The sequence below is a fragment of the Nuphar pumila genome, chromosome 9 (assembly GCF_984573655.1).
Source record: "Nuphar pumila chromosome 9, dmNupPumi1.hap1.1, whole genome shotgun sequence".
Classification (NCBI taxonomy): Eukaryota; Viridiplantae; Streptophyta; class Magnoliopsida; order Nymphaeales; family Nymphaeaceae; genus Nuphar; species Nuphar pumila.
In genome coordinates, this window is record NC_143257.1 from 11,507,801 (window position 1) to 11,651,979 (window position 144,179).

The following is a 144,179-nucleotide window of genomic DNA, read 5'->3' on the forward strand; positions in this document are numbered from 1 at the left end:
TTGGTTTGGTTAGGGCCTGAGGAAAAGGAACTCTAGGGATATGCAAAGGAGAGGGCACAGGCCGTGGACCCTACCCACTTTCCTCAGGCCTGGTGGAAGAGATCGACTGGTCAATAGGTGTGGCAGTGGGCTCGCCAGTCGACTCCTGAATAGGGGGAATGTCTTCCCACTCTGAAGGGTCGTAACAGAGCTGGCCTGCTCTTAGTGGGACTCTGTGAGGTGCAGACCGTGATATATGGGTTTTTTGCTCTTCGAGTTGACAACAGATTGATTGGGGAGGCTTCCCTTGCTTCGCCTGCTCAAGGCCTCAGCCAACTATCTCATTTGAGTCTCTAGCTTCGCTATTGACTGTGTGTGGGAACTGAGGTTAGCCTTGATATCAAAAAAGGCCTCGATGAGCTTTTCCCAAAAAGATGAGCTCGATGTGGGCTTCTGAGGAGAAGGCAAGCTAAGCTGAGGGTGGGTCTGTGGAAATGTGGGATGCGGGTAACCTTGTGGGAGGTTACCCTATCTGTGTTGTGTCTAGGGAGGCATGTGGGGTGACTCTTGTGGATTTTTTCATGCAAAGTTGAGATGATTTAGCCATCCCAGGTTATAGGTAGGTGCATAAGGGTCGTGCACCGGTCTGGCAAAACCTTGGGCAACATTCACTTGCTCGTGAACGAATTCAGGATAGAGTGGTGTTATCAAACACTAAAAAATAAAGTGTACAGGGCTAGCGCATAGCTCACACACTTTTCCTACATGATTTAATGAAGCTGGGTTGGCCAGTAATTGATCAACTTTTCTGGTCAACTGGTCCACTTTGATTTGCAAATCATTTTTGAACCCAACTTCATAAATCCCTCCCTTCTTAGGACAACTATGAATAAGTGTGGTCCTATCAGTATGCAAGGATAGGGCATGATGTATGGCATTTTTGCTCAATGTCTCAAATAATGTTCATGCCTCATCCTCGCTCTTGAGCATGAACGTGTCCCCATATGAAGAATCAACTGTTTGCATGTCCTTCTCGATCAAGCCATTATAAAAGTATTGTACCAGTTGCCAACGGGGCACCTGGTGGTGGGGGCACTTCCGGAGAAGATCTTTCATTCTCTCTCAGGTCTCATGGAATTATTCTCCCTCAATCTGAGAGAAACTGGTAATGGCTTTACAAAACTAGTTCATCTTACCAATTGGAAAATACTTCTTGAGGAACTCACACTGCATGCATTTTCAAGTGGTAATCTGAACCATATCGAGGGCCTTCAGCCAATGCTTGGCTTTATCCTTGAGGGAAAATGGGAACAACATTAACCTCAACACGTTATCTCTAAAATTGTTGATTTGCACTGTAGTGCAGATCTCGAGAAACTCATCGAGATGATGGTAGGGGTCTTCGTTGCTCAGGCAATAAAAGAATGAAAGCATCTGGATTATGCTGACCTTAATCTCAAACTGTGGTGCTCCTACATCAGGTCTAGTGATGTAGGAGGCCGGAGTGTAAGCATTAAGAGTGAAGTACTCCCTAAGAGGATGGGTCAACTGTTGATCTTGGGCCATGGGGCCGGATTGACGGGCTCTCCTAATAAGGGACTCAGGGTCCTCAACTAACTCAACAAGCAAAGCGGCCAAACAATAGCAAACCACAAAGTAGGTAAAAGAAAAATAACTAGAAAGCAGGAAATAAACAAACACCACACACTTGCACCCAACAGATATGTTGCAAAAATTCAAATTATGGGCATGGTACCAATCATGCGCAATCACCTCTAAGGATATCTTAATAGGTGGGTCGTACAAGAAAGGCAAGCTGGTATCTAGGGTTTGCAAGCAACATGGTTCTAAACCTAAATGTAGAAAAGAAACTAAACAATCCTAGTTAATGAACAGGAAAAAATAAACTAAACAACCCTAAGTAAAAAACAAAAAGTAAACTAATACCCTAACAAAATATGAACAAACAATAGCAATAAAGCGAATACTCATATTAATCATCGTTCCCTGACAACGACGCCAAAAATTTGGTGTAAGTTTTATGAAAATAATTTTTTAAATAATATTTTTAATGAAAACAAGTGTGAAAGTCAGGCACCAAATAATAAAAACTGGCTCGCATGAGTGGTGGAGTTTGGGTCGAACTCAAGGAATGGGAAATACTTTGTATTCAACATATAATTTAAACTATGCTTTATTGCCAAAAAGAAAATCAATTAATTGAATTAATAAGGGAGAGAGTTCAGCTCTTTGTGGAGGACTTTAAATTAATTAACAGCCTTATTATAAACCCAAATAATTAAAATAAAAATAAAAACCTAATTCTAAAAGAAGGAAAAAATGTCTTCAGTGCTTGAGGCTTCTTGTCCCCTTTGTGTTCCCTTTAATAGAACAGGTGATACATGTTTTCTTTTGCCCTCTGAGGGCTCACTGAGGGCACTTTTGAGGGCTTGAGGGGACCTCAGAGGATACTTCGAGGGCACAAAAAGGACTCTACCACACGTTCCAATGCTTTCTTGCAAGAAACAAAAACAAGAAACAAAGCAGTACGAGGAAAACTAAACAAGAATTTACTACTAATGACTAAAAAGTTCAATAAAAACAAGATTTGAATTAACTAAACTAACTAAAAAAATAAAACTAACTATGAACAAACTAATAACAACCTAACACTAAAAGACAAAATAGTAAAACAACCTAATTAACTAATCAACACTAAATGCTAACAAACTAATGACTAACTAATTCAAGAAACTAAAGTAAACTAAAGATCAATAAAACACTTAGTTGATCTAATTGATTAATTAAAATTAGCAAGTGATAAAGAAAAACAATCAGCAAGAACTAAAGAGAAATCAGCTAAATGAAACTATGCTAATCGGTTAATCTGAATTACAACTAAGGCTAATGCTAACTATATGCATGATGGATAATGAATTAAAGACTAAATTAGCTTAACATGAATCACACAACATGTTGGGCCTAATACCTACTAAAAGACAGAATTATGCAATTAAATAATCTAACTTATGCATGAGAAATTAAAGTTATCAAAATCACAAGGCAATCGATTATTGATGTTTTAACAAATCTAACTATGCAAAAAAATAAAAATCTGAACTACTATTAAATCTAAAACTCAGCCAACATGAATTAACGTGATTTGAACTAACTAATGCAATGAATTAATCTAAGAAATTTATCTACAGCAACACGCAATCACACACAAAAAGTTTTTTATCTAAAACCGATGATCGATAGAGAGGGAAATTGGTAGCTAAACATTAATAACTAATTACCAAAAAAACATAAATCTAATCTATTCTATATTAACTTTAACTATAAAAATACTCCTAATTTAATTACTGAAAAAATAAATTTTAAAGGATTGAAACAGAAAAAGTGCAACTACTAAAATCAGCTAAATGAAAACGCTCTAAATAAAAAAAATGATGATTGCATAAAATGACTATTTTTAATTTAATCTATGAAAAGAAAATTTTTGAAATTACAAGGAACTAATTATTTAACTGATAAAATAAAATAAACTACTTTAATCTATGCTACTCTAAAAAAACTAATTAAATGAAAGAAAACATCTTGGCTAGATGATAAAAACACTATTTGATGAATCTACCAAAATGAAATAAAAGAAAACATGCAATCAGTTATTCTAACCAAGATCTATCCTAAAACTAATCTCAATCTAATCAAGAAACATGAAAACAGCATATAAAGCCTATGTTAAACACATGATCTACTTAAATCAAGATTTTGATATTCATGAATCAAGAAACAGCTACTCTATCAAAAACGAAATATATTTTCTTTTCTTTTTATTTTTTTTTTTAGATGCAAAACATAATCTAACCTAGATGAATATGCAAATGCTATGATGATCTACTAAAATTATATGCTATGCAATGCTTAAATCTACAGTGAAACGGGGGAGAAAGATGGGTCGCCTTTGATAGATGGGTTGAGAAGAGAAGATGGTTATTACAGTTGCAAGCATGCCACCTCAACGAAAAGGAAGAGGTTGTCGATGATGAAAGGGGTTCGAAGCAAGAAGAAGAAGAAGAAGAGGAGGAGGAGAAGAGGTAGAGAGAAATCAGCAAAAGGGAAAGAGAGAGAGCAAGGGAGAGAGAGAAGAGGAAAGGGGGGGGGTGTTTTCCAATGCTGGAAAAAATGTCCCTTGCTTCTTAACATATACTATTTATAATAAAATATTAGGTTAAAACAAGTTTTTCAAAACAAGTCTAAATAATTTTCAATAATTTCCAAAAAGAGGTCTTTTGAAAAATATGTTTTATAAAACAAAACTTCCTAAGCTAATTAAAACTTCTACTTAAACTCTTCTAAACTAATTAAAACACTACTTCAAAATTCATAAACTAAATAAAGCACTAAAAATGCAGGGCAAGCTTTAAAATATGTGATTTTTTGATAATTTCTAGTTTAATGCAGTTTCTCAAAACTAATGATAAAAATGGGTTTTAAAAGTGATTTTATCATGGATCATGCATAAAATAAGACAAATAAAATGCAAATATTATGCATGATCAGTGTTGTCCACTGTGTCTCGCCTCGTCTCAGCCGAGATGGCCCCCATGCTCAATCATCCCACCTTGGGATGACCCCTATGTTTAGTTGTCCCACCTTGGGATGACCCCCCATGTTCAATTGTCCCACCTTGGGATGGTCGTAGTGCTTGGTTGTCGCCCCTGGTCCATTGTGTCCTACCTTGTCCCAACCAGAACTGCCCCATGCTCGATCATCCCACCTTCGGACGACCCTTGGTTTGATTGTCCTGCCTGTCTCAGCCTATCCTAACATGTCCCCCTTTGTCCTTGGGATGGCCCCCATGTTTGGTCATCCCACTTTAGGACGACCCCCTTGTCCGGTCATCCCACTTTGAGATAACCCTTAGGTTGCTCATCCTACTTGAGATGGCCAAATACTTTAGTTATCCCATGAGTCGAATGTTTGGCTTATCCCCATCTATATCCCTATTCTCCTGTGCATTTTTATGGAATAAAGGATTCTTCTAGATGAGTCTTATCCTCTCTAAAGGATAAACTCATATCCATTTATGTTAGATCCAAATTCAGAAAATCTTGTGAAACGTATTTTGTTCAAAATTCTATAAATAGGGGTCCACCCTTACAATCTGATCATCTAAAAAATTCTTTGTCTAAGTGCCAACCTTAAAGAGAACGAGCCCTAGCCATGCTATACCCTTCTCTCTCAAGTTGTCTCCCATGTGGAGGTGTTGAAGCCATTAAAGAACCCTCATGCCTATATAGAGAAAAAAAGCTAAAAAGAATAAAATGAACCCTCGAGTATGAAAAAAGGTACTTTTTAGATCCTTGGTTCATTTATTTCAATTTTATTTAATCTTTTGATTGGTGCTTATACAAGTTTTGATCTTTATTCACATATCTGAATCTGTGGTGGTGTGATTCTAACTGTGAAAATTAAGAAACTTGAATGGGTTTTATCTTTCCTTTGGGTAAAGGACGATCAAGACTTGCAAATGACATCCTCACATCTTCCAAAAAAGGCTTTTACGTACTCTGGGTAAGTCATTCTAATGCGATATCAAGATATAGACTCGGTACGCACCGATCCATGATCCAAGATCCAATCGTATCTTGATACGTGCGGAAGCTTATTCGATAATGAGTCTGAATAGGACTCTGAGAAAATAGAATTTCAGGACCTGAACACTCTGCTTTGACAGATGCGATCTAAATAAAAGTTGTGCATGACTCACACAATTTTTCAACTAATTTAAAATCACAAGATTCGGATCAGCGGTGTCCATTCTACGGACTCAAAACTGGGACTGACAAACAAAGTTATGACAGACTTCTGGATTCTGCAAGTAGTCTGTTCGATAGGGTTTTTTACCCTGCAAACAGTAAAGATTGTGAAAACTTCCAACTGAGAAACCTAAGGTCAGATCCAGACCTTTCTAGTGAACTAATATTCGGAATTTTTTGAGTTTTCTACAATGCTCTACGAATTTTTGAATTCTTGAAAATGGTGTGAGTTATTGAACAAAGAACTAAATTTTCTACTATTCGACAACAGCAAAGATTGATATTTTTAAGGGACTTAAACGAAGAATCAATTAAAACTCAAAACATAAAAATTTTATATTTAGGTTTTAGCTTTTTACATAATCAAACAAAATGAATTTTCATGCAAGGAATCTCCATATAACGAAAAAATACCGAACAGCACTAGGAGTGTTCTGAACCAAACTGGTGACAGTGGTTACCTGTTAGACTGAGACTTTGAAAGCACTTTTTAGGGACCCAAATTGTTGATTCACGAAATAACCTCAACTACAAAGTTGTAGGAAAATGTCTTAGATTTCCGGGAAGCTAAAGAATGTCAGAAACCGACCAGTATCGGGGCCGATACAATCATTTCTTTGGAGACATTTTTGATAACTCGAGATTCGGGAATCCAAGTTTTGATAGAAAATCTGAGTTATATAATAACCAATAAAACTATATATTTTATGAATAATAGAATCACTTCTTAATGAAAATACTTCAAACATTTATTCCAATCAAACATCAAATGATTTACTTGCAACTTTCAAACAATTTATAATGAAGGAGATGAAACACACAAGATAACATAACACAAATGAAACACATAAACCAGTGAATAATATCTGAATGAAGATGGAAATGGGTGTCGTTGGAAAGCAGCTGACACCAATGAAGATTCACAAACATCAGATCAAGCAAACAGCAACTACGAACTCAAGCTTTCACAACACGGCAATGTCGATCTTCACCAAAGGGATTCTAAAAATAACTCATAAACTCAAGCTTTCCACCAGCCAAAGGGGTTGATGCTGTCAGCAAGAAACTTGTCAGGGATTTTAGTAGCTTAACTGTGCCAACTCACACAAAATGATAAACAGAAAACTTGTAGGGCACAATCTTAGATTTCTAACAAGCTAAAGATCATACAATTTGGACCGATATCTAGGGAGATACAATAAAAATACTGAGCCTATCTTTACCCTTCAAAACACTTCTTCTCCACCAAAAAAATTTTAAAATTTTCAAAAACAAAAAGGCCCACTTCCCTTGGTTGACCTCCCTTGATTAATAAGCTTGGGGAAGAACCACATTAAAGAGGAGAATAGTCTTTCCAAGCATAGCATAACCCACGATTTTGACTAGGCTATTTTTGGTGATGGGCATTAAGAGGTCCAACAACCATATTGACTTGGAATAGTCAAGGTTGGATTTTGAATGAAGGCCAAGATGGCCCACTCCAAATGGCGCCAACTAGCGCTCCATTGAAATGGATCAAGATCTAGATCCAAATCATGCAGCGAACTGGATCCTGCACAAAACGCATTAGAAAAATACAAATGCAAAAAAATAAAAACTACTCACGTTCCCCATACACCCTCTAGTACCACAAAAGAATCCTACAGGGCACTAGAATTATCCGGATCCATAGAATCTGACTCCTAAAAAAATACAAATAAAACATATTTAACGTGATTCCTCACATGCCGAAATGGAAACGAATAATAAAAATGCAATCTCTGAGAAAGATGCAAAATATCTCAGATATTGCGGCCCGATATTAAAAATGGATCTGGGTATGCAGAGATCCAATTGGACCCAGATGGTCCTGCTTAATTAGATTTGCCATGGATCGCATCCTGGATCAAATTTTGGGAATTGGATTTGGATTCAATTCGTCTTTCAAGCTCATATCTTCAGGATGCTCTGCATCACTTTCCTTCCTAATTTTAAAATTTTTATCAACAATGTATGGTGATCACAATGGGGCATCATATTTTTTTTATTTTCCATAGTTAGAATTGCATTTTTTAGAAAATTTGGGTCCTAACGAAACCAAAATTCCCAATTTTGGGGTTTTTTTAGTTTGAACAGCAAAAACCATGTTTGTCATCCATACTTTGTCGTTTGAACCCTTAGTCATCTAGTACAGGGTTTGGTAGTCTAGTCCCTCTGCCATCTAGTATAGAGTATGCAGAGTTTGGTCGTTCGGTCCCTCTGCATCGTGCACTTTGGTCGTCTGCAAACCTTGGTGTATAGGGTTTGGTCGTCTGACCCCATTTTGGTTGTTTGGTCCCTCAACCGCCTGGTACAAGGTGTGTAGGGTTTGGAGGTATGGTTCCTTTGTGCCCTGCACTTTGCCATTATGGATCCCCTTTATTTTTGAAAAACAAAAACAAGAGTTTTTTCACTTCAAAAAATTATTTTAAACGTGGGTCTGAAAAGCTGGATACAAATTTGAGAAGATATAAAGTACGTTCTTTAAGGTAAAGAGCCTTTCCTCCTCTGATGATGAGGGATCAACCTAACCAGGAACCCTTGATCATTATATCTGGAGCGACGACATTGTGGTGATTTGTACCATTTGTGAATCCTATAAAAAACTGAGTTTGGTGGTAGTAACCACCAAAACTCGAAAAGAACACGAGGCTAATAATATAAACAAATGTTAGATTATCCAAAACATAAATACATGCATTAAATAACTTAAATAAACATTAAGACAAAAAACAAATCTTTCCTCAAGCTTAGGTAGCGCTTTCTACAGTTGATGAGCATGAGAGAGTGGACAATACTTCGGCTAGGTGCGGGCTCTAAAAGATGGGTGACATAGGGATTTGGGTCCTAGACTTGGTTAAGCTAGACTAAGGTAGCCTAAGCTAGGTCAACTGAGCTTAGTCAGCTAGGCACGGGCCTCAAAAGATGGGTGAAATAGGAATATGGGTCCGAGACTAGGCTAGGCTAGACTAAGGTGGCCTAAGCTAGGTTGACTGGGCTCGGTCGGCTAGGCTGAGTTTTGTAGAGATTTCGGCAGAGTAACACTGTTTAGGAGGAATAGATGCCAGATATTGAAATAGGGAGATGTGGCTCTCTATTTATAGGTTTTGACATGGATTCGAATGTATTTTCTGTGTATCTGAGATCCATTTGGATGGATGATTGGTAGGGGATAGAATTTGAATGGAGGGACAAGATTGAATTTGGGTTTTACTACCTCAGATGGAGAATCTTGCAAAGAAAGGACAAGGAAGCAAGGATGGACTTTCATTCTGTTTTAGGCAAGTTGAGAAGACAAATCCCGCTTAAGGGTCACATTGAAAAAGGATGGTGGAGCGTTAATGACAATTAGAGTTAAGGACAACCAATGTTAACGATAATTGAGGGCTGGCGATAACTTAGTTTGTCATTAGTAGTAGGTGATAATGACAATGCTAGGATGGGTAGACAATGGTGACAACTGAATAGGTGTTGATGATAACTCAAGTTGTTGTCAGGAGGTGGATGATGCCACCTTCCAGAAAGGAGAGTCTCCTCTGACGATAACTCAAGGTTGGTGGTGACAACTGAAAAGTGTTGATGACAATTCTTGAGATTTAACAACAATGCTTGAAGAGCTGATGATAACTCAGGTTGTCGTTAGGGAGAGTGAATGACATTTGGAAAGTGTTAATGATAACTCAAGACAAAGAAGGAACCTTGTTCCACACGAGGGTCTTCCCAGTGTAATGAGTAGCTTTGCAAAGTGGGAGGTCTTGCTGACGACCAATTATTAGTCTCAAGATGAAACAAACAAGACGGAATGCAACCACACAAATACATGTCTTTAAAAGATTGACTCAAAATGGCACTTCTTGCAAAAGCTATGGCAATAATTTGTGCATTGAGAAAACCCCAATTTGGATAAAATTGATAAAGATTGCAAAAAAAAAATTGTCAAAACTATCTCATCATAGGACCAACTTGTAGACCTTTGTGGGTCAAATGAGATGACATGAATGAATGATTGCAATATAAATGCTATGGATGAGAATTGTAGAGTTGGTTGAGAATCATAGAGTTGATTGCAATATAAATGATATGAATGATTGCAATATAAATGCTATGGATGAGATCATAGAATTGATTAATCGTTGGCAGAGCATTTATGTTGTACTAAAATTTCTCAATAAACAAGTTCATGAGGGGATGAAACTGCTTGATCTGATGGATGTCCAGAGTTGAAAACCAGGACAAAGCTTCACCTTCACGAATTCTTGAGAACCTTCGGATCAAGGCCCGATCATTATTGAGGCAACCATAGCAAGTATCCAGGAATAGAGCAACATGAGTTTCTAGATTTTTTGTCTGATTGAACTTTATGAACTTTCAGGGAGTAATCCTCAGAGGCTCATTATTTTGGCTTAGGACAAAGTTCTAAATTTTGTAGGGCATTCTTTCTCCTTTGGCATTCCTCATTTGTTGGGTCATGTTCTCAGTTCTTCCTCTAGATTTTGGACTCGCTTTTCATACTCATTGTGTTGAGGATTCAGGATCTTTACGACCACTTTTGGAAGTCTAATAGATATAGCCTTCTTGGGCTGAACATTCTGGATTGGACCACTCTGGACTTTCTGCTTGTGACTCTACTCGAATCGCCTTAATTGGGCATTATTCTTTTGGAACTTCTGTTGTATATGTTGCATCAAGGTTCTCAAGGTAGCATTTGAATTCTCTATCTCTTCCAAAGCAGATCCTATTTTTCCTCTTCTTCCTGGTATTCAGATTTTGTTTATTGATTGATTAGTTGATTCAATTCCTCATATGTGAGATGATCGAAGGATCCAGACAGAAAGGGCCCCTTAGTTCTTAAATCTTCCTCAATCAAGGATAAAAAATCTTGAGATCCTCTGGGTAACTTCCCTTGATTTCCAGATGAATTTTGGGTCACATACTTAGATTGGTTAGGGTTCTAGGTACCCTGACTCATCTCAGTGTTTAGGTTCATGTTCGGATTCATAGAATACTTTTGGGAAACCAAGGCTTAGGATATACATACAAGCAAGAGTCCAATCAAACAAACAATACATGATCAAGATTTTAGAAAACAGGTTTCCTAGATTTCTTCAAAAGCTCCACGAATCTATGAGGTCACTCTAAATATAATCTAATAGGATAGGCTTTCTTTAGACTAGACATTTTGTGATATACCTGAATTAAGGTTCTTGGTACTGTGAGCGGGTTTATAGTCTCCTTGGTCCACCACCGATACACCCGAGTTGATGGCTCTTGTTACTAGTGGGGGTATCCGTATATCCAAAATATGGGACAAATATAGGGTTTTGAAAATCAAATACAAAATAGTGGCTCTATAATCAAAATTCTAAGAGATAGGATAGAAAATATAAAAAAACACATGCAGACAATGTATCAATCAAGTTGACTTTCCTAACTTGTTGGGGGTTGAAAATATTTCTAAAAAAAGAAACTAGATGGCATGTGATTCCCTCACAAAGATTTCTATGTCAATCATGCTAAGAATCTAAGACAGAAAAGGAAACACCAAATCTACCTAGGGTTTCTCCCTAAAATTGAAAATGAAAGTCAATCACACAAGAAAATGCTATGGTTTTGAATCCAAAACGATTTTTTTGCATGAAGAAAAAGGTGGATTGGATCTTGGATCCGGATATAGATCTCACCTAAAAGATATATCTGAAATTCAAGGACACAAAAGTACACAATAACAGGATGCAAGCCTGAATTTATGGAATCAAAGCTCCAAAATTCAAGAAAATATGATCTAATCTAAGAAAGGGGAATTTTTTTAAAAATTTCATAAGTCAGGAAAACAGGAGCAAACAAAGCTGGCTATTTTTGACAAAAAAGATGACAAATTTTGGAAAAAGTCCCAATAGAGAAAAGACAGAAAACTAAATTATCTTTAAAAGGGTGTATGGTGTGTCAGAAAATAATAAGAGGGTTCTAATATATGGCCTCAAAAACAACCTAAAACATGCACTAAATATGCATGGGATGCATCTGTTCTAATTAAAACTATCTGTTTTTTGGGCACTTGTGCTGAAAAATAGAAAGACAAAAAAAATATCAGATGACAGAGAGTTCATTATCTTTCCAATACCATAAGAATCACAGAGATTTGTTGAATAGTTGGGAAATAAGCCTCTGAGAAGAAGGACTGGCAGATTGTTTCTTTGTATAAGAAAATAACATGTACCCTGTTTTGAGTCAGAAAAATGAAGCCTCTAGGGAAGGATTCGAATTTGACTCAAAATTAAACACAGTTGGATATGTTTTCTAGCTTTTCAACGAGTCTAGAAACATAAATTTTTGTTGCTGGATTTCTGAGAAATATGAAAAACAACAAACCTCTCTAACAAACAATAGTTACAAAAATGATTTTTTCACTATTCATGCCTATTTACGAAGGCTATAACGACAAAATCTAAAAATAGTCCAAACATGATAAATGAATTTGTGCTCGTCAGCTTTCAAACAAGCCTAAGAATGCCAAAAACAGACTTAAAACAAAATAGATACGCACTTGTCACTGTAACAAGGTTTTGACAAGATAGAAACAAAAAGACAAGATTTGGATCTGAGGTAGATCTAGATCTAAAAAATATACAAGAACAAAAATAAGGGCACCGACCTCGTAACGCCAATTTTTTAGAACTCCAAATCTACAAGTTGGTCGAAAGTCTCATCATAATCATCATTCTATGGATCCCCTTTATTTTTGGAAAACAAAACTAATAGTTTTTTCACTTCAAAAAATCATTTTAAACGTGTGTCTAGAAAACTGGATCCGAATTTGAGAAGATGTGGAGTGTGTTCTTCAAGGTAAATAGCCTTTTCTCCTTTAATAACGAGTGATATGCTTAACCAAGAACTCTCAATCATTGTATCTAGAGCAGTGCATTGCGATGATTCGTACCTTTTGCAAATCCTATAAAAAAGTGAGTTTTGTGGTGAGAACCACCAAAACTCAAAAATACTATGAGGCAAATAATATATAAAAGTTAGATTATCAAAAACATAAATGCATGCATTAGATAACTAAAATAAACATTAAGACAAGAATCAAATCTCACATCGGGCTTAGGTAGCCTTTTCCATAGTTGATGAGCACGGGAGAGTGCAGACAACACTTCGGCTAGGCATGGGCTCCAAAAGATAGGTGAGATAGGGATCAGGGTCCTAGACTAGGTTAGATTAGACTAAAGTGGGCTAGGCTAGGTTGATTGGGTTTAGTTGGCTAGGTTGGGTTTTGCAGAGCTTTCGGCAGAGTAACACTGCTTAGGGACAATAGACACCATATACTAAAATAGAGAGGTGTGACTCCTTATTTATAGGTTTTAATATAGATCTGGATATGTTTCTTGCATATTCGAGATCCATTTGGATAGACAGTTGATTGAAAGTTAGAATTTGAATGGAGGGATGAGATCAAATCAGAGTTTTACTGCCTCTGATAGGAAATCTCATAAAAGAAGGATGATGGGGGAGGATGGTCTTTCATTCTGGTTTAGGCAAGTTGAGAAGGCAAATCTCACTCAAGTGGTGCACTAAAAAAGGATAGTAGAGCATTAACGATAACTAGAGTTAACGACAACCAACGTTAATGACAACTCAATGTTGATGACAACTTGGGTTGTCGTTAGCGGTAGGTTCTAATGACAACTCCAGAATGGGCAGACAATGGTAACAACTGAATGGGTAAAGACGATAACTCAGGTTGTCATCAGAGGGCAGATGACATCACCTTCCAAAAAGGGAAGTCTCCTCTGATGACAAATCAAGGTCGATGGTGACAACTAGAAAGTGTTGATAACAATTCTTAAGGGTTGACGACAATGCTTGAAGGGTTGACGATAACTCAGGTTCTTGTTAAGGTGAGTGAATGGAATTTTGGTCATAAATTTTCACTTCAATGTCATTTTGAAGTGATTTTTATTGTGTTGCAAAGATAAAATGTCCTCTACAACTTTCATGTTGGCCAAAAATCTTTAAAAGGTCATTTTGGAGGACCAAAGTCATATTGAAGAGATAAGACATGGATTTTTATGAAAAAAACATCTCGGTCAAAATTTGGGTATCTACTACAAACCTTGGTATGCAGGGTTTGGCCATCTAACCCAATTTTGGCCATTTGATCCCTCAATAGCCTGGTACAAGGTTTGTAGAGCTTGGTCGTCTAATCCTTCTTTGCCATGCACTTTGGTCGTCTTCAGACCTTGATCTATAGGGTTTGGTCATCTGACCCCATTATGGTCATTTGAACCCTCTACCTCTCGGTATAGGTTGTGCAGGGTTTGGCCATCCAGCCCCCTACTGGTCATCTGAACCCTTTGCGACCCAGCAGTTTGGTCATCCAAACCCTCTGCAGACCTGCAGTTTGGCCCTCTATAAACCTTGGTTTGCAGGGATTTATTGTTTGCAAACCCCTAACTTAGGGTGTGTTGTCCCAAGTTTTGTTGTCCATTGGATTTTGTTGTCCAAGACTCTATCGTCCTAAGCAGGATTGTCCAGAGCTCTATCATCCAGTAGTGTTGCCATCGTTACTTTTGTACGACTGTTTAGCTTGTTTTTTATAGATTTTATTTTTTTTAGGGTTTTCCTTTTTCTTTAAATATAGGTCTTTTTGCATTAATTACATGCATAAACATTAAGTTTAAGCTTATCACATTTTAGAAACCCTTATTGGAGATTTACATGTCGCATCGAAAATAGAAAAAATACAACCTCCAGCAAGTTAAGGTTTTTTTTGGAACTTTGCTTGATCTCTTTTGTGCACCCTTAATTTTTTTTTCTTTTAGAAAAAAAAAAAAATTTATTGAGAAATTTTGAAAAATCATGTCCCATAATTTGGATCTTTTGATCCCCCCACTAGTACTCTCAAGCAGTGAGCTTGGGTATGTGGGTGACGGTACCATTGGAGACCAATAATCCATATCAGTACCCTTAAGTTGTTAGCTTGGGTATATCGATGTAGACCCAAAAGGGAACCTCAACCCATAAAACTCAAATAAGATCTGTGAATACATCTTTCGAGGAGAATTAGGGTACCCATCAATTTTGAAAATCTTTCGTTATTTATTTGGGCCTATGTGAACCAATTGCTTGGGTATAATGAATACTCAATCTGAAACCCAAAAACTCAAAATTCAATCCATCCCAGAAAAAACACTTTTGGAGAGTTCCTCATATGGAATGCCACTCCATATTATGTCAAACATCATATTCGATGAGGATATAAAAGAAATGACTCATACATTCCTAATAAGTCTATGGGTGACTGAAAAGAGAAAATTTCTGATCTTCCCCGAGTCTATTCTCATATCGGTACTCTCATTGGTCTCGTAGAGGTCCTTATGTGGGTTACAAGATGGTTAGTTCTAACACGGATGAGTACCAAAAGATGAATCTCAAGGACCTTGTATTTCAAAGTCTGGTACGAAAAAAAAAGCACCATCACCAGTGTCGTAAAGGTCCCAATGTTGGTTATGAGACAGATAGTTCAAGAACAGGTGAGTCTACTAAAAGAAAACCCATAGGACATCACATTTCAAAGCCCAATCCAAAGAGAGAGAAGTGCTAGAACATTGATATCGTAAAGGCCTTCATGCGGATTACGAGACAGATAGCTCTAGCACAGGCAAGTTCACTAGGAGATGAACTCTTAGGACCTCACATTTCAAAACTCGATCTAGGAAAGGGTATGTACTAGCACAAGCCAGACTGAACATAGAAAGGATAGAGGAGAAAATGAGAGAAATTCATGAAAAACTAGAAAAAGGGCATGCACAAGCCAACAAAAAGGCTAAAAGAGCCTAAGAGTCTGAATATGAAAAGATGTAGACTAATATAAGAGTCAGGAGATCCCAAGAGTCAGATTTTGAGAGGGCTACAACCAATGGCGTGAATCCCAAGTGTCTGACTGGGAGATAGGAGCTCACAGACCTCGCTTAACTCGTATGGTCTAAACCATATCATCTGAGTTGGACTGCAAGATAAAATCCCTAGATGACATGGTCTGAAACCTCAGTGATAGAATAAGGTATATGGATATGGATCAAAGGGAATACTCCCTAGAGGATTTCCTGCCTGAGGGATGTGATAATGAAGATGATACTCCTAAGTTTTTAAAGTTCAGTGTGAAGGGGGACCCAAGAACACACATGGCCTTGTTCATGGAGAGCGTAGCCAAATATCGAAACAACGATAGGAAGCTAATCAATTGATTCACTAGGAGTCTGGAGGGAGAGGCTCTGGAATGGTTTAACACCTTGAATCTTCAATAAGTTAAGAAATTTAAGGAGGTTATAAATCTATTCATGGATCAGTTTTATTTCAATCTAGAGGCCCTCCCCACCATAAGTCAGCTATATAACCTGAAGCGAAAGAAAGAAGAAGGCGCCCACAAGTTTATCAACAGTCCATGGCCAGCCGAATGAAAGAGCCAATATCAGACTCCCATGCCTCTGGTCATAACCATGGACAACTTCTCTCAACCTCTAAGGAATCAAATCAATATGGCTCAAGTTGGAACCTATGTCGAACTCATTCAGAAAGCTACCGCCTTTGAGGTAGGCATCAGAAGAGGAGTGTGTGACGGGTTTCTAAAAAATAATAAAGACAACAATGTATACAAGAAGTCAAACTCATCTAAAGTCCAGGTCAATACAGTGTGGGCTGCAGGACGAAAGGTCAAGAAGAATGGCAGTTAGGGACAGAAGATAGATAACCATAAGGCCTCCCCAAAAAAGCTGGATAAGAATGGATATAGAGGCAATCCCAAGTGGACTAGAGACTAAATGTTCACCAAGTTTGAAAGCCTCAGTCACAAGTCTTAGATCTTCTATTATTGGACGACCTAGTGAAGTTGCTTCATAGATGAAGGGCACAGACCCAGCCAAATACTGCATATACCATAGAGTTGTGGGTCATGACACTAATGATTGTTTTATCCTGAAGCACATTATCTAAGACTACATAGACAATGAAGAACTACTGGTGGATGAAAAACAACCACAACAAAGCAACAATGACCACACTACAGAAGAAGCAATTGAGACTTGTGAAATGAGAGAAAACCGGTTTCAAGGAAAATGTATGGGAAAAGTCATCCATCAATATGGTGATTTGTGCAATTGTTCTTGCCTAATACCCCAAGTTCCCCAAATCTATTACAAAAGAGAAAGGAGGGTACAAGGGACATAGATTTTATGAGACAGCCAAGAAATGTCATGGGAAGTTCCTTAGATGAGTGTGATTCGTCTAGACTTTCTAGACAATAATTACACCAAGGTTCCACCCTCAATGTTCCAACATAAAAGGTTTATCACAAAAAAAGATGACCTCCCTCTACAACCCGTGTTGTCTTAACCTAAGGGGAAAATTGACGTCAATTGTTTGGTCGAAGGAAGAAACAACCCCATCATCAAGCTCAATCGTGAATGGAGCATCATCCAGTTTGGGACAAGTGTCAGTCAGAGACTTCTCTAAAAGGCCCAAGGTATTCAGGCTTAAATATAAATCAATATTAAGAATCAGAAAAATATCTTAAATCGATATGTAAATTCCTATCGATAGCTTAAAATAGATATTAAGAATCAACATAGAAATTGACATTAAGAATCAAAATAATATCTTAAATCGATATTAGGAATCAACATATAAATTGATATTAAGAATCAAAACAATATCTTAAATCGATATTAAGAATGAGAACAATATCTTAAATTGATATTTAAATTTCTATTGATAGCTTAAAATCGATATTAAGAATCAACATAGAAAACAATATTAAGAATCAAAACAATATCTTAAATTGATATTAGGAATCAACATATAAATCGATATTAAGAATCAGAATAATATCTTAAATCGATATGTAAATTCCTATTGATAGCTTAAAATAGATATTAAGAATCAACATAGAAATTGATATTAAGAATAAAACTAATATCTTAAATCGATTTAACATCTTGCAAATCGATATGGTCACAAACCTTTTCACTTGACAAAAAGTCGGCCATTTGGTCATCGTCACCCTAGTATTGTAGTCCATCTAGAAATCCAACTGTGTATAGCATTCGATGGACGATAATCTGTTGATCAAAACAGTAATAATAGTAAGTTTAAAACACGCAGGTGCATTAGTAAATAAAAAAAGAAAATAAACATATAAGATAACTGAAATACCATAAAATAAGGGGTGACGACACAAACTGGCATGGATAACCCCTTGCTTTGAATATGCATGATGAAATCGTGTATAGTCTGTTTACAACAAATATGCACTTATTAATATACATGACCATGGCATACATAAATGTATAACTGATAGTGGTTTCATATGTACAAAATTATTGATAGTGTGTTCTTTTATAAATTCATCTCGCATCTGATTGATATTCTCTTTGAACACTTTGCTAAGTTTTTTGGCACCTTGTTTTTTATATGTTGCACTGAAATTAGTTAAATATTCAGTAAAGGAATTGTTGCATTATATTCAGTAAGCGGACTGCAAATGACATAAAAAAGTTGAAGCATGTTAAAGGAATCGAAGGTAGCCTTTTTTGTAGACGGTCGATTGAATCACAGCATCCTTCTTTGACATCGATACAGTTTTTTCAACGATGGTGGTTAACTGAAACGTCGATTTTTCTGTTCATTGCTCACGGAGTAGGAAAATGAAACGTTGCATGTTCGTTGCTCTTAAAGGAAACGTCTTGTGTTCCTTGCGGAACACACTACCGAAGTTAAGTGACGTTTCATTTCACATCGTTTCACATCCCACCAATTTTAAAAAATCATGCCCAAAGATTATAAAAAATAAATAAATTACATTTTGCATTAATTAAAAGACATTGTTTCATTTGCTAGTATCATCGAAACAATGTTAGTACGTGTAAATGAATGACACGTCGCATAACATCAGTAGTGTGTCAAATTACGTTTACCTAAACTCTAGACCCTAAATCCTAAACTAATCTCATGTGATGTTCCTTGCACTTAAAGGAAATGATACAAATAATAAACCCTAAACTAGAAATCGCTTAACGATTAAGCAAACCTACGTACAAATCGTGATAACTTCATAATCGCTATACCTAGTAATTACATGAATCACTATACATAATAGACTCAAAACTAGTAATCGCTATACGATTTAGCAAACATAAGTACAATTCGTGGTAACTTCATAATCGCTATACTTATTAATTGCTATACTAAGTAATCGCTATCACAGAAAATGCTATAAATAATAAACCGTAAACCAGTAATCGCTATACGATTTAGCAAACGTAAGTATAAATCATGGTAATTGCATAATCGTTATACTGAGTAATCGCTATCACAAGAAACACTATAAATAATAAACCCTAAACCAGTAATTGTTATACGATTTAGCAAACATAAGTACAAATCATACTAACTTTATAATCGCTATACTGAGTAATCGCTATTACAAGCATCACTATAAATAATAAACCCTAAACCAATAATCACTATATGATTTAGCCAACGTAAGTAGAAATCATGCTAACTTTATAATTGCTATACTGAGTAATCGCTATTACAAGAATCGTTATAAATAATAAACTCAAAACTAGTAATCGTTATACGATTTAGCAAACGTAAGTACAAATCATGGTAACTTCATAATCGCTATACATAGTAATTGCTATACAGAGTAATCGCTATCAGAGTAATCGTGATACATAATAAACCCTAAGCCAGTGATTGCTATATGATTTAGCAAACGTAAATACAAATCATGAAAGAATTATATAATTACAAATCTAAGTTTATGTATTCTTGTCAATTTTTTAGTGGCACTTCTGTGTTACACTTATTAAGAAAAGAATTATATAATTACAACAAAGAATGATAGAATTATCGAGATACACAAATCACATATGTTTATTCAGTGGCATTTGACGACTTAGATGAACATACAAATAGTCTCTTTATTTGCCTTGGTGGAGTCTTTTTATTCAGTGGCCTCTTCGTTCCCTTGATCTTATTAAACTCAATGGTAATCATCTCAACCAATGACCCAATTTGTCTTCCCAAATTCTGCACGTCCTTCTATAACTCTTTATTCTCCCTCTCCAGCATCGCTAACCTTTTGTCGGATGATACATTCTCTTTTAGGAGCAGTGTTTGCTTTTTATCGTGTACTACAACAGAGGGAATCACAGGAAGTGCCAAAGGGACATGAGGGACGTTACGTCTATGCTGGAAGATTACGTGATCGGGGATAAGAGTGTCCTTACTTTCAGATTGCTTCTCCTCAATCTGTCGATTTAGACGCATGGGGTGCTAATATTGTTTAAAATAGTTGGGGTCATATTGTCATTCTTTATAATCATACGGTATGGCATGAACACCTCCTTTGTTACAGTTATCCAATTGTTTCTTGAAGCATTCGTGCCAATTCACGTTCTTGGCCCCACTACTATTCATCTTCCTTCTCAATAGCACAGACACTTTTGGTACCGACTGTCCTTAGCCAGTTTGTAGGAGTACTCGACTACCATGCTACAACTCGGCTTCACATTTGCTAAAGAGCCAAATATCGCAGACATACAGTCTCGCAGCCACAACAAAAACCTCTTTGTCCTCCTCCTCCTCATCTCTATACGGTCTCCAAACAACTTATACAATCAAGATTTTGGTTTAGATATAGACATAATTATTCAGGCAAAATGTTGAATGTGATAACAATTTATACTAAGAAAGACAAAATCCTAAAACGATGATTACTTAAGAATGCTAAACATTATAATGATTTACGCTAATAAAAGTTAGATGCTAAGGAGATAACGATTTGTACTAAGGAAGACAAAATCATAAAACGATGATTACTTAAGAATGCTAAACATTATAACGATTTACGCAAATGAATGTTAGATGCTAAGAAGGTAACGATTTGTACTAAGAAAGACAACATCCTAAAGCGATGATTACTTAAGAATGCTAAACATTATAACAATTTATGCTAATGAAAGTTAGATGTTAAGGATATAACGATTTGTACTAAAGAAGACAAAATCCTAAAGCGCTGACTACTTAAGAATACTAAACATTACAACGATTTACGCTAATGAAAGTTAGATACTAAGGAGATAACGATTTGTACTAAGGAAAACAAAATCCTAAAGCGATGATTACTTAAGAATGCTAAACATTACAATGATTTTAAACCATTTACCTCATTTAATTGTAGTCTTTCTAAAATGAACTGAGCATTTTCTTCCTTAACATTTATTGAAGCCCACTGGCCAATCTTGAGAAAACCACAAACCGTAGGGCCACACTGAGGATGCAAGGTGACAATATGCTCCCACGTCCAGGCCTACAAAAATAATATATTAGTAAGACTACAACCTTTAACGAGCTTAGTCTATAAGTACTAAATATTTAATAAACAAATACATGAACAAATGGCCAAAACCCCCTGATGGTTTTCGTACTATTACTCGCACGGTAAAGTTGACTGCACAAGCATATCAGCACCTCATGCCCAGTTGTCTACTTCATCTAAGTCTTTCAAGAACTGCAGCTACAAGTAACTTATTCTCGAACAAGAACAATCGAAAAATAAAGTCCAAAAAATAATAAAGGAAGCCACACAACTCTTGGTCAACTGCTTCATATGTACATGCAGTGGACCAGCCTTCCCATTTATTATGAAAAAAATGAACTTTCATCGCTGAGGAATTGCCTCCATCAGAAATACACTCACACCATTCCTCCATCGACATTCCTAGAAAGGTCATGCAATTGTTCCTTGGGTTATAGTTTGAATCCCTTGTTAGGACAACACTTCCATGGCACTTGAGACTCGTAATCCGTGCAACATCTTCTAGGGTCATGGTCATCTCAAAAACCCCAAACTGGAACATATTTGTCTTATGGTTTCACTTATTGACCAGGTGGGTCATGGTGTTCCAGTAATTTTCAAAATAATGTTGGTCTAGAAGGCCGCCGAAGTGCATCTTTTGTAATCGGTTCTTCTGATATTCACGCAGTTTTCTGTACCACGACAGAACTACAGGCCACTGGCACTGTACTTTCAGTTTTTTACTTGTTGCTCTGCTTCTCTTCTGCCCTGCCTGTAACATAAAATATCAAATCACAATTAATCGCTATACATAGTAATCACTATAACTGTAATCGGTATACAGAGTAATCACTATTCATAGTAATCACTATTCATAGTAATCACTATTCATAGTAATCACTATACAGAGTAATCACTATACAGAGTAATCGCTATACATAATAATACCTATAACAGTACATCGCAACATCCAGTAGCGATTAACATACCTTTGTGACACTTTTCTCCTCTTCATCCCCTCCCTTCCTCTGCTTTTGTACTTCTTCCTTCCTTCGCTCTTTCACATCCATTCTTTGCTTTTTTTCTTTCCCTTTTCTTCTCTTCCTCCTCCTGCTTCTTCCTTTCTCTTTCCTTCTCTTCCTCGTCCTCCTCCTTCCTTTGTCTTTCTTTCTCTTAGTCGTCCTTCTTCTTCTTCTTTTTTCTCTCCTTCTCTTCCTCGTCCTCCTTCTCCTTCCTTTGTCTTTCCTTCTATTCCTCATCATTCTTATTCTTCCTTTGTCTTTCCTTCTCTTCATCGTCCTCCTTCTTCTTTATTTGCATTTTCTTCTCTTCCTCATCCTGAATCTGCTTCATTTGTCTTTCATCTTTCTTCTTCTTCAATTGTCTTTGCTTTTCTTCCTCCTCCTACTTCTTTTTCAACTGTCTTTGCTTCTCTTCCTCCTCCTTCCTCCTATTCAATTGCCTTTGCTTCTTCTCTTCCTTATTCTCCCTATTCTTTCTTTGCTTTTCCTTCTCCTCTTCCTCCTTCTTTTGCCTTCGCTTCTCTTCCTTCTCTTTATTCTTCCTTTGCTTTTCCCTCTCCTCCTCCTCCTCCTTCTTCTGCCTTCGCTTCTATTCCTCCTCTTTATTCTTCCTTTGTCTTTCCCTCTCCTCCTCCTCCTCCTTTTGCCTTTGCTTCTCTTCCTCCTTATTCTTCCTTTGCTTTTCCCTATCGTCCACCTCCTCCTTTTTTTGCTTTGATTTCCTTTGCTTTTTTTCATTATCCTCCTCCTTCCTTTTCCTTTGATTCTCTTTGTCATCATTCTTCTTCTTTTTCATCTGTACTTCTTCCTCATCATTCTTCGTTAGATCATCATCTTCAATATCTGACGGATTAGGCTTCACTCTATACTTTACCAGCAATTGTTCTTTTTTTTTTATAATTCTTAATCATCATTATTTTGTAGTACGCTTCTAATTGTTTATACAAAGCATACTGTTCTACGATTTTGTCATGAGATTTTCTCTCTAACGATGAAGTGTTTCTTCTCTTACAAATGTAAGCCATTGGTAAACTACATAACACAAAAACTCATCGAGACGGCAAAGAGTGCTTCGATGAAAGAAGATGAAGCGTTAGATTTTTTGTGGAATGTTTATGGGGGTAATATTGCAAGGATCTCCTTTTATAGTATAAGAGTTTAATGCTTATAGGACCCACCAAAGATTTTATAATAAAATAACACATACCTTTAAGCGGTTCATGTTTTAGGCGGTTTACGCAATGACGTCTTTGTCGACCACAAATTGATATGGAAATTCCTGTTGATAGCTTATAAATCGCTATACAAAATCAGGATATAAATCAATATTAAGAATCAAAATAATATCTTAAATCAATATCAAGAATCAACATAGAAATCAATATTAAGATTCAGAACAATATCTTAAATCAATTTGAAAATTCGTATTGATAGTTTAAAAATTGATATTTAGAATTAAAATAGTATCTTAAATCGATATAAAGAATCAAAATAATATCGTAAATCAATATTAAGAATCAACATAGAAATCGATACTAAGATTCAGAACAATATCTTAAATCGATTTGGAAATTCGTATTGATATCTTAAACATCGATATTTAGAATCAAAACAATATCTTAAATCGATATTAAGTATCAAAACATTATCTTAAATCGATATGACAATTCCTATTGATATCTTAAAAATCGTTGTAATGTTTAGTCGATTTGCCTTTGTTAAAAAATATTGTCATAGTATCACGCAAATCAATGATCAAATATCATACAAATTGATATAGAAATTCCTGTTGACAACTTATAAATCGATATACATAATCAACATATAAATTGAGGGTTTGGGTTTAGGGTTTAGGTTTTAAGGTTTAGGGTTTAGTAATATATTAAGGGTTTAAGGTTTAACATTACGGTTTAGTAAGATATTAAGGGTTTAGGGTTTAGGGTTTAGGGTTAAAGAGTTTAGGTTTTAGGGTTAGGGTTTAGGTTTAGGGTTTAGGGTTAGGGTATATGATTTAGGGTTAGGGTTTAGGCATTAGGGTTTACGGTTTAGGGTTTAGTAATATATTATGGGTTTAAGATTAGGGTTTAGTAAGATATTAAGGGTTTAGGGTATAGGGTTAGGTATAGTAATATATTATGGAATATATGTACCAATTTGTAAAATATTAAGTGCTTTCTAGTGTCGATTTGTTACATATTGTAGTATATAATTGAAAACTGTGCATAAGGAATTAACATTGTAGCGACATGAGGTGGCCATTTGCGTGTTCCTATCGTTGCTCTTTTAGCAATTTCTATGGAAATTACTTCAAAGCTTCATACCTGTAATTAAATAGTTGTTACGTGAATCACTATCGTCAACAAGTATAAATTGCTATTTTATCAAACGTATAAATCGCAACTGCTTTAAACGTACAAATCACTGCTTCAAACGTACAAATCACTGCTTCAAATCGATATAGAAATCACATCCTTCATAAGTACATATCGTTGTAACGTTTGAGCTTCAACAATAAACGTCGTTTCACATCCCGCTCGTTGTCAAAAATCGATATGCCTTATGAGACCTGGATTCTGGTTGACGATTTATGCAATTTATGCAATGACGTATATGTCGGCCACAAAAATTTACCTTTGTATGGAAAATATTGGAATAGTATAACACAAATCGTGGTTGTAGTAACATACTATCGATTTGAGAGATATTGTTTTGTTTGTTAATATCGATTTGTAAGCTATTATGCTGATTTTTCGTATTGATTTGTAATATATTATGTGAAATGTATATCGATTTGTAACATATTATGTGTTTGCTAGTGTCGATTTGTAAGATATTTGTATTATGATATTGAAATGTGTGCATGTGACATTTACATTGTTGCGTGATTGCGGTGGCGATTTGCGTATTCAAATCGCTATTCATTTAGCGATTAAAATTGAAATCGCTTCACAACATCATAGTTGTCATCAAATCGCTGCCACGTGAATCACTATCGTAAATAACGATAAGTCATTTCTTTTATTACAAAGAAAATAACAACTCAATGCATAGTATAGTGCGATGCAACTGATGATTATGACAGATAACATGAAGAATGATCTGCATGCAGATTTAATTTTGCATGGTCGGTAGGAGGAAATCCTTTTGCCTCATAAGTGCGCGTAGTTTTAATTCTCCTCCTCCTTCTTCCTTTTGCTTTTCCTTTTCTTCATCATCCTTCTTCTTCTTCATCTTTAATATCTGATGGATCAGGCTCCGCATAATAAATATCCAACAATTTATTCCTATCTTTTTCATGCTCAATGTTTATTATATTTTGGTACTTTACATAACCCTTATATATATCGAATTGGTAGATGATTTCTCCAAGAGTCATCCCCTCCAACAGTGAATGCTTTCTTGTCTTGCGAATTGTAATCATTGCTAACCTACACAACACATAAATTTAACCGCAAATCATTGTAGAAATCAAACCCTTTATAAGTACATATCGTTGTAAATCATAAATCGCTACTGCATTAAATGTATAAACCGTGGCTGCTTTAAATGTATAAATCATGAATCATAAATCATAAATTGGCTAAATCGCTACTGCTTGAAATATATAAATCGTTGCTGCATATCGAACAAATTGCTACTGCATTAAATGTATAAATCACTGTTAAATTCAAACTTACAAATCTTTGTAGACATTTAGTCCTAAGAAGTACATATTGTTGTAATGTTTGGCTTTCATAAGAACAAATAATGCCAACTATTTTTTGACTCCCAAAAGGTGGATATGTACAAATCAATTTGTTTCAGTATAAAAATATGTGTTATTTAGCATGATATATAACCACTTGTAAGATTTAGCATTAAGATTTACATAACAAAAATCAATTTGTTTAAATAACGAAACCTTACACAAAACTCACCCAAAGGACACAAGTTTTGCTAATTCGACAATGAAGGAGAAACACGTAGAAGGTAGATGCAGTTGATGGTGGTAACAATGCTTTGATGACAGTAGATGACGAAAAAGGGTACTTCGACGGCAGCAAACGATGTCAAAAGCTGCATCGTCAAAGGAAGCTCCTCTTACAGCAGATGGTGCATTGTCAAAAGGTGAGCCAGAATGTTTAGGACGATATATTACGAGGGGCGATGAATTTAACTCTTTCTCTTTTTTGGTGAGGTGACATTTTTATCCTTTACTCAAAATGTCGTTTCAAGAGTTTAACCGTGATAAAGAGTAATTAAGTATTTGCAAACAAGCTGGACTCCGATGCTAAGTGATGCAGATAAACACGGGAAAATGCACCTGCTTACATACGTTCAAACAGGAGAACACGCACCCGGCGAAACATATAACCTGCTTGGCGATATGTTTTCTTGCACCATGCGAAGAATAGTGGCCAATACGAAGAAGATACACAAATATCAAAGTAGGTCCACCCAACCAAAACAAGGTCGAACGGAAATTAGGGCAGGTATATATACCAACTTGAGAGAGAGAGAGAGAGAGAGAGAGATTTTCTTTGCCTCGTGGAGGGGGTCTGCATATATAAAATAATTTACCGCCATCCTGTTGGTCTCCTCCCCTCATCTCCTTCGTGCGCTCCTTCTTCCGGCACAACCACCAGAATTCTCTTCTTCGATACCATCCCCTTCCAATTCAATCCGCTCCCGGTGCATTAGTTGGTTCCTGCAGCTTCCGCAGGTTTCACCCCCTTCCTTAGTTTCTCCATGACACCATTTGTCGGTCTTTCCTGCATTTCTTCTCATTCTTCTTCTTCTTGGTGATGTTCAGCAGCAAAGGAAGAGAGACAGAGAAAGAAATAGAGAGGAATGGATGGCCCTTCGAGAACTGTTGAAGACGTCTTCAAAGATTACAGGAGCCGAAGGGCCGGGCTTATTAAGGCTCTCACTACAGGTTCTTGTGACTTTTGTCTTCTCTTCTTTCTCCCTATTCCTCGTGTTTTTGCTTTTGTTTTGTTTGTAACTTAATTGTGAGGCTATCTTCTTTATGGTCGTTTATGTTGTTTGGGACTTGGGTGTTTTTTTTTTCGGGACTTGACCGAGAGTCCTTTTCATGAATCTATGAGAATCGCCCAGTTTTTCATTTGTCCTGAATTCGTCGATATTTAATCGCAAATATTGAGATTATATTACTTTATTTCTTTGTAGATGTTCGCGAATTCTATCGGCAGTGCGATCCGGGTAAATGCTCTTCGTTCCTTCGTATTTTCCCCTGTTTCGAATGCTTTTCCTTGAATCTCTTCGCGTGTCCTTTTTCTTTCCTAACTGTTTGGTGTTCTGTTTCTGCTTTCGTTTTTGGATTATGAAATGTGTGGTTATATTATTCGTATATGGGTTACCCATGTGGTCAGCAGGGTCCTGTGTCAAGCTGAAGGCCCAGGATCGAATCCCTCTGGCACATGGAGGCTGCCGTTGCTTTATCACAGTTGGGGCACGTAAGGCTGGGTGGTCGTGTCCTCAACCCGAAGTTTTACCTCGTAGGGAGGCGGGCCCATTAAGTGTCCCGGTTCTCGGTGAGGGTTCCTTCGTCATAAAAAAAAGGTTCAGTGGGCTGAAAATTAAACTAGGGTTTTCAGGAATATTTCTATTTGTGATCCCTTAATTTTAATTTTGAATGAAGATTTTTCTGTGGTTGCATCTCTTACCTGTATTTGCATTTATTTAATGCCTAGAAAGTTGAGTGCTTTTAATGTTATGGTCTTTGAAAGTTTTGCTTTTGTGAGGAAATTTTTTCTTTAAAATTTGTTTCTGACTCAGTTTTCTGCCTGTATTCTATCTGGGCGACCCTTCTCTCTCATAATGTTGGGGACCAGCTGGAGGTCCTTTGAGGCGTTTGATAATTTCATATCATCTTTCTTCTAGCATTTGAAACTCCGTTGACCTTTACTGCCCTAGCAGCTCTTGTAGTTTGATTGGCTCATCTTAACCAAGTTCCTGATATTCTTGCATTATCCAAAATAGAGATTTTTCTTCATTGGAGTGCCACACTTGAACTGCATGTATTAGATGGATTTTCTTTTGCATGGAGCCATGTTACAATGTGATTGGAGCATGTTTATTTAACAATCTCTATTGGGCTGGAGCATTCTCCAGTCCTCCCTCTCATGTTTTTTGGTTTTATGCCTGCCGCACCCCTTATGTTGACATAGCTCGTCACAACTGTTACACCACTTCCTCCATATCAAAAGGGGGATATGGTAGTACAAGAAGATAAGGATTTTTTTTTCCAGTAGAGGTCATCCTCTTGATATTGATTATACTGCAGAACAGAATATGGGTTGTTATGTTCTGTCTTGCACTTTGAACAATGAAGAAATTATGATATAATGCAATAGCATGACAGAACAATGTTAACATCATTTACACGCATGTCTCTATGTATTAGCATATGTTTTCAAATTTGAAGATTAGGCTGTGTTTGGGAGCCAGTGTTGGAGATGAGATGAGATGAGAGGGGTGATGGGAGTGGAGATAAAAATAGGAGATGAGGTTGGAGTTGTCAACAACATCCTTGTGAGGATGTAGTTGAAAATGGCCCATCTCCACTCCCAACATCAGCCTCATCTCCCAAAACGGGGTTCCTAAACACCTGCGGGGGTAGGTGGTATTAATTACACCTCATTAAATGCCATCTCCATTCCATCTCTGGCTCCCAAACAGAGCCTTAAACAAGAATACAAAAATATTATACTAAATTTTAACATTAACAGCATAAACATGTATTTGCATGTCTGTGCTGTAAGTCTGCTACTTTTGAGGTTTAAACAAGAATAAAAACAATATTTGTATTACATCTTTTGGCACTGAATATATAACTGCATACAATAAAATTTAATAAATACACAGGCACATATATGTATAAAAAACCAGTCTTGATATAGCTTTTAAAAGATATGAGGTAGATTGAAATATCTTAACAAGTATTTTTGTCACGGGCCTATTTCCTTCAATGGGCCAGCGCGGCGCGACGGTCCTTCCTTACCGCCGCAAGCCTACTCGTCAGCTCGCTTGCCGGTCGCGGAAGCTTATGATCAGAGTGCAAGAGAGCAAGAGAGAATAGAGGGAGAGAAGTTGCAATCACAAGAAGCAATCACAACGAGGGTGAACAAAAGAAAGCTCAACGCATTTAATTCATTCACAATTTTGCCCGCAGGCTATTACAGTTCAAGTATACGGGCTGCCCCTTCGGGGTATTGATTCACCTGAACCGGGCAGCTTACATCAGACTCAACAAAAGCAAAACAGACTCTAGCGCAACTGTACACTGTAAGTCGCAAGGGAACATGCTCCCCCCTTCAAATCATGCGCCGTCCTCGGCGCCATCTGTTTTGTGGTAAGCCCTGACTTCAGCCGGGTAGCGGCTGTTCATTCGAAATGCAGGCTCCCACGTTGGTTCCGTTGTTTCCTCCCACTGCACCAAGTATTTCTTCGCTTGCCCCAAGTAGTTGACCTTGTGGCGAAGGATCTGACTGAGGTGCTTCTCGGCCCGTTGTGCTGCCGGGGCCCTCTGCATGATGGGAGCGCGTTGCGGCACATTGCGTTCCGGGTCTCCATCATCTGGATGGAACTGCTTGAGGTTGCATACGTGGAACACCGGGTGCACCTTGAAGTCTGGGGGCAACTCCAGCTTATATGCCAGCTTGCCCACCTTCTTTGTGATGGTGAAGGGTCCCTCATACTTTCTGAGTAGTCCGCGGTGCCGCCCGCGGAAGATGCCTGTGCAACCAGGATATAACTTCACCAACACTTGGTCCCCAACCTGGAACCCTGCGGGCCGACGGTGTTTGTCCGCCCACTTCTTCATTCTCTTCGCCGCTTTATGTAAGAATGCCTTCGCCAACTCATTCTGCTCGTGCCAGTCGCGAACAAACTGATAGGCGAAGGATGGCCTTCCCTTTTCTTGTGCGGCAAGAGTGTGCGGGGTCAGTGGCTGCTGCCCCGTGGCTATCTCAAACGGGCTGTGGCCTGAAGATTCGCTCTTCTGCAGATTATAACAAAACTGTGCCACATCAAGGAGCTTCACCCAATTTTTCTGATTGGCACTAACAAAGTGCCTAAGGTACTGCTCCAGTATCCCGTTGATGCGCTCTGTCTGCCCATCTGTCTGCGGATGGAAGCTTGTTGAAAACAGCAAATCAGAGCCAAGTAACCGAAATACTTCACGCCAGAACTTGCCCGTGAAGCGAGCATCGCGATCGCTCACAATGCTCTTTGGTATGCCCCAGTGCTTCACCACATGCTTTACGAACAACTCTGCAGTCTTCTCTGCAGGGCACTCCTTGGAAGCTGAGATGAAGGTGACATACTTTGAGAAACGATCCACCACGACTAAAATAGAACTGAGGCCCTCTACCTTTGGCAGACTAACAATGAAGTCCATAGAGATGCTTTCCCAAGGACGTTCTGGAATTGGTAGAGGCTCAAGGAGATCGGCAGCCTTCTGGTTTGTCCCCTTATCTTGCTGGCAGATGAGGCATGTCCGCACATACCCCTCAACATCGTCTCTCATCTGCGGCCAATAGTAGCCGCGCTCAAGGAGTGCTAAGGTCCGCTCCTGACCAGGATGGCCGGCCCATAGTGTATCATGGCACTCCTTGAGTAGCTCTCGGCGAAGGCTTCCCCACCGTGGTACAAAGATGCATCCCCCTTTTGTTACAAGGAGGACATCCTGTAGCCAAAATCGTCGAGTCTTCTCTGCCTGCGCCAGAGAAACAAGGTGTTGTGCGGTCGGATCCTGCTGTGTACCCTCGCGGATGCGGCTCAGCAATGCACCCTCCAAATGCACTTCAGAAGGCTCTGCGCGCGCAGCAGCTAATTCAGCCCTACGACTCAAAGCATCCGCCACAACATTGGTTTTTCCAACCTTGTACTCTAAGGCAAAGTCGAACTCAGCCAAAAACATCTGCCATCGAGCTTGCTTGGGCGTCAGCTTCTTTTGCGTCTGAAAATAGCTCGTGGCCACATTGTCCGTCTTGACGACGAACTCGGCACCCAAAAGGTAGTGCCGCCAGGTCCTGAGGCAATACACAATGGCGGTCATCTCACGTTCGTGCACTGTGTACCGCCTCTCTGCATCCTTCAGCTTACGACTCTCATATGCGATCGGATGCCCGTCTTGCATAATAACTCCGCCAATGGCAAAGTCTGAGGCATCAGTGTGGACTTCGAAGGGTCTCGAATGATCAGGCAGTCGCAGCACTGGCTCTCTCACTAAGGCTTTCTTCAAGCCCTCGAAGGCATCTTGGCACGCTCCTGTCTAGAGCCATACCCGATTCTTCTTCAACAAATCTGTGAGGGGCGCAGCAATGAGGGAATAACCTTCGATGAAACGCCGATAATAATTTGCCAAGCCGAGGAATGACCGCAATTCTGGCACTTTGCTTGGCGGAACCCATTCCTGGATGACCCTTATCTTCTGCCCATCCATACGCAGCACACCACGCCCCACAACGTGGCCAAGGAAGCTGATCTCCTCCTGCCCGAAGAGACACTTCTCTCGTTTAACACAGAGGTCATTCTCCTTCAGCACCTGAAACACTGTTCGCAAGTGCCCGACATGTTCCTCCATGTTACTGCTGTAGATCACGATATCATCCAGATAGACTACCACAAACTTGTCTAGGTAAGGGTAGAAAATCTGGTTCATTAAAGTCGTGAACGTGGCTGGAGCATTTGTCAACCCGAATGGCATTACTAGAAATTCGTAAGCACCATAGCGGGTGACACAAGTTGTTTTCGGCTCATCACCCTCGGCAATCCTCACCTGCCAGTAACCCGATCGCAGATCTAGCTTGGAAAAGATACGGGCACTGCCTAGCTGATCGAACAAGTCTGCTATCAATGGCAATGGGTACTTGTTCTTCACCGTGACCTTGTTCAAGGCCCGATAATCCACACATAACCGTTTAGAGCCATCATGTTTCATCTGAAAAAGGACCGGGGCACCAAATGGGGCTTTTGATGGACGAACAATGCCTGCGTCCAACATCTCGTCTAGCTGCCTGCGCAGCTCCTTCAACTCTGCTGGCCCCATACGGTATGGAACCATTGCGGGAGGCTTTGCTCCCGGGGTCAACTCAATCTTGTGGTCGACCTCGCGTCTTGGCGGAAGACGCTTTGGCAATTCCGGAGGCATCACCCCCCGAAACTCCTCCAATAGAGGGGCTAGGGTTGGCGGCACTGCTGCTTCTACCTTCCCTTCATCTGCACGCACTGCAACTAAGAATGTCTGCTCCCCATGCTTGACACCCTTCTTCAGTTGCATTGCTGATAACACTGAAGACTTGCCTTTCTGCGTAAGGCACTGCACTGTGTGGGACAGGTCTGATCCCATGATCGTCAACGTGTTAAATTTTGGCAGCATCATCACATTTTGGCTTCGCAGAAACTCCATACCCAGAATCACCTTGAAATCGTCCAGGGGCACCACAGAGAAGTTGGCTTTGCCGACCCAACTCCCCACTTGAGTAGCCACATCTCTTGCTTCACCAAGAATGGGCTTGGCCTCAGAGTTTACTGTTTTGATAGTCCTCTGCTTTGGCCCAGTTTTCAAGCCCAACCGCTCTGCCTCTTCCCGCGAGACAAAGTTGTGTGTGGCTCCGGAGTCTACCATTGCCGAAGTAGACTTTCCATTCATAATGACTTCTACGTACATAAGTTCCTTACTGACCTGCATGTTCTTAGCTGCGCAACTTCTAGCTGCGTTAATCGATTGCATGGCACCCATCCTCGGTTGCATGGTCTCAGTGTCACTGCCTTCAGTATCGCTGCATTCTTCCTGTGCAGCATTGGCTTGCCCGTCGTCCTTTACAAGGCGCTTTGGGCATTGCCGGGCGATATGTCTATCACCACAGAACCAACATGTCACAACCGCACCCTTGTTGCTGTTGTTATGCTTTGTGTAGTTCTGTTTCTTTTCGGATTAATGGCGTGTCGACGCCTCACCTTTATCGTTGCGCTGCTCATCCTTCTTGCCTCCGTGGTCAGGCTTCTTTCCAACTTTGGTTGATGGGGTGAAAGGTTTGCGCTGAGTATCAACTAAGCGCTCCGCCGCCACATATGCATCTTCCAAAATACGGGGGTTGCTCCTTTCCACTTCGGACTGTGCCCATGGTTGAAGTCCCACAATGAACCAGTTGAGCATGTCGTCTTCTGGCATGTTAGGTATCTCCAGCATAAGCTTCTGGAACGTTCGGACATAGTCTTGCAACGAACCAGTATGTTTGAGTTCACGAACCATCCGGTAAGCCTGTCTCTGCGCATTTCTTGGCATAAAGTAGTTGCGCAACTCTACTTTGAAGTCGTCAAAGGTGTCTATCACACATTGACCCCTCTCCATGTCATTGCGCTTCCGCCTCCACCAAGCGATAACATCACCATCAAGTAAGGCCGCTGTAGCCTTGATCCTCAGATCTTCAAGGGTCACATTTTGGATATCCAAGTAGTCTTCTACTTGGAACAAGAAGTTCTCAATGGCCTTGCTGTCGCGAGAACCGTTGAATTTTGCGGGTCTAGGTACATCAATCCTTGATGGTCTCTCACCATTTCCGCCATTCAGGGTCACCGTCCGCTGCAATGTACGGTTCCTCAACTCAAGATCGGTCACTGTAGTCGTCAACGAAGTGACCTGCCCCATTAGTAAGTTCACCTGCTCTTGCAGGCTCCCCACCACATCATTCAATCCATTGAATGATTCACATTCGCGTGAAATCGCTTCATCATACGAAGTCACATCTTCCACCAACTTGTTAACAGTTGCAGCCAACTCTTCTTGGCCCCGAGGTGAACCCATCTCCTCAGCTTCGGCAACTGCCTTGCCTCTGGTGTTGCGCAAGTGTTGATAAGGCGCCACGATGTCTTGCTCACAAATCGCAGCCTGTCGGCGTGTCTGTCGACACCGACTCCGGAGTCCCTTCCCCAGCACGAGAACGGGCTCTGATACCACTTGTCACGGGCCTATTTCCTTCAATGGGCCAGCGCGGCGCGACGGTCCTTCCTTACCGCCGCAAGCCTACTCGTCAGCTCGTTTGCCGGTCGCGGAAGCTTATGATCAGAGTGCAAGAGAGCAAGAGAGAATAGAGGGAGAGAAGTTGCAATCACAAGAAGCAATCACAACGAGGGTGAACAAAAGAAAGCTCAACGCATTTAATTCATTCACAATTTTGCCCGCAGGCTATTACAGTTCAAGTATACGGGCTGCCCCTTCGGGGTATTGATTCACCTGAACCGGGCAGCTTACATCAGACTCAACAAAAGCAAAACAGACTCTAGCGCAACTGTACACTGTAAGTCGCAAGGGAACAATTTTAGTCTTTCTTGTAATGAAATGGTGGTCTTCAACAAATGCACAAATAACTCACAAACAAGTGTCTATTGGAGACACTACAAGCATGACCCTTGAAAGGGTATAAAGGGAAGAACACTTGAAAAATAAATAATACTTTATTCATGAACAAAATGCTTAAGAAGCATGGTTATTTACATTGAAGGGGTTCACCCCTATATATACAAAACAATGGGAGAGAGAGGAGAGCTCATTTTGAGCTCTCCAAAAAGAGACGTTGGATTCCAACGTCTCTTAATATAGCTGTTGGACTACAGTCCAACAACATTTATTATTATAGCTGTTGGACTATAGTCCAACAACATTTATTATAGCTGTTGGACTATAGTCCAACAGCATTTATTATAGCTGTTGGACTACAGTCCAACAGCTACTTGCACAGTCAAGTTCCAACAGGAACTTGACTGGATCAAAATATCTAGTTTCTATTGAACTAGATGCTAAAAAAGAAAATAAAAAAAATAGAAAAAGAAAATAATAAAAGAAAATATAATAATATTAAATAATATATATATATATATATATATATATATATATATATATTGCAGTTTACATTTTAACACTCCCCTTCAAACTTACGGTACAATGAGCGAAAGTTTGTCTAAGAGGAAGTGAAATCTGGGAGCAGCGAGAGGCTTGGTGAAGAAGTCTGCTAATTGATATTTTGATGTAACATATGGCAGATCAATGGTTCCATGTAAGTATTCCTCTCTGACATAGTGACAGTCCATCTCAATGTGTTTAGTGCGCTCATGGAATGTCCGGTTGCTTGCAATGTAGATCGCACTTTTGTTGTCACAGCACATCTTTGAAGCTTGCGTTGCTTTAGCTCCCATATCTGCTAGCAATCGTCTGAGCCAAACAACCTCCATAGTGGTGGTTGCCATGGCTCTGTATTCAGCTTCGGTGGAGGAAAGAGAGACTTTCTGCTGCTTCTTGCACCTCCACGAAATTAAGGTTTCACCTAGGAACACACAAAAACCAGTAGTTGAGTGTCTATTATTGGGATCACCTCCCCAGTCAGCATCAGTATATGCAATTAAATTTAATGAAGATGAAGCAGACAAGAAGAGTCCTCGTGAAAGAGAGGATTTTAAGTATCTAATAATACGCAAAATCGCTCCCATGTGCACGGAGGTGGGAGCATGCTGAAACTGACTACTTGTATGAACTGCATGAGTTATATCTGGCCTAGTAATGGAAAGATAAGAAAGAGCTCCAACAAGTTGTCTATAAGAAGTAGGATCATCAAGAAGTTCTCCATCATCAATTTTCATTTTAACATTGACAACTTCTGGAGTGTCTACTTTCTTATCATCTGTAATTCCAGACCTGGAAACGATATCAAGAGCAAATTTAGATTGAGATATCAAATACCCCTGAGGGGAATAAGCAACTTCAATGCCTAAAAAATATCTTAATAAACCTAAGTCAGTCATTTCAAAGTGAGTTTTAAGAAGAGATTTGATATTTGCAACTCCCTGTTTGTCGCCTCCGGTGATGATCATATCGTCCACATAGAGAAGAAGAATAATGATGCCTGCATCAGATTTCTTAACAAACAAAGCAGTGTCAGTTAAACAAGGTTGAAAACCAATATCAAGCATAACATGACTAAATCGGTCATACCAGGCTTTTGGAGCCTGTTTAAGACAATAAAGAGCTTTTTCTAGACGAAGAGCTTTACCCTTAGGGATACTAATACCAGGTGGGGCTTCCATGTATACTTCTTCAACGAGATTCCCATTCAAGAAAGCATTTTTGACATCTAATTGAAAGATAGGCCATGTTCTAATGGAGGCCAAGGCTATTAAAGTTCTAACAGTGGTCATACGGGCCACAGGAGCAAATGTTTCTTCATAATCGATGCCATACTCTTGGGCATATCCTTTTGCTACTAAACGGGCCTTATATCTTTCCAGGGTCCCATCACTTTTGGTTTTGACTTTGTATACCCACCTACAACCTATAGGTTTCTTACCCGGAGGAATATCTTGTATCGTCCAGGTATTGGCCTTTTCTAGTGCATCCAATTCTATTTTCATGGCTTCTATCCATTCTATATGATTTTTTGCTTGAGAATAGGATGATGGTTCAACATATAATTGTATTAATGTAATGGCGGCCCTATACGTGGGTGAAAAAGATTCATAAGACACAAATTTTTCTGGAGGTTTAGAGATTCTAGACGTTCTTCTAGGTGGGACTTCAGAGTATTTTTGTAATGCACATGGAAGATTTTGCTCTCTACGTCTTGAATATTGTAGACTAACATCCCTATGGATTTGCTCTTCATTATCATCATTTTCAACAACAATAGGACTTTGATCATTGTCAAGGTCATATCCAACATCACATTCATTGGATTTTGAAGTTGGATCAATTAAAAACGAGTATTCAGTGACATCCTTGGATTTTTCAAATTCAAAGAAGCTTTCTTTTTCCAAAAAAGATACATTTCTTGACACATATAATTTGTCATTTTGAAAATCGAAACACCTGTAGCCTTTTTGATTATCAGCATATCCTAAAAAGGCACATGGGATTGCACGAGGAGAGAGTTTATCATTTCTGTTGGTGAAAACAAAACATTTGCATCCAAAGACTCTTAATCTAGAATAATCTGGAGTTAAATTAACAAGCTTTTCTATTGGAGTTGTATTATTTAATGAGGAAGATGGCATCCTATTAATGAGGTAGGTGGCAGTTAGGACCGCTTCAGCCCAAAAACTTTTTGGAACTTGATTTGCAATTAGCAATGTCCTAGTAGTTTCCATAATGTGCCGATGTTTGCGTTCGGCTAGGCCATTCTGTTGTGGAGTGTGTGGACATGATCTTTGATGTGTAATACCATGTAAATTGAGATAGTCTTTGAATTCGTTGGACATAAATTCTCCCCCTGAATCAGTGCGAAAAACAGAAATATCATTTTGAAACTTATTTTTAACCATTTTATGAAATATTTGGAAGTTAGCAAAGACATCAGATTTATGTTTAAGAAAATAAATCCAAGTATGTCTAGAAAAGTCATCAACAAAAATGACATAATATGTATAACCACCTTTGGAAATAACTGGTGCGGGGCCCCAAACATCCGAATGTATTAACTCAAGTGGTCGTGAGGAAACAAAAGTTCTACTAAGAAATGGTAACCTTTTCATTTTGCCAAGAATGCAGTCTTTACAAGAAAAATTTTCAGAATTACAAAATTTTTCCAAACTTGGAAAATATTGAATTTTAGACATATGAGGATGGCCAAGCCTTTTGTGCCATAAATCCAATTCTAATTTCTGAATATTATAACAAAATGCATTCTTGGGTAATTCCAAAAAGTCCATGTAATAAAGTCCTCATTCTCTATGGCCTTCCCCAATCAGCTTCCCTGACTGACGATCCTGTACCCAGCAACCATGAGAAGAGAAGGAGATATTACATCCATAATCAGATATTTGCGAGACAGATAAGAGATTCAAATTAAGTTTAGGGATATATCTAACTTCTGGGATAAAAAATCTTTTGGATTTTTGAAGATTTTCAAAACATCCTATTCCTTTTACTTCGAGAGATGTGCCATCGACTGTAAAAACCTTTGACACACTTGAGTCATTTTTAAGACATTCGGATAGACTATTAACATTTGGGGTCATATGAAAAGAAGCACCAGAATCTAAAAGCCAAGGAAAGTTACCTGGACCGGAGAAAGATGCAATTGCCGCTCCAGTTGAGGCTTCGGTTGAGGAGGATACCCCTTTGAGAAGAGGTTGAAGGATTTCCATCAGTTGAGCCATAGACACAGGTGCATCTTGATCTTTTGACTCAGATTCAACAGATGCAACTCTTTTTTCTTCTCTTCTTTTTAACTTTGGACATTGAGGCCTATAATGCCCCGGTTCATGACAATGATGACAAATAACTTTTCTTTTATCAAAGTCGCCGTTTTGCCTTCCAAAATGAGGCGGCTTGTAAGTACGAGTATGATTCCCCGGTCTAGATACAGCTAAAACGGAGTCATCATCAACTTTTAGAGTACTTTTTCTAAGTCTATTTTCCTCCATAGTGAGCTCTTCTATAGTATCAACAATAGAAGGAATTTTTCCACGATGTAAAAGGGCCGATTTGGTGGATTCAAACTCCGGCCTTAGACCATTCACAAATTGATAGAAATGTTCCATATCGAGTTGCTTTTGGCGAAGCTCGATGTCTTCGGCACAATGCCATTTGGGCTCAAGAAGAGCCAACTCTTCCCAAAGTTCGGACAACTCATTATAATATTCTCGAATAGTTTTATCTTTTTGAGTCATTGTCCGAACTTTATCTTGTAAATTGCATACATGTGCAATATCTTTAAGGGAATACATGTTTTTGAGGTATTCCCAAGCCTTATCGGCATGCTCAAACTTAGCTAGACTAGAGCATTTTTTAATGTCTATGCTATTGATGAGCCATGACATAATTTTTGCATGTCCTATCCTCCATTCTTTCCATTTCTTTTCATAAGTGGCTAACGCCTTACTCTTCTCTTCTTCCGTTAGAGGAACCTCTTTATCACCCTCTTTCTTGGTAAGAGATAGTTTAGGTTCCAAATCGGAACCATCCACTATACCCCATAAACCTTTTCCCCAAATGTGGTGCTTCATAATCGAAGCCCACATTACATAGTTAGTATCATTTAGCTTCATAGGAATGATGGTGATCTTATCATTGTCATCCATCTTTTACAAGGGTAAGAGAGGAATAAATAGGAGGAGAGAGAGAGAAAAATAAAAAGAAAAGAAAAAAAGTAGACAAAGGAATAAGAGAGGATACAAAACCAATTTTTTTTTGTAGCACAAGTTCGCCTTTCTTCAAACAAATCTTCTTGAGCCAAGAACAAGGTGATGAAACACCTTTTGTAAATGTGGCACGGAAATCGAGGCGGAAGCACTTCAAGATCTAAGGATTTCGTAGCTTTGATACCATGTAATGAAATGGTGGTCTTCAACAAATGCACAAATAACTCACAAACAAGTGTCTATTGGAGACACTACAAGCATGACCCTTGAAAGGGTATAAAGGGAAGAACACTTGAAAAATAAATAATACTTTATTCATGAACAAAATGCTTAAGAAGCATGGTTATTTACATTGAAGGGGTTCACCCCTATATATACAAAACAATGGGAGAGAGAGGAGAGCTCATTTTGAGCTCTCCAAAAAGAGACGTTGGATTCCAACGTCTCTTAATATAGCTGTTGGACTACAGTCCAACAGCATTTATTATTATAGCTGCAACAGCATTTATTATAGCTGTTGGACTAGTCCAACAACATTTATTATAGCTGTTGGACTACAGTCTATTGAACTAGATGCTAAAAAAGAAAATAAAAAAAATAAAAAAAGAAAATAATAAAAGAAAATATAATAATATTAAATAATATATATATATATATATATATTGCAGTTTACATTTTAACATTTCTAACTTAAGAAAGAATGTCCTATTTTCTTCATTTCCTTATTATCTTTTTCACAATGGGGGCAACACCTCTTCTTTCATGGAGAATGAAATGGATACTAGATAGGCTCTACATGGCATTGCAAAATGGTCGGATTATCCTAGTTAGGCCATCACACCCAATAAGGACACAAAGGCTCCAACTGAGAAAAGATTAAGATGTCTATGGTCCTTCCAGGAAACTGCATGGGTCATTCTTAGATAAACAAGGACATTCCTGTTCCTTTTAGGAGCATAAGGGGCGATCTGTTAGAACAAGTTATTTTCTTGTCTATTGTTCTCCTCTCTTGAAAAATATAGGTATGACATAATGCCATATGTTGCTTGTATCGTTCATAGTATTGCCATAAAGTGAGGGGAGTTTTCATCAAATAAAAGATAACAAAAAATAGCATAAACATAGGCACCTTTTGATTCTCACTATAGGGGCATTTAAATAATTAAGAAGGTTAATTTGGGTACTTGAATAGTTGTTTTTGTTACACTCCAGATCAGAAAGACAATAACAATAAAGGAAAAAAAAACAAAGAAATATCTAAATGTGCACAACTATCATTTGCATGACTCCTCTTAATGGCTCTTTTATGAATATATCTGCAGTCAAAGTACCGGTCTAACAACCTTAAAACAATCATGCATGGTACAGTATTAAATCTGTATGCTTGCATTCTGCAATAGTCTTTGACCATTTCATGAATATCATGGTGATCATTTCAATTGTTCTGTCATGTAAAACCTTTTCCCTTTTTATTTTTTTCAATGAAGTTTGGATGTATTTATTCTCTATCCATTTCTGTTATTTTAGACAGGATAATTATCATTTCTATGAATTGTTTATTTTTCTTGAGAAACATTCTCAAAAAGTGAATCAAAATGCCCCAAGTCTTATAAATAGTGGGAAGGTGTTTATCTTCTTATTCCTGTGGTCTTTCCCGGCTTATATTATTATAAAAACTTTAACTCAGTTTGGTACAATAAGAGGTCAAAACATACAGACCAGCAAAGGTTAAAACAATTTAGGTTCAAATTCCAACCACCTGTGATCCATGGATTGAACTGGATCCTGATCATGGGTCTAAACTCTAAAGATGGAGCAATGGTTATACATCGATCCACTTAGCTTGCACCAAACTTTGACGTATGTATTTGAATGGGATCTTATAAAGACCCAGATAGCTTTGAACTGGACTTATTTGAGCCCAAACCAAAGCAAACACAAAATTGACATGCTCTCAGCTTTAGATCCTCATGGTTCAGACCTATACTAGATCGTGATGCTAAAGTTAGATGCCAAAGTTATATCTTATAAACTCTTTTGACCAAATTGGGTCAAACATTCTAACCTAGCTGCAATTTATATACATTCAAGGATATTTATACATAAAAAGACTGTTTTCAACTGTTTTTCATCCAAATAATAATGATAATAAGCTGATTCTGTTTATTGTTTACAAATATTTGTAGATGCTATTCTTCTTTATAATTTTATATGAACTAAAGACATCTAAAGAGGCCAAAGAAGGCTTAACAATCATAGCTAATATTCATGCCAAATTTTAACTTAAAAGTTTGTTATACCAGTTTGAGTTGGTTCTTTCCGTTTTTACATGATATTCTCTTGTTTATGTGTATAATACTTTGTTTGCCTTTTGCACTTTCTGCATTCATTAAGCTTAGGTCTCTACTAGTTGCTTTTGATGTTCAAGCAGAAATTTCAGTTTTTCTTCTGTGGCCTTTGCTTTTGTTTTCTCTGGATATTGACTATTAGATCAATTACGTCATGGTGGTTTTGGCAGAGAAGGAAAATTTATGCTTATATGGCTATCCTAATGAATCTTGGGAAGTCAATCTTCCTTCAGAAGAAGTACCTCCTGAGCTTCCTGAGCCAGTGCTGGGAATCAACTTCTCTAGGGATGGCATGTTGGAGGAGGATTGGCTTAAACTTGTGGCAGTTCACAGCGATTCATGGCTGATAGCTCTTGCCTTTTATTTTGGGCTACGATTTGGATTTGATAAAAATGACAGGTATGCCTTGTTCAGGTTCCACTTTTGGTTTTGTGTTTTCTAAGAGAAGGAGGATAAAAGAGTTTCCTTTCAAAATTGTCATCCAATCATTGTTATCTATGTCTAGGGTTATTGCTGGTTATTGTTTCCTCATTGGGCAACTAGCTTCCTAGTCACTTGTGTTTTGAACAATAGTAGGCAAAATTATTGTGGTACATACTGCAGAATTTTGTTTTTTAACCATTTATTTGTTTTCTTTGAACTTTTTGAGGTATTATTACAGGTCTGAACTTTTCACAAGCGTAAGTGTGCATATATGAAATTATATTTCTAAGAGTGTGATTCTTGTGAGATTTGTGATGTGATTGTCTCCATAGTGAGATTGTATTTGACCCATAGTGGTCTTTTGTGTATTTGCAATTCCTGATAGCCCTTAGTGGCTTTCTCTTGTGTTTGATATTAATTTCATTTCATGGTATCAGAGCATAGGGCTCTTGTATTTTGAAAGTCATCTTGATTGTGCTTTCCTCATGGTGGTGGTCATCTTCAAGTCATCTTCTTCACCGTGATTGTCACCATGATCGGAAGAGAATCCTTTATCATCTCCTACAAGCTTAATGAAAGCAACTACTTGATGTGGGCTAATGCTATGGAAAACTACATCTAAGGAAAAAAGTTGTGGGGTTTTATTAGTGAAATCACTACCGAACCCCAATTGAAGCTAACAAGAAAAGAAGGAGATCAAGTCAAAGCTCTTACCGAAGAAGAAAAGGAGAAGGCTCTACAAGAATACCAAGAAAAGATTGAAGATTGGGAGGCTAATAATGCTCAAATACTCTCATGGTTTATGAATACCATGAAGTTCAAGATTGCCATAAATATTATCAAATTCAAGAAAGCATGTGATGCATGGATGTTTCTAAAGAGTACGGCCATTCAAAAGGACATGTCTCGGTTATATTATCTCTAAGATAAGGTACGTACTACCAAACAACAAGATAAAAGTGTAAGAGATTATTATGGGATCTTATCTCCCATATGGGATGAATTGGCTATGCTAGAACCCAAATGGGAATGTCCGGCAATAGAAATGAGACAAAGACAATTAGAAAGATAATCTTTTCTCCTTATATGGTCTTAGACCAAAATTCGAATAAGTACAATCATCTCTTCTTGTGAGGCTCTTGCTGAAGTATGTCAAGTGAAAACTAGACTTCGGATGCACAAGACTAGTGATGATGTTTTTGCCGTATCAATGCTCAAGACCAATGTAAAAACCTATAGACTTCACTTTGAGAAAAATACAATAACGGAGGAAGAAAGCTCATTTGTCATTTTTATAATGAACCGAGACACATAAGACTGGAATGTCCAAAACTCAAGGGAAATGTAGCCGCGGTGAGTGACGAACCTCCAAAACGTGAAGAAACAAGAAAAGGAGGTGATTTCAATGACTTGACGATCACTCAAATTGAGAAAGTCATTTTACATATCCTAAAGCCACACCTTTGACATCCGGTGCCGCCTTATCTTCCTCTTCTCTTTCGGATAAATCCTCTTGGATTTTAGATTCAGAAGCTTATTTTCATGACATATAATGAATCCTTACTTTTTTATTGCACCAATTCATAATTTTCACATGTCAACCACCACCAAAACTTCTTTAAATCTTAAAAGTATAGGAAATTTCGAAAATTTTTCCAATGATTCAAAGATTTTTTTGTTCCAAATGTTAGAGTTATTCCAAAACTTAAATCTTTTCTTATTTTTTCAAATTTCCTATTATGGGTGTAGTCCTCTTCTCATCTAAGGCTTATTGGGTGTAGGATCTCCAGTGAGGGAAGTTGATTGGGCAAGGCCATAAAAGAAAATACCTTTATTATATGAATTTTTTATGCCTTTCTAAAGAATCTTTTTGTAACTATGTAAAAAAAGTGACTTGGATCTTTGGCATAAACGATTAGGACACCCAAGTATATCCAAACTATCCTTTTTTTTGTTTATTGAAAAAATCTTGTAAGGAAAAAGACTATGTATGTAAAATTTGTATACTTGGAAAGATGAAAATATTGCTTTTTGGATATAAAACTTCTTTGTCTAATGAAAATTTTGAATTGGTGCATTCAGATGTATTAGGTCCCGCTCTCGTTATGTCAAAAGATGGATTCTCATATTATGTTACATTCATACATGATTTTAGTAGATGTACTCGGATCTACTTCCTTAGATTCAAATCCAAAGTGTTTTCATGCTTTAAAGATTTTTATAATCTTGTTAAAACTCAATTTAAGACAAATATTAAGATTTTCTCTTATTCAGGGGAAAAATTTCTTTCAAATGAATTTCAATCTTATCTAAAAACCCATGGTATTTTGCACCTAAAAACATGTCCTATGACTATTTAACAAAATAGAATATGAGAGAAAACATTCTCATATTATTGAAACAACTAGGACTTTACTTATTTTAAAGGATGTTCCAAAGAAGCTTTGGGCTGAAGCCGCTCTCACCGCATTTTATTTAATATATAGAATGCCTTCTCAAATCTTAGAAAACAAATCCCCAATTGAAAAACTTTTTAAAACTACTCTCGATTTGAAAAGATTAAGGATTTTTGGATGTAAATGCTTTGTGCTCCTTGAAAACATAATAAACTTTCTCCCAAAACTATTAAATTTGTTTTTGTTGGATATGCTGATAACAAAAAAGGATATCAGTGCTATGACTTAAAAAATGATAAAATTTATGTATCTAGAAATGTTACTTTTCTTGAAAAAAAAGGATTTGATCTTGGAAACCTAAGAATCCAAATATGCTTTTTTTTTGACTTATTACCTAAGTCTAATAATGAGATTGATGATTATGACAATAATGATAGTGAAGTTAGTGATAATGTTAAACCGAGTAATGAACCAAGCATTGGAAGAGAATCTACTCATAATCTTATACATTATTCTAGACATGATAATGAGGAGCCTCCATGTGCACTTGAAAAATATAGTCAACCACTTGAAATAGAGGAACCTAGTGTCAGAAGATTTGAAAAAATATATAGAACCCCAAGTAAATTTGTTTCATATGAATCATTTTCTCCCAATTATAGATTATATCTCCTAGTCATTCATTCATATCATGAGCCATCCAACTATAGAGAAGCTAAAAACATAAAAGAATGGGTTGAGACTATGAATATAGAATTAGATGCATTATATAAGGCCAAAACTTGAGAAATCCAACATCTTTTCAAAGGTAAGAAGACAATAGGATGTAGATGGATGTTTAAGATCAAAACAAAGAATGATGGATTTTTAAAAAGATACAAAGCTAGGTTGGTTGCCAATGGGTATTCCCATAAATACAATATAGATTATGAGGAAACCTTTGCCTCAGTAGCCCGTATGACCACAATTAGTACTCTAGTTGTAGTAGCATCCATTAGAAATTGACCTATATAAGTTAGATGTAAAAAATGTTTTTCTAAATGGAAATATAAATGAAGAAGTCTACATGGATCCTTCTCCTAGTGTAACTATTGAAAATTATAGGGTTCTTCGTCTTTGTAAGGCTTTATATGGGCTTAAACAAGCCCCCAAAGCATGGTATGATTAGTTTAATAGGACTATGTTAGATCTTGGATTTAAATCATGTTATAGTGACACTGATCTTTTTATAAGATATATAGGTACTACGTTTGTTATCTTACTCCTATATGTTGATGATATGATCATCACTGGGAATGATAAGAAGGGAGTTGAAAAAATTAAAATTATGCTTAAGAAATCTTTTGATATAACTGACCTTGTTTTCTTGAGATATTTCTTAGGTATTGAAGTACTATTTGCTAAGATGACACATTTTGTTCTAAATAAAAATTTGCAGTCGATATTGTTGCACATTCGGGAATCACAGACGCAAAATATGCCGACATTCCTAAAGTGTGAGAGTTGAAGATGAAGTCTTATTAGAGGATCCAACTCCTTATAGGCAACTTATTGGATCAATAATGTATTTGTCTATTACTAGACCGGATGTTGTGCATATACTGCAAGTCAATTTCAGTATGCATATACTTTGATTCATATGAGTGTTGTGTTGAGAGTAGTTCGATACATTAAAAATACTATATTTAAAGGGCTATTCTTGTCTTTTTTTTTTATTATTAAATCTTATTGCATATACTGATTCTGATTGGGGAAAAAATCCCAATAACCGACACTCAACTATGAATTTTTGTATGTTCTTAGGTGATTCCCTTATATTCTTGAGGTGTAAAAAGCAACATAAAGTATTGTTGTCCTCTACGGAAGCTAAATATAGGGTGATGACTACAACAACAACCGTGGTTGTGTGGATGATATCCTTACTTGCAGATATGGGAGTTGATGTCTCGGAACCTTCAAAGTTATGCTGTGATAACAAGAGTGCTATATATATATATAGCTAGCAATCACACATTTCATGAATGAACGAAGCACATCAAGATGAATTGTTACTACGTTCAGGAATAATACTTGAAGGGGACGATTAATTTACCATATGTTCCGTCCGACTTTCAGATTCCGGACTTCTTCACCAAAGCTCTTCTTCTACCACGATTGCTTTTTCTTCTTAACAAACTTTCGGTGATCTCAACGTAACTTTGAGGGGAGAGTGTTAAAATATGATGTATATATATATGGTGCAGACACGACCCGTATGTGGTGCAGACATGACCCAACTATAGGAGGTCAGTCTCGCGGATACATGTACACGCCAAGTGTACGATGCAGAAGTATTAAAACCTAAATAGAGAAAATAAATTTTGAAGCAAAATAATTTTGTTGTTTTTCTTTCGGAAATAAAAGACTAACTATGTTAGACTCACTAAGACTATATATATATATATATATATATATATATATATATATATATATATATATATATATATATAGGGATACGTAAACTGAAAGAACTAGGGGCAGTTTGTGGAATATATATATGTATATATATAAATAAATAAATAAATAAATAAGTAAATAAATAAATCTATATATGTTTGGAATGCCAGAATTCAACTGTTCCTATATATATATATATATATATATATATATATATATAGGTTCGGACTGTAGAATTGGTTCTCAATGATGAACAATGTCGCTACCCACACCAATGCTGATGCAACCACAATGAACGCAGTTGACGACAAACAGCCACTAACGGAACTAATACTAGATGTTTCACAAACAGAAAATACAGTTAATTTCTAACACCCTTTTCAGTTCTGGTAATTAATTTTTCAGGAAGTCTGTGTCCGTTCCTAATTACATTTAGGTTCACGCACAGTTCAGTTCGATTTAAGATGTTCAAACTGGAATGTTATACGGCAGTTGAATAGTGATTTCCAATCAGACATATGACATAACATTGAGTCAAGTCGACACACGCACTTGCATTTTTCGAACTCAGCTGAACAGGGAATCAAGATCGATCATTCCAGATCTAACACAAACCAATCTTGACATCAACAGCGAACCACACAAGTCCCGATTGATGCTGCACAGTTCATTGAAATAAATCAGACTTTACTTCAACAACAGATGGACGGGTCTCCGTCAGCACTCTCAATCGAGAGCGACCAAAGCAAGGGGCAGCGCTAACACAGTCACCGGCTGTACTACAGAACAGCCAATGAATCTAAATCGTGATTCTGAAAATCGAACCAGACATCCAAAATTTGTCACAACATATTAAATATTTTAATGTTTATGCAACTACGTCCCACATATTTTTTGATCTAAACTTCAAACCGCAATTTCTAATATTGAACCTCTGAACAGAATCGCAAATATCAGATTGTATTGTGCCACCGAATTTAGTTGGAGCAGATTTTCTGAGCACACATGAAATACTAAAATTTAATCAACATAAACCTTTTGTTTCTTATGATTAGAACTCACACAAGTGACAATGCACAAAAAAATTGTCAAGGAACCCAGGAAAATGACTGATATATGACTTGGATTCGGTTCCTATTGAAAAAGTTTATTTGTCTATGTATTCTTTACGTGTATTTGTTAACTTGTATTCCGGGTCTGGATAATATATCAGACCCGACCCATACTATAAACGAAGGATATATATACATGTTTTAGGTCACGATTTCAGTATTGGGAAATCGTGACAGCCGCAACTCCTCCTTTCTCTTTCATCTCTCTTTTCACGTGTAATAGATCCTAGTGAAATCTGACATGGTATCAGAGCAGAGATCCATCTAGGACTTTGAAGCTGCTTCCAGAAGGTCTGATCTGAGAGATCGACCTGCATCCAATCAAGAGGTTTTCTTCTTCCACACTTTTCTTCCATCTTTTTTTTTTCATTTACTCTACTATTCTTTGTGCCTGAATATGCAGATTTGACGTGAATCTGCGTTAGACCTGAAAGGCTCCTATTCTTCTTTCTATTCTCGTCTCACGGTTTGTATTGAATATTCAGATCTGATCGTGTACATGCGTCTTATCTGAAATATTCAATCCTTGCGTCAGATCCCAAATTTTCTTGATCGTGCATATTCTCCGTCTCACACTTCCTCATTCTGTCAGATCTGAAATACTCAGATCTGATCGTGAATATTCTTGGTCTTGCAATTCCTATTTCTTCCAAACCTTGTCTGAAATAATCAGATCTGATCATTATCCGTATCAGATATGGAATATCATATTTCTTGATTGCTGAATCACGCAAATCGTTGTGTGTACAAATCGTTGTGCCTACAAATCGTTGTGCCTACAAATCATTATGCCTATAAATCGCTGTGTCCACAAATCGCTGTGCCTACAAATCGCTGTGCCTGTAAATCATTGTACCTGGAAATCGTTGTGCATGAAATACACCTGTTGTCAAATTTCATATTCACGAAACCCTTTGTTCTTAAACCAACATAGTTCCCATCTGCGATTTATTAAAGTCTGTTTAGCGTGAGCTGTTCTGCTCCCTTTTCTGTATTTATCACAGCAAAAAAAAGGACAAAGGCAAGAAGGGATGACCAACAAGTTTCCTAAGCAGTGGACTCTGCATCTCGTGAATACCTTGTTAACTTTTAAGCTATGGAATCTTCCCATTCTTTCCAACCAGGTCTCTCTTCGAGTTTTCTCAATCATCTTGTTTCTAAAAAATTAACCACCTCAAACTTCTTGATTTGGAAAAGACAGATCATTCCTTTTATAAGAAGTCAAGGTCTCTTAGGTCATCTGGATGGAACCGCTTCAGCTCCACTGGAATTTGTTGCGCGAGAAGAGAAGGATGATAAATGGGCAATCTCAATTGTGTATGTCAAAAATGCAGAATATCTCAACTGGGAAAAGAAAAATTAGTCAGTGGTCGCGTACATTACCTCTACACTCTCTCAAGAGGTACTTATTGCAATTCCTGACAATTGCACAACCATGCAACTTTGGGAGCGACTGTTCAGACATATTCACAAGTTTCTCAGGCAAGAATGGTTTTTCTCAATAGAGAATTTCAGCTACTGAGAAAAGACTCCATGTCTATCATGGAGTATCTAAACAAGATGCAGACTATCACAAATCAACTTGCTGTTATAGGATGTGCAGTGAGCGACAACGATATGGTGCAGCAAGCATTGAGTGGATTGGGATCAGATTGTTACTTCATTATTGTGTTTGCCTGCTCTTCCCACCTTTGATGAGTTCAGGCTAAATTAATTCAGTATGAAATGACTCTAAAAGGCTTTTTTGAGGATAATCACACACATACGAATACCCAAGAGGTCTTTGCCACACGAATGACTTATGATCGAGGACAAGGGCGAGGAGGACAAGGGCAAAATGGACACGGGGGACATGGATTACTTCCCACTCCCACCATTACTCAGGGATCAAGACCCATTCCCACATGCTTCTTTTGCAACAAAAGGGGGCATATCAAGGCGAATTGTTGGCATAATCCTGAAAATAAAGGAAAGTCCCATCATGCAACATCCAAAAGGAAGTCCAACAACACCAAAGACAATGGAGAGATTAAAGAGTTGTTAATGTTAAAATATGTAATCTCATATGCATATCTCATATGAATGTAATCTTTTCTTTTCTTTTTTCCTTAGTTAGCTTTAGTTAGTCTTAGTTAGAACTTAACTAGAAATTAGGTTTAGTTTTTACTTTTTGGACTGTCAAAAAGGTGCTTTTTGACTTAAGTCAAAAAGCAAATTACAAGAGAGTCGTTGGACTCCCAACGACTCTAAATAGAGTCATTGGGAGTCCAACGACTCCCATGATGGCTCCTCTCCCTTCTCCATAAATATGGGGTACTATTTGTTAAAATATGTGTATTATCGTCATTTGTAATCTCGTATATATTTATATTCATATATATATATATAGATACATATATACATATATATATGTATATGTATATCTATATCTATATATATATATATATATATATATGAATATAAATATATATTCTTTATTCACCCAAAAGGGTATTTCTGTAAATTCCTGTTTTGCGCATATTCCACTTTGGAATATTGCTTGTAATTTTCCATTTTTATTTTTTATTTTTCTTTTATTTTTTTTTTAATTTTCGGCTTTTGTGCCACATAGGGAGGCTCCCCAAAGAGTCGTTGGGGAGCCTCCAACGGTCACATATGTGACCGTTGGGGGCTCCCAACGACTCTCTTGGGAGCCCCCTTTGTGGCTCCTTTTATTGCTTATAAATAGGGGCTCTCCCCTTTGTATTTTCTTAATTCTAGAGGGAGCTTATGCTCCATTGTAATGGGGTTTTTACCCCTTGTCCATTGTTTCTTCAATGATATGCAACTTATGACTTTATGTCATATTTTTCCCTTTTTATGAGTTTTATGGGTTAGCACATTATGTGCTTGTGTTGTTTCCCTTTAATGGGTATATTTGCACTTCACGTGCATAAGTATGGGTTCATTATTGAACCCAATGTATTCCAACTCACTTTCTAACATGGTATCAAAGCGAGGTCACGATGGGGTTGTCCTTTGGTGCAACGGAAAGCGTGTCACTCAAGAAATGGTGACGTATTCATTGCTCTTCCTTTTTTTTTTGAAGTTATTCGGTATGTATCCCTTTTCTTAAAGTATTATGCATTTGAAAATATGTTTCTTGCATATAGTTTGTTCGTTTAATGATAGTTGAATTATGTCTCTTCACATTTCGTGTGCTCGTATATTTTAAAAATATCTCCCTTTTAAATTTGGTGAACTCGTTTGTTGTCCAAATATATAATTTGTGTTCGAACTACTCATCACATATAATAGCAATTTATGTTTTTTAAAATTACCTTCAATTATGTGAGACTTATAATTCTTACATAAGTATCTCATGATTGACCTATAAGTTAACGTTTAAAATTATATATATGATTTCTTGCTAAAGTAATGATCTTTTCTTAAAATTTCTTAACTCTCATATAAACCCTAATTTGATTTGAGTTCCTCTTTTGATTATGGTTTTTAGTGCATTTTTTGAAAAATTTGATATAATCCTTATATGAAAATCTCTCACATCTAAAATCTTTGTTGAATCCTAAAGTAGTTCTTGTTAATGATAACTTATAAGAACTCCTAAAAGTTTTTCAATGGTTCTTTTTTGAAAAATTGTTTATGATAAACCATTAGGAAAGATTTTTTAAAAAAGGAATTTCTCACACTACATAGAGTGCATAGTTCATCTATTGCATCCTTTTGGTATAAATGATTTCATTTTTTCATCTTTATAAACTTGGTTTGTATTTTTCATAAGGTTTCGAAACCTCTTAATAATATCTTTAAAAAATGCCTACATTAGCCATAATATGGTTTTCTTTGTCCTCAATTGCACTTGCTAAAGTTTGAGAATTTCAAGCATTGCTCTTTTTATAAAGTGCATACTTGCTCACCTTTGTGTATTTTTGTATTTTGTGCACATTTGTTTCTCAAATATTTACGCTTGTAGGCATTCCCTCTTTTTTATGAAATACATGCCTTAGTGCATGTTTACACCTTGGTGTGTATTTGTTCAAGTATTGTATGAGTGCCTTCGTGCACATCTTTTATAAAGCCTTTTGTGCTTACATGTGTATTGTCTCTTCGTAGACATTTTTGCATTATGGAGCCTTTATGCACATTTCTTTTTGTGAAAAATATAATGAATTTAGATATTGAGTCCTTTTAAATCATTGTAAGTGCTTATAACACTTCGTATGTTTCTGCGTATCTCATCACAATCAAAGAATATTTGAAAATTGTTGTATGGGATTTAATCCCAAATCTATAAATTTTCAAGTGTTTCTTAAATATTCTTTCCTTGGATATTGTGTTAAAGCCTTCTTTGTGAACCATTACGGTTCTTATGATTTCTTTGATTAAAAGCTTGATTGTCTTGATGAATTCTTTATGTTGTTGTGTTTATTGCTTAAATAAGTTTTTTTTTGGTATAAATGACTTGTTTGAAGATTAAGCATAATTTGTGTTTATGCAAAATTGTTGTTACAAAGCATATTATTGGTTATTGGACCTTTCGATTCAATTTTTTAATCGGTCCTCTCTTCTTTGAAAAATGATTCCTAATGTGTTTATTGCCTTTTTGTGGCATTTATATTTGTCCATCACATGTTATTTAATGCATCATTTATTTGGCCTTATTATTGTTATATTAGAGATGTTTGTTGAGGTGAGTTATGGGCACTTCGTGTTATATCATTTTAGATTGTTCACCTTCCATATTATAGATGGTTGTTGAGGTGAGTTATGAGCACCTTGGGACTCTAAAATGATTTATTGTATGATCTCTAATTATGAGTGTGTCACTCATTTTCTCTCTTGTGGCCATTGATATTATTGATGCTTCTATGTAAATGTGATGGACATATGGTGTTTTGAAACCTTAAATGTTTTAAGGTATATTTAAAATCAAGGGTTTTGGGATTATTGCCCAACCTTTTCTTGCTTATGGATCTTATGAGTGCATTTGCACATTTATGATTTTGTGTTCTTGTGTTTTTGCACAAGTGTTCTAAGTGTTCTTAGTGTGTGTATGTTCACACATTTGTTCTCAAGAATTTTTATCGATTATAGTATCTTGTTGAAGATATTTTTTACATGCATTTATTTCAAAATGTTATTGTTATGAGAATTCTTTTTAAAAGGAATATTATGTTTTTATTGTTGTCATTACAAGTTTATTGCCTCAAAAGTCTTTTCCTTTTATGCCCATTATCTAAGTGTCATCATATGTAGACAAGAGTTTTATTACACCTTCGTGTGTTTTTAGCCCTTTGTTGGCTTTTGTTCTCTTGGTCTAGTAGCTGAACACACTTGTCTTGAGTGATCTTATATGTAGACAAGACACATTGATTCACACCATCGTGTGTGATTTTAGTCCATGTTGGCGTTTGTGTTCTTGTTCTAGTCGCTTGATGTATGCCCATGGTTAGCTTATTTCACTCATTTCAAGTGCCATCTTACGTAGACAAGAGATGTATTATGTTTTAGCCCATGGTTGGCTTATTACTCTTGTTCTAGTAGCTGAACATACTTGGTTTTAAGTGTATTTTTACGTAGACAAGAGATACTTTTTAGTCCATGTTGGCATGTATTCTCTTGCTCTTGTTGTAGATGCACTTATTTCAAGTATTAGTATATGTAGACAAGAGGTTCGTTTACACACCTTTGTGTGTGTCTTTGGCCTTTAATGGCTTTATATTCTTGATCTAGTAGCTTATACATTTGATTTATGGGTTTTGGAGGACTAATGAGGAAGTTGTTTGTAATGAATAAACTATTATTGAAATTTGCAAAATTCCATTCATGACTTGTATTTTTCAAGTAAATCATCTTTTTGATATGCATATCAAGTTGATTTCTTAGCATTTAATTTATATATTAAGTGCTTATGGTTTTTTGCCACCCTTATATGCAAAATGTGGATTTTGTCAATTAAGTATGACTTTCATAAATGATTTTAAAACCTTGTGAACTCTTGGGTTTATTTTGCCTAAAGTATGCTTGGAGACTTCGTTTCTCTTGTTTGGGACTTCATTACATGTTTAAAGCATGATCATTAATGAATTCTTTGAGTATTAATTCATTTAATGATAAGTATATGCATATGCTCTTTATGGCCTTTTTTGGGCTCTCATTCAATAAAGCACATGTATTTTATGCCTCTTCGTAGGCTTCTTGTGGTATCCCTTCGTGGATCATTTTGTTATTCCCCATTGTGGGGTTATATTTGTCCAATGTTGGACCTTATGAATGCATTATGCATTCTTGCAATTTATTTTTGCATAATTTGCTTCCGCTCTGTTTGTTTTAACATGATGTATGATTTTTAAACTTTAAATGTCATTTCTGCATAATTTGCATAATTTCTAACATAGGTCATCCATAATTATGCTAGTTAGAAATGGTCCATTTGAGTAAAAGTGCAAAAATATGTTTTACTTGTTTCTTTGTTGATTCTCTACAGGATCGCTAAAGATGTGGAACATTAGATGCATCATGTATTCGATCGATGGGCATTGGACTTGAAGACCTAGCTCAAACTGTCATGAATATGGAGTTTTTTCTTAAAGACTTTTGAAGAATTGGACTTCGTCTCTAGACTTCCCTTTGATTTTCCAAACTTTCGGGTTTTTCCCCGCAAAGTTTGAGGGGGGATGTTAAAATATGTGTATTATCGTCATTTGTAATCTCGTTTATATTTATATTCATATATATATAGATACATATATGTATATGTATATCTCTATATATATGAATATAAATATATATTCTTTATTCACCCAAAAGGGTATTTCTGTAAATTCCTGTTTTGCGCATATTCCACTTTGGAATATTGCTTGTAATTTTCCATTTTTATTTTTTATTTTTATTTTTTTTCTTTTTTAATTTTCGGCTTTTGTGCCACATAGGGAGGCTCCCTAAAGAGTCGTTGGGGAGCCTCCAACGGTCACATATGTGACCGTTGGGGGCTCCCAACGACTCTCTTGGGAGCCCCCTTTGTGGCTCCTTTTCTTGCTTATAAATAGGGGCTCTCCCCTTTGTATTTTCTTAATTCCTGAGGGAGCTTATGCTCCATTGTAATGGGGTTTTTACCCCTTGTCCATTGTTTCTTCAATGATATGCAACTTATGACTTTATGTCATATTTTTCCCTTTTTATGGGTTTTATGGGTTAGCACATTATGTGCTTGTGTTGTTTCCCTTTAATGGGTATATTTGCACTTCACGTGCATAAGTATGGGTTCATTATTGAACCCAATGTATTCCAACTCACTTTCTAACACTATTCCCCTTATATAGTATTCGGTTGTATGGGATTTTCTCCCAAGTTAATGAGATTCATTTTTGTTATTCCTTTTGTATACCCTTTTTCGGGTATTGTGTATGTTCTTATGCTTGAGCTCTTTTTGTGAGTATTTGTTGAGAGTTACTTTGGTTGTGGGTTTCATTTTCTTACAGTTAATATCTGCCTTGTCGGGATTGAATCTAAAGCAGAATGAACAAGGAACTTGGTTCATTGATTCTGGGGCAGCAACTCACGTGACCGGTGATGCAGGTAAACTTTTCAAACCTATTCCCTATTTTGGAAAAAGTAAGATTGTCACTGGAGATGGATCTTACCACTCTGTTACTCACATTGGAAAGTCTATCATCCCCATGTCACATTCTACTCTTGAACTCTCCAATATCCTTCGTGTTCTCAATATCAAGAAAAACATTGTTTCTGTTTCTAAACTTGTTGATGATAATCATGCTTCAGTCAAATTTACTCCCTTCTCTATGCAGGTCAAGGTCCTTCGCACGAGGGAAACATTCGCTGAAGGAAAAAGACAAGGCAATATGTATGTCTTTCAAGAAGATCCATGTCATTCGGCCTGTCCTGCGCACCCGGATTTGAAGTCTCCATTAGAGTTGTGTCTTTCTGAAAATGTTCTTAGTATTTCTGAATGTAATAAGCCTTCTCTATGGCATAGTCGTTTAGGATATTGTGAGAATCATTTTATTGAGAAACTTGTTTATAATAATCTCATTCCAAAAGAAAGTCTCAATGTGGAAGAGAGAAGTCAAAAGTGTTTCAGTTGTCTTTTATGCAAGAGTCTAGTACCTTTTCGTTTCATTAATAAGAGAGCTTCAAAGCCTTTTGAGATAATATGTTTTGATGTATGGGGGCCTGCTCTAGTCATCTCTGGATTTAGAAGCAAGTACTATTTAATTTTTGTTGACAGTTAGTCTCGATACACCTGGATATACTTCATGAAAAATAAGTCTGAAGCTTTCCTTTTGTTTCAGAACTTCCTATCCTTAGTAAAAAATCAATTCTCCGAGTCCATTCAATTTTTCCAGTGTGATGGAGGAGGGGAGTTCACATCCAGTGACTTCATTTCTTTGCTTCAAAATAATGGGATATGAAGAAGAGTGTCCTGCCCACACACGCTACAACAGAATGGGATTGCTGAGCGCAAACATAGGCATATTGTTGAAAGTGCGATGAGTATGCTTCATGACAGTCATCTTCCCATTAATTTGTGGACAGAAGCCTTTCATTCTGCTGTATATGTGATAAATAGACTGCCTATAGTTGTTTTAGAAAACAAGTCTCCTTATCATTGCCTTTTTGGAATTCATCATGATTATCATGACTTACGTGTTTTTTGATGTGTTTGTTATGTGCATATTGATCAGTCTTTGAGAAACAAGTTTCAAGATAAGGCTTAGAAGTGTAGATTTGTGAGATATATGCGGATGATTACAAATGATACAGATGTTATGATCCCATTAGCAGACAGATCAAAATCTCGAGAAATGTTATTTTTGTCGAGCTAAACTTCGATCATAAAATTGGCACAGGTGACATGTCCTCTACCTCAGTTGAAGTTTATTACCCTTGGTTGAATTCAAAGCTCTTTGATAGTTCGAATGAAGAATGTCATTCTGACGGTGTGCAACACGAAGAAGAGAGTGCCAAGATCGTTGGTACATCGGAATCACAGAACTATGAAGCAGCACCATCATTGGAATCAGGAAGGTATAAGGGCATTTCCTACACCAGACAGAGAACGGCTGCTTCAGGACTCCTAAATCGGGCTCAAGAGGCTGCACCTACCTCCTCACACACTCTTAACGTCAGGAGATCCAGTCGCATGCGGCATTCTATTGATAGGTAGGTTAGCTACAACAATTTCTCCATGGATTTTCAACTCTTTTTGACTGCTCTCAACAAGAAAGATGAACCTCTTATGTACTACCTGACAATCACTTCTAAGAAATGGGTAGAAGCCATGAATGATGAGATGCAAGCCTTGCATGAATGTGGAACCTGGGAAATTGTTCCCAGACCGTCTGACAGAAATGTGGTAGGATGCAAATGGGTCTAGAAAATAAAACATAAACCAGATGGGACCATTGAACGATACCAGGCAAGACTCGTGGCAAAGAGTTTCACACAAGAAGCAGGACAAGACTATGATGAGACTTTTAGTCCAACGGTGAGAATGAGAACAATTCAAATCATTCTTTCCTTAGCTGTTGAACATGGATGGACACCGAGTCAGCTTGATGTTAAGAATGCATTTTTGCATGGAGATTTGAAGGATGAAGTTTACATGGAACAACCACCTCGATACTATGAGGAAGATTATAAGACAAATGTATGCAGACTAAAAAGGGCTATCTATGGCCTAAAGCAAGCATCTCTCTCTTGGTTTGATAGCTTTTCTCTTGAGATTCAAAAGCATGACTTTGCTCACTCCCTACTAGATCACTCATTGTTCATCTTTAGAGGGCAAAATGTGATCTTCTTATTGCTAATTTATGTTGATGATATTGTCATCACAGGAAACTCTGAGGATCATATCAAAGAAGTAAAGAAACTACTTAGTCAGAGATTCAAAATGAAAGACCTTGGTGCCCTGCGCTATTTTTTTGGAATTGAAGTTGATAGCTGAGCTGATGGGTTGACTTTCACCCAACACAAGTATACGATGGACGTTCTAACCAAAACAGGTATGAAGGATTGTAAACCTCTAGGGACTCCAAGTATTCTTTAACAAAAACTGAGTGCTCATGATGGAGACTTGTGTGAGGATCCCACCAGGTACCACAACCTAATAGGAATGTTACAGTATCTCACATTCACTCGACCTGATATTGTTTATTCAGTCAATCAGGTGTCCCAGTTCATGCATGAACCACGTACTGGGCATATGGAGGTTGTTAAAAGGATACTTAGATATCTGAAAGGAACAATTGAGGATGAATTGATATATTCTCCAAAACCATCTGGCAAGGACATGTGCGAGATTACTGTATATTGTGATGCAGACTGGGCAGGGGATCCAGATGAACAAAGGTCTACATCAGGATATTGCATCTTCATTGGAAGAAACTTAGTATCCTGGAGCAGTAGAAAACAAAAGGTCATTGCTAGATCAAGTACTGAGGCTGAGTACAGATTCATGGTTGCCGCTACTGCTGAAGTCACATGGGTCAGGCATTTGCTAACTGAAGTGGGAGAAGTGATATCTCGGTCTGTCTTGCTATGCGACAATCAAAGTGCTCTCAACATGTCATTCAATCCGGTTCATCATAGTCGTGCCAAGTACATTGAGATAGATCAACATTTTGTGAGACAAAAGGTTGAAGAAAAGGAGATCGAGCTCGAATTTGTTAACACTGAAAGACAAGTTGAAGACATATTCACAAAAGGCTTGACTAAGGATCGTTTTTGGACACTTAAAGGCAAGTTGTTCATGGTTCAAAACTATGATCAACTTGAGGGAAGCTGAAAAAGTCTATTTGTCTATGTATTATTTACTTGTATTTGTTATTTTGTACCACGAGAGGTTGAATTCAACATCGAGTTGCTACCAGGTACTGCGCCAATTTCTAAAGCTCCATACCGTATGGCGCCAGCCGAGCTTGAGGAACTCAAGAAGCAGCTACAGGAGTTGATGGATTTAGGATTCATTCACCCTAGTGTCTCGCCTTGGGGAGCTCCTGTTTTATTCGTTAAAAAAAAGATGGATCATTGCGGTTGTGCATCGACTATCGAATGCTCAACCAGACCACGATAAAGAATAAGTATCTGTTACCGCGTATCGAAGATCTGTTTGATCAACTGCGGAATGTCAAGATTTTCTCAAAGATCGACCTTAGGTCAGGATACCATCAACTCAGAATTAAGGGAGATGATATCTCCAAGACGGCTTTTCGAACCAGGTATGGACATTTCGAGTTTACTGTCATGCCTTTCGGACTCACCAACGCTCCTGCAGCCTTCATGGACCTCATGAACCGTGTGTTTAAACCCTTTTTAGACACCTTCGTCATCGTGTTCATCGATGACATCCTGGTGTACTCGGAGACCTGGCATCAACATCGCGAACACCTGATCATCATTTTGGAAACCTTGCGGAAGGAGCGTTTGTTTGCTAAATTCTCTAAAAGCGAGTTTTGGATCAAGGGGGTTATGTTTTCGGGTCATGTTATATCCGAGAGAAGAGTGTTTGTGGATCTTGCAAAAGTGGAGGCCGTACTAAGCTGGCAGTAGCCGAAGAATGTTCGTGACATCAGCAGTTTCCTTGGATTAGCTGGATATTATTGAAGATTTATCCAGGACTTTTCTAAAATCTCTCTACCTATGACAAAACTGCTAAAAAATGAGGCTAAGTTCGTGTGAGACGATTCGTGCGAAAACAGTTTTCAGTTGCTGAAGGAACGACTTACTACTGCTCCTATCTTGGCCTTGCCTTCAGGACAAGGCGGCTTCGTGATCTATACTGACGCTTCTGGGACATGCTTGGGCTGCGTTCTAATGCAGAATGGTAAGGTAATCGCCTACGCCTCGCGTCAACTTAAGATTCATGAGAAGAATTATCCGACTCATGACTTGGAATTAGCGGCTATGGTGTTCGCATTGAAGATATGGCGACACTACTTGTACGGGGAACAATTCGTGGCTTTTACAGATCATACGAGCCTCAAGTACTTGTTTTCACAGAAAGAGCTTAATATGAGGCAACGACGGTGGCTAGAATTTCTCAAGGATTACGATTTCACCCTTTCCTACCATCCAGGAAAGACGAACGTGGTGGCTGATGCTCTCAGCCGTAATGCTTCTAGCAATTCCGTCAACCTATTATACGTTGGTTGGAAGTTGATTGAGGATTTGGTCTCATGGAAGCCGTTTGCAGTCTCGTCAAATTCTATCAGTCTTTCTAATCTAATAGCTCAACCTGAGCTATTAGCCAAGATCCTTGCTGGGCAAAAGACTGATGCGCAGTACGAGAAGCTGAAGGCTCGTACACAACAGACCGATACTCCTTTCCGACTTAAGGACAATGGAAGCATTTGGCTCCAAAATCGTCTTTGGGTCCCAGATGATCCTGTTTTGAGAGACGAGATTCTCGAAGAGGCCCATAAATCAAAATATATGATTCACCCGGGAGGCACGAAGATGTTCAAAGACTTGCAACGCAGATATTGGTGGAGCGGAATGAAGCGAGACGTGGCCGAATACATCTCTAAGTGTTTGACTTGCCAGCAGATTAAGATCGAGCATCAACGACCTGGCGGAGTGATGCAGCAGATGGAGATCCCACAATGGAAGTGGGAAGACATCACTATGGACTTTATCGTCGGTTTGCCTAGGACACGAAGAAAGAACGATGCGATTTGGGTGATCGTTGACCGACTCACAAAATCGGCTCATTTTCTTCCTATCCGTATTAGTCAGTCCTTAGACAGTTTGGCGGATCTCTACATTCGTGAGATTGTGAGATTGCACGGTGTTCCGGTATCTATCATCTCTGATCGTGATCCGAGGTTTACCTCGAGGTTTTGGGGACAACTTCAAATCGCTTTGGGTACGAATTTAAAGTTCAGCACCGCTTTTCACCCTCAGACAGACGGACAATCTGAACGCACAATTCAGACTTTGGAGGACATGCTGCGTGCGTGCATGATGAACTGAAAGGGAGAATGAGATTCTCATACCAGTCTGGCCGAATTCGCGTACAACAACAGTTATCACACTAGCATCGGGATGGCCCCTTACGAGGCCTTGTATGGAAAGCCCTGTCGTTTGCCTCTCTACTGGGACGAGGTTGGCGAGCGACGGATGAAATCTCCTGTAGTGCTACAACACTACACTCAGTAGGTGCAGATGATACAAGAGCGACTCCGTACTGCACAGAGTCGGCAGAAAAGTTACGCGGATCGTCGTCGTCGAGAGCTCACCTTCTCGATAGGAGATATGGTTTTTGTTAAGGTATCTCCCACAAAGAGCGTATTTCATTTTGGGAAAACGGGAAAGCTAAGCCCTAGATTTGTCGGACCGTTCGAGATCCTGGAGCGGATTAGTGAAGCAGCTTATCGTGTGACTTTACCTCCTCAGTACGCTCAGATCCATAATGTTTTTCACGTATCCATGCTTCGAAAATACGTTCACGACCCATCACACATCATCCATTATGATAATGTAGACATTCAGAAGGATTTGTCTTTCGAGGAATGACCAGTCAAGATCGTTGATCGTCGAGATCAAGTGCTTAGATCAAAGACGATATCTCTTGTAAAGGTGTGTTGGAAGCACCATGGGATAGAGGAATGTACTTGGGAGCATGACTCTGATATTAGGGAGAAATACCCTGACTTGTACTTTGATCGATAAGTTCAATTTAATTTCGAGGACGAAATTATTTTAAGGAGGGTTGGATGTAAAACCCAGTTTTAACAAAAAAAAAAATCTCGGACATTCAACCCGTGCCCAGCCCCTCGAAAACCCTTTTCAGAGGGACTGGTAGCCCACAGTAGGGGGATCTCCGACGACACAGGGGGCGGGCCCTGTGTGCGCCCCCTCCTTATTAAAAGGCGAGAGGGGATAGGGGAAGGCTTACGAGCCTCCCCCGACCCCCCGACTCTCTCTCTCATCTCTCGTCTCTCCCCTCTGTCTCTGTTCTCTTTCCCCCGACTCTATCTCTTTGCATCTCTGGTGAGCCCCCCTTCACGGCGGTCACCTCTCCGGTGAGCCCCCCCTTCCCGACGACCTCCCACTCCCTCCGGCAGCCCAGGTAACCCCTCCTCCCTCTCTGTGTGTCCCTCTCGATAGCGGCAGGCAGGGGCCAAAGGCCCCTGCGACTCTCCCTCCCTCTGTTTACCTTTTGGCAGGGGGCCATCGGCCCCTACCCCCCCCACTTTTCTTCCTCCTCCCCTTTTTTTTTCGTCAGGCAAGGGGCTCCGCCCCTTGCCTTCCTTTTCTCCGTCAGGCAAGGGGCTCCGCCCCCTTGCCCTCATCTTCTTAGCAGGCGCCCCCTGCCCTTCCCTTTTCATGTAGGGGTCGATGGCCCCTACCCTTCTCCTTAAGAAAGGAGGCAGGAGCTTCATCTCTCGGAAGCCAAGCAGGGGCCAATGGCCCCTGCCCCTCTTTTAACCGACAGGGGCCTCTGGCCCCTGTCTCTTTTTCTGTCGAGCAAAGGCTCGACAGGGGCCTTTGGCCCCTGCGCTCCCCCTCCCTTTGAAGACTCAGCAGGGGCCAAAGGCCCCTGCCCCTCTTACTGTTATCACTGCAGGGGATGATGGCCCCTGCCCGGGCCGATGGCCCCTGCACCTATCTCCTTTAACGGCATGGGTCATTGGACCCTACCCCGTTCTTTTCATAACTGTAGGGGCCGATGACCCCTGCATTGAGTTGCGGAGAAACCGAGTTTTCTCCCTATCTTTATTCGTTTTATGCATGCTAAACAACGTACTTTTGCATTGTTACGCAACGGAGCCCGTTCGCGCCCCGCGAACTAAACCGACGATCACCTACGTTCGTAGACGACTTCATTCTCGCAACACCCCAAGGTAGGAGAAGTTGCACAAGGACTTAAATAATTAAATCAAGCTTAAATAATTAAATATTGAAAGGACTTAATGATATATTTATATACATATACGTATATAAGTACACTTTTAAATCAAGGATGCGGTTTCGCGATCCTTGTCCTTTGCTTTCGCATTTCCCGTTTCTGTTTGCCGTCGCGCTTTGCGCCTAGGCTTTTGTTTTAACAATTACTACTTACTGTCTTTTAATTCAAGGACGCGGTTTCGCGATCCTTGTCCTTTGCTCTCGCATTTCCTATTTCAGTTTGCCGTCGCGCTTTGCGCCCAGGCTTTTGCTTTCGTATTTACTACTTACTGTCTTTTAATTCAAGGACGCAGTTTCGCGATCCTTGTCCTTTGCTTTTGCATTTCCTGTTTTCGGTTGCCGTCGCGCTTCGCACCCAGGTTCTTGCTTTTCGCATTATTGTCTTTCGTTCTTGCCTTGCCATCGACACAGCGTATTCGGAAGGAATACCTATTCCTCTATTTTTACCCGATATGTTTTGGGAAAACCCTTGATCTGGGGCAAAATCAAGTTGTTGGGTGATGGGTTCATTTGTGAAGCCAATTTACCAAAACCAGTGTCGTAACTTACATAACACCCAGATACTGCGTCATCGGATGTCAGATTCGAGAAAATCACATGCCATATGTTGGCAAGTTGTGTGTCATTTCGAAAGATTTGAAATGTTAAAATAGTTTTTTAAAAACATTATATCCCTGCGAAACACACTCCCGAGGCTCCTATTAAGGACCTATATCCCTTTCCTCGTAAGTGTACTCTTGAACATGCGAGACATGTTAGTACTACGACGATTGGATGAGAGGGTCTTATGACCTCGATTAGTGCCTTGTGCACGTTGTTGAAAACACATAAAAAAATAATGGGATTGCCTTCATAGGCAAGATGCTCGTTTTGGTCTAATGGACCAGAGCATGAAGAATGAGGCAACGGCTAAGAAACTCGTCGTGCTCAATTCAACCTGACTTCGTCAAGAGAAAGGACGAAGGGTACCAACTCCGATGGACAAATCATTTATGGCTTTTTACGGGCAAAAGACCCGTCTTCCTCAGTCATCGGAGGTTAGAGGGGGATTGGGGCTACAATAGTTAGCCTAACACTTCTGCAGAAGTTGGATGCATCCCTATCAGGCCTTGGGGACTTACTCTCTCGACCATCGGTCGTCTCCATAGGAATAAGATTCAGTCAGACAACCGAGGTATTTTAAAATACTTAACATAATGAACACTCGACATGGACTCAACTGTTTCGACTCACGTGCCATGTATGTACCCGCATGGCCGGTTAACAAGTAATAACTAAATTGAGCATGCTCACTTTTCAGTTTGTTGTACTTAGCTTGTTCCTCCGGTCTATCTGTTTAGTTTGCTCGTTACTACTTGCTGCATAAATTATCTATGCCTAATTTAGTTCTTTCTGTCTTTGTGCTCTCTTACTAGTTTTTCGCAAAACTAACTCATTTCATAGGTACAAGTGACAAATAGGTGCTTTCAGGCGATGGCGCGACTGCGAGATGATTTAAGGATCCACTGTTTCTGCTCGTAGTTCTTCTCCTGGACATTTTGGTTTTTGATACGGGTTTTTCTAGAGGAAATCCAAATTTTGTACAAACTTGATACTCTCTTTAAATAGAAGAAATGGTTTCCTAAGTATTATTGCTGATCGTCCATGGTAAATCTTTGTTCTCTCGCTAACGTGCCCAAGGTTGTCAAACCTGTCCTTTTTCTTTTAAAGAAATCGTTTTCGCTGATTTTAAAAATAAACTCTGTAAAGAAAAAGACTTTTTCAACTATTTCAAGGAAATTATAAGGTTCGAAATTTTGGGGCGTTACATATATTGCAAGCAATCACACCTTCCATGAGCGTACTAAGCATATTGAGATGGATTGCCATTACGTACGTGATGAATACCTAAGAGGAACCATAGCACTACCTTACGTCACATCTGAGTACCAGTTGACGAACTTCTTCACTAAGGCCCTTGCTGCTCCTCGTTTTTTGTTTCTCCTTAACAAGCTTTCGGTTATATCCCCGTAAAGCTTGAGGGAGGGTGTTAAAATACATGTAATTCATATATATATATGTTTATATATATATATGTATGTATTGTCTAAAATACCCACCCAATAGGGGTATTTTAGTCATTTCACAAGTACCCGATAGGGGTACTTGTTATTTTTCATTTATTTTTGTAATTCTTTTCTTTTTCTTTTTTGTTTTTTTGCTCACATAAAAGGGGCCCCACCATGGAGTCGATGGGGCCCCCAACGGTCACATTTGTGACCGTTGGGGGCTCCCAACGACTCCATGGGAAGCCCCTAGGTGGCTCTTCTTTTAAGGCCATAAGGCCATCTCCCCTCTCCTTCTTTTGTGTATATATAGGGGTGAACCCCTCTTGTATTTTTCACTCTTGAGAGCTCTCTCTCTCTCTTTTTCAATAAGAGACATTTATATTTTTATGTTGTGTTGTCTCTTGTGGGTTTGAGTGTTACCTCTTTTGTTTGTTCATTAGTGGGTATTGTAAGTGCTTATCACACTCTTTGTTTTTCCGCATATTTCGTTACAGTTCTCTTGTCCCTTGTATAAGCCTCTTAGAATATTATCTTGCATAAAGATTTGCGGTTATGTTCAAGCATTCTCATGAGTATTCTATAAGGCTGAAAACTATGTCACACAGACTCTTCTAACAGGGCACTGCATCTGCGTCGCACCCGCACCCAGGCGGGTGCGACACTTGGACACAACTTTCTTTATGTTAGGTGAAGTCAAGCACACTGAGGTCCATTTCTATCCAAAAAGTAGATTCAGTTAACCCTAATCAAGTCAATTTTTATCTCTCTCTCTATATATATATACATAAATGCACACAAATACACAGTGTTAACTTAAAACTGTTAAAAATTATATATATATCCTTCCCGCACCCATGTTTTTTTAAAGTGCCGCATCCGCATCCGCATCCGCATCCGCATCCTCATCCGCATCCGCATCCGCATCCGCATCCGCATCCGCATCCGCACCCGCACCCGCACCCGCACCCGCACCCGCATCCGCATCCGCACCCGCACCCGTACCCGCACCCGCACCCGCACCTGCACCTGCACCTATGTGACATAGGCTGGAAACTATGTAAAGATTTGCAGAAAACATTTGTTAGATCCAAATAGTGCATCTGAAATTTGAAAGTAACATCATCAGCTGATTTGTTGGCTTATGAGTTATTTCTTTGTATTCTTCTTTTAAATTGGTTTGTTGGAAGTTGTATAATAGATTAAAACTGTTATAATATTTTCTGTTTGATATGTTGTGTAAATTGTGCTTCATGGTAAAGTTATATGTTTGAACAATAAGGATTTCTTTATGTTTATTGGGTAAACATTATATGAGATGTTGTTTAACAGAGTGATTGAGTAGTTATCACCTACATTGCTTGCACATTCTATACAATTAAACCTATTGTTGTGTATTAGGCTATGGACAACAAGAATACACAAGAACCAGTGCTTGTGAAAAAGGCACATTGGGATGACCGAACACACAAAGCTTTCATTGAGATTTGTGTAGAAGAGGTTCAGAATGACAATAGACCAGGAACACACTTGACTAAGGAGGCTTAGATGACCATGGAAAAAAAAATTGCTCAATTAACTCGCTTTGCTTACATGTCAAAGCAGTTAAAGAACCAGTGAGATAATGCGAAAAATGATTGGAAAGCATAGATGTATCTTTCTAAACAAACTGGTTTGGGTTGGGACCATATCCATCACCTAAATTTTGGGCTGAGTTTGCAAAGGTATATTTGAAAAATATATTTTCTTAGGCCAAAGAGTCTTGAATTTTGGACTGATTTGTTATATATACACTTTATGTTTTGTAGAAGTTTAAAGATTGCGAGAAATTTAGGTTGAGAGGACTTTATTTTCTTAATGAGTGTGATATTCTCTTTGGGGGGACCACTGGGTGAAGATATCTTGACCCTATCTAAAGTTCCTTCTCCAACCCCATCAAGAGTGGAGGTTTCTACTACTCATAGCAACACCCGTGCAGACATAGGATTAGATGAGCTCGAAGAGGAAGATCACGTTGTTGACACTGCTATTCCTACCACTAGTGCTCTACCTACATGACGTCGTAGGGAATCCCTTAAGTCTAGAGTGGAGTTGTTGGAAGAAAAATAGACAATCTATTATGTGGAGAGGGCGGAGATGACGAGTGAAAAAATACCAAAGTTGAAGAAATGCCGTAGGATCTTTATTTGTCTCACACTTCTCGTCATAGTTTTTATCTGGTTATATTATATATATATATATATATATATATATTTGTAGCAACTGTATTTGATATGGATCAATGTCAGAACCTTCATTGTCTATGTCATGATCGATAATCCTTTTTTCTTTGATGGGTATGTTTGGTTTTGATGCATTGGAACAAGAAGAGTCAAGATTTGTAGGCGAAATTGTTACATAATTTGATAGATTCAAATGCTGATCTAACAAGTAAAACTTCTATAATGCAGATTTCAGAATTAAAACTTGTAGACTGAACCATTTGTGGTGCAATAATCGTTTTCATTTTCAGGTTGGGCTGGGTGGGTTTAACCTATACCCGACCCACACCCGACCAATTTTAGGTCAGGTTCAGGGTGGGATCCAGTTGGCCCGATCCATGACCAGACCAGACCCACCTCGAGTTGGGTTTGGATTGGGCTGGGTGGGTTTAACCTATACCCGACCCACCTCGAGTTGGGTTCAGGTTGGCCTGACCCATGACCCGACCCGACCCGACCCACCTCAAGTTGGCTTCAGGTTGGACTGGGTGGGTTTAACCTATACCTGACCCACCTCGAGTTGGGTTTAGGTTGGCCCGACCCACCTCGAGTTTGTTAAATTATATATCAAATATTGTAATCTCATATATATTTTATATATATAAAAGGTGATACATATACATATATGATATATATGTATCTACCTAATTATATACATAAAATATATATTTCTTTATTATAAGCCATAAGGGTAGTTTAGTCATTTCTTTATTCTTGCGCATATTCAATTTACGAATGTGCTTGTAATTTTGTTTTTTTATTTTCTTTTTATTTTTTATTTTTCGTTTCTTTTTTACTAAAGTCAATGCACATTGGGGCCCCCACTCTCATAGAACAATTGTGACTGTTGGAGGGGCTCCAACGTCTATGAGTTGGCCCCTCCAAGGCTCTCCTCATTGCATAAATAGGGGCATTCCCCCTCCTTGTATTTCTATGGCTTTGGGTCAAAGCCCAAGTATTCAATAAAGTTTTTTATTCATTTTTAGTGCATTTGTGAGATTGATTGATTTGTGCTTTTGTGCACAAGTGTTCTTTGTGTTCTTATTGTGTATGTGTGCACTTGTTATTCATCAAGAACATTGGGTCTTGATTCTAAATATCTTGTTGAAGATACTTTTACATGGTATCAGAGCTTGGTTTGAGGAAGAAAGATCGTGTATTCTCCACATTCTTGGGTGCCTAAAAAAAACGTGCCTTCAAGCCATTGGAGATAGGAGTGGATCATTTCCTTCGGCCAATATTTTAGAAGTCTTCTTTGTCAAGAAAGACTTAAAAACCTATTAAGGTACATGTTTCTTTTTATTTCTATCCTCTAATGGGCGAAAAAGACTCCCACTTCTCTCTTGGGTTTAAACTCAATGGTTCAAACTATCATGTTTGGGCCGGTAATATGGAAGCCCATATTAAAGGGAAGGGGCTTTGGGGGTATGTTCAAGGTTTGATACCGGAACCCGAACCAAAAATTACTATTATGGAAAAAGGAGATATAAAGATTCTTGAAGGAGAAGAAAGACAAAGAGCTCTTGAAGATTATTCAAAGAAACATGACGAATGAGAAATGAAAAACCTCAAGATCTTATCGTGGTTTTTCTCATCCGTTGAAACTAAGATCAATGCCAACATCATCAAATTCAAGAAGGCTTCCGAAGCTTCGCTATATCTTGAAAAAATGTATACATCAAGAGATTTATCGCACAAATACTACCTTCAAAAGAGGGCATTAACCCTACAACAAAATAAGATGACTATTCAGGAATACTTTGCCGAATTGTCTTCCATTTGGGACGAGCTTGCTATGCTTGAACCCAAATGGAGTGGTGAAGCTATCGAGCTTAGACACAAGCAACTTGAAGAAGATCGCTTTTTTAACTTCCTAAATGGGCTTAGTCCCTAATTTGAACAAATTTGATCCTCTCTTCTTTCTTCTTTCACGTCTCCCTCCATTGAAGATGTTATTACTAAATTGAGTGGAGAAAAAATCCGTATGGGTATTAGTAAGAACAAACCTAGCATCCTTGCTACCTCTTCTATTCAAGAAGAAAGTGAAGGAGTGAATGCCGTTTCAAGACCGGGTAACAATGTGAGGACTTACAAATCTCCTCACTTCAAAAATCAAAATCAAGGAAGAAATGGACAAAATGGAAAAAGAGACTATAGCAAACTAACTTGTCATTTTTGTAAAGAACCGGGGCATATCAAACCTATTTGCCCAAAATAAAAGAAATTGCTTGCAATGACTACCACATCTCAACCGGAAGAACGACCATCCTCTTCCAATGGGTCTCTCTCTTTACAACAAATTGTGAAAGCTCTTCAACCTCTTCTCAAGGGAGGAACTTTCAGAGCCGCTATGACAACCTATTCACCCCCTGGTAAGATATTTTGGCTTTTAGATTCCGGTGCATCATTTCATATGACCCCAAGTGCTTGTTCTCTTTCCGAATATTCTAAAAACTCCTTTCCATCTTTTGTCTCAACGGCGGATGGAACATCTCTTGAAATTAAAAGAATAGGCAATTTCGAAAAACAAGATTTTTTTATTCCAAAAATTAGATTCATACCAAAACTAAATTTGAATTTGCTTTCGGTTTCTCAACCCTTGGACCATAGTTGCGATATAAAATTCTCTTTTGATAAATGTTAGATACAGGATCGCCAGTCCGGGAGGTTGATTGGGGAAGGCTCTAGGAGAGGAGATCTCTACTATGTTGACTCTCTCCAAGTTCCCAATAATCAATTTTGTAATGTTGTCCAAAATAAGGATATTCATGTATGGCATAAGAGACTTGGACATCCAAACATTGTTAAAATTTCATATTTACCTTTTGTTAAACACCTTTGTAAAGGAGATTTTGTATGTGATGAATGTATTCTTGGGAAAATTAAAAGTTTACCCTTTTATCAAAGATCTATGTTTACAACAAAACCTTTTGAAATCGTTCATTCCGACGTATGCGGTCCGACTCCTTTGATATCTAAAGAAGGATTCTCATATTATGTGATTTTTGTTGATGATTACACTAGTTATTGTTGGATATATTTTCTCAAACATAAACATGAAGTTTTTTCGACTTTTAAAACTTTTCATATGATGATTTTTGATAGAAATCGTGGTTCTCTGTTTCATACACAAGAGCAGCCGAATGGGAGAGAGAGAGAAGAGAAAGCTGCAGGATTTTCCCCAAAATGAATCACCCGACTGTGGTATTGGGCTTCACTATAAAATCATGTTGTTACAATTACTAGGGTACGAAAATACCCATCATACAAGAAATGTAAATTACAAAATGCCATTAGTGACTTTAATGAACATGTGCTAATTAGAGTGCTAGTTGGATGAACTCAGATTGGGTTTGGATCTCCAAACCCAGTCGTGTGTACACACTCCTTTTCATCCGCCCTCAAGTTGTACATGGTTTTGAACCATGAACAACTTGCCTTTCAACATCCAGAATCGGTCCTTGATAAGTCCTTTGGTAAACAAGTCAGCAACTTGATCAGTAGTCCGAACAAATTCTGGTTCAATTTCCTTCTCTTCGACTTTCTGTCTTACAAAATGTTGATCAATTTCAATATGCTTGGCATGACTATGGTAGATAGGATTGAATGACATGTTGATGGCACTTTGATTGTCACATAGGAGAATACATTTAGATATTGATTCTCCTACTTCTGTCAATAAATGTCTAATCCATGTTACTTCAGCTGTAGCAGCTGCCATTGATCTGTATTCAGCTTCTGTGCTTGATCTGGCAATAGCCCTTTGTTTTCTACTGCTCCAAGATACAAGATTTAGCCCAACGAAAATACAGTATCCTGACACTGACCTACGCTCATCTGGATCTCCTGCCCAGTCTGCATATGTGTAAACAAGAAGTTCATGCATATTATGTTCATTCATACTCTTTCTGTACAAAAGACCATCTCCAATAGTTCCCTTCAAATATCGAAGAATGCGTTTAACAACTTCCATATGTCCAATATGCGGTTCATGCATAAACTGAGACACCTGATTGACTGAATAGACAATATCAGGGCGAGTAAAAGTGAGATATTGAAGCATCCCCACTATCCTGCGATATCCTGTAGGATCCTCATACAAATCGCCATCTTTAGAACTGAGTTTCTGATGAAGTACATTGGGTGTGCTTAGAGGCTTGCAATCTTTCATACCTGCTTTGCTGAGAACATCAATGGTATACTTATGTTGGGTAAGTGTCATGCCTTCAATAGTTCTGTCAACTTCTACTCCAAGAAAATATCGCAGTTTACCAAGGTCTTTCATCTTGAACCTGTTGTTCAGGAGTTCTTTGACCTGCTCAATGTGTTCAGCAGAGCTACCTGTAATGATTATGTCATCTACATATATCAATAATAAGGTAATTGTGTCGTTACATTTGAATATGAAAAGTGAATGATCAAGAAGCGAACGACTAAAACCATATTTCTCTATTTCAAGAGAAAAACTGTCAAACCAAGATCGAGAGGCTTGCTTCAAACCATATATAGCTCGCTTTAATCGACACACATATTCTCTGGAGTTCCCTTCTGCATACCCAGTGGGTTGTTCCATGTACACTTCTTCTTTTAAAGTTCCATGTAAAAATGCATTTTTTACATCCAGTTGACTGATAATCCACTGATGTTCAATAGCCAATGATAGTATGATTCGAATAGTACCCATTTTCACAACCGGGCTGAAGGTCTCATCGTAATCTTGTCCTTGCTCCTGGGTGAATCCTTTGGCAACTACCCTAGCCTTATATCGCTCAATAGTACCATCCGACTTATACTTTATTTTGTACACCCATTTGGACCCAACTACATTTCGATCATGTGGTCTCGGAACAATCTCCCAAGTGCCACATTCATGAAGAGCCTCCATTTCTTCATTCATAGCTTCAATCCATCGCTTAGAATTTGTTGCTTGATAGAAAGTCGTGGGTTGATCTTCCTTACCTAAAGAGGTTATTGAAAATCCATAGTGAAATTCTCATAACTTACCCATCTATCAATAGGATGTCGGGGTCGAGTGGATCTTCTGGGAGCAGAAGAAGAATTCATCTCTTGATTAGAATTAGGAAGAATCCCCTTCTCACGTCGAGAGTAAACAATGCCTTTATACCTTTCGGGAGGCAAGAGTGGATCGAAAATGACACTTTCCTGAGTCGTCTGTATATCATCAGACATGTTTCTCTCATCTCTTTTATTACATTCTGAAGGACAAACATCATTAACACTAGAGAAGAGGTCAGAGTTCAACCAGGGGTGATAAACTTCAATTTCAGGAAGGTTGTCAACCTTGTGATCAAAATTCAATTCATCAAATACAACATTCCTGGATATTTTGATACGCTTGCCCACGGGATCATAGCATCTGTACCCTTTATAATCATCAGCATACCCCACGAATCTGCACTTCAAGGCCTTATCCTGAAACTTATGTCGCATTGAACTGTCAACATGAACATAACATACACACCCGAATACTCGCAAATCATGATAATTTGGATGAACACCATGTAAGGAAAGGTAGGGTGATTTGTTTTCCAAGATATTCATGGGCAATCGATTTATGATATGAACGGCTGAATGAAAGGCCTCTGCCCAGAAGGTAACTGGAAGATTACTATCATGCATCATGCTCATGGCACTCTCGACAATATGGCGATGCTTGCGTTCAGCAATCCCATTCTGTTGAGGTGTATAAGGACAAGACACCTGCCTACGTATTCCGTTTGTCTGGAGAAATTTAGTAAAGTCATTTGAGGAGAATTCACCCCCTCCATCACATTGGAAACAAAGGAATGAAAATTCTGAAATAACTTAAATGTTTCAGACTTACATTTCATAAAGAAGATCCATGTATACCGAGAATAGCTATCAACAAAAATGAGATAATACCTGATGCCAGACATGGAGGGAACTGGAGCCGGACCCCAAACATCAGAACAAATAATTTCAAAAGGCTTTGAAGCTCTTTTATTAATAGAATGAAAAGAACATGACTCTTACATTGAAGACAACTAGAACATTTCTTATCATCAACATTTAAATTTAGACTTGACTTGGGAATAAGACTGCTAGAAACAAGCTTTTCAATAAAACGACTACTACAATGACCCAAACGACCATGCCAAAGATTTGGCTTATTACACTCAGAAAGGCTAAAAACATTTTTAGAAGAAGCTGAAGAAGATGATGATGCGAGCTTCGAAGTGGAAGGATTCTCTTGAAACACGTACATATTCCCTTGTCGCTTTCCTTCAGCGAACGTTTCCCTCGTGTGGAGATCCTTGACACGAACAGAAAAAGGAGTAAACTCAACTAAGGCATTGATGTCATCAACAAGCTTAGAGACAGAAACAATATTTTTCTTGATATTCAGAGCATAAATGACATTTGAAAGAGCAAGGGAAGAAGTAGACATAGGTATGACAGAGTTTCCAATGTGGGAAATACAATGGTGAGACCCATCTCCAGTGACTATACTATTTTTACCAGCATAGGGAACACAAGTTAGGAGCTTACCAACATCACCCGTGACATGAGTGGCTGCACCAGAATCAACATACCAAGTGCCCTGATCATTTTGCTTTAAGTTCAATTCAGCTAAAGCAGAGAGTAACAACTCCTTCACTTCATCATTGTTCTTCAATTTATCTGGCCCCTTGCTTGTCTCTGGCCGTTTACCTTTATTTTGAGGATTGAACCAACAATTTGCTTTGATATGCCCCCTTTTATTTCATAGAAAACAGGTCGATATTGGTCTTTGCCTTTGCCCACTGGAATGAATATTAGGTGTAGGTAATATTCCACGACTTCCTTGTCCATTTCTTTCTTGACTCCCTCTATCTCGAAAATCATATGTACCACGTCTTCGCCCATATGCAACTCCTGTGGCAAGAACAGTGTGTGCTCCACCTTGAGAATGAGTATCTTCAGAAAATCCCTTTAGGGTCATCTCATACTGCAAAAGTTTGGCACGAAGATCTTCAAAAGCAGGTAACTCTGGCAAACACAATAAGGAAGTAACCATCATATGATAATCCGATCCCAGCCCACTCAAAGTCTGTTGCACCATATCTTTGTCACTAATTGCACATCCCACGATGGTCAGCTGATCTGTAATGGTCTTTATTTTGTTCAAGTACTCCATGATGGTCATGGAGTCCTTTCTTAACATTTGAAATTCTTTCTTCAAAAATAATATTCTGGCCTGAGAAACTTGAGAATATGTCTGAACCAATCGATGCCATAATTGCATTGCAGAGCAGTCATCTGGAATTGCCACAAGCACTTCCTGTGATAATGTAGAAGTGATGTAGGCAACCAGCGCCTGATCTCGCTTCATCCAGGATACATATTCTGAATTTCTGACATAGGTAATAGAAGGATCTCCCTCACCATTCTTTGCTTCTTGTGATACGAACTCTGGAGGAACAGGAACAGAGCCATCCAGATGTCCAGAAAGGTCCTGACTTTTTATGAATGGAATGATTTGTCGCTTCCAAGTTAGAAAATTGGAATTGTTGAGTTTTTTAGACACGAGTTGACTAAGAAAGTTTGAGGAAAGACCAGACTGAGAGTGAGGAAATGAGTCCATATTTTATCGAAACCAAAAATATAAGAAGAGATAAGAATTAAGAAAATGACTTTACGACAAGGACCCAATTGCAGTTGAGATCTAATGAAAATTAGAACAGAAACTTAATATCAGAAATTCTGCTGCAAGCCTTTTTGAATGATAAAACTGAGGTAGAAAACTAGAACTATTTACCAAGAACCTGTTTTGAATTAGAGTTTGATCAAAGAGACACGTTACTTTAAAATTAACGGGTGTAATTTCAGAATATGAGGGAATATGGATTTATAACTCTGGGATAGAAACAGACAGTGTGAAACAAAGAATAAGATAAAGAAAGATCAACTAATGTAATATTAGTTAATCAGGACAACAAGATCTGAATCTGATATGCAGTCAACTTGTAAAAGAAAAAATATTTAACGTGACCCTATTCACGCAAAGATCAAATGATGTGAATCTGATCTTGCGTGAGTATTTGTGCTGTTAACATATAAGATCACGTGCAGTGACAAGTGAAAAGGGAGACAAAAATATGTCGGACGATTCAAAGGCAAATATGATAACAGTGAAATATGATAACATGAAGAAAATAGAGAGGAAACAGTGAAAACAGAAATATGTAGGATGAAGTGAAATATGTAGGATGAAGTGAAACAGAAATATGTAGAGAAAGAAACAGGTAGGCTAATGAAAGAAGGTTGTTCAGCAAACAGTGAAAACAGAAAAATGCAGAGAAACAAGTAGGAGAGATGATTCAAAGACAAGTGAGTGGAAAGAGACTTTACCGGATGAAGAAATAAGATCCTTAAGCTTGGATCTGTAGCTCTGATACCATGATAGAAATCGTGGTTCTCTGTTTCATACACAAGAGCAGCCAAATGGGAGAGAGAGAGAAGAGAAAGCTGCAGGATTTTCCCCAAAATGAATCACCCGACTGTGGTATTGGGCTTCACTATAAAATCATGCTGTTACAATTACTAGGGTACGAAAATACCCATCATACAAGAAATGTAAATTACAAAATGCCATTAGTGACTTTAATGAACATGTGCTAATTAGAGTGCTAGTTGGATGAACTCAGATTGGGTTTGGATCTCCAAACCCAGTCGTGTGTACACACTCCTTTTCAATTTTAAATCAATTCAATGGAAACTTAAAAATTCTTAGATCCGACTCTGGAGGAGAATACCTCTCAAATGAATTCAAGAGTTATCTTGAAAGTTGTGGTATTCTCCATAAAAAATCTTGCCCAAAAACTCCTCAACAAAACGGATTAGCCGAACGAAAGCATAGGCATATTATTAAAACAACTCGAACTTTGCTTATTTCACAAAACATTCCAAAAAACCTTTGGGCTGAGGCACCGCTTACTTTCATCAAATAATTTGAACAAAATTTTTTCTTTTGAAAAATTATACGAGAAAGAACCTGACTATAGCAGGTTAAGGGTTTTTGGTTGTAAATGTTTTGTCCTTACAGATAAAAATGATAAGCTTTCTCCAAAGGCCATTCCTTGTGCCTTTCTTGGTTATTCGGAAACCCAAAATGGTTTTAGGTGTTATGATGTTAGAAATGACAAATTATATGTATCCAGAAATGTGAGTTTTTTGGAAAATTCTAGTAGTTTTGAAAGTCTTAAAACTATAATATGAATGTGGATTATTTCTTTCTGTTTGAATTGTTAGCTAAAGATGATGATGAGTCAACTCAAAATGATTCAAGTGATAATGAAATCGAAGAAACTATCACTCCTCTGCTCTCCCCGCCACATCAACTTATCGATGATGGATCATCTAGAGATCCCATCACCTATGTTCATAGAGATAAAAACACTTTCAAAAGTGCTCTTGAAAGATATGATGACACCAGTAGGTCTCTTCCTTCTAGAGAAGAGAACCTGCAAAGAATCGAAAGACCTAGGAAAGCTCCCTCTAGGTTTATCTCATATGACTCTTTTTCACCTAAATATAGGGTTTGTCTTAGTGCCATTCATTCTTACGTAGAACATAAAAATTTTGAGGAAGCATGAAAATGTTCTGAATTGGTAGAAGCTATGGAGAATGAACTTGGTGCTCTAAGAAGAGCCCAAACTTGGGAGTTCCAAGATCTCCCTAAGGGTAAGAAAGCAATAGGATGTAGATAGGTATTTAAGGTAAAAACTAAGAGCGATGGATCCCTTGAGAGATATAAGGCTCATTTAGTTGCAAAGGGATATAATCAAGAATATGGGATTCACTATGAAGAAACTTTTGCTCCTGTGGCCCGAATGGTCACTGTTCGATGTCTCATCACCGTTGCCTCTATCAACAAGTGAAACATCTATCAAATGGATGTTAAAAATGCATTCCTAAATGGTGATCTAAATGAAGAGGTATATATGGATGCTCCACTTAGAATGAAGACTCCCAAAGAGAAAGTGACTCGCCTTCGAAAAAACACTTTATGGTTTAAAACAAGCCCAAAGGCTTGGTATGATAGATTTAACTCCGTAATGTTAGAAAAAGTTTTTTCTTCCTGTTTCACTGACACAACCTTGTTTGTTAGAAAAACCAATACAGGGATTGTAATATTGCTTTTGTATGTGAATGATATGCTTATAACCGGTAGTGATTCTAAAGAGGTTAAAAGCATAAAATCAATTTTGAAAGATAAATTTGAAATGTCTGATTTGGGTTTTCTAACTTATTTTTTAGGTATTGAAGTAGCATACTCTCATAGAGGGTATTTTTTATCTCAAACTAAACTTGCCTCTGAGATTATCGACAGGTCTAGTATTACAGATAATAAGGTTTGTGAAACACTTGCTATAGTAGGAGCCAAAATGAAGATTGATGGTGGTATTCCTCTCTCCGATCCCACCCCTTACAGACAACTTGTGAGATCATTAATGTATCTAAGTATTGTTAGACCAGATATTTCTCATGCAACTCATACTGCAAGTCAGTTTCAACATGCACCAACATCGGTTCACATGAGTGCCATCTTGCGGGTAAAGGGTACACTAAATAAGAGAATATTCTTATCCTTTTCTTTTGAATTAAAATTAATTGCTTATACTGACTGGGGAGGTGACCCAAATAACCGTCATTCCACCACTGGTTTTTGTGTGTTTTTAGGAGACTCACTAATCTCATGGAGATGTAAGAAACAACAGAAAGTGTCTCTATCCTCAACTGAAGATGAATATCGTGCCATGACAACTATTACCATGAAAATCGTATGGATTCATCAGCTACTAGAAGTCATGGGGATCACATTAGAGGGGCCCACTCAACTATGCTGTGACAACAAGAGTGCAATTTATATTGCCAAAAACCATACCTTGCATGAGCGGACTAAGCACATTGAGATGGACTGTCACTATGTTCGAGAAGCCTACCTGAAAAGAGTCATTGATCTTCCATATGTCACTTCAGAATATCAGTTGACAGACTTCTTCACCAAGGCGTTGTGTGCTCCGCGATTCAACTTTCTTCTTGGCAAACTTTCGGTGATCTTGCCCTAAGTTTGAGGGGGGGGGGTGTTAAATTATGTATCAAATATTGTAATCTCATATATATTTTATATATATAAAAGGTGATACATATACATATATGATATATATGTATATACATCTACCTAATTATATATATAAAATATATATTTCTTTATTATTAACCATAGGGGTAGTTTAGTCATTTCTTTATTCTTGCGCATATTCAATTTACAAATATGCTTGTAATTTTGTTTTTTGTTTTTTTTTATTTTCTTTTTCGTTTCTTTTTTACTAAAGTCAATGCACCTTGGGGGGGGGGGCACTCTCATAGACGTTGGGCCCCTCTAACGGTCACAATTGTGACTCTTGGAGGGGCTCCAACGTCTATGAGTTGGCCCCTCCAAGGCCCTCCTCATTATATAAATAGGGGCATTGCCCCTCCTTGTACTTCTATGGCTTTGAGTCAAAACCCAAGTATTCAATAAAGCTTTTTATTCATTTTTAGTGCATTTGTGAGATTGATTTATTTGTGCTTTCATGCACAAGTGTTTTTTGTGTTCTTATTGTGCATATGAGAATACCACATACAAGGGGGGTTCCCCCTATTTATAAGAAAAGGAGACCAAAGGGGCTCCCAATAGAGTCGTTGGGAGCCCTCAACGGTCACATTTGTGACCGTTGGGGGCCCCAACGACTCCATTGTGGGGCCCCTTTTCGGTATCCAAAAAATACATTTTAAAAAATAAAAACAAAAATAAAAAACAGTAAAATAAGTACCCCTATTGGGTACTTTGTGAAAAGACCATAATACCCCTATCGGGTATTATGGTATTATTACATATGTTTTAACACCCCCCTCAAACTTTACGGGGGAATGACCGAAAGTTTGCCAAGAAGGAACAAGAAGCGAGGAGCAGGCAAGGCTTTGGTAAAGAAATCTGCAAGTTGATATTCTGAAGTGACATATGACAGTGTAACTGTCCCACGAAGATATTCATCACGTACATAATGACAGTCCATTTCAATATGTTTAGTCCTCTCATGAAAGGTGTGGTTGCTGGCAATGTAGATGACACTTTTGTTGTCGCAACAAAGCTTCGAAGCACCGGTAATTTCGACTCCCATATCTTGAAGAAGACTTCGAAGCCACACAAGCTCCATTGTAGTAGTTGCCATAGCCCTGTATTCTGCTTCAGTAGAAGACAACGAGACTTTCTACTGTTTCTTGCACCTCCAAGCAATTAGCGAATCTCCTAGGAAAACACAAAAGCCAGTAGTTGAGATTCGATCATTTGGGTTTCCTCCTCAGTCAACATCAGTATAAGCCAGTAAATCTAAGGAAGAGAGTGAGGATAGGAATAGCCCTTTAGTCAAAGTATTTTTGATGTATCGAATGATACGGAGCACAACACTCATATGCACAGATGTAGGAGCATGCTGAATTGGCTTGCAGAGTGCACAACATGAGCAATATCCGGCCTGGTGATAGTCAGATAGGTGAGGGAGCCTATGAGTTGCCTGTAGGGCATAGGATCATCCAGCAGAACTCCATCCTCCAGTCGTAGTTTAGCATTGATAACCTCGGGAGTCTCCACCTTTTTGTCATCTGAAATCCCAGATTTGGAGCATATGTCTGCAGCAAGCTTCATCTGTGACAATATATACCCTCGAGGAGAGTATGCTACTTCTATACCAAGAAAGTACCTGAGAAATCCCAGATCAGACATATCAAAATTATGTTTTAACATATTTTTAACATTAAGAATACCACTTTCATCATTGCCAGTGATGATCATATCATCAACATAAAGCAGAAGGATGATGATACTATTACCTGCACGTTTAACAAAAAGAGCAGTGTCAGTATAACATGAACGAAATCCCAATTTTAACATGATAGCACTAAATCTATCATACCAAGCCTTAGGGGCTTGTTTAAGACCATATAAAGCTTTTAATAACCGAAGAGTTTGACCTTGGTTAACATTAATTCCCGGCGGAGGGTCCATATATACTTTTTCATTCAACTGACCATTAAGAAAGACATTTTTAACATCTAATTGAAATATAGGTCATTTCTTAGATGATGCTACTACTATTAGAGTTCTAACACTTGTCATGCGAGCCACGGGGGCAAAAGTTTCCTCATAATCGATGCCATATTCTTGTGAATATCCCTTAGCAACTAATCTAGCTTTATAACGTTCTAGGGAACCATCACTTTTTGTTTTGACTTTGTAGACCCATCGACATCCTATAGCTTTTTTATTTGGAGGAAGATGAACTATTTCCCAAGTTTTAGCCTTATTTAAAGCATCTAGTTCAACTTTCATTGCTTCAACCCAATGAGGAATATTTTTTGCTTGATTATAGTGGGAAGGTTCATAGTAAGAATGCAAGGCAATTAGACAAGCTCTATATTTAGGTGAGAGAGTTTCATATGAGACAAACCTATTTGGTGGAATGGATTCTCTAGAAGAACGCCTAAGAGAGGTTTCTTCTAGGGGTTCGTTAAGCCGCAAGAATTTTTCTAAAGCACTAATAGGTTGTGCTTCCTCACGCCGAGTGTATACTTGGAGATTGTCACCATTAGTTGGTGATACACCATTATCATGAGTATTTTCTAAAGATTCCGGATGACTCAAAAGATTATCATTTGAGTCTTCTAAAAGATCATTGATAAACATATAATCAATTTCATTTGGTTTTTCCAAAATTTCAAATCCATTTTCCTTCTAAAAAAGTCACATCTTTGGAGACAAATAATTTATTGTTCTTATAGTCAAAGCATCTATAGCCCTTTTGATTTTCACCATATCCTAAAAATACACATTCTATTGCTTTAGGTGACAATTTATCTCTTTTATGCAAAAGAACAAAGCATTTACACCCAAAAATACGAAGACGATTGTAGTCGGGTGTCATATTAAAAAGTTTTTTATAAGGAGAGATATTGTTCAATTTTGAAGATGGCATCCTATTGATTAAATAGGTGGAGGTTAACACGGCTTCGGCCCAAAAATTTTTAGGAATATTTTTAGAAATGAGTAAGGATCTAGTGGTTTCTAAAATATGTCTATGTTTTCTCTCCGCTAGACCGTTTTGTTGAGGAGTTCTTGGGCAAGATTTTTGATGACAAATGCCATGTTGTTTTAGATATGATTGAAAATCATTTGATAAGTACTCTCCACCCGAATCGGATCTAAGAATGGATATTTGACTTTGAAATTGATTTTGAACTTTTGCATGAAATTCTTTGAAGAAGTTAAAAACTTCCGATTTAACATTAAGAAAATAAATCCATATGTATCTAGTATAATCATCAATAAACGTAACATAATACGAATAACCACCTTTGGATAAAACCGGAGATGGTCCCCATACATCGGAATGCACCAATTCAAAAGGTCTTGTTGTCACAAAGGTTCTAATAGGAAAGGAGTAGACTTCATTTTTCCAAAAATGCAATCTTTGCAATTGATATCTTTTTCTTTACAAAACTTGTTTCCAAAAGGAAAAAGATACATTTTAGAGTAACTTGGATGTCCAAGCCTTTTATGCCAAGTTTCAATACTTTTGTCTTGGACATAAGTACAAAATGAGGTATTTGGAAGTGTTAAGTTATCCATAAAATAAAGGTCTCCCTTCCTATGGCTTTGCCCAATCCGCTTCCCGGATCGGAGATCCTGCACAAAGCACCCTTGGGATGAGAAAGATATTTCACATCCATGATCGGCTATTTGTGAAACGGAAAAGAGGTTAAGATTTAATTTAGGAACTATTCTAACTTTTGGAACAAGAAAATTTTGAATATTTTTAGAATCAAGAGTTCCAATACCATTTATTTTGAGAAAAGTTCCATCGGCCGTAGAGACACAAGATAATTTTGAATTGGTGTGCACATTGGTTAATGCATTTTCATGAGGAGTCATGTGAAAAGAAGCTCCGGAATCTAAAATCCAAGAGTACGTACCGGGAGGTGATGATGAGGCAATGGCGGCACCGGAGGTGGAAGAAGTGACCTTTAGAATTTGTTGGAGAGCCAAGGAGATTTGTCCAAGAGTATCTTTGAGATCCCCGTTCTTGCCGTCATCTTCTTTGGTGGTGGATTCTTCAACGGAAGCCACCTTTGGCTTGAATGCCCCATTTAGCTTTGGGCAAACGGGTTTAATATGTCCCGGCTCATAACAATGATGACATATAATCATTTTTCTTCCACCACTCCCTTGCTTACCAAAATGAGGTGGTTTGTATGTTTTAACATGATTGCCGGGTTTAGATACGGCAAGAACTTCCTCTATGCTTTTACCCATGCTATGCCTAGTCTCTTCTTGAGTAATCTCGGCAATAGCCTCTTCTAAGGGAGGAAACGTGGATCTATGGAGAAGTGAGGATCTCACTTGTTCAAATTCGGGACGAAGCCCAAATAAAAATTGAAACAATCTATCTTGTTCCATTTGTTTTTGTCTTAGTACCACATCCTCCATAGCCACCCATTTAGGCTCTAAAAGAGCCAATTCATCCCACAAAGGATTTAGAGCACTATAATAATCTTGTATGCTCATGTCACCTTGTTTTGTGGTTCTTACTTTTTCTTGCAAAAAATAAGCTCTTGCAAGATCCTTTTGGGTAAACATACCCTTCATAAAAAACCAAGCTTCATTTGCCCGGCAGAATTTTGCAATATTTGCACATACCTTGAGTTCGACATTATTCATAAACCATGCTAGGATTTTTGCATGGTTGCTCTCCCAATCTTCCATTTGATGATTATAATCTTCAATGGCCTTGAGAGGAGCATCGCCTTCAAGTGCTTTCTCTTGATCTCCTTCCATCTTTGTGAGCTTAAGTTGGGGTTTCGGAACGGTTCCCATTACATAACCCCAAAGCTTCTTGTTTTTGAGATTATTCTCCATTGCGGATGCCCATATCATGTAATTTTTTTCATTGAGTTTGAATGATAGATCGATCTTGACTTCCATTGCTACACAATTAAGATGTGAGAAAGAAAGGAAGTAGAGAGAGACACGATTTTACCTTTAGAAGATCGTATGGCTCTGATACCATGTAATGAAATATGCGGAAGAAACCAAGAATGCTAAAGCGTTCACTATGTCCCACACGAACAAGTGCAACAAGCACAAGAGAGGAAATCCACTAAGGGATATATGAAGGGCCTTATAAAAAGGCTACACACATGAAAAATAATATCACTATTATTGAAGAGGAGCTCTCAAGAGCAATACCACATACAAGGGGGGTTCCCCCTATTTATAAGAAAAGGAGACCAAAGGGGCTCCCAATAGAGTCGTTGGGAGCCCCCAACGGTCACATTTGTGACCGTTGGGGGCCCCAACGACTCCATTGTGGGGCCCCTTTTCGGTATCCAAAAAATACATTTTAAAAAATAAAAACAAAAATAAAAAACAGTAAAATAAAAGAAATAAAATAAGTACCCCTATTGGGTACTTTGTGAAAAGACCATAATACCCCTATCGGGTATTATGGTATTATTACATATGTTTTAACAGTTATTCATCAAGAACATTGGGTCTTGATTCTAGTATCTTGTTGAAGATACTTTTACAGAGTTGGGTTCAGCTTGGCCCGATCCATGACCAGACCCGACCCACCTCTAGTTGGGTTCAGGTTGGCCCGACCCATGACTAGACCCGACCCACCTCGAGTTGAGTTCAAGTTGAGCGGGATGACTTTAACCTATATCCGACCCAAACCTTACCCATTTTAGAAGGCCTAGGGTAAGTTGGTCATTTACTACAAAAATAGTGCTTTAGAAGGCCTTAACTAATGCTCCAAACACACCATTTAATGTTTAAAAGTCTTTTCAAGTTACAATTTCCAAACAACTTCTTTATTCTACAGATGAAATTCTAAACTGTGTCATCCCCAGAACTGACTTCTACAAAAGTTCATCCACAATATGGGGCACCAAACGAACCCTTAGAGAAGGGATCACACCAATGAGAAGTGATATGCATATAGCTTCTGACAAGATACACTTAAAGGCATTCACCCATAACAAGGGAACAATTAGGATATGGAAGTCTGTTAGAAAATGGTATTCCACCGTCAATCACAAGAGGAAGAGGAGTAGAGAGGGAGAGAGGCATCGGTGGCTGTAGAAAACCCCATTTAGGGTCTGCGGTATTGGCTTTCCATTAAATATATGCTGATGCAACTATTAGGGTACGAAAATGCCCATTACACAATAACATAAAATTACATCATGCCATTAATGAACACATGTTAAAATAAAACCCAGTTGGGTCTGGATCTTGAGATCCAGACCCAGCCGTGAATGACATCTTTTCACCCTCCTTCAAGTTGTACATGGTTTTGAACCATGGACAACTTGCCTTTTAACATCCAGAATCTGTCTTTGATAAGCCCTTTTGTAAACAAGTCAACAACTTGATAAGCAGTCCGAACGAATTCTGGTTCAATTTCCTTCTCTTCAACCTTCTGTCGTACAAAATGTTAATCAATTTCAATATGCTTGGCACAACTGTGATAAATAAGATTAAATGACATGTTGATGACACTTTGATTATCACACAATAAAATACATTTAGAAATTGACTCTCCTACTTCTGTCAACAGGTGTCTGATCCATGTTACTTCGGCTGTAGCAGCTGCCATTGACCTATATTCAGCTTTTGTGTTTGACCTGGCTGTGGCATTTTGTTTCCTACTGCTCCAAGGGACAAGATTTAGGCCAATGAAAACACAGTATCCTGAGACAGACCTACGCTCATCTGGATCTCCTGGCCAATTTGCATCTGTGTATTTAGACCCAGAAATACTGTCAAACCTTATAGACCACTTCATTTTGTAAAGCAATTTAATGGACGACCAAGAAAAGTCATTTGTCATTGTTGTAATGAGCCGAGTCACATTAAGCCTATTTGTCCTAAGTTGAAGAACGAGGTTGCTTTCATTGAAGGGTCCACCTTAAAGAAGAAGGAAGAAGCAAGGATGAAGGAGATCTTAAAGATTCAATTAATCAATTAACAATGGTGCTTCAACAGTTCCTTAAAACTTCATCAACTTCAGGAGCCGCCGTTGCCTCTTTATCTCCTCCAGGTATGGGTTCTTGGAAACTTGATTCTGAAGCTTCTTTTCATATGACATTAAATGAAAAATTTCTATCTGATATATGCACTAGTTCAAAAACATCATTTGTTTCTATTGCTGATGGAACTTCTTTGAAAATTAAAAGCGTTGGGACCTTAAAATCTAAAAGCTCTGAAATTTTTTATGTTTCAAAAAAATAGAGTAGTTCTAAAATTGAATTTGAACATTTTTTATGTATCTCAAATTTTTGATCATGGATGTAAAATCTTTCTCTTCTATGGGTTGCTCTGTGCAGGATCTCTGGTCTGGCAAGCTGATTGGGCAAAGCCATAGGAGAGGAGATCTTTACTTCATGGACTCTTTGAATATTCCATCTAATAATTTAATTATGTCCAAGAAAATGATATTGAAACTTGGCATAAAAGACTTGGACATACGAGTTTTTTTAAGATGTACTTATTTTCATTTGTGATTTTTTTTAAAGAAAAAGATATTACATATGAAGACTGCATTTTTGGGAAAATGAAATCTATCCCTTTCCCTAAAAGGGGTTTTGTTTCAAAAACACCCTTTGAGTTAGTGCACTCAGATTCATACTATGCTACCTTTATTGGATTTGATTTGAAACTTGTTTTTTTTTTTCAAATCGGTTATGTAATATGAACTCACCCTTTTGGAAATTTATTTCTATAAGTATTTATTGCCTTCTTATGACACAATTTTATATGATGCAACGTTTTTCTTTGCCTTGTTATTCTTAAATCAGAGATGTTTGTTGGGGTAAGTTGTGTGCACCTCGTTTTATGTCAATTTCGATTGTCAACTTATGGTTTGACTCTTACTGATACTTATTTGATCTCTGAATCTGAAAGTGTGTTGTATTACTCATTTGTTTTTTACCATTGTTATTATTATGAATGCTTATGATTCTATTTATTTGAGATGACTATCTATTTTTGAAACTATGGTGTTTCGAAAGATTGTTAAAATTGATATTCTTATTGATGACATTAGTGTGTTTCCATTGCAAGTTTTCTTACTTTGGGTGCGTTTTCTTTTTTATGTCTCTTATCTAAGTGTCATTATATGTAGACAAGTGATGTTTGTTCACACCTTCATGTGTGTTGTTAGTCTATTAGTGACACTCTGGTTATACTCTTGATCTAGTTGTTGATACACTTATTTTGAGTGTTATTATACGTAGAAAAGAGACGTTTATTCAGACCTTCGTGCATTTTTAGCCCATTAGTGGCATTGTAATTATACTCTTGATCTAGTCGCTGATACACTTGTTTTGAGTGTCATTATATATAGACAAGAGATGTTTATTCACACCTTTGTGTGTTTTTAGCAGAGTTACCGGAAGCGCGCTTCCCCGAAGCGTGGAACGTCGCGCTTCCGAAACACGCGGGGAAACACCTTTTTTAAATGGCAAGTGCGCTTCCCTTTAATGGAAAACACACTTTCCTTTAATGGGAAGCGCGCTTCCCATCACGCTTCCCCATGCTTCTCCCATTTTTTCAAATTTTTTTGTATTTTTTTTCGCTTCTCCCTCGCTTCCGGTTCGCTTCCTAGGTCATTTCTGAGACGATTCCCGATTCACTCCTAAGTGGTCCCACGCTTCCCGCTTCCTAAAATTTTGAAAGTACCTCGCTTTCCGCTCTCGCTTCTCACTCCCGCTTCCTCAACTGACAACCATGGTTTTTAGCCCTTTAGTGACATTGTGATTATACTCTTGATGTAGTCACTGATACACTTATTTTGAGTGTCATTATAGGTAGACAAAAGATGATTATTCACACCTTCGTGTGCTTTTAACCCATTAGTGGCATTATGATTATGCTCTTGTTCTAGTCGTTGATACAATTGATTTTTTGAGGTTTGGGGGTCTAATGATACCAAAATCAGCAATAGAGCTCTTTTCTCTGATACCATGTCACAAAACACCAAGAGTTGAGCGGATGTCACTTATAGGCGAACACAAATACAATTGCCACTTCTGGGTCGATAAAGAGAACACAAATCAGCCACTTATAGGTACAAATCAATATATAAATATATGAATTTTATTAGAGGCAGATGCCTTGAGAAAGCTTAAAATGAGAGGGGTTTTAACCCCTTAATATACAAAAAAGAGGGATCATATAGCCGTTGGAACGACTAGAAATATAGCTGTTGGGGAAATCTCAACAACTCTCTAGCCTATGACAAGAATGCCTTCAGCTTAATACCTAAATTAGATACTAAAAAATAAATACAGAAAAAAAAGAAAATACATGTACAATGACCACTATGCCCTTACACAGGAAAAAGACTAAAACACCCATATATATATACATACATTAACAGAAATAACTTCCAGATACATGGCCTGAAAGCTTTTCTTGAGGCCATCTTCATGTTCTATTAGTGAAGTTTGATCACACTAGTCATGAAAATGGGAATCGGTTATGATAATGTGTATGTTGATGTTAGTATTGTTTTTGGGTTTCTCATGGTGTTATGTTGATAATACTGTTGTTATTCACAGTGATACTATTAAAGAAGTATCCATGCCAAAATTTGCTCTTGTTCCCAACATAGATGTGACTGGCTATTACAAGTGTGAAATTTAAATTCAATTGGAATTTTCCCTTATCTCCCTAACCTTGAAGACAGGATAGCATTTCTGAGTTTGTGTAAGCTTCCGAAAACTTAATGCAGTCTGAAATGAGAAAAAAAGTTAAAGACATGAAATGTTTCTAATTATAAATTTTTTACACTGGATGATAAATTCCAAAGTTTATGTTTGTTCCCTTTGACAGTTATAGTTGAGATCATATTTTTGCTAAACCAGTTATTTCTCACCAATGTCTAGAACCTGCAATACATGCATGGCATTTCCATCAGAATCAGCTGGAAGAGTGTTCGTTTTTTGGGATTCTTGCAACTTTAGCCAATTGAGCTAAGCACATATTTGACTAATCTATTTGTAGGCCTTTTGTTTGAGCTCATAGAGCCTACATGGGCTAAGATGCTTGAGAACTCAACACAAGGTCATTGTGGTTGATTATGGTGATTTGGTGCAAGTTCAAGTTAACTCAGCGGCAACTTGCAACAACTTGCAACAACTTGATAAAGTTAACACTACCCCTTACTGAAGCGGAAGTTTTTGTGTCCATAAGGGAGCTTTCACGAGCAAGACAGTTTATTTCTGAGTCTGTTGGCCATTATTCAATAAATTTCATTTCTCATTTGTATGTGTTTCTGATTGCAGAATGAGGCTGTTTAACATGATCAATGGTCTTCCATCTATTTATGAGGTTGTTTCTGGCAAAAAGGAAGCACAAGAAGTATCCAGTGTTACAAATAACGGTAGCAGTAAGAGCAAGGTAAGCATGAAACCTCTCTGCCTGCGGTGCTTAATCCATCTGCTCAGAAAAAAACTACTTGCCTGCATTAATAATTTCTTTATGGATTGATAGTTGAGGCCCTGAGGATAACATTTTCCAAATATTGCACAAAATGTTGCGTTTCTTTATTCTGCTAGATTTTGGTGCTGATGTAACTAATACCACTGTTTGGAAATAATGCCATCATCTCTCTCTCTCTCTCTCTCTCTCTATATATATATATATATATAAAGGTTAATGTTTGCTACCCTCATCGGTAAGGAATCTTGTGATTTTTTTTTATTATTATTTTTCTATTACTTCTGCACCTTTGACCCTCCAAATCTGATCTGCATATTTTGTTTAGTAGAAATCAGCCCTTAGATCATGCTTTTGTGACCTGTATATTCGATTTTCAGGGCGCTGAAAAATCAACAGCTTACAATGTACCAAAATTCCAACCCTCAAAAGATCGTACTTTACAAAAAAAACACAATCCAATGGTCAATTCCTATTTTGTCCATGCTGAACACATCCGTGGGGTCAGATCTGGTCAAAACAAACTCTGCATATGACTTCCAACTAGAGGGTTCCTTAGACCCGAGGATAGTGTGTGTATATATATATATATATATATATATATATATATATATATATATATATATATATATATATATATATATATATAGAGAGAGAGAGAGAGAGAGAGAGAGAGAGAGAGAGTCTGCCTACTCCGATCTGTGACTACCGCCAACATAACAGGCATCTGAAGTTTTTTTTTTCTTTTTTTTCTTGTTTTCTCAAATCTGACCATACAGATGTGTTCCTCATGCTTGATTTTATAGGAACGGACTTTCGGTCCATCCAATTCTGACACATGGGTTGGTTTTCATGAGGTTTGAAAATCGCAGTCTAAATTTTTTTCCTAAATATTCAATCTTAAAAATTCACGTTTTTTCATTGGAAAACACGATCCAAGTGTTGTTTTCTAGCAAATCGGCTATGCCGAATACATCTGTGTGGTCTAATTTGCAAAAAACACTATGAGAACCCCCGTTCGCTCTTGGTAGGCACCTACTCCCGACTCATATATATGTATGTATGTGTGAAAAGTATGTAGATCCTGAGCATTATCTCCTAAATCATCCTAAATGGCTTAAAGCATGTGTAGGTGTTCTTCATTTGAACTTAGAAATGTATTCTATATAATTTACTTAGTGCAAAACATGCTTTATTCTTTTAATGGGTTACTTTTCATGTTTAGATGTGTTTTTAGAGCCATTAAAAATCAATGCCTCATAAAGGGCCAACACTTGATGAAAAAGTCAACTTTTTTGGTTAAATTGATTTGTTCCAAAGCATGATTTAATAAACCATAATAAACACATCTACAGGTTTAGAGTAAGAAAAAATGCCTGTAACTATGTGCTTTAAAGTGCTTGGGATGTGTAGGAGCTAAAACTGTCTAAGAGCTACTAATTTTCCGTATGTGTGTGTGAGCATGGTCTTCTGTCCACCATAGTTGGAATTTTCGAGCATCAATCTGTATTGGGTTAATCTTGGTTGAGCTTGGTTCATTGCAGAGAGAGAACACAACAAAAGCATCAAGGGAACCAGCTGGCCAAGATGATGAGGATGACGAAGAAGAGGATGAACATAAGGATGCTCTCTGTGGTGCGTGCGGCATGAATAATGCATCAGACCAGTTTTGGATCTGTTGTGACATTTGTGAGATATGGTTCCATGGCAAGTGTGTGAGAATAACCCCAGCCAAGGCTCAGCATATTAAGCAGTACAAATGCCCAGGTTGCTCTAACAAGAAGGCTCGGGCACATTAGGCATTGCAGGAGCTGTTAGGTATTAGCTTTTGCTTTCTTACATTAGAACTAGTTCCATCAATTTGCAAATTTTATGTTGTGGAACGTTAGATGTCATCAGACGTGCTTTTTTATATTGTAAAGCACATTCTCTCTCTCTCTCTCTCTCTCTCTCTCTCTCTGTGTGTGTGTGTGTGTGTGTGTGGGCTGTCTATTGGGAACTCGCCTCTTTGTGCACATGCATGTGTATATTTGTGGTATGGTCATGCATATGTTCCATCCGCTATTCATGTTCTTGTGTCAGCTGTCAATTGCATTTGGCAACTTGCCATGATTAGAGATATGGCTGATGGTGCCGTGAGGCTTTCCCTCTCTCAAGATCTGCTACTGGTTAAGGCGCCAGCCATGCATGATCACTGTGTCCTATAGACTGTGCGAGCCACAATTGGAGAGCTTCAAGCCATTATTAACCTTTAAAATAGAGGCAGATAGCAGAGGGTCCTAAACCTGTGAGAGTAAAGCCGTAGAACAGGATTTATGCCAAGCCATCTACTGATCACTTTTGCTGATGCAGATTCCACTGGTTAGATTTTTCTGTGCAATAGCAGGTTCTAAAAGTACCCGTGCGGCTGGGAGTTGAGAACCAGGTGGCATTTAACGAACTCTTAATTATTTATTTTATGAGAGGCTGAGCTTGAAATCTGACTGTCCAAAGGCATGTCATTTCAGCTGTATTCCTTGCATTGGTGGGCGAGTCATCTGGACCTACTGGAGTAGCCTTCAAATACTAATAAATCTTGTGGGCCTTGTAAATGATCAAAATATCTTTGAGCTATGAAATCGGATGCCATATTTCGTACATAAAAGATATGAACTGCATGGTGGGACTCAAACCTTTTCACATAGGCATGGTACAAGGGTTAAGCTCATGTAGTAGGAAAACGATCGTAATGTCTTTGGAAAATGATACATTTTTTGAAATGACCCAAAATTTGCCTCATGTCTACAATTGTGATATGTAGGTACGTTGTGGGAAGCGCAACCTTTCTAAAAAGTAGATTTACATGATAATTTTGCATATCTCACGAATTTTTGCATAATCAAATTTGCGAAGCTTGCTAGTTTTCATCCTTAGGAGATTTGCAAATACCAAACGAAATTCACATATATAATAAGACATTTTTGAGCTACCATGTGAAGCTTCTTTTAAGTAGCTGATCCTAAAGGAGGTCCACAAATATTTGGTGATGTGAATGTTCGCGACATTCACACTATGATATGACTTTCGCAAATATGGTACTACTTTGGTGTAGAGTTTATGCGAATCTCCCTGGACAAAATTCTCTTTAACGAGTTTTGCAAATGTGTGCTGACTTACGCAAAGTTCTTGAATGTTTACACATCTGCATGCATGCTGATTCATATATATATATAAAGTCATTGCAATTCTTTTTTTTTTCGTTTGTTTCTAGTTATCTGGCCTTTTTTCCTTTAGAATCCTAACCCTTTTCTCTATAGAACCTTAACTGTTTTTTCTCTCCCCTTTGGTGATTCTTGTGAAATCTTTTTGCAGCATTCATATAAGGTTGCACTATCCTTTTTATTGACTTTCTCGATTATGTCGAAAGGTGAGTTCCATACAATATATGGAAAAATGACCATACTGTACAACTAATTTGATATGTTTTCTTAAAAACCTTATAATTTTTGTTATTCACTCTATGTCCAAAATTACAAATACTCAACTTCGTTAGGACCCTTTTACTCTTCACAATTATGATTTGACAAGTTATTACGATAAAATTATACCGCTTATCAGCTAAGTGCAAACTCTCACTTAAATTCAGAATCACATGTTTTCTTATGCAGATCTCATGAACTCGCATAAATTTATTTGTGAACATTCCATGAAATTGAAACCACTAAAATCACAAATATCTTACTTATTCATATATACATTATGAATTTGCATAAATATATGTGTAAACCTCCGGTTAGACTGAAACCACTAAAATCACAAATATCCTACTTATTCGTGTATATTCACGAATTTGCATAAACATATGTGTGAACCTTCGATTAGACTGAAACCATTAATATCATAAATATCTTACTTATTCGTATATACTTTACGAATTCACATAAACATATGTGCGAACCTCCACTTTAGTTTAATTGAATGTCGTAACATTGCAAATATCGTACTGAAATATTTGTAAATTTATGACATATATATAATATTTCTTATTTTTTATGGAGTTTATGAATCATATATAAACCCGTTGTCCACACCCCTAAGGCTATTTTTGCATAAACTAAGGTTCTTTGTGGTCCCTAACCTACTTTCCTTCAGTGACTTGTTTCGATAACTATTTCCAACAACTATTCATAGGCGACACTTTATCACGACTGAACCATCGACAACATTTTTTTAAGGTAAGCACATCTTAAATGGCATCTTTAACAACTGAATCAAACAACATACTCTGACCAGTGGTCTCCAACTTGCTTACCTTTGGTCATTGACGAGCTACGATTGTGCCATTGATAGCATCCTCAACAATGACTTCATGTGATTGTTTTATAAATTTGTGTGGAAGATTAACATTGTAACTCATTGATAATATACATAATGTCATTTGAATAAATTTATATGTATGAGTGGGTTTTTATTGGAATGAGGATGTTCACATAAAACAACTGCAAAAAATAACAAATATAAACAGGAGGAAGTCCACATATAATATTTGCAAAAATTAATTGACTCATAAATATTTTATGCATCATTTCTCATCATCGCAAATATTTTATGTTGAATAAGTAAGTCTACATAAAATATTTGTGAAACTTAACATTCTGTATAAAATAATTGTGAAAGTAGACAAATATTTGTCTTATTATCGCAAATATGTGTCAATTAATGTAGTTATTTAATGCGAACTTCCTTATTCCAATAAATTTTTACATAAGAATGGCAAATATTTGTGAGGATAAAGAAGTTCGCATAAAATAATTATGAAAGTTGACAAATTATGCAGACTTTCTCATTCTAATAAATTCATTTATTGAAACATGCTCATACATTTTACAATATATTCATTCATTCATGTTCACACATATATTCATTCATTCACACATGTGTTTGTGCATGTACAAACCATACAAAATAAATCTAAACAATAACAAACAAACAACAACAATGTCCATAACTCATGTGTGTGTACATTTACATCCTTAATGTTTGAAGTTTACAATACAAAATTACAATAAACCCACAATTGTTCATAGCTCAGCTATCGAGACATTGACATTCGGTACCTCATTGACTGATGTCTCCTCAACCTCTGCTTTTTTATTGGCCTTCATACCTTTGGAAGCCCTCTTCTTTGTGTATTTAAAGAAGTTGATCATACGATTCCTTATATTTGTGAAATCTTGTTGAAAAAAGGGTTATTAGAAAATAACTAACTATAGTGAACATCTCAAAAAACTGAACAACATATAAATACATACTTGCACGAAGTTTAATCCCCAATTTCTACTTAAGTATTGCATATACACTATGACAAATATATCATAATTATACCTGTAATAATCATATACCAAGTGAATAACATGTACATGTATGAATTGAGTTAACAAACAAATGTAAAGTAATTACTTGTTTTCTTGTTGAAGAATACCTTCTATGTTCTGCGCCATCCAATCTTTGTAACATTCAAACTCAAATTGCTCTAAAAAAAACCTGTAACACATATGCAAGAAAACGAGATAACAAACATATGCAACAAAGATAGTATATTATTGAATAAGTTATATTATCATACTATTTGTTTGAGGTTTTTATTTGCTAAATATGTGTTTTGCGTAGAATTATACTGTCTGAAGTCCTTTTCCCAAAGAACCCAGTGCTCATTGCTCCAATTATAAAGAATTAAGAGTTGCAACATAAATTTAGTTTAAGGTTGTTGTGCATGTAAAAATTTAAGTTTTGTAAGTATGCAAAATTATATAAGTGATACCTTGTCAGCTTTATGGAAATGATACGAAAAGTCTTACTCTCCAAACAGTCAACTGCCCCACGTCACCACCCTTTAGTTGTGACCATTTGTGGTGAACAAATAATGTTTACCAGTTAGTTTTTATTAATTGGTAGAAAAACAATATAAACATTGCTTTTTTGACTCACAAAGAAATATGAGATAAAGTCTTCGATAAGTTATTTCTTTCTTTGTCCTAGTTGTGGGCCAGTTAAAGGTTATCTATGAATATTGCTAGATGCTATATAGTATAAATTCAATGTGGTACATTAATGTTAGATTCAAATGAGTCTACATGCAAATGTAATAAAAGAACAAACAAACGAACGTGCAAACCTAACACTTACATCACTTGCCAACATAGTGTCTTTGCTAAATTCATATTCGTTTGACTCTTTTGTGTTATGTTGTACAACTTTTTCTTTCTCATAAACTTATTCTTAACAATAAAATAAATTCTATATGATTCTCATACATGTATAGTATGATAAATATACACACATGACTCAAGATATTGATTATATATGATGCACCACAAGTTGTTTTTTTCTCTTTGAAACTCAGGCAAATTTTTTTTTTTTTGCCACGACAACCTCTACGGCTATATATCATGAACTACCTACGATATACATAGAAGGCATACGATATTGGAGTAATTCATTAAAAACACTAGATATACACACAAATAAGTAATTCATTAAACAATGATCAACAAATCCTATATTTTGCAAAGCATACATACTCTAATATACTTTATTTATGCTTCCGCCTGTTGTGGCCAACCTCATCATATACACTACACTTGTATGACACAACATCCTTGTATTCTATTCTCCATTTGTTAACCTTAGGTTACTCTGCTTTACAAACCAATTTTGGTGGATATACAACTATAAGAGTAGATTGAGCGATGTGTGAGAAATTATCCACCTTCAGGAAGAATGATATTGATTATATGTAGCTCGATATGATTCAACTATGAAAAACTTATCATAGTAATCTTATAGTAGGTTGCCCTCATACAAAATGCATGTGATCATAAAGAATCCTGCTAACTTGCCACTCTTTACAAGAGCACAAGTCTTTTTGAAGATCAACCCTGTAACTGTGAGATCGATCGCGGGCTTCATATCGATGTAGGAGAAAATGCACTACTTACACACATATTTGTTGTGCCTTTTTCTCCGGTTCCTCTAGCTTTTATTTTACCTTCGACAGTCATAATGACTGTCATATGTTGCTCGACATTCTTTCTTTTCTCAAAAAGTTTCATCAATATGAGACAAACTTTTTCAATAAGAGAAATTAGGAGCTTGTCACGTATGGCAAGAATTCATGAACTAAAGCCCTTTACTATATTAGACGTTATGCGTATTTGTTTTGATCTCAATTCTTTTGAAGAAAATAAGTGAATTGTCCTCTCTTAGCTACTCAAGCTGCACTCCACCAAAGTGCACTGAGTGGTGAAACAAATTTCTTCGAAAAATTCTTCATCAAATGCTTCATTCAAAATCCAACATATATTGGCCATGTGTGGGGGACAACATATGTTAAACCTTTATGCCTATCTAAGATAACTGTCAATACTCTCCTCTCTCTCTAAACTCGTCGAGGTGTATGAATTCATACTTTAGATACTCTAAAAATCATGCCCATGACTTATTGGACTCCTTATCAACAACCGCATATGCTACTGAAAATATTTCACCATAAGGATCAATACTTTGGGTCGATAATAATATACCCGTATATCTGTCTTTTAGGAATGTGTCATCTACTATAAGAACTTAATGATTTTTTTTTCAAAAACTTATCGATGCTTGGACAAAAGAATAAGAACAAATACTGAAATCGATCTTTCTAATCAGTCTGAATGTACCTTATCAATCATCAATTAGCCTTCATCAGATGATACAAACAAGTGAGAAGCATCTTGATGGACTCTTCGAAGCGCCTCCTTAGTCTATTCTGATCCATGCCATGCTTGTTTGTAAGTAACCTCTACACTTTCCTTGTGACTAATGTCATTCATGATTTTTCTTCGAGTTATCTTCGGGTTATCATACAGGCATTTGTAAATAACACCTGAAGTTCACTTGGAAGACACCTTCTCCACTACAAGATTGCCCAGTGATCCACCACATGTATGCTTACTTTGATACTTATTCACTTGAAAGAATCTTGCTACGTGTACCTTTGTGCAATGGATCTTTCAAAGGCAATCAACCATCATCTGCAAGTTCTTCCTCGTTCTTAGGACAATGACTATGTTATTGTAGCACTTTAAGAATTTTGCTTTATAGTTATTCCTGATCACATGATCTTTCAAAAACTCATGACAATGCTAGAGATAATTAAACCTTTTGTCAAAAGCAATTTTTCAATCGTTTAAGTCTATTGTTAGTCACTAGAATTATTCACAACCATTAAGTTTTTTGTTAACCAATTGATCATACAATTGAGATGTCTCTGCTTCAATGATTTTCGATTGCTCTTCATTGTATAAGAATCCATTGAATGAGAACCTATTCAGCCATGTTCTGTTAGTGTAAAAGCATAAACAAGTTATAATGCCCAACAAATGTTCATATACTTATATAACATACCAAGGGTTCAACTTCTCAAATGTCATTGATGCAGCACTTTCACCCGCCATTATTTATCCCATGTCATCATTGTCTTCGTCCTCTCCTATCAACATAGTATACTTATCATCATTGATATCATTCGATTCTTCACTGTCAACATGATTGTTGCTACCACTAATTGACAGTTCGGTTGCACAAACTAAATCAAAATTCATTATATCTATTGCTTCATTTGCTTCCATGCATGCAACATTCTTATATTTTCAATATTCAAGATTAACCATTAAAATATTATATTTATCATCACACCTACATCTCAACTATAAATTACGTCAAAATTATAACTTATACCTAGCTTTATTGTATGCCCAAGAAGGCTGCATGACATTTAAATTACTGCGATGAAGAGCACTAACACTGGTTTGCCCACGTTGTTTCACATTCTTTGCAGTGATCCTTTGATCATGTACAATATCAATATCATTCACTATTTGGAACAGTTGGATGAATGAAAAAGAACTCACCTCGATAGATGGTTCCTAAGATAGATGCACATTCGCTACTCCTTTAGCTTTGTGAGCAATTAAGTAAACGTCACCATGAAATAACATCGATTTCACATCATCATCATCCAACACAACCATCCATATATGTTGGATATTTAAGTTTGAAGAAAAATTGTATTGGAAGATCATTGACTCTTCTATATATTCAATTTTATGATACATCAAAGTCATCAATTCTATATAGCTACTATTTTTGATATAATTATAGATCGCCAAGTAGGGTAATAAGTGCTATGGTAATGTACTCTAACCATTTCAGAGTTCATCATTAACTGCCTACACCAACCACACAACATATAATTCATCTAATGATTATGCACTTCATACATTCAATTAACATAACTACCTACAACAAGCACTCTAAAAACTAACTACCAACAATAAACTCTTAACCCATATTCAATGGTGGTGTACAAGAAACCCTAGCCCCATTACACCAACACACAAACATCGAATACTAAGTAAAGGTCAAGAAAACAAACATAAATCATATACAACATAGTAAAAAATATATATCTATTAAAAAACCCTAAATAGTAAATCCAAGGAAAGTCGATGATAATATAGAAAAAATATGCAAAAAATATCCATAGCAACAACCAAACATAAATATGTATGAGCTATTAAATGATCACATCTACAAAAAAGGAAAAAAGTTTGGAGTAAAAAACAAACAATATGCACACACACACACACACACACACACACACACACACACACACACACACACACACACACACACACACACACATATATATATATTATAAAAATAAAACTCACCTTTCAAACCTATAGATGGGAAAGTCAATGTAACACTCTAAAAAATGCAATTCATTTTTTTTTTGAAATATATATAAGAAGATTTGGCTATTTTAAAACATACCAGAAGGAATCCTATTCAAAAAAGTTTTCTTATAAAACAAACAAGATGGAAAAGAAAACAAGAGAATTCTTTGTACATCGGAGAATACAAAACAATTTCATTCATTGAATAATTGAAGTTCCATGCAAAAGTCTAATGAAATACAATTATAAATGCATTTTTTCTAAATGCAATGTTCACATAAACAAAAACTTGGTGAACAACCAGTATTGTTTAGAAAAAAGAATGCACCCATCATAAGGTAACAATACAAAAAGAAACAAGAGTCTTAATATATAACAACCCAATATACAAAATAGTACAAAAAGCAATTGTGGTCCCAAAAATAGAATAGTTCAGAATTAGCTCTATGAGTGACTGAGTCCTCACTATCCGTCATCCTCGATACACACTTTCTTTCGAGTACTTGAAAAGGGCAGAAGAAGCATGGGTGCGACAAACTACATGTCTCAGTAGGAGGAAGACCACCTGTCCCACAATAGCGAACATAGATAGGTCACTAAATCAACTGGACTCCAACTAAGTCAGTGGCACAACACAAGTCCAGACTCCCAACTCTCCATACGAAAGACTTGATTCAACCTTTAACTAAGAGATTGAACCTACACATGCATGTCATAAAAACATATTTTATTAATCTTTTATTTATCTTATTATTTTGCTCTCTACATGATGCATTAAATTACTGTTTCACTTTTTTGTAATCTTCTCTTCGAGGGGCACCACTTCTCAGGCTGCACTAGGCTCATCGGTCTACTTGGGAGTGTATTTTCACACACTTATATTTTTATCATATTTTATTATTATCCCTCAAGAGAAATCCAAATTTTCCGGCACCAAGAGTATAAAACCCTTCGTCAAGGCATTCCTTCCCTTGAAAAATTATAGTGCACTATCGTTAGTGTACGTAGCCAGGGCCTCCAACAAAAAGGAGTCTTCGTCCTCTAGGCCGCTGTGGTTGGGGACTGATCCACCCTTTGTGATCAAGGCAGAGCCTACTAGAAATTTCCACCACCCTCAATATAACCACGGGGTTGGTGCTAACTCGCTCAACGAGCTAAGTCCATTTATAGATCACCTATCTTTCAAGGCGTGAATTTTAAATTTTGTGTAACTTGTTTTATATTTAAATATGCATTATGAATTTAGTTCTCATAGTACCCCTTAGGTACACAAGGCCTTTCCCCAACAAATTACAGTAGTTCTTAATTTATGAGAGAATTTATTTAATGTGCCAATTCACAGTTGCATCCTTGGGTTCACCATCATGCCCCAAACATCACCATGATTACCTTAGACTTACTATGTCATAGTAAGCTCATATATGGGCAAATCTCATCTCCCATGGTCTAATCTCTTTACAAAGAGTAAATTCTTAAAATTAACCTTTTATGAAACTGCAAAACTAATACGTAGTTTTTATGGACCTACGTATCTCTAATCATCTCAACAAGTGAACTTAATCACACTAACAAGTGCTATAACATAATTCAACACCAATTCACTATTCTCTCTCTCTCTCTCTCTCTCTCTCTCTCTATATATATATATATATATATATATATATATATATATATATATATACGAACATGTTCACAACACAACTGAATATCAGTTCAGACACACAAGAATATACATCATGCCTAAACGAAATGAAAATCATACGTTCAGGTATAAGTATCACATCTCAAGGTGAGTTGGGTCCCTCTTTGGACTACCAAACTCAAACTGATGCATACAACCCTAAATCACATCACACACATGTTACTTAACCTGATCTAGGGTTAATCTATGCATTACCTAGGCTTAACAACCTTCATCTTGGTTCAAAACACCAAAATCATGAAATCTGGTATAAAAGAGTTGACTTTATCAACTCATGGGTCAACTCCTTCTAAATAGAAACTTGTTTAGTTCAGCAAGGGTCAACTCTATTACAAACATGGGTCAACACTTAGTGCTGCCAAGAGTTGACTCACAGGAACAAGAGTCAACCCTTAAGTTTGTCAACACCCAGTGAAGCAACAAGAGTCAACTTCTGCATCACAAAGGTTGACTCCTGTACTTCCCAGCAACGGGTAGCTTTCGAAACAACACCATAATAGTCAATGTACCCAACTAAATCTCTTTATAATGTAATCATTCAAAAAATTATAAAAACTTACTTCTAACCAAAAATACATATGCATTTTCAGGATATAACCTTATTTATACAATGAAGAATATGAAAAACTGAAAGCATATATGAGTCTACAAATTTTCGAGGTTTAGGAAAATCTTTATGAGTAGGCAAACTTGTCAAATTTCCAAAAATCTAGAGGTTGTCTCAAGAGCATACAAATCTATAAGTATACTAGGTTTCAAAAACTATTTCCAACACATAAGTGGATTTGAAACCTTCTATAGTATACAAAAGTATTTCCAAAGTATTCAGAAATCCTAGCTTCCAAGATAACCGAAATCATTTCCAACAACATGAGTTTTGAGGATTTTCTAAAAGCATGTGTTCATAGATTTACAATTGAAAACCCAAGATTTATTTCATCAAAACTTGGTCAAAATATGGGGAAAATACTATTTAAAACATTGCAAATCCATTCACACAGTGCAAGGATCAATTCTTGTTCAACAAAGATTGACTCAGACACTTTATAATCAACCCAATACTTGACAAGAGTCGGCTCCTGAAACCAAGGGTCGACCCTCGTGGGTCAAGGATCAACACAGAACCCAGTAGATGTAAAGATTACTTACGAACAAGTATGGCATAGACCAAAACACATGAAGGAAGAGCTATATAGTTCATTCAAAAGAGTCCTTCAATGCTTTTCGCCTATTTAGATAATTTGATAAAGGCAAATCCAAGAATGCTAGGGTAGATTCTGACCCATAAGAAAGATTGATTTAAGTACTTATTTGTATCCTTCCATCCATGCATCAATTGGTTTTGAAAGAATGCTCTCAAGTTCTTATGGTAGATGGCATATTCTTAAAAAGAAAATACATGGGTATGTTATTGTCGGCCATAATATTGATATTTATAGTAAGATATTTTTGGTAACATTTGTAGTAGTAGATAAGGAGGTGAACAATTCATGGGCATGGTTTTTGAAGCATGTCAAGAAAGAACTTACATATTTCGATGACTATAAAGACAAAGGAGTGTTGATAGTTACCTCAAATAGGCACCTAGGGCTAAAGTATGGTGTCCCCCACACATGACCAATATGTCATGTTGGATATTGCATGAGTCACTTAATGAAGAACTTTACTAATAAATTTGCTTCACCACTCAGTGCACTTTGGTAGAGCACAACTTGAGCAACTATAAAACAATAATGCAATTTTTTTTAAATCTAATAAAAAAATACAACTACATACAATTATATTTTCAGTATTGTCAAACTAAAACATTAGGCTAACATACATCTAATATAGCAGAGAGCTTCAATTCATGGATTCTCCCTATACATGACAAGCCCCTAGTGCCTCTTATTAAAAGACTTTATCTCATGCTGCTGAAACGTTTTCAGGAAAAAAAATTATGAGCAAAAAGTGTTTGGTGTTGTGGTGCCTAAGGTAAAAAAGAAGACAGAGGAATGAAAGAGAAAGACACAACAACTACATGTGCAACTAGTGCATTGCCATCGATGTAAATACATACCCCATGATTGATTTTATGGTTACAATGTTGATCTTGAGAAGATAAGATGTTCTTGTGAAGAGCGGTAGGTTAGTGAGATTCCATGCGAACATGCGATCATATGCATTTTATATGAGAGCAAGCTATCAATGGATTTCTATGTAAGTTCTTTAGAGTTTAATTATATCGAGTTGTATATCATATATTTATTCCTTCTGATAGTAGATAATGTCATACACAATGCTCTATTGACTCTTATTTGTGTCTATCTACCAAAAGTGACTCATAAACCAGAGCAACTTAAGGTGAAGAGACAAAGAACATAATATAAGGATGTGCTATATAAGTGCAGTATATATGGTGAGGTTGGCCATAATAGGTGAAAGCATAAGTAACAATACATTTAAGTACCACTTATTGTAAATTGTGCATTTGTTAAGAGTTGTTGAACAAATTACTTTTATGTATTTATCTATACTTTTCTAATGAACTACTCAAATGTTTTATGTCTTCTATGTATATCTTAGGTCTTTCACGATATATTATACACCTAGCAAAAAAACAACCAAATCCCCACCCCCAAGTGAGGATCCCCCAAGTAAGAATCCAATTAAGGTAAGATGTATAATGAAACAAGTTATGTGATAAGGTATCTATTGGACAACTTTGTATACTTACATTTACCTTTACACTGCATAAATTTTTATGTACTTATGTCATTAACTTGATTTATGTTACAGATCTTAATTTCTCTCAACTGGGGCAACCAACAATGGGTCCTTTGAAAAATAGATATGAATGTGAAGGCATTTAGGTTGTATAATTTCATTGAGATCACAACCAATATAGATAGAAACATCAAAGATCTAGTACAAATTCATTACTTATTCAATAATATCTTTATTTTTCTCTTATACTAGGTAGGTTTAATGTCATGTTGCATGTTTGTTTTTTTACAGAGATGTTTGGCTATAACACTTACTCTAATTAGATGGTGTTCTTCAACAAGATAACAGATAACTACTTGGCATATGATTATTAATTCAGTTTATACATATACATGTTCTTGACTTTGCATATAATTATTACATGCATGATTATGGTATATTTGTCCTACTGTACATGTTCTACTTGAGCAAAAACATGAAACTTAGATTCATGCAGGTACATATTTATATGTCTTATTTTATTATATTTTTTTATGTACGTTAATTGTTTGCTAATAACCTTTTTTTTCAGGCTAATGCAATAAACTATATAAAGCATATGGTCAAATTCTACGAGAAAGTGAGGAAGAAGGAGAAATATGAGGCTGCCCAAAAGAAGTTTGAGGAGGAAGCAAAAAACAAAAAAGATCCGCAATAGAAAATAACCATAAAAGGTCCAAAGGGCAAACAAAAGGTAGAGGAGGAGGTAATATCGGGCGATGAGATGCCAAAGAGCCTTGGTTAGGAAGCTGAGTTGTGGATAATTTTGGGTTGTCTATCATAATTTGGGATACAAATTTGACATAATTTGGATAACTTCAGTTGTTAATGGCTAAAATGCAAATATAACTAAAATGTTAACACATTTTGATGCATAACTTCAATCCAATTTGGATGTTTTATAAAATTTGAATGTTTTACTATAATGTTGCATTGCGGAAGATAGTAGCTATGTCATACTTCACAAACAAAAGAAATTCACATATTTAACTTGCAAATAGAGAAAACTCATAAATATAGGTGATAGTTTGCATATAGATATCGTAGTAACTTAAGCTAAAAAATGACCTTCACATGTTAGGTGCATGCGGATCTCATTTAAGTGTACAATAACTTAAGTTGGAAAATGACATCCTCAAATAATAGAGTACATTCATAAATATTTGATGTGAAAGTATCGACATTAACAAAAGCAAATGTGAAGAAGAGGCCCTCAACTTCACAAACTTGCGAACCTGAAGACCGTCGTGTGTTAGGTGCCTGTGAATCTCATTTAAGTATATAATAACTTAAGTTGGAAAATGACATCCTCAAATAATAAAAAATGTTCACATTTATCTGATGTGAAAGTACGAACCTTCACAAAAGCGAATATGAGAAAGAGGTCCTTATATTTGCATCACAAACTTGCGAACCTAAGGACCATCACATATTAGATGCCTGCAGATCTCATTTAAGTATACAATAACTTAAGTTGAAAATTAACATCCACAAATATTGGTCAAAGTTCACAACTTTATATTGCAGACGTCTCGACCATCACAACACAAACTTTCACAAATAGTTCACCATTTTGGCAAATATGCACCTCAAGTATGCATGTTTTTATTGCAAATGTCTCGACCATCGCAATGCTAATGTGTGAATGTCTTTATGTTCTCACACACTAATGTAAAAATGTTGTTAAGTTTGCACGATATGATGTGTGAATGTCCTTAGGTTCACACAATATGATGTGCAAATGTCATCTAATGTTTAATATTTATATAATAGACATTCTGAGTGATGTGAGGACATTCACATTGAGCGGTTTGTGAATGTCCTCATCTTCACACATTCATAATTATATATATATATATATATTCCAACAATCAAAATCAAAACATGTAAAATTCACACAAGTTGTACATATGTTTAAATTTATAAAAGTATTCATATGTAATATTCACATGTTCACACAAGCAAAAATATTCACACTCTAAAGTATTTACACATGCTACATATTCACGTACATGTTAAACTATTCACACAAGTTGGATATTCAAATTTAAACTTATCATTCAATTACAAAACTATATACAAACATTCATAAAGTTATTGTAGTATTCACATGTTAACTCAATTACAAGTATTCAAAGTTACAAAAGTATTCAAATTTAAACTTATCATTGTTAAACTGTTAACTCAATTACAAAAAGAATTACAATAAACTGTTAACTCAATTATAAAAATAATTACAATAAACTGTTAACTCAATTACAATGATTTATAACACAATATATCTATACAACAAAAGTCAACCTTGTGGATTTTATAACTCAATTACAAGTATGATGTTGTCTTTGTGCTCTCAACTTGAGTTTGTATAATGAACTCCTTTGCTTAAAGAATCTCCTTTAGCATACGGATTTTAGCTCTTGCAAGAGCCAACCTTGCATTCTCGCCACTTGCAGTCCTTCTATGCTTTATACACCTCGCTCTAAATACCCCTCTTTGCAGAGAGACTTCTTGGCAACTGTAGGTTTCCAACATCTATGTCCTCATCAGATGCATATACCATAGATGACAAGCCACTGTCATCGCCAACATCATCCCAATTTTCAAGTTTGGGAAAGAATACTGTGGGATAATCATTGGCCTAATTCTTAAAGCAGTCTGAGATGCTTATGCTAACTACAAAGGGTGACGTGGTGGTTGTTGAACATACCCAAATTGTTGAACCACTCAGCTGGCCATTTGGTGTTCAACTTCATTCATGTTGAGCCACCAAATGTCATTCCTCATAAGGTCCATGGCTTGAACAACCACTTCCTCCTCCTTGTCTGTGTCATTGTAGATGCATCACATTACCTACAAAATGAAGTTTTATTTATAGTTAATCCTATATTGTATTATTAATAAAAATATAAAAAATAATTTTAAGTATACTTATATGTGTCCTGATCAGCCCGCACAACCTTGCAGTGCAAATGGCCCTTCCCAACTGAGGACTCAACCCTCTTCGATCATTCCCTTACTCCTCTTCATTGTGTAGTCTACTTCATATTATAATATGTAAAAAATTAGGTTATACAGTCATGTCTCAGAGGCCTCTCAATGAATATGTGCTCCCATATCCAAACTTGTAAGGATCAATACATAGATTAATACAGATTACTACACAACATATTACATCAACAATGTTAAATCATATTAAAGTATGAATAAAAAATGTAAGTACAATAAATAAATACCTCCAACAACACGAACATACCAATGAAGTTTTTTCTTCCATACATCACATTACTCAAACATAAATAAAGGTGTGCAAGTGAGGCTCAACGATTACTATTAATGGCTCTCGTGTGGAAGGTGATGCACTATTTCCTAAGGTAACATTGTTTTTTAAACAACATTTTTTGTCCAAATTTGGTCTATGCATATTGTTTAGAAGATTTTTGGTGACCTACCCTTTCCTTGGGAGATAATCTCTCTATTGAAACCCTTATCCAAGGAGGAGATTGAGATGGTCTGAGCCCTACCTTCTGGTAATGCTCTGGGGATGGATGGGTTTCCTATTGAGTTTTTTGTATAATTTGGGTGGCGTGTGAGGGAGATTTTGTTCACTTGATGACACAATTCTATGAAAATGCTAAGCTTTTGAGAGAGCTTTGTAAAACTTTGATGGTTTTTATCCCCAAGAAAGTGGGTGTTGATGATATCTACCAGCTTAGGCCTATTTTCATGCTTGGTTATGTGTATAAAGTCATTTCAAAAGTGTTAACTAAGAGGCTTAAGAAAGTGATACATAAGGTTGTTTCCCCGATGCAATATGCTTGCATTCTGGGTAGGCGACTTCACATATGCATGATATTGGCCCATGAAGCTCTCCACCATATTCACTAGACTAAGAAAAGTGCCTTTGTTTTTAAGGTGGATCTTGTAAGGGCCTTTGACTCTATGTGTTGAGTCTTTATTTTGTTATGCCTCGAGATGGGTTTTGGTAGTAGATAGTGTGCCTAGATCAAGTGTCTCATGTCCTCATCTTTTACTATTGTTTCACTGAATGGTAGAAAGGGAGATTCCTTTAAGCCCCTATGGGTTTGAAGCAGGGGGATCAAATCGCTCCATGTGTATTCATTGATGCGATATAGGTTTTGCACTAGTTGCACGTATGTTGCATGAATCAATTTTTCATCAGTGTCAATAAATATGCGAGTGCCAAAGAAGTAGAGAAAAAAATGCCCTCAACTACTTGTTCACTCTATGATCGCCCGTCCCTCCAACACAATAACTTTTCCTTCATTCCTTGAGTAGCGTTGGGGTCATATTGTTTCCTTAATGATGACAACTTTAATATTTTACCTTCGAACGAATCCTCCTTCGCTTTCAAATAAACTTTATACATGTGCTTGGAATCTCCAAAGCATTGTGCATTCACTGGCTTCCCATTGCACTTCAATCTAGTGATTTATGCCATATCTTCCAACATGGTGGTCATTTCAATATCTTTGAATTGAAGTGTATTGGTTGTCAAATTATAGAACTACATAATGGACTCTAAGATATTATGACCGATGTTTCATGGTGTGACCTTCAAGAATTTTTGAAAATACATTTGATTCAACCACTCCTTCGTTTGCTCTGAGTGTTAGGAACCACTCGTGTGCTTGAAACCAGTAGAACCAATGCATTTTACTTATTCGATCTTCTGAATTTTATCGCTACAGATCTTGCAATCACAATAAATTTTGCATGAAATTAGTCAAATATCACAGTTTAATTATTGAATTTAAGACTCAAATTCAAATCATACACATATATGATAAATTAATTATCGAATTCCAATATTCAAAGAACTTGTCTTATAAACATACTTATACACATATATAACATTTTAAAGATTGAATTGCAAGAATCAATCTAGTTATCTTAAAAACATGTTTCATAAAAAAATGACAAATCAATCAATCAATTACAATATTCAAACTAGTTATCTTATAGACATGCATATATAATATTTTAAAGAATGAACCTCTCTCTCAAACTAATTATCTTAAAAATATGCTTTACACAAATATATATATATATATATATATATATATATATATATGATAATTTAATGAATGCATGTCTATATATTGAACTAGTTATCTTAAAAATATGCTTCATATATATATATGACAAATTAATCAATAAATTGTAATACTCAACATAGTTATCTTACAGACATGTTTCACACGCACATATGACAATTTAATAAAGGTATGTCTATATATTCAATCTAGTTATCCTAAAAACATGCTTCACACAAATATGATAAACTAATCAATGAATTGCAATAGTCAACATAGTTATCTTACAAACATGCTTCACACACACATAGCATTTTAAATATTAATTGCAAGAATCAAAGTAGTTATCCTAAAAATATTTTTCCACACACATACACACATACACACATATATATGCTAATTTAATTAATTATTGAATATAAAATTGATGATGATTACAAATATATTGTACAAAATTATAAATGAAAAGCATGCACTTGCTCTTCTAAAGGATGATCTACCACCTTCTTATCTGGGCCTCTGCCACATACTCCTGATGATCCTTCTCTATCTTTCTAAATACTCCCTTAAGGATCCTCCTGCACTCTCCACCTTAGCTTCAACCTTTTGTTGAGTATCCTCCCTTATAAATTAACCATCACTCCTCCGGTTCTTTAGAACCCTCGACATCAATCTCCACCTCAACCTCTATTTTAAATTTTCTGTTTTAGTTTGATTAATTAGTGGATGACATAATCATTCTTTATGTTTTCTATTTTAGCTTAGCATAATCATGTTTTATATTTTCTATTTTAGCTTGTTTTGTTAAAGGACGATGTGTTTTTAAAATTTTGCAAATGATTTTATTGTTTTTAAGTATCATGTAAGCATGTTGTTTCTAATAGTATAGTATATTTTTTTTTGCAAATGATTTTGTTGTTTTTAAGCATTATGTAAGCATGTTGTTATAGCTATGTATGTGTAGGAATTTTTTGCATCTCAATTTTTGTCTTTAAATATGCTTTAAGCATGTTGTTATTGCTAAGTATGTGCAAAAATTTTCTACATCTCAATTTCTGTCTTTGAATATATTTTAGGCATGTTGTTATAGCTATGTATGTTCATAAATTTTCTGCATCTCAATTTTTGTCTTTGAATGTGTTTATGCATATTGTTATAACTATATATGTGCAAAATTTTTCTACATCCCAATTTCTATTTTGAATGTGTTTTAAGCATGTTGTTATAGCTATGCATATGATTTTTTTTTTTGCATCTTGAATGTGTTTTTAAGCATGTCGTTATAGCTATGTATGTGCACAAATTTTTTGCTTCTCAATTTTTGTTCTAAACGTGTTTTAAGCATGTTTTATAGCTATGTATGTTCAAAAAAAATTTATATCTCAATTTTAGTTTTAAATGTGTTTTAATCATGTTGTTATAACTATGTATGTGCAGAAATTTTCTGCATCTTAATTTCTATTTTGAATGTGTTTTTAAGCATGATGTTATAGCTATGTACGATTTTTTTTTTTGCATCTCAGTTTTTGTTTTGAATGTTTTTTTTTCTTTTTTCGACAAAGAAAGCTAGGGTTAGGCAAACCCCTACCAGTTATACAACTATACCATTTGGGGTTCAAACTTGCAATGTCCAAACACATAAGGTGATGTACACTAACTGCTCCAGCCAGACAAGCGGAGCTCCTATTCGTGTGTTTTGAATGTGTTTTAAAGCATATTTCTATAGCTATGCATATGAAAAAAAATTTGCATCTCAATTTCTATTTTGAATTTGTTTTAAGCATGTTATTATAGAACTTAAGGAGCAGAATTTTACTTCACTCATATGGCTGAGTTTTAATAGTTTGTAAATGCTATTTTGACCACGTGTACATATATTTTTTGTAACATGATTTTTGTTTTTTTTAATGTTCATAAGTATGCTATTTTAACCTATATGTGCAGAAAATTGATGCACTTTATTGGCCATTTTAGGTTGCCTATATGCATGCCTTTTTTAAACTCGTACATGCAGAGATTTGTTGCACTTCATTGGTTGTTTTCGTATGACATTTAAGCATGTTGTTTTTAAATATCTTGAGCAAACATTTCTGCAAGTTAATGTTGTTGTTTCTACATGTCTTGTAAGCATGTTGTGTTAGTGTCCTTGTGCAAAAAAAAATGTAAGTAATTTGGCTGTGTTTTAAGTGTCTTACAAGCATGCTGGTTTTAATCAAAGTGTGCAAAAAATCGTTGCAGTCATAATGTTGTTTAAGTGCCTTATTAAGCGTGATTGATTTTAATTTTTTGTACAGAAAATTTTTGCACTTATATTGGTTGTTTAAGTTCCTTCTTAAGCATGACTAATGTAGCTTTTAAAACAAATATATATATATATATATATATATGATGGATAAATGGGTCAATTTTGGTGTTATGGTTCTGAGTTTTTTTTTATAATGAAAACTTGAAACTTTTGATCAACATGTGGGTGGATTCAAGGAAATTCGTATGGCATTACACATGTTTTAAGGTTCTGAAAGACCAAGTTTTTCTTGCAAGAAGACATATGCTCGCATGGTGAGAATGTGACTGGTTGAGCGATTTGAGGGTATTCACCTTACGTACTTTGGGTTTAATACAAATTGTGATATTATGCATATGAATAACAAATAAACTAATAACCAATTACACTGCTTTTGTCATGCTCTGAAAGATGAGGTGACATTACTTGTCAAATGGGAACGAGTTGCACTAACCCTGTGGAGGTAGTTAAGTTTTGTTTATGGCAAAGATGAGCCTTGTGCAGTCTCATCATAGAGTTAGTTGTAGACGTGTCCCCCACCATAGGGCTTAAGAGACAATGGACTTCGATACTTGAGGTAGAGGTGGAGTTGTGATCATATGCCTTAGTAGTGCACTACCTGACCACAGGGATAGGGACGAGGTCCCAAACTCTGGGTCGCATGGAGAGGGATTCCTTGATGAAAGATCCTGAACTCTGGCATAAGTATCTTGGTGTCCTATAAAATGGTTGAATGAGCACTCTCTGGGAAGGTCGAGGGTGCCTAAGTTGCCAAGAAATGGTGCTCCCATGATGGTAATCAGGATCAAAACTTAACAATGTGTGTGAGCATGACACGTAATGCAAAAGCTACTAAATGAAAAGATTAATTAAAATATTCATGCATTTAGACATTCATTGCATGAGTTATGGGTTTGGTGCAACTAGGCACCTGAGGGTTGACTCCTTGATGTTCATGCTAGTGTATTGAGTACACCTGAAGGTCAATGCCTATAGCTAAGGTTTGACTCTTCCTATTTTAAAACTTGGATTGTTGTCAAATGGGATTTTCAACCATTTTTGCTATGCAACACTAGCTAAGTGATTGTGTTGAGGGGTGTAACCATACCGAGACTCGTGTTGTCTCACTTCTTTATTTGATTTTTTTTTCAGTCGCTCAGCTGTAGGTAGAAGGGATGTGTAGGACATTGGAAGCTCGAGGACATCAAAGGATGCAAACTTGGGACTGTTGTTGTGGAGAATCTTATAGTTTTAGAAATATGATGTTATTGAATCAAAATTTTGTATAAACAAATCATCAATTATAAATGAAATTATGGTTTTTGTCAAATTGAGCAAAAGTCTTGTTTCCTAGTCATTTTCTAGGACCAACTCTTTGGAAAAAAGGTTTTCCAACTAAAAAGGCTTCCACTATGTTTCATAAAAGAAAAGAAAAAGATATTAAATATATATCTAAAATTTTGGGTGTTACACTTGCTCTCCAAGCCACCTCTAAGGCTTCCTTAGAAAACTACCTATTCTATCCAAAATACCCTTTATAATCACAAACATTATTCCTATACCAATCTATGGGCTTGGATCCGATACAAGAGAGATCCAACACATACAAGTGTTACAAATAAACTCAACCCAATACAAGCTTGTACATGTGAGATCTAACACAAACAATAATGTACATATTCAAACCTTCAAAACTCACAATTAGGTGTGGGCAATGGGCTGGGCAGCCAGATGGGCCAAGCCGACCCAACCCTCCATGGGCTGGGTTTGGGCCAAGGTTTTAGGACCGACCGGGCCTGTTAGATACTGGGCTGAAACCCGACCCATTATATACATGGGCCATGCTTGAGCTGGGCCCGCGGGCTACCAGACCATCCCGATGGGCCTGAGTTATTTACTAATTTTTTAATAATATAAAAATTAGAAAAATTAACTATTGCATAGTAACTTGGAACTATTACTATTTACCTAATTAGTTATATTATTTTCACGAAAACTAGAAAGATAATTAATTTGGTGCATGGGAAGTTGAGAACTTGTTAATTATTATTATTATTTACAAATGAATTTGGGTTGGGCCAGGTCAGACCCGAACCACTCTTCACATTGGCTTATTGGGTCAATGGGCCTGGTCATGGGCTGCTCTTCAGACCCGAGCCCGTTAATAACTGGGTCAAAACCTGGCCCGTTAATAGACGGGCTTGCCATCTTCGGGCCGGGCTGCACTTAAAGCCTGATGGGCCAAGCTCTAACTGCCCCAGGCCGGCCCAATGCCCACCCCTACTCTCAATAATGCATATGGATACTATAGAAAAGGTTCCATATTCAATTGGCTCAACCACTTCTTACTTCTTAGGTGGGTAGTAATAGGATGCATGCCATTCCCCTCTCTTCCCCAACCTTTAACCCCCTCACTCTGATCCTTAGCTACTAGGTTTACCTAAATCCACTCCATTATTACCATCTCTACCATTTTCCCTCTATTTTCTCACTATTTTCAATTTAAAAAAACCTAAAGAGAGTATCCTAACTATGGTTTGGTATCATTTGATATTGGACCCTAACTAGGATACTCTTTTTTAGTTAAATTTTTTAAAAAACATTGAGAAAATGAAGGGATAACGGTAGAGATGGAGTTAATGTAGGTAGAATAGGAAAGAAGGCAAGCTCTAGGTGGGATAGAGTGGGTCCAAAAAGCTTATTCTCTTACATGAAGAAGGATCTTCCTGCAAGAGCTAATTCTCTCCCAATTAGAGGTAGGAAAAACCATAAAAAAGTTCTCAAAGAACTCTTTGTTGAATTATGAGCCAATAATTTCAAAGGTGAAGTAATCACCCATATATAACCATGGGGAGATGCTTCTCAAGCAAGCTGCATCTATTTTGTATCCTCGCAATACCCTACAAGATCCAAACAGCTATCCACCTTATTTACAGACATATCTAATGTAAATAAAGATCTCAAACCCATAATACAAAATAGAACCGAACCTAAAACATATTCAAAGGGGCGTGGACCATATATGGACTAGATCGAATCCAATGGGAGCGTAGAGATGAGTGTATCAATCCACTCTGATTCAAATTTTCCTTCTCCTCAAGATAAAGCTTGATAACCTATGTCTTTCATGCAAAAACTATATGGTAGTAAAAGCAATATTAGCCACAAGATGCAAAATTTGGGAATGTAAGAGAATGGTTATAGCTGATAAGTTGATCAAACCATTAATAACAAAAAAATAATTCATGAAATGTTTAAACCCTTTCAACATTAGAAAATGAGCTTGAAACGTTGAGACCAAGGTAGAGATTGTTGATGTGGTCTTTCCTATTAGTAGAGAGAGAGAGAGAGAGAGAGAGAGAGAGACGAAAGTAATTCAACATTATCACTCATGAAGATCAACAAAATGTTGAACCCATGAACTGAACAAGAACAAAAGCCAAAACAAATAAAGAAAGCACAAGAGAAAAGAACATTAGACAGATAAAATGGGCTCACGCTGGACAAGATCGCATAAACATCTACCAAGATTTTATGCACCAGGTTTTGAATGTTAACTCGAATATGACGAAAATGAGCATCGTTTCGTGCCATCCAAACAAACCACCAAGAAGTAAGCAACCACGTCCTCCAGATGAACCTCCACCTCTTGCTGCGCCTAATACAAACTGACTCCAAGATCAGATCTAGCGCAAAGGACTCCTCCTTAACAATTACTTTCGGATGCCTCCAGGTCATGCTAAAGATTTCCATAAATATTGGGCAAGACCAGAACAAGTGAAACGTAGATTCTTTTGCAGCTTGACAAAGTATGCACCAACTCGGGAGTTGAATGCCCCACTTCTTTAAATTAATGTGGGTCTGGATCCTATCGTGCAAAATTAACCAAGCCAGGACTCGAGAACGGGGGGAAGGACCCTTCGCCCAAAGCACATCGTCGGGCAACCAATCAGCCCCTGGCGGTAGCAACGATCTATAGACTTTTTTGGTGAGAAACTCTCCGCTTGGTGCCAACACCCACTGCAACCACTGACCAAAATTTCCGGAGACCTCAAAATGGTCTCTAAAGCAGGCTAAAGCCCTCAACCACGATTTACGCAAGTGCGAGAGCACCAAACCTCGGGTTCCCAGACGAACCAGAATAAGAGTTGGATCCCCATATTTAGCAAGAGGAAAACTAGCACAAGGGTTATCCGGTTGGTGGGCCAACCAACATTGCTTGGTGACAAGAACAATGCTTCGCAGTCTGGGCACCGGAATGCCTAAACCACCCATACGCTGAGGTAGTACCACCGAACGCCAACCAATCAAGTGACGCTTACCTTTGAGTTTACATCCAGACCATAGAAAGCCTGCCAGCAAGCGTGTCAGCTGCTTCTCTACTCCCACAGGCATCACAAACAAAGACATGAAAAATTCTGGAATAGTTGAAAGAACATGTCTGACTAAGGTTAGACGACCAACGCTAGAGAGATAAGACGACTGCCACGAAAGCAATGTGCGCTTCACTTTTTGAAGTGTCGAAGCCCAAACCGCTGAAGAGAGGGGCTTCACTTGTAACGGCAAGCCAAGGTACATAATAGGCAAGTCAAAAGTAGTGCAATTAAAAATTCTATTTCCAGCTGCAAGCATATTGGCATTAACATTGAACATGGTAATAGAGCATTTGGTCTCATTTAGAGAAAGCCCGAACATGGAGAGAAAAAACTGAATGATAAGCTTGAACCTAAGCATGTGTTGAACATTTGCATGACAAAAAATGATCATATCATCAGCATAAGTAAGAATATGACCCAGAAAGTCGGAAACCTGCAAAGGATCAATGAAACTCGATACAACAGCCCACTTAAGCAAGACCACAAGACCCTCAACAACTGCATTGAACAACAAAGGTGATAGGGGGCACCCTTGCCGCAAACCCCGCCCTAGCTTGAACCGGTCTCCTCTAATACCATTGATATTTAACATGGCCTGGGCATTTGAGACCAGCTCTCTCACCCAACCAGAAAAACAACGACCAATACCGAAATTTGCTAACATTTGAAATAAGAATGGTCAATGCACAGAGTCAAAAGCTTTATGAAAGTCTAATTTAGGGACAAAGTAAGGTTGACCGCTATGCTGCAAGGAATGGACCACCTCGGACGCCATGATAAACGAGTGCTGGACCCTCTTATTACGGATAAAGGCGAACTGAGAGTCTGAAAAAATCTGGTTAGCCACCGATTTCAGCCTATTCGCCAAAACTTTGGCAAACATCCGATAGAGAGCACTCATAACTGAGATTGGTCGGAATCGAGAAATATCATTGGCCTTATCATCTTTCGGAATGAGCGAAATAATAGCAACATGCAAATGATAAGGCAGTCTGGAGTTACGATGAAACTCATCAAACATACTCACCACGTCTGATTTAACACAGTCCCAAAAGATTCTAAAAAGTTGACATGAAACCCGTCAATGTCAGGCGCTTTCCAACCCGACAGATCCTTAATGGCCGAAAAAATCTCATCTTCAGAGAACCTTCTTTGCATAGATCTGGCTTGCTCTGGCTGGATTGAGCCAACTAGGATATTACCAAAGACACCCTCCGCAGTTAACGAAGCAGAATATAAGTCCTTAAAGTAAAGCGAGACTGCCAGATTAACGTGCTGATTGAGATAAGAAACACCCTCAATGGAAATAGAAGGAACAACCTTCCTCCTATGACGATGTGAAGCATATGAGTGAAAAAATTTAGTGTTGTCATCACCAGCCGCAAGCCATTTCACCCTAAACCTTTGCTTCCAACGAATTTCCTCTTTGATCCTCCAACTTTTCAAGAGCATAGTTAATTGTAAGGACCTGGCCTGAAGATTGAGAAGTTTCAAATCAGAAAGAGAGTCAGAAGAAGACATAGACTGATACAACTCAGAAATCTCTTGATCCCATGCAGCTATTTGCTGAAATTTCTCCACCTTACGACTATGAAACCAAACTTTGATATCCTTAGCTAGAGGAGAAAGCTTATTTTGAACACGTGAAAAATAAGAAGAAAACTCGAAAGAGGGAGTAGCCACCGTTGCTGACCATTGTAGTTGATGGATGCGTGTGTTTGAATTTCAGTTGGTACAAGGTCCTCTATGAATAGGTAGCAAGTTGCCTTTAATTGGTGGGCTCCGTAAGGGTCAAGTGTTGGTGGCCCATCCGGGGCTTATCTTGCAAGGGGACGTGTGCCCATTAAGTGACCTGATATTGTGAGACTATTAAGTTTTGGTTTAGCAGTTGAGTATTAAGAAAGTTGCTCTTAATTTCCTCTGTTATTGTCCTTGTAACCCTTGTTATTTTCACCACCGATAATTAAGCTCTGTGAGACTAACCTTTTTATTCACAGCGATCACTGCACACAACACCAACAATAATTGCTTGGAGTAATTTCAACACTTAAGTTGCCCGTGGAAGACAGGTGTCGGGACATACCAAAATGATGCTGCGTCTTTCATGAGATTCGAACATATCATCGTTTACATGGAGATACGAAGAAACGCTGCTTGCCAACATAGAAATCAATCCAAATGCCTGATCGCCTGTCAGCATGTACTGACATCTCAATGTCCTAGAAACCTATCTACTAATAAGACAGGTATATATCATTATGCCTTAGTTTTGCAGAGAATAGGGCCATGTCTCTGACTGTGTCGTTTCGTGTTCAATTTCAATGCTGCTGTCCATGTCTATGGAACATTGGCTACGCTTTGACTTGACATCTCAATCTCAGTTCATAGCAAATCAATAAGCCAACACAGATCCCATCATTTGAAGTAGGATGGGTTCCATACTACATTCAATCCTAGCCATCCAGCAGAACCATCTAGCTGTTGATTGGATGGCTATGATTGAGTGTATGATGGAACCCATCATATTTCAAATGATGGGATCTGTGTTCTCAATAAGCCATGCAATTCCCTTTTTGTTTCCACAAAACATGCAAGGCCTTTTGTAGAATTAATATTCCATATATAAAGTTTCCGTAGCCATGAAGACATGCAGTCTCACCAAACAACTGAATCCATTGAACGACAGTTTAAGGCTTTATTAGTTATAATAGATCTCTGTGTCACAACCACATATGCGATTACGAATAATGGATTTTGGTAGATGAGATAAACTCGTTCACTTAGTCGTGCGGTGGAGACAGTTCCTCTGTTTCATGCACTTATTCATAATCCTGTTCATTTGAACGGAATTTAAGCGAACAGGTTTAGTAGTAGACTAATGGTGGTCTTGAAGATCAACAAAATACCCCTCTCTCGAAAGTGGTTAATTTCATATCACAACCACAATAATCACTTTCTTTATGAAATACTGCTACCTGTTGGATTCTCCATCCTTAGCTATAGGAAATTAGTTCCATTAACCATCCCTATGTCTATCCAAATCGAAGCAAGAAGATTAAGTAAAGGCCTCAAGGACCAAATCGCAATTGAACGTTTCATTACTAACAAATACACGTTATTTATGTTCCTTTTTGTTTGTGACTTTGATTTATTATCTTGAAGAATGCATCAGTTTTCTAGTTATAATGCTTTGTGCCTTGGAAACTTATAATGCACATGGTAGACAATGATTCCGAGCATTGCACGAGGAAGCATATTTTTCAAGAGGAAAGATATACAAAAGTCGAGGTGATTTTATACCAATTACCCAAAAAAAGAATAATTACCAGTTTCATATTTCCTAAAAGCTAGGCACCAAGTTACGAAGCAAAAAGGGACTAAAAGCAACATATATCACCTAGATTCCTTTCGTACATATGGGTACCAGACACTCAGTTTCTGATATCTGTACAAGAAGCACCGGATGGAGTATGACAATTTGGGAGCGTAGAAAGCAGAAGGATTCCCAAGTTGATCTAGTATAGCAAAACATATAATTTACTTGCATCTTCTGTTTCAAAGCCAACAAAAGATGCTACCGATGGAGAGCGCATGGGATACCTTCCCTCTCATCTGCTAGCGCTGTAGCGATTCAAGGGTCTAAAAATGTGTAGTCCCAACTTGGTTTGGCGTAGTGCGAGGGGCCTTGGCTGTGGTAAGGGTTCAATTCTCATGGGCGTCAGACCCCAAGGGGCAAGGGCATTATGTCCCTTGTGCCGAACCAAGGAAACTCCCTGGGGTGTGCCATGGGTTTACACCGTCGAAAAAGCTACTGTAGGTATGACATAGCCAGTGGGACTAGGTCTCTGATCCCAGGGGTGGTTTCCCCATTCCTCGTGAAAAAAAAGGGTCTAAAAATGTGTTCAAAAGAACAACAGAAAAGATGATGCTAAGGGCTGATATGTCGAGAAGAAAGCAGGAATACTATATTTAATCCAACTTTGCAAATAGCTGAAGAGATGATTTTAGACATTCGAAATGGGAAAGATTTACAAAAGAATCTGAGAATAAAAATATAGCATAGAAGTCGAGATGTCGAAAGAACAGAACTCTGGTTTATCAGGAAATAAAAGAGGAAATAAAAGAGAGATAAAAGAAACTTGGACGGATGAACGAGGAGGAGAAGCTTTTAGTTCAGAGTGTATATTTTCCTTCCATTTTTCTTCTTTCAGCAAGTTTATCGAAAAAGTATGCGTGTAAGAAAGCCCTCATGGTCATGCCCGTTAAATATTTAATATGGATACCGAAGAAAGCGTTCTAAACCAGAGGAAGAGAAAGGGAACATGCGAGCAATCTTTATTGCTGTGTTACAAATGCAGAGAGAGTGATTGGAGGTGTGAGAGCTACAGAAGGAAGACAAGTAGACACACCATCCACGGGCTTTGCCATGTTTTCCAAACAACGGTTATGGATGCTAAAACCATACTCGCTGAAACATTACTGCGCGATACTCGGTGAAACATTACTGCGCGTTGACAGCCTCTCTCTCTCTCTCAACACTGAATAACAAAACCAACCTGTCAATGGGTAAGATGGACTGAAAACGATCATTTTATGTGAAAACTGTGACTTATCTCACTTTACTTGCCGACCGGGCAGGCTTTCCATGAGGATGGGTAGAGAGGAACAGAAAATTACATCCAATATAGAAAACTTTTTCATCAGTAATTGATGTTTTTTTTTGTGGAAAAGCTGAATGCTACGCGAAAGCACTAAAGTGAGTAATAAGGAGAACCTACCGACAGAAGGTCACGATCTTAAGTCCTCTTGGTGGTGTCAGTTCCTCTCATCCGCATTAGGAAATACGTTTCATCCTCGCCATCATCATTATCATTTGTCAACGAGAAGAAACACCACCACCCCAAGGTCACTAATTTGTACACCGCTATGTAATCAAAGGAACAAAATGAAAATAACGTCAAATAAAAGAAGAAGGATAAGAGTGATGAGTCCATCAAGTGAAAGTAGACCCCTAATCTTTATCATCACCATTTTCAATCCCCACTTATACTCCAGCAATCTCTATCTCTTCTTAACTAAGTAGACAACAAAAGGAGAAAAGGAAAATAAACCAAGGAAGGATGAAAAAAAAAAGATAAAAAGAAAAGGAAAACTAGAGATATAAGAAGAAATTTTTCAATACGGTGGTATACGACCGGTGGCCCAGCCATAAAGATCAGAAGGTAATTGGCAGCTACTGAGCAGATTGGGAGGTAGGCTATGGAATAGTGGTGTGTTGGCATCAGGCAAAAGCTGTTGTTGCTGTAGCTGAGTTCTGATTCCGGGTGGTGACTCCACACTGGTGGAGCCTCCGCCCGGAGCCTGGATTTGCAAAGGCGGCTCCTCGTCATCGAGGGGCAGCCGCTCGTAGGCTGCGTTGCCGAAGGAGGCAGCCATGATCACCACCGGGCCGGAGGCAACGAGCGCGCCGACAACGCTCCCGCCGACCACCTGTCCTTGGCCTCCAGAGAGGTAAATGGTCAGGCATGTGGCGGCCGACGGGGCCGGCGGAGGGAGGAACGAGCCGGAGAGCGAGAGGATCTCGAAGCGGCCGTGGAGGGATACAATTTCACCGGGCGCGGCGGGTTGCCTGAGCGTCACGTTGAAGACGGTGCCGCTGCCGCTGAGTATACAGATCCCACGCTGATTCCTCCGGGCAAAGGTGGTGATGCTCTCTCCGACGTCGCATCCGTCGGCGATCTCCATGATGTGAGATCGCAGGGCGTTGGCGCTGTCTCGGGTAATGATGATGGGCGGCTTCGGCTTGTTCTTGGACCCCTCCGGCCGGCCCCTCGATCGCCTTGTGATCTCCCCTTCAGCCAATTCCTTGCTTTGCCCTCCACCATCGCTGTTGGATTCCTTCTTTCTTTTCTTCCCTCTGTGTAGTCCGTTGCTGCCGCTTTGCTCACCTTCTGAATTCTGCTGCTCTTCATGTTGGTGTTGCTGCTGCTGAAATAGGTGATGTTGATGCTGCTGCTGCTGCTGGAGGTGGTGGTGATGGTGGGAATGGAAATCCCTCCTGTTGAAGGAAGGAAGGGAATGGCCTTTTGTCATCGGATCCATCTATTTCTTCTTCTTCTTCAAACATCAAACTTGGAGTCCAACGAAGAAAAAGAAAAAAAAAACTTGCAATAAAGTTGTAGATCTGTGCAATTCAGTCTCCATCTATCATGGTCTATACGAAGTGGGGTTGTATGAGGAATTCATGAAAAGCAAAGGGATTGCTTGTTCCTTCTCCAGACAGGAAAGGTGAGATGAAGCGATGGTCTTGGTTTCACCTCTCCTTTTTCTTTTGCTTTTTCTTGTTTGTGTGAAGCTGGGTTTTTGTTGCTGTTTCTGGGTTAGGGTCGGGTTACGGTTAGGTCAAGGGTGCGGATTCATGGCGGGTTTGGTTTGGGTGAGACAGCGTGCGGAATAGGTGGCGGATGCAGAATCTCTCTCTCTCTCTCTCTCTCTCTCTCTCTCTCTCTCTCTCTCTCTCTCTCTCTCTCTAAGCCACACAGTGCTAAGCCTTCCTATCTTCTTCTTTCAATCTAAATCCCCATCTCTCTCTCTCTCTCTCAATTGTTATGTCCCTTTCAGCAATTCTTCTCCTTCTTCTTTCCCGTGAACCCTCAAAAACCCAAGAAACCTCTCCCCTATATTTTGCAGAATTAAGTTCCACTCGTCAAAAAAACGCAATTTCTTTATATGGAATAATGGAAGAGCCTAAACACACCCGTCCATACACTAAAATCTACAGAAACACCACTAACCCTAGCTAGGCTGTTATTGTTTATTTGACTTATTTTAGTAGAACGAAATGATCATAATACCCTCTATCATAGGACATGCTTTACTAATGTGACGGTAGGTATGCTTCTGTTTTTGTATTTTAGATATTTACATGAGAAACCGGCCTTAGGATCAGAGACCTTGCGGGTTATGGCTCTGCCTGCTGAATTTTTACAATCACTGTCCTGTTAGCAGCGTAAAACTCCCTTGTGCTTACAGCCATTGCTTTTAAGGAGTGACCACGCTTCGGCTTGCACAAGGGGGTGACGGTCATGAGATTTAAACCTAGACAGTCTGCCTAGGGTTCTATATTCAAATACAAAGTAATTTAGCAGAGAATTGTAAATATAACAAAACATTTAATTGGCCTTGTACTTCAACAATGTCAATGAGAGAGATTTTCCAATACAGCACTAATGGCTGAATTTAGTAAAAGAATATAAAACTATAAAAGTTTTTTCTTTCAAGTGAAAGTAAACGACTGGACAAACATGTCAGAAAGAGAGAGTGCTGTTTAAGAAAATAAATGAAACATAATGATGCATAAACGCATACGGTGTAAAAAAATTTAGTGTGTGAAAAAGAGAAGTGTCATTGAGAGAGAGAGGGGCACGTGGGACATGGGAAATCGGAGGAGCTGGCTCGAATCTCGGTTTCTCTTACACCCATGAATGCTTATTAGAGGACGGATCAGGTGCAATCACATTGCATACTTTAAGTGCACCTGATCACCATTCATCTTTGGCTGCTGACAGTCTGTCAATTGTAGATCTCAACAGCAGATTGAGGGCAACAAGTGCAACGGCACACTCAAAATTTGCAATGTGATTGCACCTGATCTCTGCTGTCTGCCTGTAGGCCTCATCTCTCTCTTAACAAACGAGGCCCACACTGTCAACTCCTCTTCATGTACATTTCTTTTTTCTCTTCCATTTCTTTCTTGTTTCTTCATTTTACAACATTAAAACCAGAGAGCAATGTACTCACGAACTGCAAATAGACAATAATGAGGTCCAAATGAATCATATATTCAATGAAGAAATACCGATAGTCTAAATATATAGAAGACATTTTTTTTATCAGCTAAGTGAGCCCCTGTAGAGTTGAGATCAAAGGAGTGGTAAGTGCCACTGCTACATGACAGGATTGCATGGAGCCCACAGACATAGTGCAGGCTCCACATGAAATACTGTCATGTGATTGGCTGCATCAATTAGCCACAGCTCTGTATCCCTGCTCGCCCCTATACACATGGTTGGCAAATTCGCAATCTACGCAACACTGGAACAAAAAGTTCTGATTCAACCAGGTTCATCCTTGGCTCTTTATTTTATGAACATATTTGGTACGTGTACATGCGGTGAGTGAAGAATAATTGACCGTGGTATGTGCATAGAAGGATGAGCAATGAAGTGGCGAAAAAGAAAAAAGATGATTTTTTTCTGTAAACGGCTTACTTTAGGGGGATTGCCCGATGTGATTATCGAGTTCTCAGTGTCTTCCGAGCTGGGTTACTTATTCTCTCCTTGATAGTTGTTACCCAGCCATAACTAATTCATTGGATTCTCAAACATGCTGAGAATCCAATGTGAAGTAGGCTCACCATTATCCTGGTAGTTTATATCTCAATGACCAATTACTCAAAGTGGATTATTAGATTCCTGCTTCACTACTTTGGATCATTATATCTAATTATTTAGATTCATATTTCAAATCCATTACTTGGATCCAACATATGGGTCTCATGTGTGAGAGTCATTAACCATACATAATCCAACATCTCTAACTTGGTCACATGGGGCGAACACCCATATTGTATTATAACCAGTGCATTATGTATTGCACTTATAACTATATGACATCATGAGATTTTACATAAGCTAGTTGAATTTTTCCTTCATGATATATCTCTATCATGAGGTTATTTACAAACTAGGTTATTTTCCATTATATCATAAATTTTATCATAACCTTTATTGTGTAACAGCTTATTTCAAGTATTCACCATTCATTGCATACTAAGTCATGTAGTCCATAAATTTAAAGAAAAAAAATGAATACATCATAATATGGGTCTCACATGGTCATGAGGTTCTTGTGGCTCTTTCATGATCATATCATAGGCATGCATATTAATGGAGTGCTATAAAATTTATTAATTTATTAATTCATAAATTCATGATTCGCTAAACATAGCAAATACACCCACTTTTCAAACTATCACCATGATTTATACTCCCACTATCCATTTGCGCTATCACATGTTGATCACCACCTCATCATTTTAGATCAGTATATCGAGATCTAAATAGTTACAAATGTGACTGACCATGTTGCATTAATGCAAAATCTTCTAAACCATGAAAAATATCCTTTCATGCATTCATACAAGTATAATATAGAGAGACTTATTTATAATGATTATTTATCATTATATACAAATAAATATCCTCACATGCATGTGTAAAATTATAATTCAACTCTCACTATTATAATGCATTGCATTTAAGCAATATTTTCATTAAGCCATGACATCATGAGGTTTTACATTCACTAGTTAGACTTTCTCTTTATGATATATCATCATGAGGATATTCACAAATTAGATTGATTTTTTATCATAAAGTTAAGCATAAATCTCTATATTCAAATCCAATTTGGATATATAAAAAAAATCATATCCAATAGAAATTATCCCATTACCATTTGGATATGCCAAACATGAAAGCCAATTTCAAGACTTTAATCAAACCAAGCTTGTGAACATATAAGCTTAGATCTATTATCGAGCTCACTCACGATCTAAATCCAAATCTATTGGATTTGTATAAAATCATATCCAAATGCTAATTGAGATGTTTTCATTAAGTCTAATACGATCCATACTAAAATAGATTTTCATACAAGCTTAAATAAAATCATGGTTCACGTAGGATTTAACCATAATCTAAATCCATATCCATAACTATATGTTTCAAATGCAAATGGATCTATATTACATATCTAGCATTCTTCTTATCTGGATTTATCTGGGTCAAACAAAGACCCATACAAAATATATTATTAGGTCCAATATCTACCTTGCTACTATCTAGATATACCATAAACTCTGGATCAAATATGAAACTATATTTCATATTCGGGCATTATACTTTCCTGAATCTACCATAAAAAACCTGAATCAAATCTAAATCTATATCCCATATCTAGGCATTATACTTTTCTGAATCCATCATAAAAAACCTGAATCAAATCTAGATCCATATCTCATATATGAGTATTATACTTTTCTAGATCTATCATAAAAACCTAGATCAAATCTAGATCTATATCCCATATCTGGGCATTATACTTTCTTAGATCCATCACAAAAACCTAGATCAAATCTAAATCTATATCCCATATTTGGGCATCCGAACCCAACACTAGATCTGTTTAAGTTCAACAAGATCTAATAATATTGTTTGTGTCCAAAACTAATTCAAATGAATCTATACCCAATCAATTTAATCTATTCAGATCCGTATATGTTTAACCAAATCTAATATATGTTACTGGATCAAAGTAGCTCTATGTCATCTTTCCAGATTCAAGCATCTGATCCAATACTGATCAGATCTACTCTTAAACCAAACATAAGATCTAATGGATCATAGTCAAATTAAACATGATTCATATACAAAAACTGAATGAATACAAACCATATCAAATCCATATATAATATGATCCAAAATATGAACATAATATTATGTATATATAAAAAAAATACAAAAACTCAAAGAATGTCATGATCCAAAAAGTTTTACCAGATCCAATCAGGTTTTTACGAAACTACATGTACCAACTAGATCCAAACATGTCTCGATAACGCTTTGGGAGGTATTCCTCTAATTAGAAGCACTTTTCTGCAAAATAAAAAAAAGTCATAAATAGTTCTGGGTAAAATCAACATTCTAGAACACTAAAACATAATGTCAAGAAATTTTGAATTAAATAAAAAAAATTCAAGAGGCTTTCTAAAATTTTTAGAAAGTCCAACAACTGTTTTAAATAAAACAAAAATATCAGCTCTATTTTAGATAATATCCATAGAGTGCCTTATTCTGAAATTTTCAGAAATAGTGGCCCTTGTTCTCAACAATCTCACTTCTCTCTATGGCTGGTAAACAAACTAATTGAGCTGAGCCTAACCAATTCAAGCTCAGCTCGTTTACTATTTATGTCAGCTCAATCTCGAGTTTAGCACTGCCAACAAACCTCATTGTCATGTACCATACACTGTAACCAGTTGTATAAAAGTTTTTTTTTTGTTACCCTCTTTCGTAAAAGAGAGACCAATAGGGATTTCCCTCTTTTACAAAAAGGGAAACTAGAGAGAGTAACAAAAAGGGGGAATGGGGGTGATGGCTGTTGCCCTCGGCGTTGCCATTGCCATGAGATTTAGCAACCACTCAGAGGATGCAGTGCAAGCCTATCCAGTGGGTGCTCGAGATGTCGGTTCCTACAGAAGTAGTAGACCACCAGCATCCTCTTCAAAAGTTGGTGCCTCATCGGTGCCTCCGACGACACCTTGGCCATCATTGTCTCTGCATTTCCATCGTATTGTTGGTGCTTCTTCATCCCCGCTTCTGTCCTTTTTTCTCGAGGGCTCACAAACATTGCCTTCTAACTCCTTTTCTTTTTCATTTTTTTGCTCAGTCGAGGAGGCATTCTGGGCAGGCCGCTTGGGCTCCTCACCCTGGTAGTACCCGTTGCCCCACACCAGAAAGGACATTCCTGACTGGTCCATCAACGGCTGCCAAAAGATCACGTATGTTCACAGGTCTCCCAATGACTCAATGAGCGACTACAGTCTGTGCGACAACGGCTCCTGGTTGAATGACACCCTGGCCGCACCCGCCGCCCTCGCCCTCACCCCGCCAGGTGGCTTCGATGAGGGCATCAGTGTCGGTGGGTAAGGTGCAAAATCGGACGCAATGAATGCTTCCATCATCGCATTGTAGTCATCCAGCCATAGGTTCAATGTCGATATAGATGCGGAGAACGATTATGGCACCATGAACAAGGACAAGAGTGATGGCAGCATGCAGTACTCTGTCATTCCATAGAGAACCAGACCCCTGTTTCTCCTTTAACACATCCATCTCCAAATTTGCCCTTATCATTGGCCTCTATCGTTGGCCTCCGGCTGCACTTCGGCATTGCATTATGGAGAACTGCAAGTACTGCCGATGAGCTGAGATAGTCCCTCAAATTTCTATTTTTTTTTCTTTTGCGGCATTGTACTCCAGTTACTCTTCTTGAATCAACCATCTCTCATTTCAGCAACACTGTTGCTGCGAGGGTCTCCTCCACTACTAAAGTTGACACAAGCTCTGTTCACCTTGCTATGTTGCCTCTAACCGGAGGTTCCATTGAATTTAGTAGCGACAATATTATGTGACAACCATTTGACCACTGTGCACAACGGAACTCTGTAGTGTGCGCCATAGTGACAAATATCACGAGATTTATGAAAATCTTGCGATAATACTGTGAGAAATTGCCTGAAAGTTTAAAATGATAATTTCTTGCGAGATTTTCAAAATATCACGAGATTTATGAGAAAACATAAACACCATGATTTAAATGTGATATTTACATTTTAAATTGCTATTTAACATGAAAAAATCATGTATTTTTTTTAAATAATTTTTACTAATATTTTCTTATAAAAATATTTTTATATTTTTTAATTATTTTTTTATTTCCAAGATTTTGCCAAAAAATGCAAGATTTATGAAAATTTTTCAAATTTTCACAAGTTTTTGAAAAATGAGAAATTGCCGATAAAAATGTTTGTCACTATGGTGTGCGCATTGAAGGAGGAGCACTGAAGTGGAGAAACAAAAAGATGGGAAATTTTTGTAAATGGCTTGCTTCAGGGAGATTGTCCGATGTAATTATCGAGTTCTCAATGTCTTCTTGCAGAGGCAAGGCTCAATTACTTATCCTCTTCTAGGTAGCTATTACCTAGCCGTAACCAACTCATTGGATTATCAAACATGTTGAGAATCCAATGTAAAGTGGGCCCATTATTATTCTGATGGTTCATATCTCAAAGACCCATTATTCAAAGTGGGTCATTGAATTCCTGACCCACTATTTTAGATCATTGGATTTAATTATCTAAATTCATATTTTAGATTCATTACCTAGATCCAATATATGAGTTCCATGTGTGAGACCCATTGGTTCCATTTCATCTGTTCACATTATATGTAACATCACTCCATGGTGGCCATCCATCTTGGCATTGCTCGAGATGTGTGGTTTCCATATTGATAAATGTTTAGAGATGGTCATGAGTAATGGAGTTGTGCCGCTGCATAGAAAACGACTTCTTACATCATATATATATATATATATATATATATATATATATATATATATATATATATATATATATATATATATAGTTTATGTAGAACAAATGATTAAACTATTTAATTTGCAAAAACTAAGTTTAATGGTAAAATTTTATTTTTTCTAGCTCTAAAACAATGCATTTTTTTTATTCTTAATTCTTTTAGCTTTAAAACAATGTATTTTTTCTGTAAACAACTCAGCTCAAACACAGCTCATTTAGCTCCAGCTCATTACAAGAATGAGCCAAGCTTGAACACTTTAAGCTCAGTTCATTCGGCACGTGTAACCCATGCACCAACTTGATAACATGTAACCGAAAATCCGAGTCCTGAGTCCGGACTCAATACCATACCCGAAAATCCTGAGTCTGCAAACAAGTCCTGAGTCTTGTTGGGCATGTTTTTGCTTATAGTGGGTTTGATTAAACCTGAGTCCGGACCCAATACCATACCCAAAAATTGAGGCCAAGTCCGATTTCATCTGGGTTCGAACCAAACCCAACCCGTTGACACCCCTACTTGTATGAGATGTTATGTTGACAAAAATGAAAAGTTTTTTAAGAGGATTGAATATGTAAGAAAATTTTAGGCGGATAATATTCAGAGCTTAGAGAAGCCTACCTAATTGTAATAAAATGATTTAAGGGTCGATTCTTATTATGTAGAACACGCCTGTTCAATCATACTTAAAGAAAAAACATACAAAAGTTCCCAGCTCAAACGAGAGTTTATAAACTTTTGATAAATAGGATTTCGTAACTATGTATATATGTGTGTCCAACTTGTCCTTTTTTCTTTCTCCAGGTACATGGTCTCTCCATGACACATATGGGTCCAATTAGTAATAGAGATTAGCATGGGATGGAGCTTCTGGTAGACGCAGAAGGATAGTGTTTAGGGGTGTCAATCGTGTTTGGTTCGGACACAGGTGGATTAGACTTGGACCCAATTTTTGGGTATGATATCGGGTCTGGACTTAGGTCTAATTGGGTCCACTATAAGAAAATCATACCCAGACCCAATAAAAACAACATGAACCAGACTCGGACTATACCCGGTAAAACTATATTTTTCATCATTTTTACATTAAAAATTGTGGGTCGGGTCTGGTATAAAATTTTACAAACTATACCTAAGTCCATTATTAATCGGACCTTTAGGTCTGGACCTGAGTCTTAATCGGGTCTTCCCATTTATCACCATACCCGGACCTTACATGGTTTGGTATGGGTCAGGTCTAGGTAAACCCAACCCAGTTGACTAGGGATGGCAGTGGACCAGGGGACAACGGGGCTTCGCCTTGCCTCATCCCGTTTAGATCGAGGATGTAGGGCATGAAACGGGGATGGAGGCGGGGATGAAGGTTAAAATCTATCTTCGTGCGGGGATGGACTTACATTTTTTCTCGCCCCGTCTTGTCTCTGTGTCAATCCCCGCCTTGCCCCGTCCCCAATCATTTAAAAGATGACTATAAACTAAGGGAAAATGGGGCCCTGCCCTGCCTCACCCCGTTTGAATCGGGGATGGAGGACATGAAACGGAGATGGAGGCAAGGGGGGGTGGAGGTTAAAATCCATCCCGGGGTGGGGACGAAGGTTTGGATTTTAAAACGGGCCGGGGGTGGAGACCTTGTCCCCCGACCCTACCCCTGCCCCATCCCTACCGTTGACACCCTACTAGTGCTCATGCATTGGGCATGCGAAGGAGACGACCCAATTGTGGATGCCTTGACCTTGAGGACTTGATTGTTATTGTTGGAGAGCCCAGTACGAACAATTAATGAAGTGGACAGTGGTGCCAACGAAGCTGGTGATGGCGATATCTAGGACGGTTGACTTGTACTTAAGACTACCGTGGGAGAGTGCAGGACGCGTGGGCCGTGCTGACACCTCATATCGATCGGGGTCGACGAATAAATTTCGGCACTTGCAACCTCACAATCTGCGTACTGCTAAGGCCTGTTCCCACAGGGTGTCAACCGGTCCGGTTTGGTTAGCATACAAGTTAAACTAGACCCAAACCTAATTTGAGATATTAGTATAGGGTTTGGACCTGAGTCCGATCGAACTCATCATAAAAGAAACCATATCTGAATCTTATAAAAATGACATGAAACCAGATCCAAATAATACCTATTAAAATAATATGTTTCATCTTTTTTACATTGAAAATTTGTGAATCTTAACTGAAACTCGAGCGAGGCTCAAGTTTGGTATGAAATTTCACAAACCATACTCGCCTCCATATATTAATTGGACCCTTTGGGTCCGACTTAGATCATTTGAACCTTCTTATTTATCACCAAACCTTGACCCTATAGGGTTTGGTACCGCTTGGGTCTTGGTCAAACCCAACCCGTTACTGGCTCTTTATGTACCTCAGCTTTCCTCATGATTTATTTTTTTATGAAAGGCGTCGTGACCTAGTCGCATTGACTCAGCCTGCTGTACTAGTCGCATTGGCTCAGACTGCTGTACTTATGATTGTTTTTCCAAAGTGTAAACTCGTGGCACACCCCTTGCCCAATTTCGGCTGAGCAAGGCCCTTCTAGTGGCCAAGGCTCGTTCCACTACACTAAACCGCTCGGGGCTTAACAACGTTGAAAAGGGCGGGATTCGAACCCTGCTCCTCATGCACGAATGTATAACAGCCTCCACATTTTAGCCTACCACTCGCAGCCCCCGAAAAACAAACAGACTATCTTTTTTAGAGAGAGAGAGTGGCCAGTTTTGGGAGTTTGAGTAGTGACGAATGGGTTCAAGTAGGGGTGGCAATCGGGTCGGGTTGGGTCGGCGGGTCAGCATACCTCAACACGAACCCCACCTGTTTATTAAACGGGTCGGCTGTGGCAAACACAAACCCAACCCATTTATTAAACGGTTAACCCGACACGACACGGTTAACCCATTTAATAAACAGGTTGGGTTGGGTAAACGGGTTGGTGGGTTAGCGGGCGGGTTGGCGGGTCAGGTTCGTGTTAGTGGGCGGGTTAGCGGGCAGGTCGGGGTCGGGTAAACGGGTTGGTGGGTGGGTTGGGTTTGGGTAAATGGGTTGACCCGCCCGCCTAACCCGTTTATTAGACGGGTCAGTCGGGTTGGCATACCCCTAACACGAACTCGACCTATTTAATAAACGGGTTAGGCAGGTCGACTCGTTTACGACACAAACCCATTTAAGCCAAACTCGAACCGGAACCCAGCTAAGAAACCGGTTGGTGGGTGGTGTCAGATTTTGCCACCCCTAGGTTTAAGGGCATTGGATGCTCTTTGCCTGGTGTGTCTGTGTGGTCCACGAAGAGCAGTCTCAGTCGTATTGTATATGACGTTATATTACATCACTACCGCACATCTCATTTGATGGCATTGCGTGCAGGCTCTACTCTCACCTATCTCACTATTCTCAAGTGGGATGTGCATTGGTTATATAGAATATTACCGTAACTGCTCTCGTGGTCCATCCTCGTCAAATAACAGTCGCACCAATACACACTCACACGCTCCTAAACTCGGGTTTGCTGCCTCCACGCACATGCCTCAAGAAGGTTGCCAGCATGTGCCAGCCACGCACTTAAGCAGCACTACCTAATACGTTGAGCCCATTACGCTCCCCAATGCAAACACCCCCCTTTCTGGGAAGAAGGATTAGGTGCAATGTGATTGCACACCTTTAGTGTGCTGCTGTACATAATCATGATCACCTACCTCCACATCTTAAAGACTCCCAAAGATGGTGGGTGATCTGTCACACTAAAAGTATGCAAAAACATTGCAACTGATCCCCCCACCCCTCTCTCTGTATAACATTAAATGCATGGGAGAAATTTGCTCTAAGCTATGAGAAGAAGTGAAAGAATTTTCCATGATCCTGTATATTGATCAACATATGAGCGCTCGTAAATCTTTCAGATTTGAGGTGAAACTGTAGATCCATGATCTAAACGCTTTAGAATCCAACCACTAGAAGAAGACAGTTTGTGAAAAACTCTTCTAATGTGGACTCTTATAATGCGAAGCAGGTTATATGTTTTCCCCGGATTCTCGGGTCTAAATGAGCATCACGTATGTAAGCACGTGGGGCGCATTTTTTTATGCATGTCAACATCACTTAGCATCGGAGACTGGTGCGTTTGCAAAGACTTAAGTACCCTTTCTCGTCATTAGCGTCATAAAACGATGTTTTGAGTAAAGGACAAAAATGTCTTCCTACCAAAAAGGGTTAAAATCATCATCATTTTTGCCCTAAGGAGTAAACTCCTTTGCTTTAACAGAAGCTCCTCGCAATATGTCACCTTAAACATTCTTAATCACCCTTTGGCGATGCACCATCTGCTGTAACAGGAGCTCCGATTAACGACACACTCTTTGTTGTCATCTGCTGCCGCCGGAACACCCTTTGTTGTCGTCTACTGTGGTCGGAGCACCCTTTGCCATTGTCTGCTGCTGCCAGAGCACCCTTTACCGTCGTCGTCGTCTATTATCGTCAGAGTACCCTTTGCCATCGTCTGTTCATGAGAAATAGTTGAATTACGAGAAAAGTCAGCATTGTTTATTATTCATCATGATATGAGGGTGCAAACATTGAACTAAGTAGACAGAGAATAGCGATTTACAATAGAGATAATGATGGTAACGTCAAACTGAGTAGAGTAGAGATTTATAATAGAAATCAAATAAGAGAGTAACGATTTACAATAGAAATCAAATAAGAGAGTAACGATTTACAATAGAAATCAAATCAGAGAGTAGCGATTTACAATAAAAATAAGATAAGAGAGTAACAATTTAAAGTAGAAATCAAATTAGAGAGTAGCGATTTACAATAGAAATCAGGTAAGAGAGTAGTGATTTACAGTAGAAATAAGATAAGAGAGTAGTGATTTATAATAGAAATCAAATAGTAGCAATTTACAGTAAAAATTAGATCAAAGAATAGTGATTTACAGTAGAAATCAAATCAGAGAGTAGCGATTTACAATAGAAATCAGATAAGAGAGTAGCGATTTACAGTAGAAATCAAATCAGAGAGTGACGATTTACAGTAGAAATCAGATAAGAGAGAAGCAATTTACAGTATAAATCAAATTAAAGTGTAGCGATTTACAATAAAAATCAGATAAAAGAGTAGTGATTTACAGTAGAAATCAGATCAGAGAGTGGCGATATGCAATAGAAATCAAATCAGAAAGTAGCAATTTACAGTAGAAATTAGATCAGAGAGTAGCGATTTACAGTAGAAATCAGATCAGATAGTAGCGATTTACAGTAGAAATCAGATTTTTAATGTAAATCACTATTCTCTTATTTGATTTCTACTGTAAATCATTACTCTCTGATCTGATTTCTACTGTAAATCGCTACCCTTTGATTTGATTTCTACTGTAAATCGCTACTCTCCGATTTAATTTCTACTGTAAATCGCTACTCTCTTATCTGATTTTTATTGTAAATCGCTACTCTTATATCTGATTTTTATTGTAAATCGCTACTCTCTGATTTGATTTCTACGGTAAATCACTTTTTTCAATAGAGAGAGAATAAAAAAAACCATGGACGCTCAGAGAGAAATCTTATTGCTCTTTTCAACAATTACAAGAGAGAAAAAAAAAGAATTTATACAAGGCAAGAGCGACAACCTTAAACCTAAAAAAGTTGGGTCTGATCCATAAGAAACCGAGTCTCAAATATAAGCCCAAAAGAAAAAATTCTTTCGGGGGGCGCTGCCCCCCACAACCTCCCGCCAGAGGGGAGCCCCCGGACCCCCCTTGCTGCAAGGGCAAAAACTTTGAATCAGGCTCCACAACTCATCAGGCAAGAACGAGAAGGCAGTCATGTGTTGTAACACAAGCTAAAAACAAAGGCGAAACATGCAAATCTATTTACGGGGAGCGGGAGGATATTTTCATCCAACGCATATCTATCTTATAGGAGGACATTTCTGTCAAAAGCATATCTACCTTTTTTATATGTTATTTTATTATAAAGTCATCATAGGCAACATTGACATATGAATTATCACGGGTCCCAAGATATTCCTCTATACACATAGGAACACATGAATTTGTGTTTCGAAGAGAACACATACCACCCTCTCTAATGTGAGCAAAGAAAATAGGTTCCATGAGGACACATTGAAAGAGAGCAACTCTACTGAGAGAGACTCCCAACTGTATGTAATGTCTCCTCCTAATGTGAGAGACTGCTCATGTAAATGCATTGTTCAAAGTCCTCAAGAGGGAGACATGTTATTCAACCTGTAATTCTTTCTCTTTCAATAGAGAACCTCTATCTCATGTTAAAGGTGAGAGAGATAGAGGTCTCATGGATGTAGGTTAGTAAAGACTGAACCACATTAAAATGTTTTTCCTTGTGAGTGCGAGTGAATCTCTTCTTCATGTGAGAATCAACATCTTAGTCGTGTGCTCCTCATCCATGCATCCATCGATTTTTTTATGGTATCATAGCATAATCTTGGCCAGTTGCCATAGCTAAGATTCATTTCATTTTGGTGGCTTGCATGATCCACGATTGAGCCTTCATCGTCTTAGATAGTCCTTTGTCTCATATTTGCTTGTTTTGCCTTCTCCTAGCTTTCTTCAATATTTGCTCTCTACCAAATTAATTGCCAAAAAATTATATACTCTGAGAGTCTCAATTTACTTTACTTTTTTTCATGATTTGGAAGGGTTCACAGATGGATTGAACCCCTGTACAGATCAATATACTACTCAGGATGGGGTTTAAAAGTTGAATCCTAAGTATGTCTCATAGAAGAGACAAGACCAACCCTTATTTAGTTGGATTATTTTGTCTCTTACTGAACCTGTGCACACGCAGATAATTGGTTTAAGAATGTTCTTTGAAGTTTGGAAAGCCTTAAGAGAAGGGTATGTTGCCCACTCTCAATCAAAGATAATGCAGTTGAAAGGTCAACTGCGCACAATAAGTAAGGGTAACAAGTCCAATAAAGACTATATCCAAAAAGCCAAATCTATGGGTCAACAACTGACCATGGCTGCTAAGCCTATTGGCGATGAGGATATGGTAATGTATATCCTCAAGGGTCTATCAAATGAATATGCCTCTTTCTGCACATCTGTGATAACTCATGTTGAATCCATCTCTATGAGTGAATTGCATTACCTGTTGTTGTCTAAAAAGGCTCAACTTTTGGACAGTAAAGAGAAGTTGAGCCCTGAGGTATACATCACTCAAAGAAATAATTATCACAATAACTATGACAATCATGGTGGTTTCTCTAATCACAATAAGTGGAGCAAAAACATGGGCGAGGACAATCAGTCTTCAAATTGTGCCTATCAAAAAATGCAGGTCATGGTAATCAACAAAGTTCAGGTCAATTATACAACCAACAATTTGTGTGGCAACTGTGTGACAAAGGAGGTTATAATGTCAAATTGTGCAACCTGTTTGCACAAAATCAGGCTGAAGTTGATCCTCCACGTCATCCGACTTTGATACAGAAAACAACAACGATGCCTGGTACTCTGATCTCGGTGCATCACATCAAATTGCACCATACTTGAACTCCTTGGGCCTTCATAATGAATATCATGCCAGCAATTTTGTGAAAATAAAAAATGGAAAAGGTTTGAGCATTTTTTACACTGAAAATAATTTTGTTTATTTAAATTTCTCTAACTTCTTATTGAAAGATGTATTACATATGCCTGAGATTACCAAAATCGTTTCTTTTTATTCAAAGATTCACATAGGACAACATAGTAATTTTTGAGTTTCACCCTGACTTCTGTTGTGTCAAGGACAACAAAATCATTCAAGAGTTACTTTGAGGCATGAGTAAAAATGGACTATATATTTCATAAAGTTTGATGATTTCAATAAGGAAGCCAATGTTGGTGAACATGTCTCACTAGATGAGTGGCACAATTTCCTTGGTCATCTATCTTTTAGAATTGTTAGAATCATTGTTAATCAGTTTGGGTTGTCATTCATAAATACAAGTTTTTTAATATTTGTCTGATATGTCAAATAGGCAAATCTCATAAGTTGCCCTTTTTCGCTTCGGTTAATCCTGTGACACAACCTCTTGAGCTTGTTTACTCTGATGTTTGGGGACCAACCCCTGTTTCAAGAAATAATGGCATGTGATATTATGTGGTTTTTGTTATGGATTTTTAAAATATACCTAGATATATTTATTGTCTCATAAGTCGGATGTGCTTAAGGCCTTTCAAAAATTTAGCTGAAAACATCATTGTCAAGAAAATAAAGTTGTCCAGTCAGATGGTGAGAAAGAATTCAAAGCCCTGAAACCTTGCCTAAATTAGTATGGGATCCAACATCATATCTCTTGCCCATGCACCTAGGAGTAGAATGGCAGTGCTGAGCACATGCACTGACACATTGTTAAAATAGGTTTGTCCTTCTTGGCACATGTTGGTGTTCCTACCCATTTTTTGAGTGCCATGACTTTCCCACAACAGTTTATCTTATAAATTGTCTCCCTATCACAACCTTAGGCATAAAGCCCCTCATGAAATTTTGTTTAAAAAGAAACCTAACTATGCCTTCCTTAAGACTGTTGGTTGTGTGTATTACTCTAATTTTAGATCTTATTGCACTCATAAACTCAAGTTTCGCTCCAAACTTCATGTTTTTCTCAGTTACAGTCTGACTCACCATGATTACATTTGTCTAGATATCACGACCAATAAAATTATCATCTTTCGACATGTCATCTTTGATGAAACCAGGTTTCCTTTGCAGCTTACCCTTGATTTCGACCTAAAACCCCCAAAACCACTTGATGTCCAACTTGTGCTGCTCTCAACACCACTTGTTCTTTTTTCTATGCCTGTGGTGCTGCAGACGTTTGTCGCCCCTTTCTGTGAGAGTCCAACACCCTTGCTTACTGAGTCGGCTATTCCAGGTTTGACCTCACCATCATCATCTCACTTGTTGAGCGCTCCTCTGGCCATTCCCACCCCTAGCCTCCATCTAGTGTCACCCCCTTCTCAGCGCACCCATCATATGGTTACTCGTGTCTAAAATGGCACCCTTAAGCTCAAGTTGTTCCTTACTATAATCCATTCTTTGCCTACTACTCTTCTTGTTGAACTATCCTCTAATCGTGAACCCACCACATATAAATAACCTTCCAATGATCTTATGTGGCATCATGTCATTCAGTATGAATATTGGGCTCTTCTTTGTAATAACACCTAGTTGCTTGTACCTCTGCATCCCTATGAGAATGTTGTTAGTTGCAAATGGGTTTATAAAATCAAACACCATGCGAATGGGTCCCTTGAACATTATAAGGTATGTCTCATTACAAAAGGGTTTTAACAAGAATAGGGACTCGACTTCTTTGAGACATTTAGCCATATTGTTAAGCCCCCATTATTCGTACAGTTCTTGCCATTGCCGTCAGTAATAATTGACATGCTTGACAACTTGATGTAAATAACACATTTCTTAATGAAGACCTTTAGAAGTTAGTGTTTATGGCCCAACTACATGGTTTTTAGGATCCTCAAAGGTCGCATTATATATGTGGTCAAGTTGCATAAAGCCCTCTATGGCCTTCACTAGGCCCCACAAGCTTGGATTCAAAATCTCAGTCATGCTCTTGTTGAACATGGGTTTCATAGCTCCAACATTGATCCTTCCATGTTTATTCTTAATTAGGGCAATCTTCACCTATATGTTTTAGTGTATGTGGATAATATTCTTGTTACAAGAATCTTTTACACTATTGTTAGTTCCTTTATCAGTTATTTGGGTTGCAGATTTTCCCTTAAAGGATCTTTGAGATTTGCATTACTTCTTGGGCATTCAGGTCATTCATTCTTCTTGAGGGCACTTCTGTCTCATCATAAATACATTTTTGAGCTTCTCCTACGTACCAACATGCTCAATGCCAAGCCCATGTCCACATCGTTGGCGACCTCAATTCGTCTGTCTGCTTCTTCTAGGATGCCTATGAATAATCTGACCATGTACCACAGTGTGGTTGGTGCTCTCTAATATGTCACCCTTACTCATCCAAACCTCTCTTTTTTCGATGTCAGTTTATGCATGCTCCGACCACTGACCACTAGGCTATCGTTAAGTGTATCCTTCGCTATCTCATGTACACTATTCAACGTGGACTTCGCTTCACTCCGAGCTTCTCTCACTAGCTCTCCATTTATGCTGATGTGGACTGGGCCAACTAGCCCAATGATCATAAGTCAACTTTCGTGTATGCAACATATCTTAGACTAAATCTTATTTCCTGGAGCTCCATGAAACAATTAGTCATTTCCTGCTTTAGTACCAAGGCTAAGTACCTGTGGATTGCTAACATAGCTGCCAAGTGCATGTGGCTTCAATATCTTCTTTGTGAGCTTCATTATCAACTTCTTCCACCTCTAGTCATATAATGTGATAATGTTTCAGCTACGTACCTCACTGCTCACCCGACCTTTCACAATTGATGCAAGCATATTGAACTCTATATTCATTTTGTGAGTGACGAGGTTGTTGCTAGTGCTTTGAGTGTTCATCATGTTTCAACCAACGACCACCTTGCTGACATTCTTACCAAGCCTCTTGTTGTTCCATGGTTCAAGCTCAACATCAAGCCAGGCTCATTGTGCTTTTGGAGGATGTCAGGACTTATGGTCCAGATCCAAACCCATCAGGATCCAATGACTGGAGGAAGCTAGTTTATCAAGGACTCTTCTAATGTGAATTCCTGTAATATGAGAAAAGAAAGTAGGTTCCATAAGGACACGTTGAAAGATAGCAACTCTAATGAGGGAGACTCCCAACTCTATTTAATGTATCTTCCTAATGTGAGAGACTCCTCATGTAAATGCATTGTTTAAAGTCCTCAAGAAGGCATGTTATTCAACATGTAATTCTTTCACTTTAAATAGAGAATCTCTATCTCATGTTAAAGATGAGAGAGATAAAAGTATCGAGGATGTAGGTCACTGAACCACATTAAAATGTTTTCCCTTGTGAGTGTGAGTGAATCTCTTCTTCACATGAGAATTGACATCTTAGTCATGTGCACCTCATCTATGCATCTGTCGATTTGTTTACAAATGTCTTGAAAATATAATGAGCCTTCGTGCTGCTCATGTCCTTCCACTTACCTGACCAAGAGAACCTACTAACATACCCTGCTATGCCAGTGGGTAATAGTTAGGATGGCAGAGATAACCCTATATATATAATCACTAGAATATGAGAACTGGAAATGTGAGCATTTTCAACATTTTTTTTGCAAATCCAACCATGTGGATGTGCTTGTCATAATGAATTTGCTAGGAATGAATCATTAGATCGTGTTTTTTCAATGAAAATATGACTTTTTTAATGCTTGAATATTTATGAAGAATATGAACCTTTGATTTTAAAGCCTTAAAAAAAAACTCATTTATGCATCAAAATCGGATGATTCAAGAGCATGTTCTTATGAAACCAAGCATGTATATCACATTATATGGTTAGATTCAAGAGAAAAGAATAAAAAATTCATGAAAATTGTAGTTCACACATTAGTTCTCATATTCTAGTGACTCTCTCTCTATATAGACTGGATGAAATATGCTTAATGATACATGCTTAATAGGGTTTTCTGCTCTTTTAGTGTTTTTTGCAGTTTTGACCCATAAATGTGTCCGACATGATCGATTTACGAGGAATCCATACATGGATCATGTGTTTTCGATGAAAGAATAATATTTGGAGCCACGAAAATTTATAAAGATTTTGGACCATTGATTTTTTGAACCTTAAAAAAACTCACCTATGTATTAGAATTGAACAATTCAAGAGCTGATCCCTATATAATCAAGTACATAGATAACATCCATATGGTCATAATTTAAAAATAAAATAAAAAAAACCCTACAAAATCCATTAAGCACGTATCATTAAGCATATTTCATTTAGCACCTACCCCTCACTCACTCACTCTCTCTCTCTCTATACACACACACATACATACATATATATATATATATAGGAGAATGAAAGCCTCCCCAATGGAAACCCTCTCAAACCTCCCCAATGATTTTTTTTTGGTATTTTGTTCAAAATTTTGACCATACATATGTGTTCAACATGATTGATTTTGTCATGCTCTAAGCCTCCCCAATGGAAACCCTCTCAAACCTCCCCAATGAATTTTTTTTGGTATTTTGTTCAAAATTTTGACCATACATATGTGTTCAACATGATTGATTTTGTCACGCTCTAAAATCTATGGATTTTTTTTTGAAATGATATTGATTTAAAATAAGGGAAGGAAATGTGGTTTATGAAAACTGATTTCAAGAGAAAGCATTCTTAACTCCAGACTAAACTCAAAAATCAAAACTAACTAATTTTTTTCTTTTCATTCAAAAGAAAGTTTATCTATATATAGTCCATTTATAAAATATGATGAACTATAAATATTCATTTATAAAATGTCAAAATTCAAAATACATGGAAGTCCTAAAACACACAACGGTCCCAAGACTAGAAGGGTCTATAATCTAGTTCAAGAGATACTCAATCCATGCATCCATCATCACCAAAGCATGCCCAACTATAGGCACCTGAAAAAGAAAAAGTAAAGTAAGGATGAGACCAACCATTGTCCCAGTAAGAACTCAACCTCCTGTCTTGTGATAGCAAACATGACTAAGTTTATAAGCAAACAAGACCTACCAAAGGTCTAAAATACAATCACAAGTTGTACACTCACCCCTCTGCAAGAAAAACTCGACACATCTTCTAACTCTAGAGGAAAAACCACCAATAGGTCACACAGACCATTTCGTGCACAATCCTAAATGCATGCATATATCTCAATTACTTTTTCCATTTAAGTTCATCTTTTTATTTCTACATGATGCAATGCAAATAACTTGTTTTGATATTAATTATTTTTTCCATGAGAGCAATACCGCCTTAGACCGCAATAAAAGAATTAGTCTATATGAGGGTGTATTTTCAAACACTGGTATGTTACATATTTTATTAACCCCAAGACTATACGGTTAAACCAACACCAAGGTCCAACACCTTCATCAAGGAGTTCTTTTTTCAAGACAAAATTATAGTGTACTATCACTAGCGTACACAACATAGACCTCCAATACAAGGAGTTCTATCCTCTAAGCCACCGCGGTTAGGGTCTGGTCCACCCCCAGTGACCAAAAGATCAGACTTCACCTACAACATGTCAACCATCAGTCCACAGGGTTAGTGCAAACTTGCACGCTAGATGAGTACAAAGTCACTCAAGGTGATAGATTACCCCATCTTTCAGGGAGTAACTATACATCTCTGTGTAACTTATTTTACTTTATTTTTAATTCATATGTATTAATACAATTTATCTAGGTACCCACACTAATACCTTGGGGCCCTTTCTCAACAAGCTACACTTAAATTTATTATGCAATACACATTCTTTTGTGTAAATACCCTTATTGCACACATAAAGTCACTCTTGTGCTCTAATAGGCATAATGTCATGCATGCTAATATGTAAAGCCCACATCAACACCACAACTTTGTATTGCAACCTTTGCAAATACAAGCACAACTAGATCATGCATGTTTAAACCACATAATGTCATGCTGCCATGGATACACAACTACTCTCATAGGCCATATTGAAAATTAAAGAGCATGAACCTACGCATGTGCTAACACACTTATGCGTTACAACACAAATCAAGTCTCTCATTGGACCATCAAATATCAGTGCATAAAGTTCAAAAATACAACAAACACAAGTCTACCAGCCTGTTCTTAGGGTGATTCACTAGAACCTCAGGGTTAACAACATTTACTTGAGCTTAAAACAACATAATATTGCATTCAGGTACTTATGAGGCGACTCTCCTGAGCATAGGAGCCGACTCACCAGCCTAACAGAACATAAAATACTCTCATGAGTCAATTTTCCTGGTTTCAAGAGTTGACTCATAGATTATAGGAGAGAGTCGAGTCTCCCACTCTAGAGGCTTGACTTTGCAATATATAAAGAGTTGACTCTTCTAAAAAGAGTTAGCTCAAATAGAGAACAAGGCCGACTATCATTTTGAAAGGAGTCGACTCTCTGAGAGAGAGTCGATGCTTCCAAAATAAAGAGTCAACTCCTTTGAACAAGAGTCAACTCATTTGAAATGGGTCAACTCTTCAAAAAAAAAGAGTAGACTCTTGTTTTAAAAACATGGGCCGAACCTGTCCAAAGAGAGTGAGGAATCAACACCCCAAAGTAGGGGTCGACCCTCGGGTCTATCCAACCTTCTGTAAATGGTAGGAGTCAACTCTTGTTTAGTAGGGGTCAACTCCTACCCTTTGCAAAATCGGGTAGCTCCACCTAAATAAGATTTTGAGCTACAAATATTCTACCAAACGATGGTTTACCCCATCTAACTCTAATCTAAAGTACTATGAGTTAAAATGAACATACACAACATATATGATTCATAAAAATCTCAAGCTTAAAACAAATTTAAGCTATCATAACATGTATGCAAACTTGGGCTACTCAAGCTAGCACATATGCATATATCATCCAAAGATTTATTTCTAACAAGTTTTCAAACATATTTAACTCTCAAAACAAATGCATATTATTTTCAACATAGCTTTTACTTAAAAGCCAAAATATCAACACAAGTAAAAACATGCTTAATCATCCATTCTCATAAAGAATCTGCTGGACATAGTTTCTGAAAATAGTATCTTTAAAACAAGATATTTTTTCAAAACTAACAATCCATATTTTGATGAAACATACTTAAATAATAGCCAATATGTTAAAACAATATTTCAGTTCATGTACATGGTACAAAAATAAAAATTTTAACACTTTTTGTAACAAGAGAAAACTACAAAGATTTCAACGCTTTTAACAAGTACAAAATATCAGATTTGTAACACATTTGAAATAGAAAAAATCTAAGGGATTTTCAGTTTGCTTAATAGTTATAAAATTCATAAGTATAAACATTCTTGCATTTGAAAACACTACAAATTTGTATATACCTACTTTTCAATAGCTAAAAAAAATACATTATTGTTCTTAAAACATAAACTTGAGCAAAACTTGAGAAAAACACATAATTAAATTGAAAATCCATGAAAAATATGAGTGCATATAAAAAAGTAAAGCAACACTGGTCCAACCAAACAATGCACAATTTCTTTAGGCTGGTTCTACCAAAACCCAAGCAAAATAGTCCAAACATCACACACATTCTTCTATACTCATCGCATAATCCACTCAGAAGTTGACTCTTCCAAGCAAATGAGTCGACTTTGAGCTAGACAAAACATAAACAATGCCTAGGAGTCAATACTTTTGGTTCAGGAGTTGACCCTTGGGCTTAACTGCACTTTAAAGAACATAAAAGAGTCAACTCGCTTGTTCTAGGAGTTGACTCTTCACTTTAGAAGTCCACTCACGGTACACCAGAGTCGACTCTCAAACAAAAAGAGTCACTTCTTACATAACAAGGAGTCAACTCTTACACCTAAGGAGTCAACTCATAATGTAACACCCTGGATTTCTAAAATAACACTTGGTAAAAAATTCATGAATTTCTTTTTTTTCTTTGCAGTGGAATTTAAAAAAGGTTTTTAGTAGTGGAAATAGACGATAATGAGTTGTCAGTTTTAAAAAATGTCGGGCAAGTCATAGGTATGTGGCCAAGCACTCATTGAGCACCAAAGTATTTCATTTATCAAAACGAGTTGTTTATTGCAAACATCATTGCTTGGAAAAACAATATTCTATGAAACTAGTTTTATAAATGAAAATGTTCAATACTGTCTAGAGAAATCCCGAAACTCGATGCCGCCCTGCTCCGCATATTACATCGCAGGTTCAGTACCTGTATCTCCCATAAAACGGGCTTAGAACCATTGTTGGTATAGTAGAAAAGCATTCAAATTCAAAGCAAGTATAAACCATAAAAATACAAGGAGCCTCTTAGGGCTGCAGCTCGAAATAACGTCGCTCAAGTCTTCACGACTTAATGTATAACATAAAAGCTTCTTCAGGGCTACAGTTGGAATATTATAACTTAAGTCTCCACAACTTGGCATATCGATATCCTATGAATCCAAGCGAGAGCTCCTCGAGCTTAGCTTAGTCGTACAAATACAATTTGGGTCTTTTGCTCAATCGTTTAAGCAG

General features: G+C 37.5%; 1 protein-coding gene and 1 pseudogene across 4 annotated transcripts; one reads left to right on the forward strand and one right to left on the reverse strand.

Moving 5' to 3' along the window:
• Positions 1–26,721: 26,721 nt before the first annotated feature.
• LOC149828416 (PHD finger protein ALFIN-LIKE 4-like) lies at positions 26,722–103,861 on the forward strand. 3 transcript variants are annotated; one of them, XM_090017567.1, is made up of 6 exons: positions 26,722–26,904; positions 26,995–27,117; positions 27,372–27,404; positions 41,857–42,085; positions 88,705–88,819; positions 103,596–103,861. In XM_090017567.1, exons 2-6 carry the CDS (start codon positions 27,033–27,035, stop codon positions 103,719–103,721), a joined length of 588 nt encoding a protein of 195 aa, XP_089873693.1. In that variant the 5' UTR covers positions 26,722–26,904; positions 26,995–27,032; the 3' UTR covers positions 103,722–103,861. The 3 variants fall into 3 exon arrangements, with proteins under 3 accessions (XP_089873693.1, XP_089873691.1, XP_089873692.1); XM_090017565.1 differs by lacking the exon at positions 103,596–103,861 and adding an exon at positions 90,403–90,875 and having other exon boundaries at positions 26,729–26,904; XM_090017566.1 differs by lacking the exon at positions 103,596–103,861 and adding an exon at positions 90,403–90,875 and having other exon boundaries at positions 26,729–26,904; positions 26,998–27,117.
• Positions 103,862–119,794: 15,933 nt separating this feature from the next.
• Positions 119,795–121,427, reverse strand: LOC149828417 (AT-hook motif nuclear-localized protein 18 pseudogene; annotated as a pseudogene). The gene has a single exon (XR_016434030.1). The product of XR_016434030.1 is annotated as an AT-hook motif nuclear-localized protein 18 pseudogene (transcript).
• Positions 121,428–144,179: the final 22,752 nt, after the last annotated feature.

Excerpts from the sequence above, each read along its gene's own strand:
- LOC149828416 (XM_090017565.1), top strand. The coding sequence starts at position 27,033 with ATGGATGGCCCTTCGAGAACTGTTGAAGACGTCTTCAAAGATTACAGG. Across the intron at positions 27,405-41,856 it reads CTATCGGCAGTGCGATCCGG|AGAAGGAAAATTTATGCTTA; the intron begins GTAAATGCTCTT and ends TGGTTTTGGCAG. Across the intron at positions 88,820-90,402 it reads ACGGTAGCAGTAAGAGCAAG|AGAGAGAACACAACAAAAGC; the intron begins GTAAGCATGAAA and ends GGTTCATTGCAG.